General features: G+C 37.8%; 3 protein-coding genes across 5 annotated transcripts; 1 reads left to right on the forward strand and 2 right to left on the reverse strand.

The window, feature by feature from the left end:
- Positions 1 to 1,434: 1,434 nt before the first annotated feature.
- LOC136702626 (uncharacterized) lies at positions 1,435 to 52,052 on the reverse strand. 2 transcript variants are annotated; one of them, XM_066677769.1, is made up of 33 exons: positions 51,902 to 52,052; positions 51,529 to 51,576; positions 50,956 to 51,099; positions 50,186 to 50,359; positions 49,769 to 49,801; positions 44,220 to 44,366; positions 37,416 to 37,562; positions 36,065 to 36,211; positions 35,126 to 35,272; positions 33,487 to 33,633; positions 32,549 to 32,695; positions 30,909 to 31,055; positions 29,558 to 29,704; positions 28,620 to 28,766; positions 26,980 to 27,126; positions 25,629 to 25,775; positions 24,692 to 24,838; positions 19,342 to 19,488; positions 16,645 to 16,791; positions 16,041 to 16,085; positions 13,361 to 13,467; positions 11,322 to 11,386; positions 11,100 to 11,236; positions 8,114 to 8,314; positions 6,910 to 7,116; positions 6,641 to 6,793; positions 6,070 to 6,248; positions 5,800 to 5,970; positions 4,181 to 5,545; positions 3,251 to 3,292; positions 2,390 to 2,449; positions 2,184 to 2,247; positions 1,435 to 1,789 (listed from the first exon to the last, which is right to left on the reverse strand). In XM_066677769.1, the coding sequence occupies exons 1-33, from the start codon at positions 52,041 to 52,043 to the stop codon at positions 1,707 to 1,709; spliced, it is 5,478 nt and encodes a 1,825-aa protein (XP_066533866.1). In that variant the 5' UTR covers positions 52,044 to 52,052; the 3' UTR covers positions 1,435 to 1,706. The 2 variants fall into 2 exon arrangements, with proteins under 2 accessions (XP_066533866.1, XP_066533867.1); XM_066677770.1 differs by lacking the exons at positions 19,342 to 19,488; positions 24,692 to 24,838.
- A 14,411-nt stretch (positions 52,053 to 66,463) lies between these two features.
- LOC136702711 (uncharacterized) lies at positions 66,464 to 69,799 on the forward strand. The gene is made up of 4 exons (XM_066677860.1): positions 66,464 to 66,808; positions 67,223 to 67,378; positions 67,825 to 67,917; positions 68,349 to 69,799. Exons 1-4 carry the CDS (start codon positions 66,464 to 66,466, stop codon positions 68,667 to 68,669), a joined length of 915 nt encoding a protein of 304 aa, XP_066533957.1. The 3' UTR covers positions 68,670 to 69,799.
- Positions 69,800 to 74,578: 4,779 nt separating this feature from the next.
- On the reverse strand, positions 74,579 to 102,339 carry LOC136702627 (adhesion G protein-coupled receptor F4-like). Of its 2 annotated transcripts, XM_066677771.1 has the most exons (14): positions 102,249 to 102,339; positions 101,947 to 102,056; positions 101,755 to 101,819; positions 99,627 to 99,757; positions 98,588 to 98,773; positions 94,684 to 94,884; positions 82,483 to 82,635; positions 81,512 to 81,687; positions 81,240 to 81,410; positions 79,629 to 81,008; positions 76,887 to 76,928; positions 75,360 to 75,419; positions 75,178 to 75,241; positions 74,579 to 74,971 (listed from the first exon to the last, which is right to left on the reverse strand). In XM_066677771.1, the coding sequence occupies exons 1-14, from the start codon at positions 102,325 to 102,327 to the stop codon at positions 74,898 to 74,900; spliced, it is 2,892 nt and encodes a 963-aa protein (XP_066533868.1). In that variant the 5' UTR covers positions 102,328 to 102,339; the 3' UTR covers positions 74,579 to 74,897. The 2 variants fall into 2 exon arrangements, with proteins under 2 accessions (XP_066533868.1, XP_066533872.1); XM_066677775.1 differs by lacking the exons at positions 99,627 to 99,757; positions 102,249 to 102,339 and having other exon boundaries at positions 101,947 to 101,993.
- Between the last annotated feature and the right edge of the window lie 41,840 nt (positions 102,340 to 144,179).

Consider the following 144,179-nt stretch of genomic DNA (forward strand, 5'->3'; position numbering starts at 1 on the left):
TTACCACTATACTATTTCCTTACAAATTAGTATTATTTTGTATAATTACCCATTAGTATATTTTAACTTGAATTATTTGAGCCAAGTAAATATGGAGAGAGATTAGTCTCAAAATAATTTGCAAATGCATAAATGTTAATCCACAATTTAAACACAAGTCCCAAATGTTTCACTATTCACAAATGAATACTTCCAATCTGTTTCTTACGGTCTGCAATTTGTACAAATACAGTTAAATTTATAAATACATGTTTTTGGTTTTCATAGCTATATCATAATTTTATGCAAAAATAAATACATTTGTTTAAGTATGCATTACATATATTTGTAATGTATTTTTAAGACTAATCTCTCTCTATAAGGCCCCTCAATTTCACAACTAGTATAAATTAAAAATACTTTAAAACCCTACCCTCCTTTCAACCTCTAATCTTATTTGATGCAGTAATCAGAATAAACCTGTGAGAAGAATTTGCTGTGTCCCGAGTTGGCTATATGCAGCATTCCTAATAGAATGTCTGTATGGCAATGTTCATCTTAACTGGGAGTGCTTCATCCTGCTCCGGATCTACTGCAGTGTTTAGGCCCAGATTTAATCTAACACATGGACCACATAATTAAGTAAGTGAGAAGCAGATTAATCAGAATTTGTGTTTGGAATTGACACTCTAGATGTGGATGTCTAGGTACAGGTACACACATTGTAGGTTATTTCTTATTTAAGCTCTTTTAACACATATAATGTATATTTATGTTGCATAAGACTATTGCTAATGTCATTTAACTCAACCTCAAGTTCTAGCTGGTTTGCTTCACTGTAAAAATGGAAAATGTGATTGCATATCAAGTTTAGTGTTGCGATGGGTGCAGAGCCCACCCGGATTCACTGGGCACAAGGCAAAGACACACAACTGAGGGGACACCAGTCGATCACAGGGCATGCATTTACACCTATAGACATTTTAGAGTAGCTAACCCACCTACCAGTGTGCGTTTGGAACTAGTACATGTTTCCTGAAACAGGTGAAGCCAGTCACTGATTCCACCACATGGAACAATGCAAAAGTCTTAGAGGAGAACACTACTCTAAGACTTTTAGCTTTTTGCTGAGAGAATGAGATCAGTTGTGCCTAGTTGGATTCCTGGGATCGGTTAGCTGAAGCAACACCAGGGATTGAATGTTAGACAGCTTTGCCACTCAGGAACCTTAGGTTGTTACTATTTCTTACAGTGCGTGTTTGCTGAAGCACATTCATTGCTGAGTGTACATTAAGATCTGCAGAAATATTTAGGAACCAGATGTCATCATATTGCAATGAAAGGGGATCTTATTGGTACAGAAAAAGATGTCCATACAGTTTTTTCCACCTTCAAAGAGATGACCCTCAGAAGTGACAATGATTATTATACTCTGAGGAAATCGAATCAGCCTTTATTTATTTCAGTTTTCTCTTTCATTATGTGTCTTGTATGTACATATTGCACATAAAATAAATGTGTTGTAACTACATCATTATAAAGAAAAATTACAAAAAATAAAATGCCCATATAAACTATATTTGTCATGGAAACCAAAAGAAATCAACAGGTATAACACCAATGGGATTTACCAGCACTCAAATGTGTCATGGTATGTAACCACTTAGATTTAATTCATTGCAAATCATTTGAAATCATACTTGTGTTTGGTCAGGCTTTAAGATGCCTTATGTGTCAATGAACTTAAATGTATCAGAGTTGCTTGGAGGTCCAGATGAAACTTTAGCTGCTTCTGATACATGGTAGACATCTGTAGGTAGAGAGATGTAACAGTTTAGTGACTTTAGTCTGGATATAATTTGATGAAAGGAGCTACTACTGGAAAGCTGGTTGGCAAATAATGGGTTAAGAAAATTTAGCAGAGATGAACAATGATAAACACATCATTGCACCATTACCAATTGGATCGTTTGTAAAAGCTCCTCTAAACTTTTCAACTCTTCAAATTCTTCTTTGAGCAGTTTTCAATTAAATCTCTGTGAAAGGTAATTAACACATCACTGCTTTTTAAATTTATTTGCTTGTCTGCTCTCCCAATTTTTATTTTTTTGCAATTTTGTTAGTAATTGTATGATTTTCAAGATTCTAGTCGCAATTAACACCTTTCATTTATGCACTGCTTATAAAGCAATAGAATGACTTACATCTCCTGGGAAACCTATGACTTAAGCCCTTTTTTTTAGAGGATGAGGATCCTGCACTAGTGCTCTGTAATAAGAGATAAAGTGTTAGTCACAAATTTTACAAAATGAAAAAAATCCATAATAATACAGTTGAAATATAAGGGAGAAATATTTTCATTGCAGCTTAGTAAGTGTTAAAAAAGGGACATGCACAGAAGTGTAATTACCCCAGTGAAGTTCGAGCTAATGTTCTTCAGCTGTATCTTTCCTAAAAGAGCTTCATGGATCTGAGGAGCAAACAACAAATCGTTTCACATTTACTAGGAATATCTAATATAAGGCCATCCCAGGACAGTAGAATATGTTACTGCAGCAAAGTGACACAACCTCCCTATTAATACCCTTCATTTCAGAACTGGATGAACATGGTTTCACATTTGTTTGCTGTGTAGTGTGAGAACAGGTGTTGGACAGCTAACAGCATTTGTCTTTGACTGATTTAGTTGTTGTGTCACTGCAGCTTAAATTAGTACAATTGAGCTCCTCATGTCATGTGGTGAAAGTATACACCAGTTGACGGATACCTAAACTGCAGGAAAAGAGCAGCAATATGCACTATAATATATATATATATATATTGTAGTGCAATATAAACATTAAATTACAGTTTACATCAAATTTCTATAGTATCAGATTTTTAGAATATTATTTTTTAAATCATTGGACACAAGGCAGGAACACACCCAGGAGGGGGCGCCAGTCTTTCATAGTGTGACACACATACACACACACACACACACACACATATGGACATTTTTCCAATGTGGTAGGCCAATCCACCTACCAATGTGTGTTTTTGGACAATGGGAAGAAACCGGAGGAAACCCACACGGGCACGGGGAGAACTCCTCAGTCACGCAGAGAGGGATTTGAACCCACAACCTCCAGCTCCCTCAAGCTGTGTGACTGCGACAATACCTGCTGCGCCACTGTGCCACCCTGAATTTTTCCAACTACTAACAATTTTATTTTTGATTGAAGATGATAGTTTTTCACCTACAGTCTTGAATTCAAACCAGAATACATACCTTCTTGTCCAGAAGGTTTCCAAACACTAAAATGAAGAAGCCCTTTAACGAGACAAAGGAGCAGGATTATAAATAGTTACATTATATGTATTATATTTTTAATATAAATTATATAAACGTAAATAAATAGGAAAGTTAATATGTGCTATATTTCCTTCTAGATACATTCAAACATATTTTAACAGGATTTCACCAATTTCCAAATCATATTTTTTGATTGTTTGATCATGCAGGATGTGTTTTAAGGACCTTCATATCGGTGAAGCATAGACCACATACATGATTCTGTAGGTTATGTCATGACCATATTAAAAGCTAGGGTTTAAAATAGGTTTCTCTATAATAGAAATACAGAGCTTATAGAGAAATATACAGAAATATAGAGTCTTCTATCATACTCCGTAGTAAACTAAACCTCATTCAAAACCTAATAAATACTACAGCAATTCTTCAAGCATAATGCAGCCAACGAACACAATTAACATACTTTTATAGTGATAGTACAATGACATAAACAAATACATTTTTCCTATGTAATTAACCCATTATATCTCTGAACCTGCCTCTCTCATACCCAATTGTATTTCTTTGCTATTTTTTATCACAAATGAAAGGAAGTTAATAATATCAGTTTAGTTTAAAATAAAAAAATAAAACAACAGCTAATAAATAAATATATATATAATATAAAACAACAGCTAATAAATAAATAAATAAATAAATAAATACAATTCTCTAAGGAGTTCCAGCAGTTGTTTTACTTGCTACTGTTATGAGATTTTTGGTAGACTTTATGGATAACACAATACCAAAATATATTAGAAAATCTCAACCACTGTTTAGCAATTTTGGTTTTGTTACAAAAGCCACAATATGCATTTGAAAAAGTAAGCATACATAGACAAATTATATATGAGTATTATTTGTTACCTGCAGTGAATTGAGGACAGCAAACACAATGTGTATCCCTAAAGCTGAAGACACCAAGGTCCCGATGCCAAATCCCCATGTCAGACCAAAGAGTGGTGTTAGAATGGTGACACATCTGGCGATGACAGACATGCTGCGCCTTTCTTCTGAGTGGTGTGTGGTGACACCAGCTCCTCTCTTCAACATCTTACATAGCACCACAATCAGCACCAGGAAGTTTATAGCCACAATAGTCAGAACAGGAACCACAAAAGCCAGGAGGGCCTTCGTTTGTTTCCAGTTTAGCCAACAGACATTTTTTCCTTCAATGTATCCATTGCTTCCAGCGGTAACAGCCACTGTAATAACAGCTATGATTAGTGGAGCCCCATAGCCCAGAGTGAAGGCTATGGCCACCATAACTGACCTGGACACTTTGGAAAAGATCATAAGTGTGCGGTAGAGAAGCAGGAGTGCTGAGAATAACATCCAGAAGAACAGAGCTAGATAAAAGAAGTGAATGAAGAATGTTGCTGCACTGCAGGGACCCACTGGTGTTGTTTCTCCTTCTTTAACACTAGCTGCTCCTATAATAAAACATATATCTGCAATCAAAAGGGAAGCAGCCACATTTACTGTGGTGAAATGACGCATGTAAGATGTGTCATTCCTTGTCATTGGTTTCCAAATAATGCATTCAATAATTAAGCACAAAACCAAGCAGCCCATTGAAATGCCAACACCAATATATGTTATGAATGCTAAAGCAGGATTATTCACATTAAAAGGTGACATCAGGATTGAAAAAGAGGTTGTGTGGTTGCACTGACATTTAACCTTGTTAGTGCCTTTCCCTGAATCATATAATTCACATCCATTTGAGTCCCATCCTCCAAAGCCACTTAAGAGACTAAAGTTCCAAAAGACGCACTGAGCATTTCCCAGAGTTGTGTTGTTTATAAGAAATGAAAGGGAGATGAGTGGTTTAGTTTGCCGGTCCAGTTTAATCATAACTACATCTCCATTAATTCTAACATCTGTTAGGCTGCTTTCAGAGTTAGTAGCATTTCGAACAGGTAGGATATTGTCAAGTGCTGAGAAAACTATTGTGGTGATGGAGATTGTTCCATTAGTGTTTGAAATATCAATTTCTGTGGTTATATTTTGTCCATATATTCCATGGAAGGAGTTATTGAAACTAGTCTTGTTGAGCTGGATGTTCAATGTTGTTATTAAAAAACTCCCATTTGTGAGAGAGGCTCCAATTTTTTCAATTGAATCCAAAAGTACAGAGCTAGCATTCCTGCTGGCATTGTTGTTATTCAAATCCTTCCATGTTTTCTGGGATTCATATGATGTTATGACATCCACTGTTTTAAGAAAATCCTTGAAATAAAATTAAGACAGGCAATGAAAATCAATGAGGTGAAAACAATGGATTAACTTTGGTTATTTTCTCTTAGAGAGAGATAAATGTTACAATATACATGTTACAACAATAAACATATCATGAATGTATACATGCATTTCTAAAAATACTACGTGGGTAAAGTAATAGTCCTTTACATTTGCACAATAAACAAACTTGACTAGTTATAAAGTGAGGAATTAGAAAATTATTTTGAAAAATTCTCACATACCATCATCATATCTTTGCTGACCATCAGTGACTGTGAAAGTGTGGCAATTGTGTTGAGCAAATCAACAACTTTAATGAGGGTAACAGAAGCATTGATGATGTTTGCAGAATTATTTTCTGCAGCTCCACTGAGACTGGCAGCAAACTGAGGGATGTCAATCACTTGTAAAGTCTAGTCATAAGAAAAACACTTTGATCATGTTAGCAACATCAATAGCAATATCATCTAGTAACTGATACTTTTGCAGAAATTCAAAATGATATGCATTACCTGAGATTTGTCCACCAGGTCCTGGATGACACCTAGGGTGCAGTTGTCAAATATTATGTTCCACACTCCTGCTGAATTACACACAGCACTTTGAATGCCAATCTTGCCTTCATCACAGTTGCTGGTTGCAGTCATGTTTACATTTCCAATGCCAAATAAGGGGCTTGAGCAGGTAAATTCTAAAAGCAAAAAATGAGCATTTGAAATGATTGAGTGTTCCCATGATATTAATAGTCCACTCTATAATAACAATCATCTTGAGGTGTAAATCTCTTAATGGTTTGTCCTTTCAGTTCTGTAACTTTTTAATCCCTAAAAACACATAATTCACATGATGCTGGCATACTGTCAGTTCCTCACATTAGGAAAAACCAATGCAGATTTTTCATATTATGCTCCACAACAATGGAATAAACTTCCCGTTATTGTTCAAGCCTCAGACTCATGCATCACTTAATGCAAGCATTTGCTTAACAATTCATTACAATGTACAGTTTTTACTGGTGTGTCCGACGATATACGAAAAAAAGAAAGAACAGACGAAAAAAAAAGAAAAAAAGTGAAGACTCACTTTTGTTGGTTGCAGTTATTATGACAGATTTTGAGCTATAACCCAAACCACCAATGCTGACATTTGAAAGCTGACATGTGAAAGTAACAGTGGAGTCACTCAGTTCACAACTCTGTCTCTGGATTTTGTAGTTATATACAATGCAGCCTGAACCTGAACCAATAAAACAGAAAAAAAGGTATAGACATTTAAATCACATGGCACATTTAATTTCTAAATTCTAATTTAAATTTGATTAAACACCTAGACAAATGTGAAAAGTTTCTGACCTGGTGGTGTCAGTGTACCAGTAAAGGGGTCCTTGACCCACTCAATCATATAGCTGGGGTTGGCACAGCACTGCAGTGGAATGGTGGAATTCTCACATTTAAATGTTAAATTAGAGCCTACTTGGATATTTGGGAATGGCTGAACCTGAATCAATTGCCACTGAATATTGGGCAGTGAATTTTTTTGTGTTATACATTCATATAAACCTGTGAAATGAAAGGAGAAATGTGAGAGACCATGTTGCAGTCATAACATTTTTGGAAACATACACACATAATTCTTCTGTTTTCCACTGTATGAATGTCATTTATATGATATATAAATAATTATATAGGCAGGACTGGAATGAAAGTTTGAAATGTTAGTATGATAACCCAGTTATGGAATGAAACCTGATACCTTCGCTCTCTCGCTCTCTCTCTCTCTCTCTCTCTCTCTCTCTCTCTCTCTCTCTCTCTCTCCCTCAGAGTACCCATGGATTGTGAAAATGACACAACACAGTACTGATATCTAAACTGATTTGCTGCTTTTATTAATATAAACATTAATGGGTTTGAGACAGTCTGATATTAAAAACACACAAGACTCTGAATTGCTATCATGGACACTGAGAGGCCCTGCTAAATACAGACATCACATTGACTGAAAGGGCTGTGGCTGAATAGAAGTTGATTTAACAAACAATTTAGTAAGAGATATATCAACTATATGATTTCCAAATGAAAATATTAATACTAGAATTTCAAGATCTAAGCTGCAGTACCTTTCCACCCCATGTATTAGATTACAGCGCATCAGAGAAGAGAAGCTAAAAAAAAAACTGAGCAGGGCCTAAGTGTGCAGGTTTGCCTTTCTGGGCCAATTTAAAAACTGGGCCAAAATAGATGTTTCATTTATGTTTATCATTACCATGTTCTTCTGTGAATTTCAGATCTGTAATATATGATACATTTACGAACATGCTGGCCAGCAGATTTAGCAAAATACAGTTTTGTGAGCAGGTTTCCCTAGTCTGATGTAATTGTCAGATGAGAGGGGATTGTGAACTCCAGCCTACATTTTGGTCAGTCACAAGAAACAAATGTGAGGACAACCCCTGTGTAAGGAAAAATCAAACAAACAAACAAACAAAAAAAAAACAAACAAACAAACAGTTAAACTACAGAAAATCCTAAATAAGGTATTGAACAAAAAAAGACTCACCACTGTCATCAGTGCTTATGCTGTTCACTTTAAGAGTGTGGTTGTTATTAAGGATGTTATATTTAGTAGAGTTTTGAAAAAGTTCAGCCCCATTCACATTCCATGTTATATCTCCTACTGCACCAGCTGGAGGATCACAGTTCAGCAGTATTTCTTGCAGGGGATATATCTTGCCTTGCATTTGGCTTAAATTACACTCATCTGAAAAATGACAATGAAAGCATACCATTAATTGTAATACACCTTCAGAATGTTCAGAAAATTAAAAAAATAATAATTCATTTTCATTCCACCACAAATTAATGTGTCTCCATGTCAATTTCTGTTTGACAAAAACAGAAACACGGTTCTTTATGGAAACAACTGTGGTTTTTCTATGGCATCACTCAAAGAACCATTTGTAGCACCATTATTTTAATTAATGTATATATTTTACATATAATGTAAAATATTTTATGCCAATGCATTAGAGCTTCACACAGGGCCCATCCTACTCCCTTCCTGCAGCCACAAAATTTCTATTATCACCTTTTGTTTGAATCCTACTCCTGACACTAAGATTGCTGTGGACGTTTATGATCCGATCAGCAACCAACTACTTTTAAAAACATTTAAATAGTATCCTACCCCTACCCAATAAGTTTGCTATGGATGTTTATAATTTGATCAGCAACCAGCTACCCATAACAACTAAGGTCACTCATGGACCCCAGGCCATCAGTACCCAAACAACCCACTGTTTCATTAGCTCTTCACAGGGGTAATCAGGTAGGCAGCCCCTCTCATCTGAGTTTCACTGAACTAAGCCCAAGACACCCCTGATAGGCTCAACAGTGAAGTCTGGCATCCCAGACGCACCCAACTCCAAGCTATGTTTACAGCCTTACCATTCCTTTAACCGTAAACAACCGTATATCCACACTGCCTAAATGACTAAGGCTGAACCTAGCCCCACTGCCACAGTTAATGCATGCTCAGTGCCACCAGTTCCATGTGATCTTTACTTGTTACATTGCCAACAACCACAATAACACCTCTACAGTTTATTTCTCCAACTAGTCTGTTCTCTCTTTGGCCACAACCACTGACTAGCTTCAACCACTTCACAGCTGCTGTTAGTAACCGGCCCCTGATGCCAAACTGCCCAGGCAGGGATGTGGCAGACTTGGCTACAAATTCCCTAACACCTATTTCCACTGGTCTTACATGTGCCTGCCACCCGCTTTCCCTCACCTCAGTTGCCAAGTCCGTGTACTTCAGCTTCTTCCTTCTGAATCCTTCATCTAATGCATCCTAAAATGGAACTGTTAACTCTATGAAGTAAACTATCCATTTACTTTCGAAGTACAGCACCATGTCTGGCCTCAGTATAGTTAACATACAGTAGATAATGTACAGGGTTTGGCACACTGAAACATATTCTATCAGCTTCTAATGTTAGCTTGTCGCAGGGTTGGTAATACATGGAGACACAACCAGGTAACCAGGTACTACATATATATATATATATATATATATATATATATATATATATATATATATATATATATATATATACATACACATATATATATATATACACACATACACATATATATACACACAACATGTTTAATATTAATGGCAAGTTAGTGTAAGCAAATGTAGACGTATTGAGATACTGGGCCTTAAACAAACAAAGATTTTAAAGATTTTAACACAAAGTCACATTGTCTGATTGAAGATCTGATGACTTTATACATAAATCATAAATCATAGCTCTAATTAACTAATTGCTTTGTTTTAATTTTATTATCTGTAACCACTTCATCCAGATAATGCAGGGGAGCATACCCGAAATCATAGAGTAAAAGGCAAAAAAACACACCAAACTCACAAAGCCAATCCTCCTACCCACATGATTTTTTGGATTGCATTAGGAAACCAGAGCAACTGGAAGTAAACCCACACAGACACGGGGTGGACACACCAACCTCCTCACAGACAGTGACCCAGGATGGGGATTAAACCAAGAACCTGAGATCCTGGAGTTGTGTGGCAATCACACTACTTGCAATGCCAAAGTTCTGCTAATATTTTCCATACATATTTTAAGTATAGATATAAATGTTCACGTGCAAAATTCCTTTAGTGATAGACGTGCACAGATTTGTTGAATATTTAAACAACGTATTCACTGAGTTAAAGTAGAAAATATTATGGTCATTTTTTTAAATTATGATGATGAAAATCATCTGCAGCCACAAACATATGAATAGAGTTGTAGTTTTTTACTTGGTTTTAGCTTGGTGTCTGTCAGTTAACTTCCATTACCTGGGAAAGATGCCACAAATATCTTATATTTAAAATAGGCATAATTTATTTCATAACACATTAATAAATTAATTAAATAATTAATTAATTATCTGTAACTGCTTATCCAGTTCAGTGTTGTGGTGGGTCTACCCAGAATCATTGGGAACAAAGCAGGAAAGCATCCTGGAGGGGGCACCAGTCCTTCACACTGCGACACACATTCACTCATACCTATGGACAATTCTGAGTCGCGAATCCAACTACTAACATGTGTTTTGGGACTGTGGGAGGAAAACAGAGCACCCAGAGTAAACCCACTCCAAACTCCTCACAGACTGTCACCTGGAGCGGGACTTGAACCCACAACCTCCAGGTCCCTGGAGCTGTGTGACTGCGACACCTACCTGCGGCGCCACCGTGCAAGCCTTCATAATATATCTTGGGATATAGTTATGAAACTTATAACTTATGAAAACTTTTTAACATGAAAATGTTTCTGCATGTGCTAAGCAGTGCCTATATCAGCAGTCTTCAAAGCAAATTATGCCTTTTTAATGACTTATGAAGTATTTCAAAAGTGCACAGAGACTCTGGACATGAAAACTACAACAACACAGACGGTAAAACTTAAAGGTTTTCAATGTTACAGAATGTTTCAATATAGAATAATCAGTCAGAAGATGAGACTTACTGCTTTCAGCAAAACTATTTTTATTCACATTAAAGCCGTTGTTTTCAAGTGTGACAAAGAGCTGAGAGTTTGCAGAGGTAAAATTCAGAGCTGTTGCCTTTGTTATAATGTTGAAGTCGGCAATTACACTTCCTGGCCTGATAAACAAACACAAAACACTCTGGTATTACACCATAAAACTGTATTTAAAAGATTTAAATGTTTAGAAAACAGTCAGCTTACCTGAACCGGAACACTGTGGCAGAACCAGATATGTAGCCAGTTACATTTTTGTATGCATCATCAATCTGGGAAAAAAAAAAATCGCACTGACTTTTAAATAAAGTCCAATAATGACACTTACTAAAACTGTCTGAGAAACTAATTTATATGTTACAAAATAACCTCTGTCTTTTTTTGTTTGTCTTTTGTCTGCACCTATACACACAAAAAAATATTTTGGACAGTTTCCCATAAAAGGTTTCTTTTTTACTTACGTAACATTGCCCGTGTTCGGCCTATGCTTACCAATCAAGACCCAGAAATCCTGATGCATGCTTTCATTTCTTCTCGGCTTGATTATTGTAACTCCCTCCTTATTGGTATTCCCAGTAAAACGATTTGTCAACTTCAATATGTTCAAAATTCTGCTGCCTGAATTCTGTCCTACGCTAAGAAATCCTCCCACATTACACTAATACTATACCAGCTGCACTAGTTACCTACCTTTCTTCGTGTACTATTTAAACTTCTATTGCTCACCTACAAATCTCTGCACGGTCTTGCACCCTCTTACTTAACTGAACTCCTTCACCCATACTCTCCTACCTGCTCTCTTAGGTCTTCTAATGTTGGCCTTTTGTCCATTCCTAAATTTAAATTGGTCTCAGTCGGTAGCAGATCTTTTAGAAAATTGGCCCCAAAATTGTCTAATAACTTGCCACAGTCTCTCCATCTTTGTGCTTCACTTTCCTCTTTCAAATCCGAATCTTTTCTCTTAACATTTGAATTCTTTGTTACCTTGATTAATCTGCTGTCTTTCATTTGTCATTACTGATATATTGTGTTTCTAATGTGTGTGTGTGTGTGTGTGTGTGTTTTTTTTTTGTTTGTTTTTTTCCCCTTTCTCTCCCTCCTATATGGAAAATGTATGGAATGGAAAATATGGAGTTTGAGAAAGGCGCTATATAAATTAAACATATTATTATTATTATTATTATTATTATTATTATTATTATTATTATTATTTATTATTATTATTATTTCACTTTCTGCTGTTAGTTCAGCAATATTTCACAAGGTGGTGCTACTACAAAGTCTGTTGTTAGTTCAGCCATATTTCACATATTTCGCACTTTTCCACCAACAAGGAACCGGAATGGTTCCAATTCGTGAACTACATTTGGAACCGTTCAGCACGTTTACACTGACATAAACTGTTCACAAACCATAAAAATTAATTTTTAAATTTGGAACCAAAAAAGAGTAAGTTCTTCAGTGTGAACTGTGGCTTCGTCCGTGGTTGTGTAGAGGTTCAGTAACTCAAGAAGGTGCTCAGAACATCAAACACATTGCTATTGCCCAGTGGACTTGGACAGGGTTATTTACAAAGTTTCATATAAATAAATGACAGGAAATAAATCAGGAACACATGCCGTGTTTCTGGGGCTGTGTTTGGCTCTGCATTAATTATGTTTCTCTGCTGTTCTGCGCACATCCACCAGTAAAGCACTTCACATGCTTTACTGTAACCAATTACATTCATTAAATAAGTCATTGTAATTCTTAAAATCAACAAAATGCTCTTGCTCATCTTTCTTCTTTGGTGATAGATCATCTAGTATTTATTTTTACATAAAATTAACAAGAAAAACACTGATGCCGGTGTTATACATTATGAACTAATAACTTTGTACTCCCTTTTTCCTTTCTGCATTTATTAATCCTGCCCTCCATATTTTCTGTACAATACAATCACATAAAAACCACATGTAAACAAAGACACTGATAAGAAGCACCAAAGCTTCTCCAGACCTTCCAAAGACAAAAGTATGTACTTTGGAATTTCCTGTTTTTGAAATACCAGAAAAACCTCTGTGACAATGGCTATATGGCTAATGGTGGTCCGGCTAAATTAGGGTTGCCTAGTCTTGTTTATATCATTAATATCAGGTAAAATAAAGATAATCATGTTGTAAGTTTGAGAATACTCATATTCCAACTAATAGTACTAAGACCTTAGACTGTGTTGTATTTGCACATATAAAGATTTTCATACTCACCGATTTCTCAATGGCAGTTTTGTAACTTTTGAACTTGTCACTGTTGGGGTTGGTGAGGTTGATGTCGAAATTTTCATTTATTTTCAGTGACATACTTATTGGAATATCTGAAAAATTATTGTGAGATTACATTAAAACACTCAGACATATGGTTTTATAATTAAGGGTACAATCCTTAAAGTTGCAGTAAATTTTTTAATGATTACAGTTAGTGTTAGGGGAAATTGAACAATGCCTATAAATCAACTTTATGTATTTGTTTGGTATGTACAAAATGAAGACCAAGGAGGAATAAACTATGACAGAAGACCATTAAAAAGGAGCATCTAGCCATGAAGGGTTTCTTCCTACTTACACCCTAACAGTGCTCCTCCCATATTCACTTCATACATACTATACTTTTTTTTTTTAAAGAATATACAATTTTGATAAAAGCAAAAAGCAGCGTTTAGGTACATAGGTTCTGTATTTTGAAAATTTTTGTTCAATAACACAATATTTCATATTTTACATTATGAAATTCATAATTTTTTATAAATATACACATGTATCAATAAACATGAATATGTTTAGCCCTGTGTTATTAATTTTAATATTTAAAGCTTGAAACACTTTCTGATCCAATTTTTTATTTTAATAGAATACACATTTAATAAAAAATTTGAATGCATCTGCTTAAATATGCATTTTACACAGAAACATATTTTGAAAATTAATATATGGAACCAAATTAGGGTCATATACATTTTAAGCTTATGAAATTATATTAAAAAATATTTTCACAATCTGTAGGTTTATATCAACGTTTGAGTAAATTTGAAAAAAATGCACACATCTGAATGTGAATAAATTCAAGTTTGAGAAAGATATACTTTGCAGCTATTGGAAAATATTTTGTAGCTGTAGAAATGTTTTGCATTTGAGTGATTACAATTTTTTCAGGAATATTTTCATCAATGAGGTTTCACATCTCTGAGATATGAAAAAACACACTTCATTCCTTTGTGTGCAACACTGAAGTTACAAGCTTGAATTAGGGCTGGGAAATATGACCAAAAAACTCATATCTCAATATGCCTAAAAGAAATGGTGATATATGATATGATACAATATGATATTATGAAAACCATAACAAAATATAATGTCAAAGTATTAATGTTTATTTTTAACACCAAAAAGAACATGCTGCATTATCTAACTGTAATTATCAACTGTATGTTTAAGAAATAGTGACGTCCTGATCAAGTTTTTTATTTTGCCCCAATCCTGATTCAATCTTTTAATATTGAGTATCTGATACCTGATCTGATTCTTAGATTTTCCTACATAGTACTGTTACACAGTGCACACTCAGCCCAGTGTATCGGCTTGACACTGAATATCTCACATTAAGAAACACACTGCTTGCATCCAAGCTGCTGTTTATTTTTTTTATAACAAAGTAAACAAATGGTGTCTTCACACAGTTCATATGTATAATTTAACATTATTTTTAATTTTATTATATCTAACGTGATTTTTATGTATAAAGAATTACTTTGATTATAAAAGTCAGTCAGATTTGTCATCAAAGATGTTTTGAGGGGAAAATTAAATGTAGCTTCAAAAATAAAATGTACGTGCAAATTTTTTGTTTCTATTTAAGCACTAAACTGTTTCTCAGCACCGCCAAACCAACAAACCCTTGTAGGTGGGATTGTGACTCCATTGGCTACAGCACTAAATGATGGACAGCTAAGTGTGATTGTGATTTTCTGGAATACAATTTTTGCCACTGGTTTCATTTTTATCCATTGTTGTCTTACTTAGTTATCAGAGGGGTAGACCTGAGTGCGCGTGATAAATATGTTGAGAATGGCTCCAGCGGCATACACGAACAATGGCAGCACAGCATGTTGTGCGTGTCTGTGTGTGCGAGCATACATAGGTGGGAGTGAGCGAGAGAGAAAACCATGAGAGCTGAACAGGACATTTGTGCACTGTTTTAAATGTACTCAGATGGAAAACTGTGTATCATTGGCAAACTATATATAACGAATATGGTCATTTTCAAAATCCCAGCTCTAGCTTGAGCACAAGAAACGTTCACGCACCTGCGCTTCTGTCACAATATCACAATATGGTCTTATCGAATTAAAAAACATACTGGTATTATCGTGAGCGATATTATATCACCCACCCCTAGCTTGAATCTTAAAACACAAGTATGAATTTTGACTTTGGTTACATGGACAAGTTGGCCAGCCAGTCAGCACACTGCCCACTCACTAACCATGCAGAACGCAGCCACTTAGTAGCCAATCAGGGAAACATAGTAGCCAAGAGCAAAACATTCCACCGCCTTCTTTTGATCTATGTCAATACAAGTTGTGGTTTTAGCTTTGGCTTCATGTAAAGGAGACCTTCCTGTTTAGTCCCTGCAGCTTTACAATTGGAAGCACCTCTAAAAATATGCCTCATGTTCCTTAACATTACGAAGGACTTTTTGTTTGAATTTTCTTGTTCCACCTTAAATGGTATGCCATATGTATCTTGTATGCCATATTTGACATGGTTATATAATAAGAAATTACTCTTTGCTCAGAATAAAAAAAAGAGAATATTTGGAAAAATGCATTTTTCCAGATAAGATCTCTTTTTTTTTACATTATAAATAAGAATAAACGATGTGTCAACCCACCTGGTGGTCTTGCGGGTGCTGCAGTGCTGGGAAGTGAGATGATTTCTTTAAGAAAAAATTTGAAAATTAACTTATACATGTGTCATTTTTTAATATTTTGATTAATTAACAATTCCAGCTGGCCTTTGTATTATGTTCCAATTCATGGGGAATGGACCAATAAAAATGGTTCATATTACTTGAAATATATATATATATATATATATATATATATATATATATATATATATATATATATATAAAATTAATATATAATTATAATTATATATAAATATATAATTTTTTTACATTAATTATTTTACTTTTACGTGAGATGCAGTGAATCCACTCAAACACGACCAAATGTATCCCCCTATATTAATTTGAAACAGGTGCAGAAGCTGGATCATGGCAGCCATTCATATGATGATCAATTGTCCAAATTCTTTATGAGCACAGACTGCTTTTTTTTTTACCACACAGTTCTTTCAAACATTTCTGTAATTTTCCAGTTCAACCCATTAGTGAACATTTTTAAAGAGCTGCTGACTGTTTTAACCAAGAGAGTACTAGAGTCAAAAAGATGCAAACCACTTTAAGAATCAACCCCCTTTTAACCATATACCTTGGCATGGGTTATTCACACTGATGTTTCGGTTCAAGCTTGTTTGAGCAAATCCTTTCAGGCAGGAGCAACTGTATCCTCCAAGTGTGTCATTGCAGACAGAGTTTGGCCCACACACAGGTGGCACAACAAGACACTCATTGATATCTGCAAAGAAGATTTACATACAAAAATTGAGGTTACATCCATATATGACTATTTAAACTAAATTTATTTATTCCATTTATAATTACAAAATATTCCCAAACTTTTTCTGCAGTGCCCCCCTTTTGCAGATATATTTTATAGAATATATTCACTCGACTGTAATTTCTTTAAAATATTGGAATGGATACAAACCTGCTAATTATTAAGCAAAAATAAACAAATAAAATTTAAGTCACAAATCATATTTATATTGGAAATATTACAAGTGAATTGCATTACACATCTCATTCATTTGCCTTGCTGCAGAAGTATAGCTACTGTAAAGGGCCTCAGCTATGGACACATTAGTATAATATCAACTGTAAAGCATAAAATGAAATGTGATGCTGGATCAGTTGCATTTGAGCCTCAGGATATCAAGCATAACTTGTCAAGACCTTTATGGTTGAGAAATTTCACAGCATTGATTGGCCAGAGAGACCTGCCAATCACAACGAAATACAGACCTTGAGCACAAAGTAGCCGCTTTTAAAATCTCCAAGTTACAGCAGAGGTAATGTTTGTTTTGATCAGACTCAAAGGCAACTCATAAAATTACACTGTGGTGTTTTGTAGAGGTTCAAACACTGCTTGCATTAGTGGCTGATAAAGACTCCAGAGAAAGCTGGACATGTAACAAGGAAAATTCTGCTGATTTATGAGGACAGGGGCTCAGCGGTGTTCAGTCCAAAAAAATAAAACAACAATGCACAACAAGTAAACAGTGCCTAATGTTACACTATTGTTGTGACTTTCAAAGTCCACGGTTCGATTCGACTCTATTTCATAGGGGAGATGTAATAGTGGAAAAGTCACTAGGTAAAAGTGTGTTCAGCCATGCTCAGAGGACTCGAGTCGAATCAAGCTTATCCGAAGCAGTTGAAATGCACCATAAGACATTGAGTTCTGGAACCAATTAATTTTGTAGAAATGTGCTGAAGTGATCAAAATTAGCTGCACAAATGGGAACTGAACAGGTTCCACCTTGGTGGAAAAGGTTTTCAGTTTGTCACACCTACTAATGCCTGAGCAGAGTTAAATGCTTCTACTTTGTACAGCTTGACTTTGAAAGTCGCTAACGTCTTAACAATAACAAAAATATTAGGGAATTAAAAACATTGAAAATATTACCTAAAAATTTTGGATTGTTTAAACCTAACATTTCTGACCATGCTAATCACTTTAACAAGCAAAAACACTATTTAATCATTTACCTTGGCATGAGCTATTCATACTGACGTTCTGACTCATGTTTGTTTGATTAAATCCACTCAAGCACGAGCAACTGTATCCTCCAAGTGTGTTATTGCAGAGCAAAAATGACATTTACATACAAAGATGTATACAAGAATTAAGGCTGAATCCACCTATTATTATGTGAACCAAGCTTGTTGATGTAATGGAAAAATTTATATGTCTCTGTTGAAAGACCCTGTCTGCTTGTTTTGCTCTGTATATTCAATTCTAACCATCAACAGAACTCAGAAAAAGTGTATGTCAGGGCAGTTTCCAGGTCAGTGCTTTATCAGAACAAAACATTTCGTCCTTCGTCTTGTGTATCAAACTGAGATGTCTCTAAAGAAACTAAGCTTGCTGAAACTTAGAGTGATTATCTTATGCTTATGACGTATAAACTACCTATAAAAACTCTCTGTGAAAACATCTTCTTTGTCCTCATTCAGATAGTACTCTGTGCTATTGTGTGTTGACCACCTTAAGGTTAATAAACTACTTTCTGATTGCAAATGCTCTGTTAGATTTCAATTCTTAATACTTGTACTTGTTTTCTCCACCACAGGTGACTTCAATTATAATTAGAAAAGCCAGTTATTGTAACTGGCTTCTGTTGTGAACAGATGGATATAACCTCCATAGTAAAGCATAAAATGACATGGGATGCTGGAACATTTGCATATGAGCCTAATGTCACTAAGAATAACCAGAACAGCAATAAAGCTATAAATAAACAGACAGAGTTAATCCACTGGTTTACAATGGAGTCAGATCATAAAGACATATAATACATGTAAAAATGATGCCAAATTCTCTCTGATGCTGAACATGTTGGAGTATGGTTCCATATTTATTGCTGAACTTGTAAACAGAGAACAGGAGAGAAAGGTAACCTAAATGTGAAAGGTGACAGTGCATTGAATCATACTGACCATAGTTCTTAAGAAACAAAAAAGAGAGAAGGAGCAGTTGTCTGTTTTTATTCCTTGCAATTTTATTTTAAAATCAAAAAATCACATAATGGGCCATTTCCCTTTTTCCATTTTCCCATTTCAAATTGAAAAGTTGCACTGGTTTGTTGATCTTTAACCCAGCATGACTTCAAAAAGAATGTAACACACAGCTAATGACCCTGTTCAACTGCACTGCCCAATAAAATTTATTTGAGGCTCTTTGATCTTTCTTGAGCAATTTAGCTTGACATTTTGATTCCCAAAGCCTAACATTTCTGATCCTACAAACAATTTTAACAAATAAAATCACTTTCTAACCATTTACCTTGGCATGGGTTATTCGTACTGACGTTCTGACTCAAGTTTGATGGAGCAAATCCACTCAAGCAGGAGCAACTGTATCCTCCAAGTGTGTTATTGCAGACAGAGTTTGGCCCACACACAGATGACGGAAAAACACACTCATTGATATCTGCAAAGCAAAAAAGACATTTACATACAAAAATGTAAGAGAACACACTGATATGTGTAGTTTAAGTAGATCAGCAAGTAGACAGGGGACCCTAACCATGCAACACTCTATGAGTAAGCATAAGAATTTTAAACTGAATTATTTGCTCAATTCAGAGATATTAATAATGGAGTTATAAAAGATTGTCTATTTGACCTAGTAAGCAATCTAGCTGCAGCATTCTCTATTGCCTGCAAGCAGTTATGAGCAGACATGCTAAGCGAGGAGATAAGTGCATTACCATGATCAAGATGAAATAAAAGCATGAATAAGCCTCTCTAATCCATCTGTAACCACCTCTAATCATCTGTTATCCACTATTAAGCTGCAAATTCTACAACCATTACTACACTAACACTCAGACATGGTATCTATAATCTCCTGTTCTACTGGTATAGGTATATATTATTAATTCCTTAAAACCTCACAAATATTATGGGGGCCATCTCTTACTGCTCTGGGTAGTGGTTTCAAACTTTATTTAGTCTAATGGAGCTTTTCCACAGCATGGAACCTACTCGATTCGGCTCAGCTCTTTTGCTTTTCCACTAGCCAAATCTGGTCCTTGGAACTGTCTAGTTTTTTGTCCCTGCTCGCAGTTGATATGAAGCAAGCCAAACAGGTATTATATTTGATGTCTAAACCTTTCAGAGCATTGATTGGCCAGAGAGACCTGCCAATCACCACAAAATGCAGACCTCCAGCATAAACTAGCCGCTTTTAAAATCTCCAGGTTATAGCAGCCGTCATGTTTGTTTTGATCAGACTCAATGGCAGCTCATAAAATTACACTGTGGTGTTTTGTAGAGGGTCAAACACTGCTTGCATTAGTGGCTGATAAAGACTCCAGAGGAAGCTGGACATGTAACAAGGACAACTTCACCCAGGTTCAACTGTATTGAGACTGTGTCTTTCCCCCGAACTAAATGTAAAAGTAGAAAAACAAAATCAGCCTGTTTCAGCAACCTAATCAATATTAAATCATACACAACACCTAGCAGCAACACCTCAGAACTAAAATTTGGGTTACTCAACATAAGATCACTAAACTCAAAAGCACTCATCGTAAATGATATTATAAGTGATCATAAATTCAATGTTTTCTGTCTCACGGAAACGTGGGTTAAACCAAATGAATATTTAGCACTAAATAAAGCCACCCCCCTAGGCTATAATTATGCACATAGCCCAAGAATATCAGGCAAAGGAGGTGGAGTATGTGTAATTTACCAAAATACCCTAGAAATTAGTCTTAAACAATGTGACACCTTCTCTTCTTTTGAGGTTCTCTCCACTATTATTACAAATCCGGTCACAAAAAAGGACGCATTTTTATTATGCAACATTTACAGACCACCAGGGCCTTACTTAGAATTTCTGAAAGAATTCAGCGATTTTGCTACAAACCTAGCGGTGTGCAATCATAAAGTTATAATTGTAGGAGATTTCAATATCCATTTTGAGAAGGAAAGTGACCCACTAAAAAAGGCATTTACCTCAATCTTAGACTCTATTGGTATTACTCAAAATGTAACAGGGCCTACACACTACTGCAGCCACACTTTAGACTTAGTTCTGACACTAGGTCTTAACATTGACAAAATTAATATCTTACCGCAATCCTCAGCAATCTCCGATCATTACTTAATTTCATATGAGCTACGTTTTATCCATAATATATGTAAGAACCCTCGCTATTCTACAAGGCGTATAATAAAACCATCTACCGCCCTACAATTTATAGAAAACCTACCAGAACTATCGACCCCAGTTCCAACTCCATCAGACCCAATAGACCTAGATGTACTAACTGATTACCTAGAAAATACCTGTCGATCTACTTTAGAAAATGTAGCACCACTTAAACATAAAAGTATAAGACAGAAAAAGCTCGCACCATGGTATAATGATAAGACCCGTACTTTAAAACAAACATTACGAAAACTAGAGCGGAAATGGCGATCAACCAAGCTTGAAGTGTTCCATTCTGCCTGGAAGGACAGCCTTATAGAGTATAGAAATGCCCTCACTAAAGCTCGCTCAGCATATCTGGCCTCGCTGATCTCCCATAATAAAAATAATCCGAGAGCACTGTTTAGTGTGTTTTCTAGAATTACAAAAAATCAAGCAGGTTCTGAACAACTAATTCCAGCAACTCTCACCAGTAAAGATTTTATGGACTTTTTTAATAATAAAATTGAGAATATTAGACAACAAACTCTAGCCACAGGATCAAATCCATCCTGGCTGCCACCTGATGTGAATGAAATAAAACATAATATAACTGTAAAAGAAAGACTTGAAACCTTTTACCCACTCCCACAATTAGAACTAGAGAAGATTATCACCTCCGCAAACTGTACAACTTGCACACTTGATGCAATTCCCACAAAGTTGCTCAAAGAAGTACTACCAGCTATTATTGATCCTCTTTTAACTATAGTAAACTCATCGCTTAGTCTGGGCCATGTACCCAAAGCTTTTAAACTAGCAGTTATTAAACCTATGATCAAGAAACCAAATCTTGATGCTAGTACACTGTCTAATTACAGGCCTATTTCTAATTTGCCATTTCTGTCTAAGATCTTAGAAAAAGCTGTGGCCCAACAACTTAGTTCATATCTACATAAGAATCATATATATGAAAAATTCCAATCTGGATTCAGGCAACATCATAGTACAGAGACAGCTCTAGTCAAGATAACAAATGATCTTCTTCTTGCCTCTGATCAAGGCCACGTATCCCTGTTGGTGCTTCTTGACCTAAGCGCAGCCTTCGATACAATAGACCACAATATTCTCATAGAAAGGTTAGAAAACATCGTTGGAATCACAGGGACAGCCCTATTATGGTTCAAATCTTACTTAATGGAACGTTATCAATTCGTAAAAGTAAACAATCTAAATTCAAATTATTCTAAAGTAAGATTTGGAATTCCACAAGGCTCTATTTTAGGACCATTATTATTTACATTATACATGTTACCGCTAGGCACAGTTATAAGAAACCATGACATTAACTTTCACTGTTACGCAGACGACACACAATTGTATATTTCAGCCAAGCCCGATGACAAACACCGATTAAAGAAAATAGAGGACTGTGTAAAAGACGTGAAAGGCTGGATGTTGCGTAACTTCCTCCTTCTAAACAGCAACAAAACAGAGGTCCTGCTTTTGGGTCCAAAAGTGACAAGAAATAAATGATCAGACTTAATTTTAAATCTAGCTAACTTTCCAGTTAAACCTGGTTCAGCAGCAAAAAATCTTGGTGTCATAATTGACCCGGATTTATCATTTGATCAACACATAGGTAGTATCACTAGGACAGCTTTTTTACATCTTCGCAATATTGCTAAGATTAGAAATGCCTTATCCCTCCAGGACGCAGAAACATTAGTACATGCCTTTATTACTTCAAGGCTTGACTACTGTAACGCACTACTGTCAGGATGCACCAGCAGCAATTTAAGAAAACTTCAACTAGTTCAAAATGCTGCAGCTAGGGTCCTCACTAAAACTAGAAAATTTGAACATATCAGCCCAGTTTTATCATCACTTCATTGGCTGCCTGTTAAATTCCGCATTGACTACAAAATTTTGTTATTAACATATAAAGCTCTACATGGGCTTGCTCCTGAATATCTTCAAGATACAATTTCCTATTATGAGCCTCCACGTTTACTCAGATCACAGAATACTGGATTTTTAAATGTTCCCAGAATTCAGAAGGCCTCAGCTGGGGGAAGAGCCTTTTCTTATAAAGCCCCCCAACTCTGGAATGATCTTCCAGAAAATGTTCGGGACTCAGACACAGTCACAATCTTCAAATGTAGGCTAAAAACTCATTTGTTTAGTTTATCATTTGGTAGCTAATGCTCCCCCATAGATAAAGGCGGCAGATCCGGGGGGTCCATGGACACAGGGAATTATAGTAAACTGAGACGCTGGTGCTGTCGTCCCGCCGCTTCTCGCGATCACTCAGGTTTGTTGACGGTGGAGCGGAGGGATGCCAGTGTTTCAGGATGCTCCCGTGTCTATGTGTCCTCCTGGTTCTCTCCTTTTAGTTAATGCTGTCATAGTCAGATCTGCCGGAGTCATTAGCCACACTCTGGAAATTTTCATATTTTCTACTTTACAAACACAAAACAGTTCAAAACTAATTCCATCCCTTTACATCTTTCCGAGTAAACGACTGCCCACCTGTCTGTCTGGACACTGATGGATGACTGTCGAGATCCTCCTCCACGCTTCAGACCAGCTGCCCACGCTCCAGCAACCACCAAGTGCCGTGAAGCTGTCCCTACACTGAAGTTCTCATGGACTACTAACTATCATCACCAGTAGATTGACCAGAGGAGGATGGGTCACCCCATGTGAGCCTTGGTTCCTCCCAAGGTTTCTTCCTCAGCTGGGGGAGTTTTTCCTTGCCACTGTCGCCCCTGGCTTGCTCACTTGAGGGTTTACATTTGTTTTTACATTTCATGTCAAATCTTTGTCTTACTGGAATTCTGTGAAGCTGCTTTGTGACAACATCAGTTGTGAAAAGCGCTATATAAATAAATTTGATTTGATTTGATTTGACAACTCTGCTGATTTATGAGGACGGGGGCTCAGCCGTGTTTAGTCCAAAAAAATAAAACAACATGTGAATGCACAACAAGAAAACAGTGCCTAATGTTACCACTGTTGTTGTGACTTTCAAAGCACACGGTTCGGTTCGGCTCTATTTCATAGGGGAGATGTAATAGCGGAAAAGACACTAGGTAAAAGCGTGTTGAGCCATGCTGAGAGGAGTCGAGTCAAATCAAGCTGATCCGAAGCAGTTGAAATGCACCATAAGACATTATTGCGTTCTGGAACCAATTAATTTTGTAGAAATTTGCTGAAGTGATCAAAATTAGCTGCACAAATGGGAATTGAACAGGTTCCACCTTGGTGGAAAAGGTTTTCACTCTGTCACACCTACTAATGCCTGAGCAGAGTTAAATGCTTCCACTTTGTACAGCTTGACTTTGAAAGTTGCAAATGTCTTAACAATAACAAAAATATTAGGGAATTGAAAACACTGAAAATATTACCTAAGGATTTTGAATTGTTGAAGCCTAACATTTCTGAGCATGCTAATCACTTTAACAAGTAAAAACACTACTTAATCATTTACCTTGGCATGAGCTATTCATACTGACATTCTGACTCAAGTTTGTTTGAGCAAATCCACTCAAGCAGGAGCAACTGTATCCTCCAAGTGTGTTATTGCAGACAGAGTTTTGCCCACACACAGATGATAGACCAACACACTCATTGATATCTGCAAAGCAAAAACGACATTTACATACAAAAATGTATACAAGAATTAAGGCTGAATCCACCTATTATTATGTGAACTAAGCTTGTTGACGTCAATTATAATTAGCAAAAGCAGTTACTGTAACTGGCTTCTGTTGTGAACAGATGGATATAACCTCCATAGTAAAGCATAAAATGACATGGGATGCTGGAACATTTGCATACGAGCCTAATGTCACTAAGAATAACCAGAACAGCACCAAAGATATAGATAAACAGACAGAGTTAATCCACTGGTTTACAGTGGAGTCAGATCATATAGACATATGATACACGTATAAATGATGCCAAACATCTCTGATGCTGAACATATTGGAGTACGGTTCCATATTTCTTGCTGAACTTTTAAACAGAGAACAGGAGAGAAAGGTAACCTAAATGTGAAAGGTAAAAGTGCATTGAATCATGCTGACCATAGCTCTTAAAAAAATGAGAGAAGGAGCAGTTGTCTGTTTTTATTCCTTGCAATTTTATTTTAAAATCAAAAATCACATAATGGGCCATTTCCCTTTTCCATTTTCCCATTTCAAATTGAAATGTTGCACTGGTTTGTTGATCTTTAACCCAGCATGATTTCAAGGAGAATGTAACACACAGCTAATGACCCTGTTCAGCTGCACTGCCCAATAAAGTTTATTTGAGGCTCTTTGATCTTTCTTGAGCAATTTAGCTTGACATTTTGATTTCCAAAGCCTAACATTTCTGATCCTATAAAAGACTTTGACAAGTAAAATCACTTTCTAACCATTTACCTTGGCATGGGTTATTCGTACTGACGTTCTGACTCAAGTTTGTTTGAGCAAATCCACTCAAGCAGGAGCAACTGTATCCTCCAAGTGTGTTATTGCAGACAGAGTTTTGCCCACACACAGATGATAGACCAACACACTCATTGATATCTGCAAAGCAAAAACGACATTTATATACAAAAATGCATACAAGAATTAAAGCTGAATCCACCTATTATTATGTGAACTAAGCTTGTTGATGTAATGGAAATTTTTATATGTCTCTGTTGAAAGACCCTGTCTGCTTGTTTTGTCTGTATATTCAATTCTAACCATCAACAGAACTCAGAAAAAGTGTATGTCAGGGCAGTTTCCAGGTCAGTGCTTTATCAGAACAAAACATTTCGTCCTTCGTCTTGTGTATCAAACTGAGATGTCTCTAAAGAAACTAAGCTTGCTGAAACTTAGAGTGATTATCTTATGCTTATGACGTATAAACTACCTATAAAAACTCTCTGTGAAAACATCTTCTTTGTCCTCATTCAGATAGTACTCTGTGCTATTGTGTGTTGACCACCTTAAGGTTAATAAACTACTTTCTGATTGCAAATGCTCTGTTAGATTTCAATTCTTAATACTTGTACTTGTTTTCTCCACCACAGGTGACTTCAATTATAATTAGAAAAGCCAGTTATTGTAACTGGCTTCTGTTGTGAACAGATGGATATAACCTCCATAGTAAAGCATAAAATGACATGGGATGCTGGAACATTTGCATATGAGCCTAATGTCACTAAGAATAACCAGAACAGCAATAAAGCTATAAATAAACAGACAGAGTTAATCCACTGGTTTACAATGGAGTCAGATCATAAAGACATATAATACATGTAAAAATGATGCCAAATTCTCTCTGATGCTGAACATGTTGGAGTATGGTTCCATATTTATTGCTGAACTTGTAAACAGAGAACAGGAGAGAAAGGTAACCTAAATGTGAAAGGTGACAGTGCATTGAATCATACTGACCATAGTTCTTAAGAAACAAAAAAGAGAGAAGGAGCAGTTGTCTGTTTTTATTCCTTGCAATTTTATTTTAAAATCAAAAAATCACATAATGGGCCATTTCCCTTTTTCCATTTTCCCATTTCAAATTGAAAAGTTGCACTGGTTTGTTGATCTTTAACCCAGCATGACTTCAAAAAGAATGTAACACACAGCTAATGACCCTGTTCAACTGCACTGCCCAATAAAATTTATTTGAGGCTCTTTGATCTTTCTTGAGCAATTTAGCTTGACATTTTGATTCCCAAACCCTAACATTTCTGATCCTACAAACAATTTTAACAAATAAAATCACTTTCTAACCATTTACCTTGGCATGGGTTATTCGTACTGACGTTCTGACTCAAGTTTGATGGAGCAAATCCACTCAAGCAGGAGCAACTGTATCCTCCAAGTGTGTTATTGCAGACAGAGTTTGGCCCACACACAGATGACGGAAAAACACACTCATTGATATCTGCAAAGCAAAAAAGACATTTACATACAAAAATGTAAGAGAACACACTGATATGTGTAGTTTAAGTAGATCAGCAAGTAGACAGGGGACCCTAACCATGCAACACTCTATGAGTAAGCATAAGAATTTTAAACTGAATTATTTGCTCAATTCAGAGATATTAATAATGGAGTTATAAAAGATTGTCTATTTGACCTAGTAAGCAATCTAGCTGCAGCATTCTCTATTGCCTGCAAGCAGTTATGAGCAGACATGCTAAGCGAGGAGATAAGTGCATTACCATGATCAAGATGAAATAAAAGCATGAATAAGCCTCTCTAATCCATCTGTAACCACCTCTAATCATCTGTTATCCACCATTAAGCTGCAAATTCTACAACCATTACTACACTAACACTCAGACATGGTATCTATAATCTCCTGTTTTACTGGTATAGGTATATATTATTAATTCCTTAAAACCTCACAAATATTATGGGGGCCATCTCTTACTGCTCTGGGTAGTGGTTTCAAACTTTATTTAGTCTAATGGAGCTTTTCCACAGCATGGAACCTACTCGATTCGGCTCAGCTCTTTTGCTTTTCCACTAGCCAAATCTGGTCCTTGGAACTGTCTAGTTTTTTGTCCCTGCTCGCAGTTGATATGAAGCAAGCCAAACAGGTATTATATTTGATGTCTAAACCTTTCAGAGCATTGATTGGCCAGAGAGACCTGCCAATCACCACAAAATGCAGACCTCCAGCATAAACTAGCCGCTTTTAAAATCTCCAGGTTACAGCAGCCGTCATGTTTGTTTTGATCAGACTCAATGGCAGCTCATAAAATTACACTGTGGTGTTTTGTAGAGGGTCAAACACTGCTTGCATTAGTGGCTGATAAAGACTCCAGAGGAAGCTGGACATGTAACAAGGACAACTCTGCTGATTTATGAGGACGGGGGCTCAGCCGTGTTTAGTCCAAAAAAATAAAACAACATGTGAATGCACAACAAGAAAACAGTGCCTAATGTTACCACTGTTGTTGTGACTTTCAAAGCACACGGTTCGGTTCGGCTCTATTTCATAGGGGAGATGTAATAGCGGAAAAGACACTAGGTAAAAGCGTGTTGAGCCATGCTGAGAGGAGTCGAGTCAAATCAAGCTGATCCGAAGCAGTTGAAATGCACCATAAGACATTATTGCGTTCTGGAACCAATTAATTTTGTAGAAATTTGCTGAAGTGATCAAAATTAGCTGCACAAATGGGAATTGAACAGGTTCCACCTTGGTGGAAAAGGTTTTCACTCTGTCACACCTACTAATGCCTGAGCAGAGTTAAATGCTTCCACTTTGTACAGCTTGACTTTGAAAGTTGCAAATGTCTTAACAATAACAAAAATATTAGGGAATTGAAAACACTGAAAATATTACCTAAGGATTTTGAATTGTTGAAGCCTAACATTTCTGAGCATGCTAATCACTTTAACAAGTAAAAACACTACTTAATCATTTACCTTGGCATGAGCTATTCATACTGACATTCTGACTCAAGTTTGTTTGAGCAAATCCACTCAAGCAGGAGCAACTGTATCCTCCAAGTGTGTTATTGCAGACAGAGTTTTGCCCACACACAGATGATAGACCAACACACTCATTGATATCTGCAAAGCAAAAACGACATTTACATACAAAAATGTATACAAGAATTAAGGCTGAATCCACCTATTATTATGTGAACTAAGCTTGTTGACGTCAATTATAATTAGCAAAAGCAGTTACTGTAACTGGCTTCTGTTGTGAACAGATGGATATAACCTCCATAGTAAAGCATAAAATGACATGGGATGCTGGAACATTTGCATACGAGCCTAATGTCACTAAGAATAACCAGAACAGCACCAAAGATATAGATAAACAGACAGAGTTAATCCACTGGTTTACAGTGGAGTCAGATCATATAGACATATGATACACATATAAATGATGCCAAACATCTCTGATGCTGAACATATTGGAGTACGGTTCCATATTTCTTGCTGAACTTTTAAACAGAGAACAGGAGAGAAAGGTAACCTAAATGTGAAAGGTAAAAGTGCATTGAATCATGCTGACCATAGCTCTTAAAAAAAATGAGAGAAGGAGCAGTTGTCTGTTTTTATTCCTTGCAATTTTATTTTAAAATCAAAAATCACATAATGGGCCATTTCCCTTTTCCATTTTCCCATTTCAAATTGAAATGTTGCACTGGTTTGTTGATCTTTAACCCAGCATGATTTCAAGGAGAATGTAACACACAGCTAATGACCCTGTTCAGCTGCACTGCCCAATAAAGTTTATTTGAGGCTCTTTGATCTTTCTTGAGCAATTTAGCTTGACATTTTGATTTCCAAAGCCTAACATTTCTGATCCTATAAAAGACTTTGACAAGTAAAATCACTTTCTAACCATTTACCTTGGCATGGGTTATTCGTACTGACGTTCTGACTCAAGTTTGTTTGAGCAAATCCACTCAAGCAGGAGCAACTGTATCCTCCAAGTGTGTTATTGCAGACAGAGTTTTGCCCACACACAGATGATAGACCAACACACTCATTGATATCTGCAAAGCAAAAACGACATTTATATACAAAAATGCATACAAGAATTAAAGCTGAATCCACCTATTATTATGTGAACTAAGCTTGTTGATGTAATGGAAATTTTTATATGTCTCTGTTGAAAGACCCTGTCTGCTTGTTTTGTCTGTATATTCAATTCTAACCATCAACAGAACTCAGAAAAAGTGTATGTCAGGGCAGTTTCCAGGTCAGTGCTTTATCAGAACAAAACATTTCGTCCTTCGTCTTGTGTATCAAACTGAGATGTCTCTAAAGAAACTAAGCTTGCTGAAACTTAGAGTGATTATCTTATGCTTATGACGTATAAACTACCTATAAAAACTCTCTGTGAAAACATCTTCTTTGTCCTCATTCAGATAGTACTCTGTGCTATTGTGTGTTGACCACCTTAAGGTTAATAAACTACTTTCTGATTGCAAATGCTCTGTTAGATTTCAATTCTTAATACTTGTACTTGTTTTCTCCACCACAGGTGACTTCAATTATAATTAGAAAAGCCAGTTATTGTAACTGGCTTCTGTTGTGAACAGATGGATATAACCTCCATAGTAAAGCATAAAATGACATGGGATGCTGGAACATTTGCATATGAGCCTAATGTCACTAAGAATAACCAGAACAGCAATAAAGCTATAAATAAACAGACAGAGTTAATCCACTGGTTTACAATGGAGTCAGATCATAAAGACATATAATACATGTAAAAATGATGCCAAATTCTCTCTGATGCTGAACATGTTGGAGTATGGTTCCATATTTATTGCTGAACTTGTAAACAGAGAACAGGAGAGAAAGGTAACCTAAATGTGAAAGGTGACAGTGCATTGAATCATACTGACCATAGTTCTTAAGAAACAAAAAAGAGAGAAGGAGCAGTTGTCTGTTTTTATTCCTTGCAATTTTATTTTAAAATCAAAAAATCACATAATGGGCCATTTCCCTTTTTCCATTTTCCCATTTCAAATTGAAAAGTTGCACTGGTTTGTTGATCTTTAACCCAGCATGACTTCAAAAAGAATGTAACACACAGCTAATGACCCTGTTCAACTGCACTGCCCAATAAAATTTATTTGAGGCTCTTTGATCTTTCTTGAGCAATTTAGCTTGACATTTTGATTCCCAAACCCTAACATTTCTGATCCTACAAACAATTTTAACAAATAAAATCACTTTCTAACCATTTACCTTGGCATGGGTTATTCGTACTGACGTTCTGACTCAAGTTTGATGGAGCAAATCCACTCAAGCAGGAGCAACTGTATCCTCCAAGTGTGTTATTGCAGACAGAGTTTGGCCCACACACAGATGACGGAAAAACACACTCATTGATATCTGCAAAGCAAAAAAGACATTTACATACAAAAATGTAAGAGAACACACTGATATGTGTAGTTTAAGTAGATCAGCAAGTAGACAGGGGACCCTAACCATGCAACACTCTATGAGTAAGCATAAGAATTTTAAACTGAATTATTTGCTCAATTCAGAGATATTAATAATGGAGTTATAAAAGATTGTCTATTTGACCTAGTAAGCAATCTAGCTGCAGCATTCTCTATTGCCTGCAAGCAGTTATGAGCAGACATGCTAAGCGAGGAGATAAGTGCATTACCATGATCAAGATGAAATAAAAGCATGAATAAGCCTCTCTAATCCATCTGTAACCACCTCTAATCATCTGTTATCCACCATTAAGCTGCAAATTCTACAACCATTACTACACTAACACTCAGACATGGTATCTATAATCTCCTGTTCTACTGGTATAGGTATATATTATTAATTCCTTAAAACCTCACAAATATTATGGGGGCCATCTCTTACTGCTCTGGGTAGTGGTTTCAAACTTTATTTAGTCTAATGGAGCTTTTCCACAGCATGGAACCTACTCGATTCGGCTCAGCTCTTTTGCTTTTCCACTAGCCAAATCTGGTCCTTGGAACTGTCTAGTTTTTTGTCCCTGCTCGCAGTTGATATGAAGCAAGCCAAACAGGTATTATATTTGATGTCTAAACCTTTCAGAGCATTGATTGGCCAGAGAGACCTGCCAATCACCACAAAATGCAGACCTCCAGCATAAACTAGCCGCTTTTAAAATCTCCAGGTTACAGCAGCCGTCATGTTTGTTTTGATCAGACTCAATGGCAGCTCATAAAATTACACTGTGGTGTTTTGTAGAGGGTCAAACACTGCTTGCATTAGTGGCTGATAAAGACTCCAGAGGAAGCTGGACATGTAACAAGGACAACTCTGCTGATTTATGAGGACGGGGGCTCAGCCGTGTTTAGTCCAAAAAAATAAAACAACATGTGAATGCACAACAAGAAAACAGTGCCTAATGTTACCACTGTTGTTGTGACTTTCAAAGCACACGGTTCGGTTCGGCTCTATTTCATAGGGGAGATGTAATAGCGGAAAAGACACTAGGTAAAAGCGTGTTGAGCCATGCTGAGAGGAGTCGAGTCAAATCAAGCTGATCCGAAGCAGTTGAAATGCACCATAAGACATTATTGCGTTCTGGAACCAATTAATTTTGTAGAAATTTGCTGAAGTGATCAAAATTAGCTGCACAAATGGGAATTGAACAGGTTCCACCTTGGTGGAAAAGGTTTTCACTCTGTCACACCTACTAATGCCTGAGCAGAGTTAAATGCTTCCACTTTGTACAGCTTGACTTTGAAAGTTGCAAATGTCTTAACAATAACAAAAATATTAGGGAATTGAAAACACTGAAAATATTACCTAAGGATTTTGAATTGTTGAAGCCTAACATTTCTGAGCATGCTAATCACTTTAACAAGTAAAAACACTACTTAATCATTTACCTTGGCATGAGCTATTCATACTGACATTCTGACTCAAGTTTGTTTGAGCAAATCCACTCAAGCAGGAGCAACTGTATCCTCCAAGTGTGTTATTGCAGACAGAGTTTTGCCCACACACAGATGATAGACCAACACACTCATTGATATCTGCAAAGCAAAAACGACATTTACATACAAAAATGTATACAAGAATTAAGGCTGAATCCACCTATTATTATGTGAACTAAGCTTGTTGACGTCAATTATAATTAGCAAAAGCAGTTACTGTAACTGGCTTCTGTTGTGAACAGATGGATATAACCTCCATAGTAAAGCATAAAATGACATGGGATGCTGGAACATTTGCATACGAGCCTAATGTCACTAAGAATAACCAGAACAGCACCAAAGATATAGATAAACAGACAGAGTTAATCCACTGGTTTACAGTGGAGTCAGATCATATAGACATATGATACACATATAAATGATGCCAAACATCTCTGATGCTGAACATATTGGAGTACGGTTCCATATTTCTTGCTGAACTTTTAAACAGAGAACAGGAGAGAAAGGTAACCTAAATGTGAAAGGTAAAAGTGCATTGAATCATGCTGACCATAGCTCTTAAAAAAAATGAGAGAAGGAGCAGTTGTCTGTTTTTATTCCTTGCAATTTTATTTTAAAATCAAAAATCACATAATGGGCCATTTCCCTTTTCCATTTTCCCATTTCAAATTGAAATGTTGCACTGGTTTGTTGATCTTTAACCCAGCATGATTTCAAGGAGAATGTAACACACAGCTAATGACCCTGTTCAGCTGCACTGCCCAATAAAGTTTATTTGAGGCTCTTTGATCTTTCTTGAGCAATTTAGCTTGACATTTTGATTTCCAAAGCCTAACATTTCTGATCCTATAAAAGACTTTGACAAGTAAAATCACTTTCTAACCATTTACCTTGGCATGGGTTATTCGTACTGACGTTCTGACTCAAGTTTGTTTGAGCAAATCCACTCAAGCAGGAGCAACTGTATCCTCCAAGTGTGTTATTGCAGACAGAGTTTTGCCCACACACAGATGATAGACCAACACACTCATTGATATCTGCAAAGCAAAAACGACATTTACATACAAAAATGTAAGAGAACACACTGATATGTGTAGTTTAAGTAGATCAGCTATATACAGGGGACCCTAACCATGCAACACTCTATGAGTAAGCATAAGAATTTTAAACTGAATTATTTGCTCAATTCAGAGATATTAATAATGGAGTTATAAAAGATTGTCTATTTGACCTAGTAAGCAATCTAGCTGCAGCATTCTCTATTGCCTGCAAGCAGTTATGAGCAGACATGCTAAGCGAGGAGATAAGTGCATTACCATGATCAAGATGAAATAAAAGCATGAATAAGCCTCTCTAATCCATCTGTAACCACCTCTAATCATCTGTTATCCACCATTAAGCTGCAAATTCTACAACCATTACTACACTAACACTCAGACATGGTATCTATAATCTCCTGTTCTACTGGTATAGGTATATATTATTAATTCCTTAAAACCTCACAAATATTATGGGGGCCATCTCTTACTGCTCTGGGTAGTGGTTTCAAACTTTATTTAGTCTAATGGAGCTTTTCCACAGCATGGAACCTACTCGATTCGGCTCAGCTCTTTTGCTTTTCCACTAGCCAAATCTGGTCCTTGGAACTGTCTAGTTTTTTGTCCCTGCTCGCAGTTGATATGAAGCAAGCCAAACAGGTATTATATTTGATGTCTAAACCTTTCAGAGCATTGATTGGCCAGAGAGACCTGCCAATCACCACAAAATGCAGACCTCCAGCATAAACTAGCCGCTTTTAAAATCTCCAGGTTACAGCAGCCGTCATGTTTGTTTTGATCAGACTCAATGGCAGCTCATAAAATTACACTGTGGTGTTTTGTAGAGGGTCAAACACTGCTTGCATTAGTGGCTGATAAAGACTCCAGAGGAAGCTGGACATGTAACAAGGACAACTCTGCTGATTTATGAGGACGGGGGCTCAGCCGTGTTTAGTCCAAAAAAATAAAACAACATGTGAATGCACAACAAGAAAACAGTGCCTAATGTTACCACTGTTGTTGTGACTTTCAAAGCACACGGTTCGGTTCGGCTATATTTCATAGGGGAGATGTAATAGCGGAAAAGACACTAGGTAAAAGCGTGTTGAGCCATGCTGATAGGAGTCGAGTCAAATCAAGCTGATCCGAAGCAGTTGAAATGCACCATAAGACATTATTGCGTTCTGGAACCAATTAATTTTGTAGAAATTTGCTGAAGTGATCAAAATTAGCTGCACAAATGGGAATTGAACAGGTTCCACCTTGGTGGAAAAGGTTTTCACTCTGTCACACCTACTAATGCCTGAGCAGAGTTAAATGCTTCCACTTTGTACAGCTTGACTTTGAAAGTTGCAAATGTCTTAACAATAACAAAAATATTAGGGAATTGAAAACACTGAAAATATTACCTAAGGATTTTGAATTGTTGAAGCCTAACATTTCTGAGCATGCTAATCACTTTAACAAGTAAAAACACTACTTAATCATTTACCTTGGCATGAGCTATTCATACTGACATTCTGACTTAAGTTTGTTTGAGCAAATCCACTCAAGCAGGAGCAACTGTATCCTCCAAGTGTGTTATTGCAGACAGAGTTTTGCCCACACACAGATGATAGACCAACACACTCATTGATATCTGCAAAGCAAAAACTACATTTACATACAAAAATGTATACAAGAATTAAGGCTGAATCCACCTATTATTATGTGAACTAAGCTTGTTGACGTCAATTATAATTAGCAAAAGTAGTTACTGTAACTGGCTTCTGTTGTGAACAGATTGATATAACCTCCATAGTAAAGCATAAAATGACATGGGATGCTGGAACATTTGCATACGAGCCTAATGTCACTAAGAATAACCAGAACAGCACCAAAGATATAGATAAACAGACAGAGTTAATCCACTGGTTTACAGTGGAGTCAGATCATATAGACATATGATACACGTATAAATGATGCCAAATCATCTCTGATGCTGAACATATTGGAGTAAGGTTCCATATTTCTTGCTGAACTTTTAAACAGAGAACAGGAGAGAAAGGTAACCTAAATGTGAAAGGTGAAAGTGCATTGAATCATGCTGACCATAGCTCTTTAAAAAAATGAGAGAAGGAGCAGTTGTCTGTTTGTATTCCTTGCAATTTTATTTTAAAATCAAAATTCACATAATGGGCCATTTCCCTTTTCCATTTTCCCATTTCAAATTGAAATGTTGCACTGGTTTGTTGATCTTTAACCCAGCATGATTTCAAGGAGAATGTAACACACAGCTAATGACCCTGTTCAGCTGCACTGCCCAATAAAGTTTATTTGAGGCTCTTTGATCTTTCTTGAGCAATTTAGCTTGACATTTTGATTTCCAAAGCCTAACATTTCTGATCCTATAAAAGACTTTGACAAGTAAAATCACTTTCTAACCATTTACCTTGGCATGGGTTATTCGTACTGACGTTCTGACTCAAGTTTGTTTGAGCAAATCCACTCAAGCAGGAGCAACTGTATCCTCCAAGTGTGTTATTGCAGACAGAGTTTTGCCCACACACAGATGATAGACCAACACACTCATTGATATCTGCAAAGCAAAAACGACATTTACATACAAAAATGCATACAAGAATTAAAGCTGAATCCACCTATTATTATGTGAACTAAGCTTGTTGATGTAATGGAAATTTTTATATGTCTCTGTTGAAAGACCCTGTCTGCTTGTTTTGTCTGTATATTCAATTCTAACCATCAACAGAACTCAGAAAAAGTGTATGTCAGGGCAGTTTCCAGGTCAGTGCTTTATCAGAACAAAACATTTCGTCCTTCGTCTTGTGTATCAAACTGAGATGTCTCTAAAGAAACTAAGCTTGCTGAAACTTAGAGTGATTATCTTATGCTTATGACGTATAAACTACCTATAAAAACTCTCTGTGAAAACATCTTCTTTGTCCTCATTCAGATAGTACTCTGTGCTATTGTGTGTTGACCACCTTAAGGTTAATAAACTACTTTCTGATTGCAAATGCTCTGTTAGATTTCAATTCTTAATACTTGTACTTGTTTTCTCCACCACAGGTGACTTCAATTATAATTAGAAAAGCCAGTTATTGTAACTGGCTTCTGTTGTGAACAGATGGATATAACCTCCATAGTAAAGCATAAAATGACATGGGATGCTGGAACATTTGCATATGAGCCTAATGTCACTAAGAATAACCAGAACAGCAATAAAGCTATAAATAAACAGACAGAGTTAATCCACTGGTTTACAATGGAGTCAGATCATAAAGACATATAATACATGTAAAAATGATGCCAAATTCTCTCTGATGCTGAACATGTTGGAGTATGGTTCCATATTTATTGCTGAACTTGTAAACAGAGAACAGGAGAGAAAGGTAACCTAAATGTGAAAGGTGAAAGGCATTGAATCATACTGACCATAGTTCTTAAGAAACAAAAAAAGAGAGAAGGAGCAGTTGTCTGTTTTTATTCCTTGCAATTTTATTTTAAAATCAAAAAATCACATAATGGGCCATTTCCCTTTTTCCATTTTCCCATTTCAAATTGAAAAGTTGCACTGATTTGTTGATCTTTAACCCAGCATGACTTCAAAAAGAATGTAACACACAGCTAATGACCCTGTTCAACTGCACTGCCCAATAAAATTTATTTGAGGCTCTTTGATCTTTCTTGAGCAATTTAGCTTGACATTTTGATTTCCAAAGCCTAACATTTCTGATCCTATAAAAGACTTTGACAAGTAAAATCACTTTCTAACCATTTACCTTGGCATGGGTTATTCGTACTGACGTTCTGACTCAAGTTTGATGGCACAAATCCAGTCAAGCAGGAGCATCTGTATCCTCCAAGTGTGTTATTGCAGACAGAGTTTGGCCCACATACAGATGCCAGAACTATACACTCATTGATATCTGCAAAGCAAAAGATAACAGTTACATAGAAAATATATATACAAAAATTGAGGCTGCATCCACGTATTATGTGAACTAAACTTGTTGACTCCAATTATAACTAAAATTATCTATTGCAAGTATTGTAATATTGTAAGTATTGTAAGCTATTTTAAGTGGACAGATTATTATAATATCTGCAGTAAAGCATAAAAGGAGATGGGTTGCTGGACATGGGTTAATCATCTTAAGAAACTGGAGTTACACGATCTAAGAGAACTGCTATGTGTGGTTTAAGTAGATCAGCTATATACATGGCAGTCTGACCATGCAACCCTCTATGAGTAAGGGTAAGAATTTTAAACTGAATTATTTGCTCAATTCAGAGATATTAATAATGAAGTTATAAAAGATTGTCTATTCGACCTAGTAAGCATTCTAGCTGCAGCATTCTCTATTGCCTGCAAGCAGTTATGAGCAGACATGCTAAGCGAGGAGAAGAGTGCATTACCATGATCAAGATGAAATAAAAGCATGAATAAGAATCTCTAATCCATCTGTACAGTAAATTCACCAGTGTTAAATAAACATTATTAGGGTTAAATTAACACTGTTAGTGTATTAATTTAACCCCATACTGTGTCCTACCCTGTATGGGTGTGTGTCACAAAAAAAGAAAGTTAGGTATAGTGACACCCAATGTTCAAAATAGGGTAGAAGAACTATCCAAGCGGCAGAACCATTTTGCGCTACCTTTTAGGGACGTTTCTAGTTACATTTAATGCCTGTATGAGTAATTTAACATCAGGCTTGGACTCCCTGACATATGTAGTGTTGGACTTAAATGCAGTCATCATCATCATCATCATCATCTTTTCCCACAACTTCCACCAGCTAGCTCCACCTGGGGGATCACCCTGAGGACCATACGGCTTGCCGAAGTGACCCTGGCACCCTATACTCACAAAGCACCTCCCACAGAATCTCTCAGGAAACACGGTCATAGGCCACAATCCACAAGATCCCCATATTCAGAAAGCCTCCTCCTTCCGCTTGACAGCTTCCCTCACCCCTGGCGTTCAGATCAGGCAGGCTGTTCAGCGCATCACTCCTCTCCAGGTTTCCCAGTCACTGCCAACTTAAGCATTGAATCCTCTCTAGAATTCCACTCACTAACTTTAAGAAGGCCGAATATTCTGAGCTGCTGTTCAGTGCATATGCACACACAAAAATCAAAGTTTTCCTCTATGCAAGCCCGAGCCACATTGAGGCGACACACTCGTTTACTGGGACAAACTCCAGCTGTACAGCTGCCGGCCAGGGATTTGTGAGTATCCCCACACCCACTATATAATGTCCATACCAGGAATACGGCGTGTGAGCTATGTGCCGTTAAGCGTTATCCATTTCTCACGAGAGTCCTCTGCCTCGTGATTCAGAAGTTGCTTAGCACAGTAAACCACAAGAGGATCCAGCATAGCTGCAACAGGGGCTCTATTCTCCCTATTACAGCTCCATGTAACATTACAATTATTTAGAAGCTGCAATTTTAAGGTATAAATACTGCATAGTGTTCCTTTAACACAGCAGATAAAATAATATTTATGTATATAGCACATTTTATACAGGAAGATAAATGACACAGGAATTAGGGTAATTAAAATACAAGAGGCTACAGAGTAAATAAACTAAATGAGATAACAGTAAACAATGAAACTAAAAATAATTACAGTGGTTTAAAAGGCTTAACACGGCTGCCAGTTAAAGCTTGTCGCTTTTCCACTGGCAGGGCACCCTGTGAAATGGAGCTGGTGACATCACAAAATGATTCTCTATGAATCATTGGCTTTGACAACCACAACAACAGTGACGGTAAATTTAGGCGCTGCTTACTCTCTGCGTATTCGCATGTTGTTTTTGTTTTTTGGACTGAACACTGCTCCATTATTATTATTATTATTATTATTATTATTATTATTATTATTATCGTTACACTTATATAGCGCCTTTCTAGACACCCAAGGACGCTTTACAATCTACACTGCTTAGAACGCTCAATTCACACACACACACTGGCGAGAAGCGGCAGCCAAACGCGCACAGCGTACTCTCAACCAGAAACGACCGTCCACCTGGAGGACTGCATCGGGCACTAGGATTTCACCCAGGACAGAGCGCCAATCCATATCTGGGCACACACACATTCACACTCATTAACTCACAAACCAGGACAGTTATTACAGAAGCCAATTCACCTACCCTCCATTTTTTTTAGACTGTGGGAGGAAACCCGAGCCCCCGGAGGAAACCCACGCAGGCACCGGGAGAACATGGAAACTCCACCCAGATGGGACTTGAACCAAAGATCCCAGCCCAGTAGCTGTATTAACATGGAAAGGCATCGGCATCTTACGTTCGCGTGACACTGGCACATGCCAGTAACATCGGCACCTTACGTACGAGTGACAGTGGCATCTATTTTTTTTTTTGGTGACAGTGGCATGTGCCAATGGCATCGATTTTTTTTTTGGTGACAGTGGCATGTGCCAATGGCATCTATTTTTTTTTTTTTTTGACAGTGGCATATGCCTTTGTTTTGCGCAAATGCCGATGACACTGACATATACTCCACTTCATTGTTGAACATCTGCCAGTAGACTAAGTTTAGCTAGCATTTGGATGTTTAAACTAGCTATATATTTAACTAGCGCACGTATGCTACTAGCATGTAAACGGACCAAACATGTGACATGCTACAAACATAGCATCCCTTATTCGCACACAGTCCACTGTCACTGTGTTCATGGACAATTGAACTAAAAGTTCTTCACAGTTAGGGGTATACGACGCTCCTCAAAACCACCACTTTTAAGACGACGACATACCACAATGCTGCCGTGCGATAACATGAGAGGCAGTAATATATAAATATATATAAATGTGTGTGTGTGTGTGTATAGAGTGAAAATCTAATATGACAGTGTATTAAATGAAACATTACTTTTTAAAATTTTCTAATTTAAATTGAGGTAGCAACCCTGCTAGGCCTAATCAGAAAATTGAACACTGGCATCATCTAGGGGCCAAAGGTCTTTCTCAAGAAGAACGAGAAAACAATATGGGGACATTGCACGGTAGGTGTGTTGTACTATTACGTATTAAATGAGTACAAATAGTGGTGTAGCTACCATTATTATTTATATTATTTTATACAGGTAATGTTAAATGCCGTGTAGTATCATGTTCACTGGTTATCAGTAATATATGGGAAATACATTTTATACTGCTAATATACAATAGAATGCTGTATAGGAATGCTATTAAAAGTGGCAGAGGGCTATACTATAAGGTTTAGTGTGCCTGCGTTCTGGTGCTGCAAGTCTCTGACATGTTAACATTGATACCTTAATTCTATCCTGTATTTATTTTGCTTTTTAGGACACACATTTGAAACACTTGATGGTCTGTTTCATGACATCCAGGCTCACAGTACTTGTCCATTCTGTAGAAAGTGTGATGAGTGCACCCAGGACCAGATCTCTAAAAAACATCTCAAGTATTCTGTTTTTTTAAAGATGCTAGCAATAGTAAGCAGTCTGTTTCTAATCTGAATTTCTATGTTAATAATGGTATATTTATTTTGATAAATGCTGAGGAAATACTAATGGCCAAAATGTTCCTTTGTGATCAGTATGATTGTCTTATTATTGAGATTAAAAACTTAAAAAATGATGTGCTGTTTATGATCTGTTGTTTTTGTAGACTTTTGATGACTTGTACAGTTAAACTAAATGTTCAGTAGTAATTACATAATGTTGAATTCTTTTTTCTGTCAGATCTTTTCACAGTGCCATGTTTTTGTGCACAAGTTAAAGACTTAAAAAGAAGTCATTAAATAAACACATGGGCTTTATTTTAAAGGAGAAATTTAGGGGAAATCTGGATTATGTCAGTAGAATTGGATGTCAGCACATATTATGAGCCTTCATCAGAAACTCATACATTGTCTTGGTTGAAACGTCAGCTTTCAAGAATCTGACATGCAGTGTTGTACAAGGCTATTAGAGCTTCACGTGGCATAAAGACATTTTAATTAATCTAGTAGTCCAGTAGTAATGTTGCTTGGCAGCATTGTGGTATGTGGACATCTTGAAAGTGGTGAGTTTGAGGAGTGTCGTATACCCCTTACTGGGAAGAACTTGTAGTTCACTTGTCCATGAACACAGTGACATGACTATGTTTGTAGCATGTCACTTGTTTGGTCCGTTTACATGCTAGTAGCATACGTGTGCTACCCAGTAAACAATTAGCCGTTGATTCGACGTTGAAATAACGTAATGACTGCCATCAACGTTCTCTTAAGGTTGAAAGTGAACGTTGAAAAGACGACCAAGCACAGACATTGAAAAAACTAGTATTAGACGTATTTTGGACGTCCGTTGACGTTATTAATTGGTCCCGAAATAAATTACTTGTATAAAACGCGTTTTGGACGTCCACTGACGTTATCGATTGGTCACCACTTAACTAACTTATTAAGATGGATTTTGGACGTCCATTGACGTTTAAAATATGTGTTTGACGGACAGACTACTTTTAAACCTATTTTGAACGTCCAGGGACGTTCCTTGTTTACTGAGTAGTTAAATATATAGCTAGTTTAAACATCCAAATGCTAGCTAAACTTACTGGCAGATGTTCAACAATGAAGTGGAGTATATGTCAGTGTCATAAAACGGATGTCAATGTCATCGGCATTTGCGCAAAACAGAGGCACATGCCACTGTCAAAAAAAAAATCGATGCCACTGGCATATGTCACTGTCACAAAAAAAAAAAAAAATAGATGCCACTGTCACCCGTACGTAAGGTGCCGATGTCACTGGCATGTGCCAGCGTCACGCGAACGTAAGATGCCGACGCCTTTCCATGTTAATACTGCCTCTCCAGCGCTGGGAGGCGAACGTGCTAACCACCAAGCCACCAAGCCATATCAGTAGTTTAATCATGACTCAGAACTGTTTCTTCAATTCACTATGGCAACTTATTTTACTACTTGTGAATATTTTACTACTTATACAACTTAGCAATTATACAATCTGTTGCAGTGTTTTATAACTATTTATTACTATTTTCCGTTGCTGCCCCCAAACTATGGAATAGTCTGCCTGTTTTCATTATGATGTCAACTACAATTGATATTTTTGATTACAGAAGAAAAAAAAAAACATATTTATACTCTCAGGCCCTTGGATAAAGTTCTAATTAACTTATCTGTATGTCCAGGGTAAATCTGAATCTTGTTTTACAAATATACTTGTCTCATTTATTGTTAGATTTAATTTTATTAATTTTTTACTATTCTTATGTAGATTTTATATTTCATTTTCTGTACTTTTGTACTGTACAGCACTTTGGTTAGCCCTTGTAACCAACTGGACCATTCATATGATGAATCACCTCCTCCCTTGACATGGGTTAATCATCTTAAGAAAGTGGAGTTACACGATCTAAGAGAACACATTGATATGTGTGGCTCTGTGTGCCGGTGGGCAGTGTAATGTAGGAGGAACCTAACGTTATCTGTTAGGATTTTTTAAGATGGAGAGAAAACGCAAAGGAGGCACAGAGAAACTGTGATAAAAAAAAGAAGTTTGCTCTTCAAGCACCAAAATTACAGACATGTTTGCCACAGCAGGGCCTTCATCAGCTCCTGTGGCTGATAACAGTGGTGGTGGTGGTGGCGACAGCAGTTCAGGCAGTGGCCCTCACTGTGAACAGGAACATGTAAAAGAACCTGCGATAAGCTGGTCCAAAAACATACGCTGGTAAGTAGATTGGGGACCAATCAAAGTGTCCATAGGTGTGAGTGTGACCAGAGCACCCAGAGGAAACCCACGCGGACACGGGGAGAACACACCAACTTCTCACACACAGTCACCCAGAGCGTGACTCGCACCCACAACCTCCAGGCCCCTGGAGCTGTGTGACTGTGACACTACCTGCTGTGCCACCATGCCACCCCATCCTGAATGAAATTGTCTTGAATGTGAGAGTACTTTTTAAAACCGCCCTTAACCAAAAATAACAGTAAGTCAGCCAGGAACATTCTAATTTCATTATTATACTATAATTGTGTTAGGCAGTCTTTATGTAGGTGGTTAGGGACAATGTACAGAAATGAAAGAATATCACACTTTTTAAAATAATATCATTTTGTCTGTTGCCTGTTATGCCATTGCAGCTATGTGTCTCTCCAATAATTCTAGGCATATTTGTAAAGAAACCACTCACCAACATGGTTTTAAAGGGTTGCACAGTTGGTATACACATTCAAGAGACTGATAAAGGTGCGCGTTATCGAATGTGGTGGGCCGGTCTGGTCCAAATTCTTGGGTCAATTTTTTTTGTCCCAGTCCGCCCCGGATACATCCACATGTGCCATTTATACTGACATTAACACCCCATATGTTTTGCAGGGGTTAAAAAACAGGCACAGTGCTCCACACATCTGCAAACATACTCAGTGCTGTTCAGTGTGCACGTTGTAACAGAGAAGGATACTAACTAACTAAGGCTGATGAACAAAAATAAACCACTTAAAAACACTAAACACTGATAGCATAGTTCAGACCTACCTTGCAATTTCTTTACATGTATAAAAGAGTAGGCTTTTTACCAGTAGTGATGCTGATCTCTGTGATGTTCACACCATTGTCCATTGTAACAGGTACACTGAAATTCATGAGCAGCTTTTTGAATTCAGAAACCATCACATGCTTAGGCAACCACACTTCAATCTCAACAATGTATTTAGATGATGGCTCTGCAAAGAACACAGAGGGAGATTTTGCTTGAATATATTGCTTTGTATTTCAATATATATAATTGAATTAAACAAACACTTTTATCAAATAATAAGACATTTCTTAACCTTAGTAATTAAAATACTTACTTACTAACCATACATATCTAACTTACCAAAATTCTTAAGCCAGCCCAACTAGATATAAGATATTAATGACTATAAATGTATTATAAATCACTGAATAAGGACTGAATTCTCAATTCAAAAATCTTTGATCAATTCAAAGTGTTTTCACTCACAAATAGAGCAAGTTTATGGAAGAAAATACCTGGCTGTATTTAAGAAACCAGCTATATTAATGACAAAAAAATCTTTTACATCTTTTAAAACACTTTTAAAATATGTTTCTACATAATATTTGTCAGGAAAACAAAACTTTTAAGCCTAAGATTGTAGTAACCTTTATTGAGGCTTTTACTTTTTTAACACCTGGATGTCGTTATGTGTCAGATACTGTCCCAATAGCAACTGACTTACACCAGCTGAAAGTCACAGTTTCCATTTTACTTACTCTGGGTATACACATCACTTTTCATCAAAACATGTTTAAACATCCAATAACTGATATGGAGAAACTAATTCATATACTATTTTTTTTATACTAATAAACTAATTCATAAAACAATTTTTTTTTATATGATACATTTTCTGATTTTCATAAGGACTTATACTAAGACATTACTTATTCATATCATATTTCAATCATAATCCAATGTTTTAACCTGCTGAAACCTATTGGTATTTTTTAAGATATGCCGCAGTTTTTTTATTCTACAAACTGGGAACCACAGTATATGTATATAGGTTGTCTTGGTGTGCATACGGGTGGCACGGTAGCACAGCAGGTAGTGTTGCAGTCACACAGATCCAGGGACCTGGAAGTTGTGGGTTGAAGTCCCACTCCATGTGACTGTCAGTAAGGAGTTTGGTGTGTTCTTCCCGCGTCTGTGTGGGTTTCCCCTGTGTGCTCTCGTTTCCTCCCAGAGTCCAAAAATACACATTGGCAACTCAAGTGTCCATATATGTGAGTGAATGTGTGTCACCCTGTGAAGGACTGGCGCCCCCTCCAGGGTGTGTTGCCTTGCACCAAGTGATTTCAGGTAGGCTCTGAACCCACTGCGACCCTGAACTGGATAAGCGGTTACAGACAATATTAATGAATGAATGATTGGTGTGCAGACTGCACATTTTTAGTGTAACCATACTTCATATGTTATTTTTAGTAGTAATTACTGATCACTGATTAGCCATAATATTAAAACCACCTAATATTGTGTAGCCCCCATTTATACTTCCAAAACCAGTCAAGGCATGGACTCAACACAGACTGTGAAGGTATCCTCTGTTATCTTACATCAAGATGTTATGTTAAGTCCTGTTACTTGTGAGGAATTCCCTCTGTGGATTGGATTATTTTTCCAGCACATTACACAGGTTGGTCAGAGATGTAAGGGACACACCTAGTCTTCCACATGATATAAAAGAAAACATGATTCATCAGACAAGACTACCATTCTTTCTTTGCTCTTAGGTCCAGTTCTGATGCTCAGACGTCAAAGGCAAGTGCGTTCTGTGGTGTTTAGTACAGGCACATACACAGTCCTATGGTCTACTAGATAGTCCCATAAAGATCAAGCTGCAATGCAAGATGCAATGCAGATTGTGTTCAGATACATTTCTGTCATAAACAACATGACCAAAAGCAAGACCATGGATTCCCAAACTTATCTGTGAGCCTTGGGTGCACATGTTCCTCTTACTAGTTTACAGTTTGTCCTTCCTTGGACCACTTTTGGTAGGTACTAACCACTGCATAATGGTAACATCCCACAGTTCCTGCTGTTTTGGAGATGCAATGAACTAGTCATCACAATTTTACCCTTGCCAAAGTGGCACAGAACTTTATGCTGTTCCTTCTTCACACATACCAACTTAAAAAACGTTCATTTGCTACTGACATATGCCAATTAATGCAGCTAACTTCACCTGTAATTGTTTTTTAATATTGTGACTGATCAATGTATATGGAGCAATGATTTTTTTACGGTATTAATAAACTTGTTGGTCAGTGCCATCATTGTCTCAAAAAATTCATATTTCATTTGATATAAGTAAATAGATATACAAGGTGGGCCATTTATATGGATGGTGATATTAACTTCCTGTTGTGGCACATTAGTATATGGGAGGGGGAAAACTTTTCGAGATGGTCACTTTGGATACAACTTGTGTTTCTTCAATGGGAAGAGGGTAATATGATCACATCAAACTTATTAAGAATTTCATAAGAAAAACAGTGGTGTGCTTGGTTTTAACATAACATTTTTATTTCATGAGTTATTTACAAGTTTCTGACCACTTATAAAATGTGTTCAAACTGCTGCTCATTGTGTTGGATTGTCAATGCAACCCAATGCTATCACACACTGATAGCAACACCGCAGGAGAAATGCTAGCACAGGCTTCCAGTATCCGTAGTTTCAGGTGCTGCACATCTTGATGGTATGGTATGGTATAAATGGTACAAAGATAGTGAGGTCATTCTTCATCAAAGGAAACCTCAAGGCCACGGTATATGCGAAATTGCTACATGATGATGTGTTTCCCTCTTTATGCACTGAAGCTGGCATGTTCCCTGAGTGTCAGTTCCGAGCATTCCTAGATGAACAGTTTCCTGGAAAATGGAATGGTCGTCGTGGGCCAGTTGAATGGCCCCCAAGGTCTTCCGATCCTTAGACTTTTATCTTTGGGGTCATCTGAAGGCAATTTTCTATGCTGTGAAGTTACGAGATGTGCAGCACCTGAAACTACGGATACTGAAAGCCTGTGCTAGCATTTCTCCTGTGGTGTTGCTATCAGTGTGTGAAGAGTGGGAGGAGAGGGTTGCATTGACAATCCAACACAATTAGCAGCACTTTGAACACATTTTATAAGTGGTCAGAAACTTGTAAATAACTCATGAAAGAATAAAGTTACGCTAAAATCAATTAACCATTGTTTTTCTTGTGAAATTCCCAATAAGTTTCATGTGTCACATGACCCTCTTCCCTTTGAAAAAATAAAAGTTGGATCAAAAATCGCCGACTAAAAATGGCCACCATGGTCACCACCCATCTTGAAAAGTTTCCCCCCTCCCATATACAAACCAGATTCCAAAAAAAATGGGACACTAAACAAATTGTGAATAAAAACTGAATGCAATGATGTGGAGGTGCCAACATCTAATATTTTATTCAGAATAGAACACAGATCAAAAGTTTAAACTGAGAGAATGTATCATTTCAAGGGAAAAATATTTTGTTTCAAAATTTCATGGCATCAACAAATCCCAAAAAAGTTGGGACAAGGCCATTTTTTACCACTGTGTGGCATCCCCCCTTCTACTTACAACACTCATCAGACGTCTGGGGACAGAGGAGACCAGTTTCTCAAGTTTAGAATTAGGAATGCTCTCCCATTCATGTCTAATACAGGCCTCTAACTGTTCAATCGTCTTGGGCCTTCTTTGTCGCACCTTCCTCTTTATGATGCTCCAAATGTTCTCTATAGGTGAAAGATCTGGACTGCAGGCTGGCCATTTCAGTACCCAGAGCCTTCTCCTATGTAGCCATGATGTTGTGATTGCTGCAGAATGTGGTCTGGCATTATCTTGTTGAAAAATGCAGGGTCTTCCCTGAAAGAGATGATGTCTAGATGGGAGCATATGTTGTTCTAGAACCTGAACAGAGTTCTCTGCATTAATGGTGCCTTTCCAGACATGCAAGCTGCCCATGCCACAAGCACTCATGCAACCCCATACCATCAGTGATGCAGGCTTCTGAACGGAGCGTTGATAACAACTTGGGTTATCCTTGTCCTCTCTGGTCCAGATGACATGGCGTCCCAGTGTTCCATAAAGAACTTCAAATCGTGACTCATCTGACCACAGAACAGTCTTCCATTTTGCCACACTCCATTTTAAAAGACTCCTGGCCCAGTGCAAACGTCTGAGCTTGTGGAGCTTGCTTAGAAATGGCTTCCTCTTTCCACTGTAGAGTTTAAGCTGACAACGGCGGATGGCACAGTGGATTGTGTTCACTGACAATGCTTTCTGGAAGTATTCCTGAGCCCATTCTGTTATTTCCTTGACAGTGGCATTCCTGTTTGAGGTGCAGTGACATTTAAGAGCCCGGAGATCACAAGCATCTAGTAGAGTTTTACGGCCTTGACCCTTACGCACAGCAATTGTTCCAGATTCTCTGAATCTTTTGATGATGTTATGCATGGTTGATGATGATAACTTAAAAGTCTTTGCTATTTTACGCTGGGTAACACCATTCTGGTATTGCTGCACTTCTTTCTGCGCAACAATGGTTGAATTGGTGATCCTCTTACCATCTTGACTTCATTGAGACACTGACACTCTGAGAAGCTCTTTTTATACACAATCATGTTGTCAATTAGCCTAATTAGTGTTAATTTGTCTTACAGCTGTTCGTTATATGATCAATTTCCTTTTTCCAGACTTTTGATCTGTCATCTATGTTTTATTACGAATAAATTATTGACATTTGCCATCTCCACATCATTGCATTTAGTTTTTATTCACAATTTGTTTAGTGTCCCAACTTTTTTGGAATCTGGTTTGTACTAATGTGCCACAAACAGGAAGTTAATATCACCAACCATTCCCATTTTAATAAGGTGTATCCATATATATGGCCCACCCTGTATTTGCACTACACTCAATGTTCTTCAACAGCTCCACTGACTCTCTGTTAAATTTCGCATTGATTTTAATCTCATATTGCTTATATTTAAGGCCAACCTTGTCCCTCCATACCTCACAGAGCTCTTTCACTCCTAACAGACCCTGCCAGACTCTTAGATCCTTCTCATCCATCAGCCTCACTGTCCCTCCAGCCCGTCTGACCACCATGAGAGTCTAGAGCACTGCCCCCCATCTTTGGAACTCCCTCCCACCGGACATCCGTAATATTGACTCCCTGGACATTTTAAATCACGCCTCAAAACCCACCTGTTTATGACAGCATAGCCTGCTTCCTTGATTTCATGTATCTCTTTAATTAGCTTGCTTTAATTTGCTTTGTTTGTACATGTTGTCTTGATTTGACTTTTCTTTACGTATGGTGACCTCAGGAGTCTTGAAAGGCTGTTAACTCTTTTTACAAAAAGAGTTTACTCAAAACTTTTTACAAACTAAAAGTCTGCCCTAATAAAATCCATTCTGTAAAAAGAAACAGTAGGACAAATATCTACTATAGTGTCACACAAATGAAATTCACAGGAAGAAGAGAAGAACAGGCAATATAGTTTGTATGAGTTAATAAAATTAAATCATTCACTTTTTTGTCACAAACCTGGTGGGAGTGTTGGTGATGGACATGTACCATCTGTGGAACAAAAAAGAACAGAGAAATAGTAATGTATTTATTAAAATACATTTTAAATTAAAATAGATTTGAATTAAAGGAGACACTAGCCATTTTCTCCCATCATTCTTCGTTGTATTATGAAATATACATTATCGCAACACCTAGGGTGCTTGAAATAATAGTTATGTTTCTTCATCTCATGTTACAGTTTATAGAGAAGATGTAAAACAATCACCTCAATTAAAATTTCCCCTAGACGACAATAAAGTATATCTTATTTTAATTATCAATCATAAAAAATGCTCTTCTCCAATACATTTTTGTGAATAAAATATATAATTTGGCTGTTCAGGCTACTCCATGCTGTGAATGCAAAAAGGCACCTTTTATTACAGTACATACTCGTGAGCTCTGTAATTGGTTGGCAGAACTGTCCATCATCTGAATTGACCCTGATGCATCCACATGTGGCATTGATGAGGTCATCACAGGGTCCATATGTAGTACACTTGTCACACAGCCAGAAATACTTATCTTCACACGTGCACTGGTATCCAGTATTATTTAAATAGCACACTGTGGAATGATAAAGACACATTCAGATACAATAGATAAAGTTGGTATTTCTTATACTGTAAATAGTAAGTAAACATTATAAATGCCCCATTATTGGAAACTTAATTTTTATGCAGTTTTATTTTTATTTCTGTGTACATATTTTGACTTAACTGAATCTTGTTTTTAAATATAATCATAAAAATATATCTCATCATAAACACACATTACATTCTTGGTCATTTAAATGCGCTCATTTTATTGCTGAATTGACAGTTAATATGTCTTGGGCAAGTGGCAATAAAATGATGCATGTGTTAAACATGGAATCTCCTCTTTTTGTTCATCAAACATCTTAGAAATTATTATTATTATTATTATTATTTTTTAATTCTGCTAATAAACAAGGTCAAACAAGACAGAGAAGGCATGTGTTTGTGACCCATTTAAAGAGGTCCATTAACATCTAAAGAATGACACTGCTATACACTATATATGTTTATTGTCAGACAAAATCCATAAATACATTTAAAGAACAAGAAATATTATGCCATAGTTGTTTGCTTGTGTTTCTATTGCTTTTTTGTTTATGTATAAATGAAAAGGGCTGAGCTCACCTGTTGATATTTCCAGAGCAGAGATTGTGGTGGTGTTGTCTATTTGAAAGCTGAATATGTTCAATGCTGATTTAAGCTGCTGTATCAGAATCATTTCAGAAACATTCACTTCTACCACCACAATGTATTCCAATGTAGATGTGGCTGGTAAACAATGAGGCTGTGATTATTACTGATTTCTCATACATATGCCAGGAAATTAGCATTATTCATTGATGTGTACTTAGTACAGAACATGTTAACTAAGTTATATGTAATTTTTTCATAAGAAGATAATGTATAAAGCTTTCAAGAAAGTAATATTTATCCAATGTCTTGTTTGTCAGTTGTGTCCTTGTAGTCTCCAAAAATACTAGTATTTAATGAAATTGTGGTATAATTTTAAGACACTTTATGTTAACTGCAAATAACTCATCTTACTAATCAAAACTGGGATATTTATAAAATGAAATCTATTTTTTTTTTCAAAAGAAACAGTAGGAAAAATATCTACTGTAGTGTCAAACAAAAGAAATTCACCGGAAGAAGTGAATGAAAAACGTTAAATACATCATTCACTCCTTTGTCACATACCTGGTGGTGGGAGTTGGTTGGTGGGAGGTGTCAGACAAGTAGTACCATCTGTGGGAAAATATTGCAGAAATATTAATGTACGTTTATTAAAATAGCTTTAAATTAAAGGAGTAATCAGACATTTTCTCCAATTATTCTTTATTGTGTTATGAAACAGCCATTAAAGTAATACCAAGGGGGCTGGGAATATTGAAGATATGTTTATTCATCTCATGTTGCAGTTCATAGAAAAAGTAACAATCACCTAACTGAAACAGCAATAATTGATAATGTCCTTCTCTAATAAATGTTTATGTATAAAAAACATATTTGGCAGCTTAGGCTACAAACTGTCCATGCTATGTATACCAAAAAGGCACCTTTCATTACATACTCGTGAGCTCTGTAATTGGTTGGCAGAACTGTCCATCATCTGGAACGCCACTGATGCATCCACATGTAGCGTTGATGAGGTCATCACAGGGTCCATATGTAGTACACTTGTCACACAGCCAGAAATACTGATCTTCACACATGCACTGGTATCCAGTATTATTCAAATTGCACACTGGTATGATAAGGACACATTCAGATAGTTAACAAAGGTGGTATTTTCTAGTTACTTTCAAAATGTAACATTTAAAATTAGAAATGCTCCTTTATTGGAAACTTTTTAAAATTGTATTTATTTATATATTTTGCTGTGTATAAATTTTTTGTATGCATCTTGTAATTTAACTAAATTTGTTTTTAAATGATACTAATATATTATAAATACACTCATTACATTCTTGATCATTTGAAGTTTCATTTAGTAATAAACTGACTAATGAAGTGACTAGTGTAAGTGCCAGCCATGAGGTTTGCTCTTTTTTTCACTGAAGCCATGTGATTATGACTTTACCCATTTTAATAGGTTAATTAACTTCTAAAGAATGACACTGCTATACTGTGATTTGCAGTTAGGCAAAATCAATTAATAAATAAATTAAGATTATGCCACTTTCGGTTAATTTTGTTTCCATTGCGTTTTTCTCCATTTTATTTGTAAATTAAAAGGGCTGAGCTCACCTGTTGATATTTCCAGAGCAGAGATGGTGGTGGTGTTGTCTAACTGAAGACTGAATGTATTCAAGGCTGATTTAAGTTGTTGTATCAGAATCAATTCAGAAACATTCACCTCTACCACAACAATGTATTCCAGTGTAGATGTGGCTGGTAAACAATAAGGCTGTGATTATTACTGGTTTCTCAAATATATACCAGGTAATTAGCATTATTATTTAATGAGCATTTAGTACCGAAACTGAATATATGTTCTGTGCAATTTAAAAAAAAAAGGAATTGTAAAAAGAACTCAATTAAGAAATGCATATTAAACGTTTACAAGAAAGAATTCCTACCTTCTTGTATTTGTCTTAAGTGGTTCAGTTGTCCATCTTCATACATCATCTGGGAATTACATATGTGGATAATTTATTATCTGAGAAAAGTTGAGAGTTATCCCCAATTTCATTATAAACATACTTATATAAATTTAAATAATAAAACTATGTGCACTAGGCAGCATGGTGGCGCAGCAGGTAGTGTCGCAGTCACACAGCTCCAAGGGCCAGGAGGTTGTGGGTTCGATTCCCGCTCCGGGTGACTGTCTGTGAGGAGTTGGTGTGTTCTCCCCGTGTCCGTGTGGGTTTCCTCCGGGTGCTCCGGTTTCCTCCCACAGTCCAAACACACAGGTAGGTGGATTGGCGACTCAAAAAGTGTCCGTAGGTGTGTGTGTGTCTGTGTTGCCCTGTGAAGGACTGATGCCCCCTCCAGGGTGTATTCCCACCTTCCCACCAACTTTTGTTTTTTCAATGGGAAGAGGGTCATGTGACACATGAAACTTATTGGGAATAAGTTTTGTCACTGGAGAGTGGCATCAGTCGGTCATCCCTTCGGGGGATATTAGCTACTCACAAATGGCACCCTTACAAACTCCAGCTGCTGCAGCATCTCAACAAGGATGACCCAGATCGGCGCACTGAATTTGCAGAATGGGCAAAACAAAAATTGGAACAGGGCCCTCAGTTTACACAGAAGATTTTGTTCAGTGATGAAGCAAACTTTTATGTGAATGGTGAAGTTAACAAACAAAACCACCGCTATTGGTCTGACACTATCCCTGACTGTTGGAACAAAAAAATTGATGGTATGGTGTGGTATATGGGGTACAAAGGAAGTAGGGCCATTCTTCATCAATGTAAACCTCAAGGCCACTGGATATGTAAAATTGCTACAGGATGATGTGTTTCCCTTTTTATGCACTGAAGCTGGCACGTTCCCTGAGTTTTTCCAGCAAGATGGTGAACCACCACAACATGGGTGTCAGGTCTGAGCATTCCTAGATGAACAGTTTACTGGAAAGTGGATTGGTCGTTGTGAGCCAGTTGAATGGCCCTTAGACTTTTATCTTTGGGGTCATCTAAAGGCAATTGTCTATGCTGTAAATATACGAGATGTGCAGCACCTGAAACTACAGATACTGGAAGCCTGTGCTAGCTTTTCTCCTGCTGTGTTGCTATCAGTGTGTGAAGAGTGGGAGAAGAGGGTTGCACTGACAATCAAACACAATGGGCAGCACTTTGAACACATTTTATAAGTGGTCAGGAACTTGTATATAACTCATGAAAGAATAACGTTACACGTGTCACATGACCCTCTTCCCATTGAAAAAACAAAAAGTTGGATCCAAAATGGCCGACTTGAAATGGCCACCATGGTCACCACCCATCTTGAAAAGTTTTCCCCCCTCCCATATACTAATGTACCACAAACAGGAAGTTAATGTCACCAACTATTTTATTAAGGTGTATCCATATAAATGGCCCACTCTGTAGATGCTAGTTTGATGGGGTTTTTTTTAGCATCTTTGCTAATAGTGCAAGGAACTAAGTGGGCAAAATAAATAATACAACAAATATTGGGAGACAGGTATTGGACTAAAAGACTGGATTTGACTGTTGTCTGTCAAGTCAGAGTACATATATTATTTATGTTTGAAGTACATGCAGATATTCTTAAACATGGCAGTAATGATAAACATAAAATAATCACAAAATTGTTCTTGTCAGTGAAACTTATAAAACTGAATTGATGGTCAAGACAAATAAGTGTCATACATCCATTAGTTTTGCTGACCAATCTTAATATACATGTGTCAAACAAATCAAAAGGCATCAGACCAAATGCACTGCATTAATCAATAATGCAGTTGCTAAGTTCATGTTCAAAGACCGCCAGGGTGGTGTTTCACAAAAGCATAGATATCATAATGTGTTCCTGTATGTGAATATAAAAGTAGCATCCACCAAAGACCCAGGCTTTTCAAGCAAAAATGGGTGATGGCTCACCTCACTGTGCCAAACTTTGTGTACAGGTCAAAAAATATTTTTTTCTAATCAAAAACTGCAAAGAATTTAGGTCTTTCACTATCTAATGTAAATGATATTAAAATATATAAGAAATCCAGAGAAATCTCAGTTCATGCCCTCAAACAGCATTCCATGAAAAACTGTTATGTTGCTCTGGGCTCAGGAGTACTTCTTGAAACTGTTGTCATTTGATTCAGCACCTTGTGCTGCATTTAGAAATGCAAACTGAGACACTTTCGTACATAGAGAAAGCCATACATCAGCTCTGCAGAGACTGTGACAAGTTTTTAGGGCTCAAAGTAATCTCAGACTTTTTTTAAACACAACGGAAATGTGTGCAGATGACAATGTTTCAGCTTGTGTCAAACATGAATGGGACCATCCAGATTCTTATCAGTGAAAGCTGCAAAAGCCCACATCTGTCATCATGGGGATACATCAGTGCCCACTACACAGGTGACATGTATTTTTGTGATTGTAAATGTGGAGACATATATTGGGATTTTAGAGGCATATGAAGAAGTTAAGGTAAAGTTTTCCTGAAAAGCCCATGGTTATTTCAGCTAGATAGATTTGAGACATTTTTCACATTCTACATCAGCATGGCTGTTAGAATGACAGTGTGTGTGCTTGACAATCTGTGTCCTGTGGCATATCACAATAGAATTAGTCAATGGAATCCATGGAATGCTGAACAGCTGGAGTCTTGTATTAAGAATGAATGGGCAAAAATTCCACTAGCATGAAAAATTAGTATCCAAAGTTCCATCCATCCATCCATTATCTGTAACCGCTTATCCAATTTAGGGTCGCGGGGGGTCCAGAGCCTACCTGGAATCATCGGGCGCAAGGCGGGAATACACCCTGGAGGGGACGCCAGTCCTTCACAGGGCTAGTATCCAAAGTTCCCAAATATTATTAACAAACAAACAAAAAACCCTGTAATCCAAAGTAAGGTTTGGAGTGTGCTGCAGACATCAAATCCATGTTTTAAAATATATTTTCAAAATGTAATTTTGACAGTAAAATAAAGCTTCAAGTGAATTTAAAATCTGTATGTGTTTTACTGTAAATACTAATGACTACTAAAACATGAAATCATTCATTGATATATAATGAATGTTAAAGAAATGTTATAAAAGCAGTTGATAACCCACATAGGCTTAGACACGTCATATCTTCCCAACTTAAAATGACTAAGAGCATGTGTACTGTAAACATTTTATATACCTTTTCAGTGTAGGGTGACATTTCAACGAAACCTTGTGTTTCCACAACACATATCTTCATTAGTACAATAGCTGTTAATGTCAGAGCATAATGTGATGCCATCCCTGTATGGGACTGAAGAAAAAACAGAAGCAATTTAGTCTTTATTCTTGTTGGTGAAACACTTCTGTGAATATTTAATTGCACTTAGCAATGATAACATTAGTGGGGTCAGGTACTAATGTTGGATGAATGCTGGAGGGTTTTATATCCCTCCTTTTATATTCCTACTAAGAGCATGCTTACTTTAGTTTCATGTGCAGATAGTCAATAAAATTCCATTTCATGATTTTCTATGGAGATAATACAAGCTGTGCATGCACATCTGAAATGGGTATGTTATGAATTAGGTGCCTGAATTAAGAAATTATAATACATTTAAGTAAACATTTGGACATAGGGAGGACATTTAGAATAATTATAAAACTGTTCACTTCATGGCCAGCATGATCCTGAAATTGTGGGTTCAAGTCCCGCTCTGGGTGACTGCCTGTGAGGAGATTGGTATGTTCTCCCCGTGTCCATGTGTGTCCATGTTTTTTTACCCACTTATTAATTTAGCTGGAAATTGTCTGCACAAAGGACATGCAGTTTGAATCTTGCCCAGTACAGTATGCATCTGTAAACACAGGGCCCATTATTTCTACATAAACAAGACGCCTACATCAAGGTTTCCACCCAGGCATGCCTGTCACATTTGTTTTTGTTTGAAACCCCTCATGTAGAACAGGTTCTGAGCAACTTTACAGTTTCACTACACCTTTCTTGCTTCAAAAAGAGGCTTAACAAAGGCTGTACAATGGAAAATACAAATAAAAAAGTAAACTAAATTTAAGATTTCCGGTACCTGCATCAGGTATTGTGTTTATTAATATTTTCAGCTGCTTGTTCCCCTCAAAAAACATCACAACTGTTGGAACAAACCCTTGTGTGTTCAAAAAAGGAGCCTTACAAGGAAAGTTAAAAATATTAATAATTAAGTTGATGTTTGTTTAAAGATCAATTTAATTCAATGTTCATGAAAAGTGTTTTACTCTAAGTGTCCACACAGATTTTCTGTCACAAAATGAAACAATGCAGTAAATGAAGTAATATCTATGCATAACATGGCCTCTAGTGGATCACTGTATTTAAAAAAATAAACAAATATTTTTTAAAAAAAGATTAATTACTGTACTGATACTCTCCAATATGTCTGCCATAACATTATGAGCACCTTCTTGTTTCTACACTCACTGCCCAATCGCTCAGCTCCACTGATCATACTATCACTATGTGATTCTACAATAAAACACTGTAGTCCACCTGTTGCTCTGTGTACTTGTTTAGCCCTTTTCTTCAATATTCAGTACCACCACAGAGCAGGTATGATTTGTTTGGTGGATCACTCTTAGTCCTGCAGTGAAACTAACATGGTGCTGGCATTAGCATGTGAGGTACTTATACAAGTCGATCAGACAAAGCAGTGCTGCTGGAGATTTTAAAAACTGTGTCCAGGACATACCTACCTCATAGGTTCACATTGTAGATGCAGTCAGAGACAGTAGCTCATCTGTTGCTGCAGTTTGTTTTAGTTGTCCTCTAGTTCTTCATCAGTGGACAGAGGACTTTGTCCACTGGTGGTTGCTTGATATCTTTGGTTGGTGGACAAATCTCAGTCCAGCAGTGACACTGAGGGGTTTAAAGACTACAGCAAGCCCTGATGTTTCTCACCCACTTGTGCCAGCACTACACACACTGACACTAAAGCACTATAATAGTGTCACTGCAGCACTGGGAATTATCCACCTTGCAAATCATAACTGTGTTTGTCATGTTGTTGTCCAGACCATGGTAGAGCAGGCTGAAAGGGTTAAACAAAGTATGCAGAGCAACAACTGGACTACAATCTATAATTGTAGAAAAACAAATTGTTCCTGCATATACAGTGGAGCTGAGAGCATGGACAGTAAGTTGTTGCAACAAGGATATGATCATAAAGTTGTGGCTGATTGGTGTTAGTTCTGACTTCAAGTGTCGATAACCACATTAATGTGCTTTCAAGTCATGATAAACATATTAATGTGTCATTACAAAGTCAAAAATGTGCCTTTTCCACAGAAAGGAGCCATTTTTCAATCTTTATCACACACAATGCCCAGCACAGTTTTGAATTTTATGTTGCTTTGCTATTTTATTTGGTACAGTTCTAGGGCCAGAGTTGTGCATCAACTTCCTCAATAACAGGCACAAAAATGTAAAACTAGTGCATCTATTTTATAATGGCCATATTCTCCCAACTTTGCCCATTAATATTATCTGTTTTGAGACTCCTATAATCATAGATCTGATGTTAAGTTAGTATATAAAAGTAGTCTCTGGAATTCAATATCTTTTTTTTCCCATAATATCAGTCTTGTTACAGGTACTGTTAAAGTGAACACATTCTGATGCTGATTTAGGTTCTATAGGTTTCAAATTATTTTAAAAAGCTTTAGGCAACTCCCTAATAATGAAGAAAACTATAGAAGTGTTTAAATCTCAATATCAAGATTGGTGATTTTACAGTATAGTGTCTCACATTCAAAAAATGCATGCCAAAAGTACTTTCTATTAGGTGATTCAAAACAAAAACAATAGCAAATATAATTTTAAACTAGCCATAATGTCACATTACACTGGCATTAAAAAAAATAAATTCACCTCCAAAAGCACTCATCTTACCTTGACTCCAATATTCAAGCAACCAAAGTTTATGCTGGTCACCAGGAAACAGGTGTGGTACTAAAGCATTTTCTCCCTGGAAAGCTGACACGCCTACACACCTTCCTGGAAGAAAAAAAGAAATGAACCTTACTGTGTTACACAGTTGTGAGTCTAGATTGGGTTACTCTGTTTCCTTTGTTCTATTATTGAAGCAAAAAACATTCAGCCAATTATTACTAGTCCCTATGGAATTCCAACTTCACTACAAATCACAACTACAAATTTAAAGTGTAGGAATGCTACATGCTAAATCTTGCTGTTTGCTTTTTTTTGTAACTAATTTGGAGGGAAGATAAATAAAATTAGAAAGCAGTGATAGTTAAGCTGTCATTATATACTAATATATTGAAAACAGCACTTATATTTTATAATATAAATTTTACAAATTTGTTATGTGTGCCAAGCCAATATCTGAGATGGATGTTGTCAGATGTTGTCACAAGAATATTTTTCAAATGTATGTATGTATGCCAAGGTGTATTCGCTGGGCCAAGGAGAAAAGAGGGTAACACTTTACACTGCCGCTTGGTTAAACGACGCTGAAGTTGGTTATCTCTATATTTTAAAAGTGTCTAAAAAATCTGACAGTCTCACTGAAGACACAATAAAACAGACTATTAATATCATGAATATGAAGACATTTTACTGTGGAATAATAATAATATAATAATAATAATAATAATACAGTGGCGGATGCTGGTCTTTCAAGGAGGGGAAGCTCAATTTCGGCCTACATCATAAAATGTGTTGGTTTATTTATACGTAAATTCTACCCTCCGTTCCTTTTCAAGAAAATGATCTGTGACCCTGTCATACCAACAAGGCGTCTTTTCCAGGGACTTGACTAGTGTCCTCTCAATGGCCAGCAGAGCTAGGCTGCTTAAACGGCCTTGGCCCATGTGAAGTGTGTCCGCCTGTGAGTGCTTTGTGACGGTGGAGGGGCTCAGCAGCACCCGCTAGAAACTGCGATATAAGCCAGAAAGAGTGATAGAAGTCAGTCTCCAAACACAAACAGCTACAAAAAATCTACCAGAAATAAAAGCTCGATTTGTCGCTAGTCGTTTTTAACAAAGAAAATGCCGCTAAAAGGATTAAGAAAGTCTGGTTCAACGCAGAACAGAATGAAAATGTAATGCTCCCTCGGATCTTTACACCAAAGGATCGCTGATTCGCTCATTTCGCTGTCAATCAAAAAGGGATTCAGCCTCAGACAGATCATCCAATCATCATGCAGAAGCTGAGTGTCCGGGCCAGCCGAGGCCAGCCCACTGCCCCATAGACCCCCAGAGACGCTGAGCGTCCGATGGGCGGGACAAAGCCCAGCATTTATCCAATCACTCGTCTCGTTTCCCTGCACTTCGCTGCTTCTCCATTGAACTCTGTGGACGCTCAGCGTCCGCAATGTTTAAATCACTGTGAATCTGCGCCAACGATTGAGTGGAAAGCCGCGTCTTTACCAGTGATAAGAAGCTGATTCTGAACAAAAGTTGAGCGCGTTGTAGTGCATATTTATTCAATGACATGTACACACAACAGTATATATTTGATCACTTATTTTTTGACATTTTAGGGGAAGCTGAGCTTCCCTTGCAGTCTTAGAGCAATCGCCGCTGTAATAATAATAATCATCATCATCATCATCATTTTCTTTTCCGCTTCTCCATTTCAGGGTCACGGTGATAATAATAATAATAATAATAATAATAATAATAATAATAATAATAATGATAAGTAAAATCACTTCATATTTCATAGATACATCGCGTAGTAAACACTGAACTGGTATCTGTTGGTTGTGTGGACTACATATTAGAAATGACCATATTGAACTTGAACAGTGAACTTGACTCATGTTCAGAAACAATGGACAATTATGGGGACTTTGAATGTCATTTACTTAAAAACTATACAGTAAAATCATTTTATATTTCATAGGTACATAGTAAGGCAAACACTGAATTGATATATGTTGGTTGTATGGACTGCTTATTCAAAACCATTATATAAAGCAGTAAACCTGAGTCCTCATTAAAAACAATGGACAATTATGGGGAGTTTGAATGCTATTGACCCAAAAACTATACAGTAAAATCACTTCAGATTTCATAGATAAATAGTATTGTAAACCCTGAACTGATATTTCCCAGTAAACATTTAGCCGTTGATTCAACGTTGAAATAACGTAATGACTGCCATCTAATCAACGTTCTCTTAAGGCTGAAAATGAAAGTTGAAAAGACGTCCAAACACAGACATTGAAAAGACGACTATTAGACGTATTTTGGACGTCCACTGACGTTATCGATTGGTCACCTCTTAACTAACTTATTAAGATGGATTTTGGACGTCCATTGACGTTTAAATGTCCTTGACGGACAGACTACTTTTAGACCTATTTTGAACGTCCAGGGACGTTCCTTGTTTACTGGGTTGTTGGTTGTACACTGAAAAAAATGAACTTGACCCTTAGTAAATTGTATATTATAAAATTAAGCATGTTTACTCAATTTAAATACGTTTTTGCTTCAACGTAATAAAAATAAATAATTCTGAAAGGTATTGAATGAAGCCAATAAAACATGCTTAAGATGAACTAGAAATAATTAGGTATGAGCCTTAGGTCCTAACTGCGCATGCGCAACCTTTACCGCGCTGACGGCAGACATTTTCTACACTTGGCCTCTAAGCAGACTGTGTCTATCTGGGAAGACTTCAACAGACTTTTATACGGTAAGTTATTTTATATTTTTGTCATTACCGACGCGTATGCAACATAAACATGCCATATATGTGGATAAAGGAAGTTTAATGCCAAAGAGTTAAGGTTAAGTGGGGACTTAGCATAGCTTATGTTCGCTAACGTTAATTCAAGTCAAGGCATAACGGTCAGAATCAAATGATTACTAGACGTTCTAAAACCGAACTCAGTGTTGGAATGATAAATCCAAGTTGCTTAAGTGTATATCCTTGTTTATAAAAATTGTGGTCAATTCTAGTCCTGAATAAAGGTTTTAAAACATTATTAAACTAAATTCGACGCGAAAAAAGTGAGGAGTTTTTTGCGTCATAACAATGAAATTACGGGGTTTTGCCGAGGTGTACACTCCGCCTAAAGAACAGGCAAAGTATGGCCAGTATTTGTTAAGGTGGACTGAATCCGCTGTGAGCGGAAAGTAGAGCTTTTAACACGCGTGTGGAGCCACGTCTCTAAATCAGACAGCTGTGTGAAGAAGCATTGTTTTAATGTGCTTCATTTTCAGTTATGGCATTCCCTTGTACAGTTGAAGTTATTAATTCTGTAGAGAACGACCCTTCGGCCTCATGTTCAATCAGACTTTATTCCCTGCATTGTAGACTAGTTTAAAAAAAAATTCTTGTCTTTGATTTTTATTTTAATGCCCTTTTTATTTTATAGGTTAAAACATAACAAGGTCGTTGCCATTTCTAGGAATCACAGTAGTTCCTCTAAGCAGTCTTGAGAAGTTGTTTCATTTCGGCGTCACTTATGTGCATTCAATGAACTTGGGACAGAACATGATTACTTTGTGCATATAGGGCATCATTTAAGAAACAATTAGACTGTCTCTTGTATGTTCAAGGAATCACAAGGAAACACAACCCCCATTCTTTGCTGGACTTCAAGGCCGGTGTAGTTCAAAGTAGTGGAGTTAATTCTGAGCCTGAAAGTGCAGCAGAATTTGAGACTGCATGTTCACATAATTACAGTGACACTGATGCAAGTGGAGATATTCTAGATAATCCTGCAGAAATAATAGAACAAAAATTGGCAGCGGTGTTACTAAAGCAAGAAAATTATTTTCATGTGTCAAGTACTGCAGTTGATGAGTTGCTGAAAGAACTCAGGTACTTGCTAAGCACACCTACTGTACAAAGTACAGTAAAGACAATACAGGATGCTCTTAATAAGTATAACTTAAAAATTGATGAGTCAGTTGCAAAGGAACTTGCATCTAATTTGTGTTCTTCTAATCCAGTTTTTAAGGCAATTGGCAAAGGCTGTCCTCTTTCAACATCATTTAAGCGTAAAACATACTACAAACAAAATTTCAAAATTGTGGAACCAGTGGAGTATATATTGGATGACAAAAATAAGAGAACACTGCAGTATGTTCCACTGTTAAGAGTTTTACAGCTGCTTTTAGGCAATAATTACATTCTTAATAAAACCTTAGATACCCACCTGCCATCCGAGGTAGGACAGCAACCCATGTATAAGTCTTTTCGTGATGGATTGTATTTCAAGAGCAACAAATTTGTGGCAGAAGGTGAGCTACGAATATTGATAAATTTGTATGTGGACGACTTTGAGATTTGTAACCCGCTAGGCAGCTAGCCAGAAAAAAACATAAAGTATGTGCAGTATATTGGAATCTCAGCAATTTACCAACAGGTTGTAATTTCTCTCTTGCATCTATTTATTTGGCTTTGCTGTGCAGAGCAGATGATGTCAAGACCTTTGGATATGAAAAGATTCTAGAGCCCTTGTTGCAAGATCTTGAAGTGTTGGAAAGTCAGGGTATTTTTATTGCACAACTTGGTAGCTTTGTTAAAGGCACAGTGCAGAATGTCATAGCAGACAATTTGGGGGCACATGGAATAGCTGGATTTGTTGAAAATTTTTCAGGTGAATATATATGCCGTTTTTGCATGGCACAAAAATCAGGAATTCAGGAATATGAAGTGAGCTCTGGTTTGTTTTCCCTCCGAACCAAAGAAAATCATGAAATACATGTCAGAACAGTAAAGGACAATGAAAAGGCATGTTGTGGAGTAAAAAAACCCATGTGTTTTGTCTGCACGTCTTTCTCATTTTCATGTCAATGTTGGCTATCCACCTGATATTGCACATGACATATTTGAAGGTATACTACCATTTGAGTTGGCACATTGCCTGAATTTGTTGATTTCCAAGAGATATTTTACTCTCAACAGGTTAAATGAATTAATCCAGAAATTTCCATATAAATGGACAGACAAAAGAAATCATCCTCACATCATTCCACACTCATTTGCCTGCAACAAAAGTGTCGGTGGCAATGCTCACGAAAACTGGAGCCTTCTGCGATTACTCCCATTCTTGATTGGACAGTTGGTGCCTGAAGATGAAGCAGCTTGGCAAGTCATTTTGGACCTTAAAGACATTGTGGAATTAGTTGTTGCACCAGCACACACAGAAGAATCCATTGCTTTTCTTGAAAGCAAAATCAGTAATCATAGGACTAGGTTGCAAGAGGTTTTTCCAGGTTTTAAACTTTTGCCCAAACATCATTATGTGGAACATTATCCACATATGATCAGGTGCTTTGGACCATTAGTAGGGATGTGGACACTAAGATTTGAGGCAAAACATAGTTTTTTTTTAAAGCAAGTTGTTCGTCACACGCGTTGCTTTAAAAACATTCTATTGTCTCTGGCAGTGAAACATCAGTTCATGATGGGCTATCATATGGAGTCAACCTCGGTAGACTATTCTGATTTGGTTGTCTCAGCTGTTTCATCAGTCCCTGTTGAAATTTTAAATCAGACTGTAGTGGAGGCTCTTAGTAAGACATATCACAATCTCAGTGTTGTTAATCTCACTAAGAATGCTACTGTTAAAGGAGTAAATTACAGATGCGGCATGATAGTGGTTTTTGGCTCGGCAGATGGCTTGCCAGAATTTGCAGAAATTGTCCAGATGATTGTCATGGAGAACACGTTGTGTTTGATTGTGAGAAAGTTAATTGCTTGGTATAGGGAGCATTTTAGGGCTTTTGAGTTGGTGCCATCACTGCAAGTTTCCCTTACTCAGGTTGGTGCTCTGGGTGACCTGTACCCTTTGGCAGACTACAACATTGGAGGCCTGAGAATGGTGACTCTGAAAAGATTTATACTCACATAAGGTTAGAGATTTCCTAATAGTAAAAATTAGGGATGGGTATTGAAAGCTGGTACTAAATTGATACTCATTCATGATTGGCCTGTATCAAAACATTGATAAGCTAATCGACAAATAGTGCTGCTATCAGTCTTTATGTAATTTTAGTTAATAGCTGTCATTTTCAAATGGTTGTTACTAGTCTTGATTGGATCAGCAGGAGGGGCACTCTGCTCTGTGTGATGATAACCTTCACATATCTCTGACCAAATTTCATAGTTTTGTATGGCTTTATTCTGTGCTCTCTGGACATGGCTGAAAGTGACATTCAAAGATGTGGCTTTACTAAATTTAATGATATGCAGCTAAATATATGTAAATGTGGAAGCTATAATTAGCTACCTTGAGTGACTTGCAAGGTTAATGGTATTTCAGGTAAGTATTTGGAGTCTTACCTAAGGACTCTTATTGGTGTAGTGCAGGATAGTTTGAAATGAAGGATAGTTTGAAAGTATGAATGTTCTTCTAGAAAATCTTTCATCTGTAGGGTGTTGACCACAGCATTTTCTTGTTTTCATTTTTAACATTTTCACATGTTTGCATGTCATTTTTTGCACCTGATTATGGAGAGTATACAGAAAAGTATTCATACATATTGGTATCCAAAAATTTCTATTAATACCCATCCCTATTTCTTCTTCCGACTGTCTTTTTGTAAGTGTAAAATAGAGTAGTTGCTTGTAAATAGGACAATTTTTCATTCATTTATGCTTGGTATTCAGAGGTGAATAGAAATCACAATTTTTAGATGTACTAAAGAAATTTCAGTATTTTTGTGTGTCATTGAAATATCAAATGTATTTATTTTCATTTAGCCACTAATTAGTCAGTCATCAACTGAAATACCTTGCAAATAATTACCAATAGTATGTATGTTTTGTCTTAGATTGAGAATGACATCTGTGAAGCTCAGAGTTGTTGTTGAAGAGAATGACTTTAGAAGACTTGATCTGTTGTTGGGGATTCCAGACACCGTGGAGGAGCTGTGCGAGAACATTCGGCAAACATTTGGAATCAACAGAGACTTTAGACTTTTGTACATGGATGTTGAATTCAATAATGAATTCATGACGTTATTGTCAACACAGGATATACAAGACAGAAGCACTGTCAAGTTGGTGTACTTGTCAAATGAAACTGCAAGTTTTGTCTCTACATTGCAGAATTCTCCAAGTAGTATAGAGTTAGGGGCATCAGTTGACAGCCTAAACTCCCCCTCCACTGCATCTTTGGCATCCTCTTCTACGTCAGGTTCAGAGGACACAGTAATTATACCAAGATCAGAGGCAGAGTTAAGAGCAAAGCCATGGCCACAAGAATTTCACATTCCTCGTTTTCCATATGATATAGAAGTACAGCTTCAGCGTGGAAATGAACTGTATAACAAGACTGGCACCTTTCTGAAGTTAAGCCCTGGATTGAAGTCTGATATAATGGATGAACTGGCCGAAGACATTTTCCAATACACAGCATATCCACAAAACCACCAGATAGAAGATGTGGCAGAGGTGCTCATTAAAAGTTTCCATGCTTAAAAGAATCTGGATCGGTGACAGGATACTATGGGTGGATGATCAGCCTTAAATATAAAATGGCAAACTACAGGACCAAGATGAGGAGCATTGGTTGTCCAGAAGTTACTCTTAATTCAGTAAAGAACAAGTCCAGTGATGAATGTTTCCCAGCTAAAAATGTCAAGAAACCTAAAAAAGCTGAAGTTAATTTTTGTCCAGATCATCCTTCTGGAGAAAATGCTGAAAGCCTAGAAAAGCTGAGACTTGAGCTATTGAAAGATGTCAGACAGAGAAACAGTACAGCTGTTGTTAGAGAGAAGATGTCAAAGACTTTCTCCTACAGAAGAAGAGAGGTGGTACAGGAAAGTCCAGTCGTTGGGGATTTTAAAATGAAGTGGCCTGCACTGTTCCAAATAGACGAGGTAATGCACTTTTTTCAAGTCACCTAGTGGTCTGAACTTTTATGTAAATAAGCTAAAATCAAAGTGTTAAATAAACCACACATATAAGAAGTGACATTTCAGGCTTAAACAAATGGACATAGTAAAATTTGCATACTTTTAGTTAACGATTAATATATTATTTAATTGTTAATTAAATATATACTATAATATATATGAATATAAAATTGAGGTATCTCAAAATAATCACTTACCATTTGTCACATTGATATCAGAGGGTTTGCACAAATAATGTATTAAATGAACACAGGGAATGTATGGTATCCATCTTGCATACGTGTGCAAATTTGTGAAAATTAAATCCCAATAGATTTGTGGCAATGATGTGAACAACTTTGTTACTGACCATGTTGCGCTTTTTTTTTTTCTAAATAGATAGGTGCTGAATTCCAGCGCATAACAACAGTTCCATTTGAAACCACATTCATGGCACAGTTGGATAGTCTTGTACCCCAGTTGGCTTTTGTTTTCAAGAAGAAAGGAGGTGTTTCTGGCCAAAAGATTGCCAAACTTTTGAAGATTTTGCATGAGGTATGTTAGGCGACTTTATTCAGAAATCAATTTCGGTTTTTTATCAGGCACAGGAGCTGTTTGCAGACACAACTGAAGTTTAATATCCACAATGAACCTCTTCACCGCTAACTAGTTACTCCTGTTCTGTCTCAAATCATATCCTACTCCTTATGTAGTGCACTACTTAAAAAGCACAAAAATCTTAAAACAGTGATGTTAAATAGAGAATACACTTCTCTGCTGAATTTAAATGAACTTAGTACTGCTATTTCATGACCTACACAGCACTACATAGTGATGAGGTAATTTGATATGGGGCATAGAGAATAAACACTGATCACCTTTTACAAAAATGAATAATGTAGCATTATTTCAAGATTAAAATGTGTTTTTCTTTCTTTTTTTTTTTTCTTTTTTTTTAACAGTTAACGGTATATGATAACAAATGCAATACATGTGTGCAGGCAAAGAATGTTCACCTCAAGAGAGAAGCCATCATCAAAGCTCTTTGTCTCTACCTTGGGGAGGATGATGAATTTCTTATCAGGGAGTACATGGTAGGTCAGTGTGTGATCGAAGTACATCATATTTTTAGCTGCTACAAGTACCGAACCACTTTTGCTTTTGAGAAGGAGGGCTGATTTTATGACGCACAATTATTCAATAAGTACTCAGAGGAGCTTGAATGTGAACCTACTTGTTACTGAACAATTAGAACAATTGATTTTATTTTTTAATTATGCAAAAAGTATTTAGAGGAACAAGGGTGGCACAGTGGTGCAACAGGTAGTGTCGCAGTCACACAGCTCCAGGGACCAGTGTGTGTTCTCTAAGGTGTGTTCCCAGTGAATCCGCATAGGCTCTGGACCCACCGCGGCCCTAAACTGGATAAGTGGTTACAATGAATGAATGTGAACACACTTGTTATTGAACAAGTAGAACAATTGATTTTTATTATTATTTTTTTAAATAATTGTTTTATTCGTAGGACATCCAAGGTGACATCTTGCAAGACCAGCGCAACACCAGAATGGGCATTTATGTCCTCAAGAGAGAGGGTGGAGCTCTTGGAGAATATAAAGACATTGGTATTGTTGTTGATGGAGACATTGTTCTGGACAGCATCAAATCTGTTGCCCAAGCTTGCGCAGTAATGCTTGGAGTAATCTATGCACTGAATTTGGCATACCCAAGAGAGCTGAAGTACTACTATGAGTTTGTACAGAAAGTCCTCATGCAGATGGATGGTGCAAAGCTCTCCCCTAAAGTGCTTGGTTTAAAGAACAAAATCCTTGGGGAGTCAAAGTAATCTTTGGTACAACAAAAAAAAAAAAAAAAGCATACAGTTTAAAAAGCACGTGTAGTCACATTTTAACATAGTTTTTGCAATTTAAGCTCAGTATAGATTTTCCCCACTTTTTTTTCATATTCAGTCAAATAACAGTTGTGCTGATTTGATCTCAAAAGTTGTACATGTATAACTAAAACTATACTAGAAATGTAACATATTTCATATGATTTGGAGAAGAAAGGCACAAATTGTACAACTCCCATTCACTGGTGGCACTGTTTTCCCAAATACACAACAGTAGTCATGAAGACAGAATTAATGCAGATTTTCTTGGGTTTGGTGCTCATAAAAAAAACTTAAGTTAATACAAAAAATTCATGACTCTAAACAGGTTAGATCACTTGAACAGTTTTAATAACAATAGTTTTGTTTTAACGCTAAAACAGTAAAAATGAGGAATGAATAAAATAATCATTGAAAGTAAAGATGTTGCATATAACTAATTGGTCAAGTAATTATAGCAAAGAAGGTAAACATAAATAAATTCACCTTTTAATCATCCCACTACTCTAGGTTAAATTTTTTTAATCACTTCTCTTTATTACACGGTAATATTTGAGAGCAACAGGATCATTGAGCAAGTACAAATACAACCAGAACAATAAGCATAATGTCAAGTTATAGTAAGCAGACCTGGCAACCCTACTTAAGGCTCTTGTGGCATAATGTTTGCAAACTGCAACTGATGTATCCCCATGCTCTGTTCATGTGAAACACAGCTGCTCTGCCTGTTTGCTTTGCAGCTCTGTTCGGAGATAGAGGAAATTAGTTCTGTAACTGCCTGTTCATTACCTGTATACTAAATGTGTTCACACTTGTATCTGGTGCCTCTGATAGACTGTTTTAAGCACAAATGGTAAAAATCTGTTCTGTTGTTTTGTTTTCACTTTCCTACTATTGCATTCAAGGTCAGTGTTGGCTGAATTATAACAAATTATTTGACAATGGTATTTTTTCTGAAGTATGCAGTACTTACTCAAAAGTACTTACACATTTTATATTATATTTTATTTATTTATTTTGTGTACAGTCTATCTAATCAGTGTTTTTCTACATTAGGCAAGGCAAGTATGTATTTAAGTTAATGTATGTGCATTTACTGTGACTTAATAAAGTCACTTTGTTAATTTTTTTGTCTTTTCATTGTATTATGCATGCATTGTACATACATTTGTTAATATAATCTTCATAATTTAAGTGACTTTAACATAATTGATATACTTACTTGAAGTTAATTCTACAAAATACAAATAACAGCTACAAGCCACGAGTAAATGGAACCTGAAGTGTATCAAAATTTAGTGGTTTTACTGAAAGTTGCTTGAGATTTTACATAATTAAATTAAGTAAAATGAACATGAGTTAACATTACACTCAAAGTAAATTCTAAAAAAATATTAAGCTGACAAGGCTTATAAGCAAAGAATAAATGCAACTTGAAATGCATCAAAATTAAGTTGTTTACTCATAACTGTTATGTTTATTATATAATCTACTCAACTTTATTAAGTAGAATGAGCATGATTAAATTCAGTTAAAATTATACTGTTGAAGTAAATTCTACAAACTGTAGTTAAGTTGACATAGCTTATAAGTAATGAGTAAATGTTACTCAAATTATATATCTAAATTTGGATAATTTAATTTCATGCAACCCTTTGACGTAAAATACGTAAAAAATTTTTCTCAAACCCTTGTGAAATTAAATTTAACCTTGATGACTACACACCTCTTTTAGTTGTCAGTTATATTCAGTCTGCTAATAGTCGCAGTTAACACACTCTGTACATTAATTTCCTTCCAGCACACATTATTGAAGGTCGTAAAATGGATTGGTTCACCAATTAGCCCCATCTATGAAAATTTAACAATTAGTCCCATGTTATGAAAGCTACTTTCATAAAAAATAGCTTTTCTTTACTGTACAAGTGTTCTGTGTTTGTGTTGAATTTGCTCATAAAGGTCAAGTGTAAATCCAGGTCCAAGAACTCACCTTTTAACTAATCTCAGGAAATTGAATATTCATACTTCCATGAAGTTTCCTTTCCTGACCCGTGGATTTAATACAAATTAATTAATAATTAATTAATTAGCTCACTCCACAATACCCACCTTCTTTAGTCAGACTGAAATTGTAATGGGAATATTTCAATCGGGCTATCTAAACATAGCACAAAATGTAAGGACATGAATGTATACTATTATGATTGCATTATTATTTGGATTATTAGACTGCATGAAAACGTGGCTTGTTAAGGGAGATTGTATAATTGGAAAGAAGCCAATTTGTTCCAGCCTACAGATAATTTACTGCTTATTCAAGTGTAAGTGGTCTAACACTTACATTACCATTTTTTTCTTGTAACTAATGATCTGATCATTTTATACTTGTGTTATTTATCCAAGGCTTTACTTTTGGTGCAATTTGATAGTGATTGGTTATGCACACAATATAACAGCTTCATAACTTGTGTGAGCTCCTGCTTCCTGCCTCAATCATCTCAGAGTCAAATAGTACAAAACGTACAAAAATGTAGCGGAAGACTGATAGCCGGATCAGTGCAGTGTCAGCAAAGCTCTCGATTTACTGTTCAATCTACCTCCCAACCCTCACCTATGATCATGAGCTTTTGGTAGTGACCAAAAGAATTAGGTAAAAGTGGCTAAAATGAGTAAAAAAAGATCACGGGTAAAAGTGGCTAAAATGAGTTTTCTCCACAGGGTGTCCAGACTCTCCCTTAGAGATAGGGTTAGGAGTTCGGATATCCAGGAGAGACTCGGAGTGGGGCCGCTGCTCCTCCTCATCGTGGTTCAGGCATCTGTTACAGATGCCTTCCTGGTGGTCCAATGGGGAGGAGACCCCGGGGAAGACCCAGAACATGTTGGCTCAACTGGCCTGGGAATGCCTTGGTATCCCCCTGGAAGAGCTGGAAGAAGTGGCTAGGGAGAGGGAGGTCTGGGTTTCTTTACTCTGACTGCTTCCCCCACAACCCGGACCCAGGTAAGCGGTGGATAATGGATGGATGAATGGACAGTAATTGATAGGTGAAAGGTAAGGTAAAATTTTACTGTGTTTACTGTGTTCAAAAACGTAGGACGCTTGATTTGTGCCACCTCGTCCCATTATTTTGAATGGCCCGATGCTACCCATGTTCACTTCATAGCGAAATGCAATATATTGCTCCTGGTTCTAATAACCTGACTCACAAGGCAATGACTTAATAGAACTCGCATTAGTTAGATTCCTAAACAATCATAAATTTGTCCCTTAACCTGGGTCACATACCCAAAGCATTTAAACTAGCAGTTATTAAAACCCTGATCAAGAAACCAAATCTTGATCCTAGTGTATTTTCCAATTACAGCCCTATCTCTAACCTGCCATTTATTTCTAAGATCTTAGAAAAAAGTAATCTTTTTTATATAATATACCATACTATCATGCTAGAAAGACTTAAAGAACATAGTAGGGATCACAGGAACAGCTCTGTTGTGGTTTAAGTCTTACCTTACAGACCACTATCAGTTTGTAAATGTAAATAATTATAATTATTATTATTATTGCATTAGTCCCCAATACTTCTATCACACTTACATCAGTACCTTAATAAGTACATTATAGCATAATGAAAGACTTTACTGGTGATAATGTTCATTTCTATCAGTAGTTTAATCAGAGGAGGATTGATCCCCTTTGTGAGTCTTGGTTCCCCGAGGTTTCTTCCTCCAGTCTCGATTTAAATATTTGATATTATATGTAATAAACCAATTGTGTTGATAAAACCATTCCTTGGTTATTTATTTGTGTGTGCACCTTTGTTGTACAGTATTCTTACTTTCTGGTCAGATTAAAATTCAGAGCCAAGAACCCTTTAGCAGATCAATGAGCATAATATTTATTTAATGATAATTAATTCTAGCTAATTCTACTATATTATATGTAATTTCATCCAACATGATGGCCATTTTCCAAGCTGAAATTGGACATATAAAAATGACTCATATTTTAATGGGGTCACATTAATAATAAAATAATAATATAATATAATGAATTATTAATTAAATAATAATTCATTATAACTGACTCCCAGCTACATCAATATACACGGCCGGTCTGCTATAGCCAAACCTTTGGTCACTCATGCCAATGCCAAACATCAGTTTCAATGGTGCAAGGAGCGCATATCTTGGGCTGTGGACAATGTGAAACATGTATTGTTCTCTGATGAGTCCACCTTTACTGTTTTCCCCACATCCAAGAGAGTTACGGTGTGGAGAAGCCCCAAAGAAGCGTACCACCCAGACTGTTGCATGCCCAGAGTGAAGCATGGGGGTGGATCAGTGATGGTTTGGGCTGCCATATCATGGCATTCCCTTGGCCCAATACTTGTGTTAGATGGGCATGTCACTGCCAAGGACTTCCGAACCATTCTGGAGGACCATGTGCATCCAATGTTTCAAACATTGTATCCTGAAGGCGGTGCCGTGTATCAGGATGACAATGCACCAATACACACAGCAAGACTGGTGAAAGATTGGTTTGATTAATATGAAAGTGAAGTTGAACACCTCCCATGGCCTGGACCCGATGTAAATATTATTGAACCACTTTGGGGTGTTTTGGAGGAGCGAGTTAGGATACGGCCGCAAAAGGAGGCCCTCCACCATACTAATAAATTATTGTGGTCTAAAACCAGGTGTTTCAGTTTCATTGTCCAATCCCTGTATATCACCGTTCATTCTATATATATCAGCGTTCATTCTATATATATCGTCATTCATTCTATATATCAGCGTTCATTATATATATAACAGCTTTCATTCTATATATATATATATATATATATATATATATATATATATATATATATATATATATATATATATATATATCAGCGTTCATTCTATATATATATCAAAGTCCATTAAATATTTCCTGTTTGGCTTGCCATGAACGTTCAATATATATATATGGAATGAATGTTGATATATAAAAGTTTTCTCTTGCAAGGCACAGTTTATATTTATTCATTTTGATTTCATCACCTGGAATGTTTTTCAGTAAAAGGTTCTATTCAGTGAATAGCCCTATTCCACCAACGATTAATAAGAAGGTGTCCAAGATTTTGACTGGTACTGTACATTCACAATATGTGAAAAATGGCCCAAAACAAATGAAACCAAATGAAAATTTCCTGGTGGCTGCACTGACTTTCGTCTTGATATAATACAGTGGACCAACACCAGCAGATGACTTGGCTCCCAAACCATTACCAACTGTGGAAACCTCACACTAGACCTCAAGCAGTTTGAATTGTGTGCCTCTCCAGTGATCCTCCAGACTCTGCTGTATTCATTAACTAAATTATGACATTTTATTTGAATTAGAACTGCACAAGCAGAGTGTGAATTGAGCTCAGTTATTGCTGTTCTTCTATGACACTTCTTTGTGCTGTGCTCTTAGTTTTATTTTTCCTTAAGTCCTTAGTGTAAAGCCTGTCTATTCAGTTTTACACTGGGCAGATATTTCCACTCATACAACACCAGCCTTTTCTAAATCTGAGCAGTAACATGGTAAAACCATATTTTAATTTATGTGTATTTTTTGTGTTTGGGAGCTGACTATTCCATTTTTTTTGAAGGATGGGACTTCAAACAAAAACACTACATGTTCAGAGAAACAAACTTTTCAGTTATTTGTATGTAATTTGTCTGAATAAAACCTCAAATAATCTTTATAATAGAAGGTTGCAAGCTAATATATTTGGAAAGGGACCAATTTTGGTGCGCAGATTTTGCACACAATTATTTATTTTAAGAAAATCAATGTATTTCAAGTGAAAGTACATTTTTTGTTAATAGCTATTATTCCCCACACCCTCAAATCAGGCACAGTGCTTAAATGGGTTGATTTATGTCACAGACTTAACATGGAATCATATAAAACACCATCACCATAAATATAAAAATATTAAAAGCTGTCAATCAATAAGCAGTGTCTGTTAATTTCTCTACTGACCATTTGCTTAAATCCTGTCTTTTGTAATTCTGAATTAATCATACTAAATTAAATGTCCTGGTGTGCCTTTTCCAGTGTTTGCACAGATGGAACCATTTTTGTAACAGGCAGATGTTTTCATAATGTAATTGAGCAGGCTCCTTTGGGCATTTTTAGGTTGCATTAGTTTAAGCATTGGCAAATGTGTCTGAGTTGCTTGAAGCTGCAGTGAAGCCGCTGCCATCTGACATGTGGTATACATCTGTAAAAGATCAGCACATTATAGTATATGAAGTCTTTGACCTCAAATTTAGTGAAGTAACATTTAACAGGTCTATTTTAACCTAGCATTTGATGAAAATAATGGTAAATTACATGGCCATGTACAATATAGTAGACAGACAGAATTATGAAATAAAACACACTGAAAGTGCATATGAATATGAATCAAACAGTTTAATTACATACTTCTCCGTCGAAATCTCTGAATAAAAGTAAGTCCACTTGAGAAGGAAGGTCCTGTACTAGTACTCTGTAATTTACAATGAAGCATTGACATTGTTAAAGTGCAAGAAGTACTGAAATGAAAATTCTATACCAGTATAAATAATATTTGTCTGTGGGGTGAGCTGATGTAAAATGCTATTTACCGTTGTATGGTTAGAGCTAATGTTTACCAGTCTCAACCTTCCTGCCAGTGCTTCTCGAATCTACAAACACAAGTCAAAGTATTATATTATATAAATGTATCAACGAATATAACTGGATTTGGAAAAACTCCAGAATGCAAAACATATAGAATGTACACTGACCATCATTTGTGTGCTATGACTCTTTTTACTGGATAGAAGTAATTACCAATACAGTTTTCCTCTACAATTTTACATAACAACAGAATGCAAGCACCAGATAGCAGAAATATACAAGACAATTTTTATTTTTGCAACTTTACACGTGTTATAATTGACATGTATGGAGCTATATTAGGGTCAAAAGTTTTGTTAATTTGAAAAAAAAAATCTGAAACGGAGAGTTCAAATTTTGAGATTGAACTTTGAAAAATACAACAATATTCAAAATTAAAATAAGCGTAGGATGATTTTTTTTTCAGTTTAAATACACATTTGATTCAATTATTTTATTTTTTGAATAAATAATTTATTGTCACTTTCCTATATATTTTGATATTTGAAATATTATATTTTTCAAATGCAGATTTATAGATTCAGTTTCTGACTTCTAAAGCTTTTCTTGCTGGGATGCAGGACATCAGCGGAGAAGGAAGTGGTATAACTACTGACAGCACAGCAATGAAGGCAGAGGAGCTTCCTCAGTGTTGACAATGAGAACTATCACTGAACACTCACGTTATATGCAACATTCAGTGTACAACATTAACTTTAGTGACAAAGTCCTTTATAGTGAGCTCTTTTAAACAACATTTGGCAGTAAAATAGACTATTAATTCTGTCAGAGTGTGTAGTTCCACAGCCACATTTTAATTTTCCTGCACTTTGCTGGCGATGGCACCCACTCCATCAACATAAAGCTGCTGGGCACAGCAACAGAACCAGTTTAAATTAAAGCACAATTAAAGGTGGAACAGAAGAAGTCTGAAAAGGGAAAAAAAAGGATCCAAAACTGTAAAAGAAAGGATCTGAAACTGCAAATAAGGGTCTGAAAATGAAAATAAGGTCTATGACCAAAAAAGATACAAAAAAGAGAGATTTGAATCTGAAAACATAAAATCTGCAATTGAAAAATATAAGACTTGAAAATATCATATTATATAGGAAAGTGAACATTGAAAATAAATTATTTATTCAAAAAAATAATTGAATCTAAAATATTCTATTTTAACTGAAAAAAATCATCTTACACTTATTTCAATGTTGAATACATTGTTGTATTTTTCAAATTGTAATCTAAGGATTTGAACTTTGTTTCAGATATTTTTTTTCAAATGAACAAAACTTCTGACCCTAATATAGCTCCATACACATGCATTAACTTTGTTTTGTGATTAGGTTGCTTTATACATTATACTGTAACCACACACACACACACACACATATGAGGTTATTAAAAATGTAGAATCAAGTAAAACAGTATATTACATGAATATAATTACTATTATGTTATAGACATATTTATAAAATAACAGGAATATAATTTACCTTACTATCCAGTAAAGTCCCAAACACCAATATAAAGAAACCCTTTGGAGAGATTAACAAAACATTTTTTTTTGCTGAACATGAAGTCTGTCATTGTGTAAAATAGCTTACAATTAAATATATATAAGAAATTATAATGCCTTTAAATAAATAATGTTTAATATTAAATACAGCTTGCTTAGCCGTAGTATGTAATGTGGCCTCAACAATTAGAATCAATCAATAATCAATATCCAAATCAGAAAATTACAATTAAAATTATAAATTACACTCTCTGTTTAGCAGCAAAATTAAATTAACAAAAAGACAAAATTAATAATACTGATTATGTCATTATAATATCATATTATAATGTTCAGGAATAATATATTTGTAGAACCATCAGTTAGTTCATGACCTTGAAATGTTAGAAGCAAGAAAAATCGACAATGATATGAGCTATTTTGATAAAGCCTAAATTGTGATTCTGTTATGTTTTAGTTAGAGCATTTCCAAAATGTCAACTTCTCATTGTGTATTCAGAGTGTAAAAAGTGGTCCAAGGGAGGACAACTGGTGAATGAGTGACAGGCACCAAGGAGCCAAGGGGAGTGAACCTGTCTGCTCTGATCCTGCAAAAAAAAGTTACTGTAGCACAAATTGCTGAAAATATTATGCTACCTATAACAGAAATTTTTTAAAACATTAATGGAATCGCAGCTTGCTCTGTATCGATCTTCATGCCCTTAGCACAATCATGCATCAGTGAGTGTGTGCCCATAATTTTACTTGGACCACCACCAGATACTAACCATCACATGTATGAACTATAGGATGAGTCAAAAGATTCAGTAGACCCTTCTATTTCAGAAGTGAAAGGGAAAACTTTTTACCCATTACTTGCTGGGGTATTCAGATAAGTCATTTTTCCTTTCATTTCTGAAATAAAAAGCTGTTCTGAGCCTTTTGACTCACCCTGTAATATTGGACTTTCTCCCAGATTGACCACAGACAGTATGTGTCTGAGAAAATACCTCCAAAACCATCATCATGAACACTGGCGTTCCCCAAGGATGCGTGTTGAGCCCCCTTTTGTTCACCCTGTTGACTCATGACTGTTATGCCAAGTACATCTTAAAACATATTATTAGGCTTGCAGATGATACTACAGTCTTTGCATACAAAGAGGAAGTGAACCAACTTGTCTGGTGTGACAGTTAACAACACGTGACTGAAAGTCAAAAAGACAAAATAAATTACTGCTGTCTTCAGGAGGAAGCACATGGAACATACTCCACTTACAATCCATGGTAATGCTGAGGAGTCTGTGAAAAACAACAAGTTTTTGAGGGTGCACATTATGGATGATCTGACCATATTCTACAGTATAGAGAACATCCTGAGCAGCAGCCTACATGTCTGGTACAGCAACTGCACAACAGTTCTGTTCAACACACAGGGCTATCAGGACAATTGAACTCTTGAACACACACAGTGTCTCAGTACATAGAAATCATGTCATCATCCATAGAACCTCAACATACTAAAATCCAGTAATCATGCACAACAGGATGGCCTATCAGAATGGTTCAACTTCTAAACACACACACACACACACACACACACACACACAACTCTTTGAACCCATTATTACTATTAGAACTCATATTTTCTATGTTTAATGGTGTTACATCTCATGCAGCAATGTCAATGGTTCTCATTAATGAACTTTATCGCTTTTCTCCAAAAATTAGTGTAGACTTTGCACTACTTATACACTGTTCAATGATGCCAAAATTTGAACAATGTGCATTATTTTCGACACAAAGTGCATAGGTGTTAATATATATCTTTCCGTGTCTATGACTTGTCTGTGCAAAAAAGTGACTAGTACTGTATGTCTCATCTGCGTTATTTTGCCTTATGTTTATATTTACACATCAGTGTTAGGAGGGATGCAGTCTTGTTCATCTATGCACTCATGTTATATAATCTATATGACAAAGTTCATTTTGACTTTACTCTACAATTTTGGTGATGCTCTAACCAAAACACATAACCATCACAAATGTGGCTTCTGTCCAAATCACTAAGGTGTTATACTTGGCAAATGTTTGCTTCCCACGCATCAAACGGAAATACAATTGACTTTTTAGTTTGCTGCCAAATATATTCTAAATGCTGGCAGGTGCCAATGAAATTATAAAGTGTTCACTTCACCTCTCAGTTTTATTGTTGTGGCTGATGGGTGTATACATTATGTATACTCGTTTGGCACTGGTTAGCTTTGACGCTACACTACTTAAGTGAAGTTGATGATAAATTGTTAGTAAATGTGCAGAGACAGATAACTCAGCTAATAGAGGGTAAAACAGTTTGTAGTTCAATTTCTGTTCTCTCTGCTGTTTTCAAGCAGTTGTTTGAAGTTCATTTGTATGGCTTTGTTTTTCAAAATAGTCTTTGTCTTGCGCATATTCTGGTTTATCCCACCAGCTGAAGTGCCAAGTCCAGAGAGGTAAACATTGATATGATGCACCAAAGCTTCTCCAGATCTTCCAATGGCAAGGTTATGTATTTTTGTCATTGCTGTTCTTGAAGTGCCAGAAACACCTCTGTGACAATAGCTATATGGCTAATGGTGGTCCGGCAAACCTAGGCTTGCCTTTTTTTTCTTTGCTCTTATTTTTAAAAAGATGACAATAACACAGTATGTTGTGTAATATTGCATTTACATAACAAAAATAAATTAATTTAACATAAATACCTGAAGAGAATTGAAGAGTGCAAACACGATTTGTATCCCTAAAGCAGGAGATACCAAGGTCCCGATGCCGAATCCCCATGTCAGACCAAAGAGGGGGGTTAGAATGGCCACACATCTGGCAATGACCAGTATGGCATGTGTCTCATCTGGTTGAGTGGTGGCACCAACTCCCCTCCTCAACATCTTGTATAACACCACGATCATGATCAAGAAGTTTATAGCTACAATAGTCAGTGCAGGAATCACAAAAGCCAGGAGGGCCTTTGTTTGGTCCCAGTTTAGCCAACAGGCATTCTGTTTCGGGACATATCCTCCACCTCCAGCTGTTGATGCCACAGTGATGACGGCTATGAGTAACGGGGCCCCATAGCCTAGACTGAAGGCTATGGTCATCATTTTGCACTTCGATACTCCAGAAAACACCATTATAGTGCGGTAGAATAGCAGGAGTGCTGAGAACAACATCCAGAAGAAAAGAGCAAGATAAAAGAAGTGCATAAAGAATGTTGCTGCACTGCACGGACCCACTGGTGTCGGTTGTCCATCCTTAACAATATTTGCTGCAATGATGAAGCATATATCCGCTATCAGGAGGGAGAGAGCAATGTTGATTATGGAGACATGGCGCATGTAGGAAGTTTCATTCCTTGTCATTGGTTTCCAAATAATGCCTTCAATGATGAGGCACAAAACCAAGCTTACCATTGAAATGCCAACACCAATATACGTAATGAAAGTTAAAGCAAGACTTTCCACATTGTATGGTGACATCAAGATTGAGAATGAAGTTGTGTGATTGCATGTACATCCCACCTTGTCAGTTTGATTCAAAGGACTCACTTCACATCCAGTTGAGTCCCAGCCTCCAATCCCATCCAAAAGGTTAAAGTTCCAAAAAACACACTGAGGGTTACTGAGTGTCGTCTGATTTTCATCAAAAATAAGAGATATGTTTTGAATTCCACTGGATACAGTGCTGTTAACTGTATCATTTATGATTATGGCAGTCACAGCTCCATTGATGACAACATTAGTTGGAACACTGTCATTGATTGTTGCACTTCTAGTAGGCAAGACATTGTCAAAAGTTGTCAAAACTATGGTGGTGATAAATGTTAATCCACTAGTGTATGGAATATCTATATGTGTTGTTAAATTGATACCAAATGTTCCAATAAATGACTGAGTAAAATTTGATTTTTGTAGTTGGATGGTTGAAGAATTTATATCAAACATGTTATTGGAAAGTCTGCTTGCAAAAGACTCTATTGACTTCAGAAGGTCAGAGATTGCTTTCTTATTTGTGCTGTTGCTGTTCAGTGTTGTACAAGTGCTTTTTGCCCCTTGTGATGCAATGACATCCAGCGTGCTTAGGAAATTCTTGAAATTGAAAAAAATCATTAAATATGTCATATTACAGTCATTCAATATTTATATGTTTTAAGCTTTCCGCAAACAATATAAAAAAGACAAATGTTAGTTATTAAAGTAAATTTGATTGTACATATAATGTATTATGCTGGCTTATTTACTGTTTAAATTCAAATACAATTTGCATTAAATGCATTTAGATAACAAAACTGCTAAAACAATCACAGTGTATATACATACCGTCATAATTGTTTGATTGATTATAAGTGATTGTGAGACATTGGCTATAGTTGTCACCAAGTCAACAATCGTTAGAACAGTAGAGGGAGAATCTATTATAACTGGAGCATTACTTGTAGCAACACTGCTGAGATTAGCCACAAACTGTGGGATGTCTACTGGTGCTAAATTCTGTAAAAAGAAAAAAAAGTATAAAGCATATTACTACTCCAACAAAATTAAAAACTTCATACATTTTCTTACACATAACCCTTCTATAAAAATTTTAATACCTCAGCTATATTTTTCAGATTTTGAATCACACTCAGGACACAATGATGATCTTCAGACCATTTTCCACCTTGTTGACATGTACCAGTTATGTAGCCAGTCATATTCACAGGACAGGAAATATTATTCTTGTCTCCTACATTTCCAAGTCCAAATGGGTCTTCAGTACAAGTATATGCTAAATTGAAAAATATAACCAAATAAATGAGTTATAAAAATATTCCAGATGATTCTTCCAAAATCTGTTAATACATAGCAAAAATTTAAAAAGGCTGTGACGTCCATATTTAAGTCACAGAGTCACCAATTACATGTGCTCTTATGAATGTATTTATTTTTGCATACATATATTAATGTGAAAAAAAAAAATTCCCAATGGCAATTCATCTTTGTACATCAATTTCAGAGGAATGTACATTGATTCAGTTAAACTGCATTGTAGTCCTACAGAAAAGTGTTATGACAATATTTGACTCTGTTCATATCTATATTATTTTGTTTGCTTTTTATATTCTGCATCAAATGCCCTATGCATGACATATTCATGTCTTGTGTGTACCACAACGAAAGACAGTAAAGAGGCTGGTGCACTAATTCCTGATATAGTGATTTTATGAATAAAACTTAACTGAGCAACATACTGTATTTAGCACATTTAACATGTGCTTTGTTTCATGGCTAACTGGTTAAATATTTGTGCATAATAAAAAAACTGAAAGCCTGCATTATGGAAAACTGACTTGCATTTTTATGAATGACCATTGCTGAAAGCTTCAAAGTGGTCGTTTCACTTCACCAGAATAGCCAACCTCTACAAAATAAACTACAAATTAACTGCCATTTTGAAATGTTGAATTTCATGAGTTTGTAAAATTGCTGAATACTGAAAACCATGCTCAGCATATGTAACATGTTAAACGAGGCTGGGAATCTTAGTGTGAAAAAAAGCATCTAAAGAAAATGGATTACACACCTTTATTAGTTGTGGTTATCAGGATGGCCTGTGAGCTGTACTGAAAACTGGATAAATCCTTATTGCTGAGCTGACAGTGAAATTGATCTTTGTAGTCATTAGATATACAGTTCTGTTTGATGACTGCATAGTTGCACGTGATGCATCCCATGGCTGTAAAACAATGCTCAGTAGAGTTTAAAAGCAGAATATCATGCCATTTTATTTTGTGCCTATAAATGATTTGTACTGTGCTCATACATTTTCAAATAGTGGATTCATAGACTATCTGGACTTATTCATGTGGAAGATCATAAGAAACAAATTACTTAGGGAAAAGGAAAAAATACTGATGTGTTTTTTTCTCAGCTCTGAGCATTTTTGTCAACACAGCAGCCCCCCTTACAAAGCTCTTACAAGAGAACAAGATCATGCACATACTAAATACAATGTAAAGTTTGCCACAGTGCATCTGTAGGCCATGTTTCAATCCAAGACCATTTTATGCCAAAGCCGGGTCCACTTTTTCCATTGAGTAGCATTCAGCACTTACTATCCGTTTTTTTATTTTTATTTTTTTAATTACAGATATGTTCATATACATATGTACAGAACATAATATTTCACATTTATAAAATGAATATTGGGTCCCATTTTAAATTACGTGTCTCTAATAGCTGTAGTTACACATGAAAAACATATGCAACCACCAAGTAACTATTAATGGATTAATAACTGTTACAAATGGATTAAACTAGTAAAGCTTATGTAATTACATATGTGTATCAAATACAGTTTTGCCTTTTGTAATTACTCAAGTGGATTTTCATAAATGTAATGGCATACTCTCTTATGTAATTACACACATGTAATAGCATACATATTTATAAAGTATAATATAACATAATAAATTATATGTATAATTATAATAAACAAAACAGTTATGAAATTATGCAATTATGAACTTTTACATTAAAACTTTGCAATTCTGTTTACAAATTTATCAAATTTGTTTTATTAATACAGTCTTTTTTCTTTTAAAAGAGTACAAAGCAACACCTCTCATGTTGTGCCTCTGCCAGCAATCAATCAGTGATGTCATGAGATAAAGCATATAAATGAATCTGTTAAAAGTAAAATTAAGAGCAATACTAATATGTAATGCCATGCATCAGTTAGATGTCAGTGAGCTACACCAAAGCAAGGTTCTATAGTGGTGGTATCATTTTGTGGGTATTCAAATTGAAATACTAGCGTGGTAAACAACCTGGTTGTTTAAGACGTGGCAGTCTCATTTCAAACCAGTGCACTGGACTATTAGCTTACATGTAGCAATATTCATGCCCATTATCATGATGTCTATTTAGACAATAGATTTTTGTATAGACATGTCATATGGATACCGTGTTGTATTTTTTTATTCTTTTGAAATAAAAGTAGTGGTGGCTGTAAGAGATTTTTGTTGATTGTTCTATCTGTCAGTTCTCATTTTTGTTCTTGTGCAGTCAATGTCAGTAAAATGTTTTTGTATGTTAGTGTGCTGTTTTTTTTTCTTGGTAAAAAAGTGACACGTCTAAAAAACTGGGTCTATGCTTGAGCATAACCAAGGAAGTAATTGTTAACAGACTTGGAGACCAATGAACTGACAGAAATATAGATAAACACTCAAATGAAAACCCCATTTTACAAAAAAAAAAAAAAAGAAAAAGAAAAAGAAATAGTTATCTTTTCTTTGTTGCTAAGTTACCATGCCTAGAAATTGCTACTGGCACATGTTCACCTAATTTTTGTCCCTTTTTTAATTTTTGAGCTTCAATAACCTGAACATTTGTGCCCCAAGTCATCCATTTTTTCCAAGGATGAAATTTATGATGTAATTTCAACATCAATAAATATTCTACATTCAGAGATTCAGAATCTAAGTAAATGATGAATCAGAGACTAATCAGTTATATCAAATCATAGTAATTACTTCAATATATAAGCACTGTAATATTTCTAATATTATAGGCACATAATTAACAGCAGCAAACATCCACTTTCCTGAGTTGTCATTGATAATCTTAGTGTAAGTTCTGTTTCACATCAGTGTTGTGTGTTTGCATTTGTGTTCAGGCTGCTGTTATTGGTGAAGTGGAGAAAGACACTGAGTGAAGAGTCATGGGGACTTCAAAAGTAATGGTAATGAATATGATGCTGAGCCACAGGACTTTTTCATTCCTATAGAGGACATTTAGGTGCTCAACATTTTTGCATTCATAATTTTTTTTAACTAATTTATTCTCTTGATCTCTGTGTTCCTGACAATTTGAATATACATTTGGCTTGGTCATTGGAAATCCTGATTAATTTGAATGCATATAATGAACACAAATTTTGCACATGTTGTCAGAGTTCAGTCTTTATGCTCATGTTGTTTTTGGAAATAATTGCGTACATGGTGAAATTTGAAATAGTATTTTGACTTTGAAATAGTGTTTGAGTTTTTCCAGTTTTAAGTCTTGACTGGGGTCAGGGAAGGAGGAGATATTAGTATTAGGATAATAAAACCAATTACATGATGGAGGTATATAGTTATATTGCCTAATTTTCTTGTCATGTATGTCTGAGAACCTGTTATTTTGGATTTTAGTTAATTAGTCTACAGTTGTTTATATTTAAAATCATTTGTGCATAAACTGTTAACTCTCAACCAATGATGTTAGAGAATTAACAAAATGCATTTTCTTTCATTAGTACATAATACTTTATCTGCTTAATTTCGTGTTTATTTGAGTTGATTTATAATTTCTGATCAACACATTAGAAATCGGGCGGCACGGTGGCGCAGCAGGTACAGTCGCAGTCACACAGCTCCAGGCACCTGGAGGTTGTGGGTTCGATTCCCACTCTGGGTGACTGTCTGTGAGGAGTTGGTTTGTTGTCCATGTGGGTTTCCTCCGGGTGCTCTGGTTTCCTCCCACAGTCCAAAAACACACGGTAGGTGGATTGGCGACTCAAAAGTGTCCGTAGGTGTGAATGTGTGTCTGTGTTGCCCTGTGAAGGACTGGCGCCCCCTCCAGGGTGTATTCCCACCTTGCGCCTAATGATTCCAGGTAGACCCTGGCTTGGATAAGCGGTTACAGATAATGAATGAACATTAGAAATTGATTTCCATTTAATTGTGCTCATCTGTTGAGTTAGGATGAATGTGAAGGTAACAATAATTTCTGGGTGTACATTAACAGTATTTCTCTGCAGACCTTGCAGCATTATCATTTTATTGAAAGTGTTTAATCATAATAATTCAGGAAAAATCTATAAAATCATGGTATTTCTCTGTAAAACATTTAGTGTTGTCACTTAATTGAAAGTGCGTTATCATAATAATTCAGGAAAAATCTGTAAAATAAAGGTATTTCTTTGCAGAACTTTTAGTGCCATCTCTATATTGAGAGTGTTTTATCCTAATAATTCAGGAAAAATCGGTAAAATAATGGTATTTCTCTATATAAATTTTATTGCCATTTTCTGTAAATTTATTGTTTTTCCACTGAATTTAAATTAGGATATTTGACTTTAATTTTATGTTTTTTTGTTTGGCAGCCATTGCTGCCAGTCATTTGACCGTTTTTTATGATTTTCTTATTTTATGTTCCTTATGTTTAATAGTTTCCTTTTTTTACTTAATGTATATTTACCTGTCCTTTTCCCTACCTATATCACCAATCACGCCACAGATTTACAATAATATTCAGATCTGGGGACTGAGATGGCCTTTCCAGAACATTGTACTTGTTCTTCTGGATGAAGGCCTTAGTAGATTTTGAGCAGTGTTGAGGGTTGTTGTCTTGTTAGAATATCCAGCCCTAGCGCAACTTCAACTTTGTCACTGATTCTGCTGCTATTGACTGGAATCCATGCAACTGTAGTGGAGGATGGATCCAGATCAAGAAATGAAAAATTAAGACTCTGACTCTCCATTGACTCTGACTCTCTGGGCGCTGCATTCCACAAAGTGTGCGTGCTGAAAGACTACGCACCCCCACACACATACACACTCACACACACACCTATATCTGATAGCCAGAAGGCTAAGCAGAACACTTTTCAGTGACCCCCAGGATGACACTGAATGGTCCTCTTCAAACTTTATGATGACCAGATGACTAATAAACAAAAAGATCACTCACAAGAGCCTTGGGAAGGGAATAATATAAAATAATATAATAATAATATATAATATATAATAATAATATAAAACTCACCCAGGGGGAAGACCCCAGGACCCCCTGAGCATTTTTATCACCTTCAGCGTCGGACTGTTGAATCGTTTATCTTATCGCAAAATTGGCAGATGGCACAGGACTGACTAATGGTGACCTCTCTCAACCCGAGTTCAAACCAGACAAACAGCATGGACAAACAGTGCCCACCAAGTGGACGTTTGCAAAATCATATGCCACCCTAATCATTTTCTCTCTCTCCCTCAAAAGAGAACTATCTTATGTTTCTGCTGAATCTAAGCATGTATTATGCAATGTTTTATTAATGTTATCCTCTGTTATTCTCAGGTGACTGTCTACTAACTAATCGAGTGATGTGAATTAATGTTTTAATCACGAAGAAAGATTCCTGTCTCAATTTAGAAGAATGAATTAATCTCTAACATCTAGAATAGGTGGTAATACACTCGATATATGTATATATATATAGTTGATAAATATACTCCAGTATACTCATTATGTTATTTTCAAATATGTATGAAGTATTAATGGTAGGATGTTCTATTTTCGCCAAACCATAAATGATCTTTATTTCTCTGGAACTTGAGACGGTCACGTTTACTCCCCAAACCCAGGAACCATTTAGAGGACGGCGACCTCCCAAGTGGGCGTGACCGCAGCACCTATAAAAAAGGAGTCGCTGTCTTGTTTTTTTCCCTCTGATACTCTCATTTTTTTCTCTGATATGCTCTCGTTTTTTCTCTGAGACGCTCACTCTTGTTTTTTTCTGATTCCCTCTCTCTGCTTTTCCTTCTACGATGACGGAGCCGACTCTCCCAAAAGACTCTTAAACGACCGATCTTCATGCGAACTAACAGGGGATGCCTTGTGTCAGTTAGCATTGCAATACAGAAGTTAAAAGAGTAACAAGGTCGATTAACTGTCAGTAACTTTCAACTTTTAATTTGTGTTCGTTGTTTTTGTAGCCCAATCAAAGTTTAATTTTATGACTGATCAAAGCAGGTGAAACTTATTTTGGCAAGAATAAGAGCCACCGCTGAAATTAGTTGGACATTTGAAATTAGCATTAGTTATTTACTTAGGAGGACATCGCTTTTGAGGATTGGAGGAAACATCGCACTTCCTTGCGACGTTCTCCCTCACTCCAGAGACAATCCAGCCAGGCCAGCAGTACTCTGTGAAGGGAATCCCCCGACTGACGTCACACCGTCTAAAGACACCGAAAGTGGCTGACTCATCCAGGAGGGAATCTCCTCCCTAACCAGCCTACCTTCAGCTGGGACAAGTCAAGAACCTGTAGAACGGATTTTAAAAATCTGCTGGACCCATCGGCTTGGTTATAATAACAACAAGAGTAAACAAGTAAATTCCTCATTTTCAGAAGCTGATGCCGAATTAAGTCTCTTGATAAATTTATACATTAATTAAACCTCAATTAGCAACACCTATTCACCTTTATTCACAAGTCATATAGCCTAGCCAATTATTAAATTCGAACTGGTTTCACCTGCATTGATTCCATGAGATTTTGATAAGTATGCTATGTTTTTCAACTTATCATTCCTCTTAATAAAGCATTTCCATTATTTGATATAATACAGTGTGTGGAGTCTATTCCTAAGAGTCTGAAAATCCTGAGAACTCACCCCTAGCGTTGACAGTTTTTCAATCTCTGATAAATTATTAATATGGTTGTCATCTAAATTCAGTAATAATAATAATAATAATAATAATAATAATAATAATAATTATGAGTGATAATCACCGTTAAACATAACTAACTCAAATACTGTTACTACACTACACGACCCTCAACTTTAACAAGACTCCCAGTACCTGCAATGGCCATACACCCCAAACCGCCACCAAATTTTACTGTTGGTAGCAAGTGTTTGTCTTGTTATGTCCAAATAACTAAACGTTACTTTCATCAGTCCACAGTGCCTTATACCAAAATGAAGAAAGCTTGTCCAAATGTGCTTTAGCATACATCAAGCGACTCTGCTTGTGGTGTGTGTGGGCAAAAAAGGCTTCTTCTGCATTACTCTCCCATAGAGTCTCTCCTTGTGCAAAAGGTGCTGAATAATTGAATGATGCACAGTGACACCATCTATAGCAAAATGATGATGTAGTTCTTTGGAGCTGGTCTGTGGGTTGCCTATGACTTTTCTCACCATCCTTCACCTCTACTTATCTGAGATTTTTCTTGGCCTGCCACTTCGGGCCTTAACTAGAAATGTGTCTGTGTTCTTCCATTTCCTTGCTATGTTCTTCACAGTGGAAACAGATAGCTTTTTGTAACTTTTTTCTAAACGATGATGTTGAACAATCTTTGTTTTCAGGTAAGTTGAGAGTTGCTTTGAGGCTCCCATGTTGCCAATCTTTAGAGAAGATGCAAAGAGAAGAAAAGCTTGCAATTGGTCACTTTAACCCTTTCTCATAATTGGATTCACCTGTGCATGTAGGTCAAGGGTCAATGAGCTTACAAAACAAATTTTGTGTTCCAATAATTAGTGCTAAAGGTATTAAAATCAATATATCCACCAAAGGGGCACAAATTTATGCATTTGCCTAATTTTGTTAAATTTATTATTACACATTTCATGTAAATCCTATAAAATTAATTTCACTTCTCAAATATCATCTGCTATATGATATATTTAACTACAATTTCATGATTTATAAAGGAAAATCATGATAATTATCAGGGTTGCCCACACTTTTTCATACCACTATATATGCATTATCCCATAAGAAAGGTATTTTTCCCACAATGGCCATAGTTTGCAATACCGCTACATCTCCTTTTAATTGCTTTTGGATTGTAGTCCATACCTTTTTGTATTTGATCCCTATATTATTGGTTTTTGCTTTTCAGCAAAAAAGGACGAGTACATAATGGCATTCCTGGTATAGAGTTTTGCTCAATAGAGACCTTCCAATTTTATTTTTTCAATTTAGCCAGTGGCTCGATTCTAAGTGCAAATAGAGAGGGTGTCCCCTTATTTTGTACCATGTCCGAGATTGAGGAATTCTGAGCAATGCTCATTCACTCTTACTCTAAATTGAGGGTTTTTATAAAATATTTTTTATAATTATTTGAACATGGACACAGCCTCCCTTGCCTAACCGAGAATAACTAAGTGATGTAACTAAGTGTAAGTGACACCAGATATGCACCAAGCCCAGTTCCTCTATCATTGTAGATGATAGAGTTGTAGATTTTTTTAGATCAAGTTCCTACCTCTACTGGTCACCTATACACAGTTTGTCTCAAATAACAATTTTAGTCCCCACTTATCAAAGTAAACCCACCACAACTTTTGTCAGCTAATAAGGACACTACATTCTTAAAGAAACATGAATCATATTCATTTGGAGCATATACATTGAGCATTGTTATTTTAGAATCTCCAATAGTCCCTATTACCATCACATATCTACCCTCTTTGTCTTGAATTATTTTTTTTCGCAGATAAAACAAACTAATTTGTTAAAGAATATAACAACTCTTTATATATAACATATAACAACTATATGTTATACATACTATATACAACATATAACAAAGAATATAACAACTCTCCTCTTTTCCTCCCATTTCTAAAAGTAGCACTGTATAATCGATCCACCCATTTTCTTTTTAGTTTTAAATGTTCATTCTCTGATAGATGAATCTCCTGAATTGTGGCTACAGATCAATGATATTTCTTATGTTGGTTTAATATTTTTGTTTCCTCTTAACTGGACTGCTTATCCCTTTACATTATAGCTAATAGAGTTTAAGCTATCTATTTATGTATTGAAGATTTTCTGATACAGAAATAAAAGATAAATTATAGACCATTAGTGATCTCAAGGCAAAAGGAACAAAACAAACACATACAATATTCCAAATACAAATATGAACTTGCACATACCCAACTGTTTTTCAGTACCAACACACAAACCAGTTCCCACAGTAACCTGAGCAGGAAAGGGTGACTGCTCCTCTTTGGGATCACACACACTGTCTATGCTGCTGTCGCCCAGCTTGTGGGGTGGTTGCTGCTCATTGTGTGGGTAATTTAGCTGCTACATGCAAGATCTATCATTTGGCTGTGCTGAAGAAGGCCCTGTTATCCGTACCAGTAAGAACCGTATAGAGTGAATTTTGTGTGAAAGTTTTACAAAAGCAAAAATAAATCTGCAAGCAAACGTCCTAGAATCAAGAGCAGAAAGTATATATTGTGAATGCAAAAGAGAAAAAATATATCAAAAGTACATTTTTAAAATATGATTGCTTACCATTTCACTCTTTGCAGTTATTTGCTACTGATTCTTATTTTTACTTTTATGGTCAGGTATTTTGCTTCTGGAATCTCTCTTTGCTTCTGCTTCATTTTTTATTATTATTATTATTTTTTTGCTTCAGAGTTCTGAAAGAAATTTCATGTGAGGGAGGGTCTTAGAGGAAGTAGTTCACTTTGAATCTCTATTGGTCACTGATATGTGCTCTGAAAACGCCTCTGGGACCTAATTAACTTGTTTCAGTACACAACTACAGGTAAACTGAATTTTTGCATTAAAAAACTGATACAAATGTTATAAGTAATTTCTAATTTATTTAGAAAATATATATTTGTAGATATTGCAGATTTCTTCATTAGATCAGTGATTTCTCTCCATCCAGTTTATAAGAATGGTAATGTACAAAGGTAAAAATAAACTAAATTATTTAAATTAGTTTCCAAATGTATTCACATGAACTCACTTATGATTAGTCCTACTATTTGACTAGTTAAATAAAATAATATTCTGAACAAACTTGCTACTATATATTGTGTGTTAATGTATGTGCTGTTGTGCCCAGAAGCATTTTCAGAACAACAAATCATTGACCAATAGAGATTAAAGGTGAACACCTTCCTATAAGACCCTCCCACACATGAAATTGGTTTCAGAACTCAGAACTAAAAAAAAGCAAATAGGGATTCCAGAAGCAAAAGACCTGAACAGCATCATTATTAAATATCTGCATGTGTGATGTCTGCACAAGTTAATTTTACGTCATTTTGACATCTAATTTATGTAATTTTAATAACATTCATTCATTATCTGTAACTGCTTATCCAGTTCAGGGTCGCGGTGGGTCCAGAGCCTACCTGGAATCATTGGGCGCAAGTTGGGAATACACCCTATTTTAATAACATATTTCTTCAAAACCATAGTTTAGTCATAATTTCTGCTGTGTATTTAATATACACCAGATGTCTGAATTCACAAGATCAATAAAATCTTGAAAGGACAAAAATGCTTATTCAAAGTATACAAGTAAAATTATGCATTTAAAATATAGTTTAATAGATCTACAATTCTGATTCTTACTAATCAAAATAATGTTTTAGAGCTCTCTATCATGGAAGGTTCATTATATATTTGCATCTTATGTGTCAGGATCACGGGGCAGACTGACGGAGTGGACGCACATGCTAAAGCACCGATAAATTTTATTTTACAATAATAACAAAACAAAGAGACTTTAACAGAAAGAACAGAAACGGGGAGCCAAGCAGGCTAAACGGGACACGGGGAGCTAAACAGGGCAAACGGGACAGACAGACAGACTAAATAACGAAACGACAGAGGAAATACAACGACAACGTGGAAAACAATAACGGACGAACTAGCAGAGACAGACAGATTTGAGAACACGACAGATTTGACACCGTACAAAGAACGAATGACCAACAAACAGGAAGTGCAGGAAGGGGACTTAAATACCAAACACAGACGAGACGCACCTGAAACAGATAACAAGGGGGCAGGGTAACAAATGACACAGTCGAGGAGGCGGAACAAAGGCGGGACTAGAACATAAAGAAACATAGCCATGTGCTAAAAGAGCACATGGCCGGGGGAAAACAGACTTGACGAGACAAGGGCGTGACATTATGCATATTTATTCAGGGACATGGGTGGAAAAAAGCTTGTGGTATGCATGTGAGACAGGTGCTGGCTGAAAGATCATGCGACGGTCAGTTTAGAAGGATCTCAGTGGAGGAAAATTTTGCGTGTTATCATGCATATAACTGCTAATGCATCTATTGAACTAAATGTCTAAAAAAATAAGTTTACAAACTACACACTAGTTCACCAATTATTAGTGACACAGTGTTCACCCTGCTATACAACAGGCTGCTACACAGAGCAGTTCAGAAACAAAAACAGCAAAAAAAAAAATACACAACAGCCAAGAGAATTGTAAGAAATGAGATGTAGAGCTCTCAAACTGTATTTGTTACTAGTCACAACTCTATTTACTAGTAATAATTATTTTTAAATAAGTAACAATTTCATAATGAATCTGTTTAATGTTCGCTATTAAGCATGTCATTTTTGATATCTCTAATTACATTAGAGAGCTTTCTAATTCAATTCTTACTAGTAAAAATCTTTTTGACTAGTGAAAATACAATTTTTACTAATTAAAACTGGATTAGAGGTATCTATAAATCTCATTTTTACTGGTCAGAATTTAACTTTTACTAGTGACAATTATATTTTTACTAGTAAAAACTGGATGGCTTGCCATATTGAATTTGAATTTGAGATATCTAAGTCAGGATGTATGACTCATCAGATGATGGATTTGCTGACATCACTGAAAGATTCTGACTAGAGTATATATTGTATTACTGTTCTTACTGGTCAAATTGTAATTGTTACTAGTCAAAACTGTAGATATCCTGTATTTAATTAAAGATTGTCAGACAAAAGCTATTTTATATTAAAACAGCTTGCCATAAGGGGTGTCACTAACCAGATATTTGCCGCTGCCTGATTTGGACTGTGCCTGCCCAGAACACCATGTTTGAGTCTGATATTTTACTTGTTTCTTTTTCAAGCATTATTGTAATGACACATGGTCCTTTTTGTTTGAATGTAATGTGTGTCCCACATTGTTATTGGTCATGTATTGTTTAAACATAGGAATTCCTCAACACAATTGTCAGTTGTAAATAAACACACTTGGCAGGTACTCCAGTTCTTTACAGCTGTATATGACTGTGAGAAAAGAAGGCTAACTCATCTTTGTTTGTGTTTAAATTTACTCAGTCTTGAAGATAATTAATTAAATGCATGAAGGAATGCACATGCATCATCCAAATCGGGAAGGTTGTGCAAATCAGTTAGCAGCACTGACCTGCTGCTCTCAGTGGTGCACCACTAAATGATTGACTGCCAACTCTGGTTGCTGTTTATCTATTAACTTGGGGAAGGCTGGGCATTTGGCAGAATGCAACAGGCAAAAATACTGGATCTGTAATTTTTAATATCATTTTCTGCTCTATTCACTTACATGTGAATGGGCAGAGTGTACAGAGGACATTTTTGCTTCACTTTTAAACTGCTGTAATCCAATCCACTCATATGCTGTCAGCAATCAGAGATCTTGTCAATTGCAGTGCTTTATTTGATATGTTAATTTAAATGTGAGCTTAACTTTTGTCGTTTTTAATTAACCAAATAATGTACTCATTATAATGTCAGCATGAATTTGTGTAGGAATAAATCAACCTTCCACAAGGTTAAAATTAATTGATTACGTTGAGGGTAATGCTGTTCAGTGGACTTCATCAATATTGATGGATGCTACATTGTTTCCACTGGAGCATTCATAGTTTTTTTAATGTTTACTACCCATAGAACCATGCTGATTCAGTCTGTACATAGCAGCGACCTTTTAATTTTTTATAGTTTGTCTTAGCTAACACTGCTTGTTATGAGAATATGAAAACAGTTCACTGATGCGTATGTACCCATTTCTCTGTGTATGTTTACAGAAACTGCTAACAGTGTATATGTAAATTATAGTTATTGCTCTACTGCCCAGTTACTGTCCTTTCAATTTAAGCAAAAACCTTCTCAGCAAAATATATTCCAAGTGTATGTGTGTGTGTGGAAGTGATAGAGAGAGAGAGAAAGAAAGCAAGAGAGCACACATGTATTTTACCTTGTATTGAACCACCACAAAGTGATGGGTCACTCCACTGAATGCTGTAGCTGCTGTCTGCACAACAGTTAAAGTTGAAAGTTGTGTCCTCACATTTCAAAGTATAATTAGAAACTTGGATATCTGGATAAGGCTGAACTTTAATGTTTTGCCACATGACATATGGTACTGAATCCACATTGGAATTACATGCATATTGACCTGTGAATGTAACAAACAAAGTTGTTAGTCATAAATAGTATTTAGATTATAAAAACTCAGCAGCAGAAACAAACATTTTTCATTAGGTTAAAAATATTAGGTGACAGATTCTGATTCATTCCATTAAACTAAGGTGGCATTAATTGTTTACATTAGTGATCAAGTGATTGCATGTTTGTAATCAAATATTAGACAACGTTTTTAAACCACATTACAATCTGTTCTGAAAAAAACTATTTCTAAAAATGATTAATTAAATTATTATGTGTCACGGCTGGGCAGGAGAAGACAAGGAGGTGGAAGTACACACAAGGAAACACTTTATTCAACAGGACCGAAACGAAACTAATACAAAACAAAAACAAGTAGTGCAAAACATTAACTACATAAAACTAACTGGGGTAGACATATGAAAACCAAGAGACACAAGAAAGACACATCTACACACACAAAAAATGACAAGGGAGCACAGCAAACAAAGGGCTATAAATACAAAGCACTGACAGGACAACCTGGGACTGATAATGAGAGCAGGACTACAAAGGAGACACTAAAGAGAGGGCAGTGCTAAAGCAGGACTAGGGTGGAGACAAGAACAACAACAAACAGAGCCATGTGTTAAATGAGCACATGGTGGGGAAAACAGACACAGTACAGGACAGGACAGGGCGTGACAGATACCCCTCCAAAACGCGCAACTCCCGAGGCGTGTAGAGCTAGACCCCCCAGGAGCTGGCGAAGGAGAGGAGCCTGGAATACAAACCGGATTCCAAAACAGTTGGGACACTAAACAAATTGTGAATAAAAACTGAATGTAATGATGTGGAGATGGCAAATGTCAATATTTTATTTGTAATAGAACATAGATGACAGATCAAAAGTTTAGTCTGAGTAAATGTAACATTTTAAAGGAAGAATATGTTGATTCAAAATTTCACAGCATCAACAAATCCCAAAAAAGTTGGGACAAGTAGCAATAAGTGGCTGGAAAAAGGAAATTGAGTATATAACAAACAGCTGGAAGACCAATTAACACTAATTTGGTCAATTGACAAAATGATTGGGAATAAAAAGAGCTTCTCAGAGTGTCAGTGTCTCTCTGAAGCCAAGATGGTTATAGGATCACCAATTCCACCATTGTTGTGCAGAAAGATACTAAATGGTGTTACCCATCATAAAATAGCAAAGACTTTTAAGTTATCATCATCAACTGTGCATAACATCATCAAAATATTCAGAGAATCTGGAACAATTGCTGTGCGTAAGGGTCAAGTTCGTAAAACTCTACTGGATGCTTGTGATCTCCAGGCCCTTAAACATCACTGCACCTCAAACAGGAATGCCACTGTCAAGGACATGACAGAATGGGCTCAGGAATACTTCCAAAAAGCATTGTCAGTGAACACAATCCACCGTGCCATCCGCCGTTGCCAGCTGAAACTCTACAGTGCAAAGAGGAAGCCATTTCTAAGCAAGCTCCACAAGCTCAGATGTTTGCACTGGGCCAGGGGTCTTTTAAAATGGAGTGTGGCAAATTGGAAGATTGTACTGTGGTCAGACAAGTCACAATTTGAAGTTCTTTATGGAACACTGGGACGCCATGTCATCCAGACCAGAGAGGACAAGGATAACCCAAGTTGTTATCAACACTCCGTTCAGAAGCCTGCATCACTGATGGTATGGGGTTGCATGAGTGCTTGTGGCATGGGCAGCTTGAATGTCTGGAAAGGCACCATTAATGCAGAATACTTTACAGTTCAAGTTCTAGAACAACATATGCCCCCACTTCTAGACGTCATCTCTTTCAGGGAAGACCCTGCATTTTTCAACAAGACAATGCCAGACCACATTCTGCAGCAATCACAACATCATGGCTACATAGGAGAAGGATCCGGGTACTGAAATGGCCAGACTGCAGTCCAGATCTTTCACCTATAGTGAACATTTGGTGCATCATAAAGAGGAAGGTGCGACAAAGAAGGCCCAAGACGATTGAACAGTTAGATGCCTGTATTAGACATGAATGGGCAAGCATTCCTATTTCTAAACTTGAGAAACTGGTCTCCTCTATCCCCAGACGTCTGTTGAGTGTTGTAAGAAGAAGGGGGGATGCCATACAGTGGTAAAAAATGGCCTTGTCCCAACTTTTTTGGAATTTGTTGATGCCATGAAATTTTGAAACAACATACTTTTCCCTTAAAATGATACATTCTCTCAGTTTAAACTTTTGATCTGTGATTTGTGTTCTATTCTGAATAAAATATTAGATGTTGGCACCTCCACATCATTGCATTCAGTTTTTATTCACAATTTGTTTAGTGTCCCATCTTTTTTGGAATCTGGTTTGTACTTGACAAACAAGACAAAATACTGACAGATCAACAAACCAACAGGTGACAGGACTCAGGAAGGAGCAGAGGCAGGAAATAGAGCTGGGGACATGACTGGAAACAGGAGACGGGACTAAGGACAAGACAGGAGACTAAACACCAGACTGGAATGGAGAATGGAGAATGGACTGGCGACAAAGAACTGGACTGAAACAGAGAATGGGGTTTTGCCGCCATCACAGGATCAGAAGTGGCAGGGTTCGCAGACTTGAAGGAGCAGTCCTCCAGCGAGGGGGAGGCTCCAGCACACTGCTTCTGCCCGCTCCGTTGTTTGTGGGGTGTGGAGGACACTTTAGCCTCCTCAACATACCCCACTGGAGTGCCAGCACTCGAACGAAATGGAGTGTGCCGAATAACACACCCCACAAATGGATTCCTCGCTACATCCGTGATAAAGGGTCGGTTCTTCTGTCACGGCTGGGCAGGAGAAGACAAGGAGGTGGACGTACACGCAAGGAACCACTTTATTTAACAGGACCAAAACTAAACTAATACAAAACAACATGAGCAATAAGATTAAAACTATGACAAAGAGATTCAGCAATAATTTCTGAAGCCATTTTGAGGAACAAAGGCACCAAACTGTCAGGACCAGCTGGTTTTTGAGAATTAAGCCCTTTCAATGCTCTGCTAACCACCGCTGTGGTAGAAATCTCGAATTTAAAACCCTCAAGTTACTGTTTACTTTGTTGATAAATGGTGACACTCTCTGGGATTTCACAGGTTTGAACAAGACACCAAAAGAAGTAAAATGCTTATTGAAATAATCTAATCAGTAATCAAGTATGTATAACAATACTTGGTGGCAGACTGTCTTCCAAAATTGTTTAGGTTTATGAGGTTTTCAGTAGTTGCTGACAAATAAAACTCAGTTTTAGCTTTCTGGAGAAGAAGGGTAAATTTGTTCCTTAATTGTCTAAAATGAAGCCAGTCAGTCTCTGTACCTGACCTACGAGCCTTGGCCCATGCAATATTACATTCACAAAAGCAATTCTGATAACTCAGTTATCATGTCCTTTAACTCTAATTATATTAAGTGGAGCATGTCTATTCATGTCAATGAAACTTTTATAAAAGTAAATCCAAGCCAGATCCACATCATTAAACAAGGCAAACCTTTCCCAGTTAATATTGTATAAATCACGTAAAAAAAAAAAAAACCCACAAAAACATTTTTTGGTATCTTGCACAAGAGCAATCATACAATGATCACTCATGATTTTTAACCATAATTTCCACAATGGTGGAAATTGAATGGTGCCATTGAATGCATCTACATGGTATTTTAAAATATTTAAAATGAAGAAACTTACCAGAGTCTGACGGCTTCACATTATTTACTGTGAGACTGTTATAATCAATTATATACTTTTGGCTGTTTGTTAGAGTGGTCCCGTCCTTGGTCCATGTTATGCTTCCAACAATTTTATCATCATTGCACAGCAGATTCATGTTTTGCAAAGGGTATATGTTGCCTTGTACGTTTAGTTTTCCTTCTTCTGAAAGTAAGAATCAAAAATGTTTTAAGTTCTTTGCAGCTTTTTTCATTACGTTTTTGTTATCAATGGATTTATCTAGATTAATCTAGAACAAACTCCATCTACTTGCTATGACTTTCCTATCTCATGATGCCACTGAGCCAGGAGGTTGAAGCTACTTAGAATGAGTTGCTTTTTGAGTATGGAATTGATGAACAATATTGCCCCACAATCCAATGAAAACAGAAAGCAAGGAGCTTCTAATGTCTGGTAAAATTAGTCTCTCCTAAGTAGTGGCCTATTCCCAAAAAAGTGCACTTCACAGATTATGAAACTAATACTGTTACACTCAGACAGTGTATTAAATGTTAGACAGGGTATTTACATGGTTTTATTATCTGACATATGATGCACTTTATACAATGCATTTTAGTGTGGAAACCATTATTTTTAGTGACCTACACTATACTTTTTACAATTAAATCATTCTGTTGAAATCCATTTGGTACCAAAATCGGTATTACTGACTTGAGAAGCATTCTCAGGAGCATGTTTTTTACATGTTTTTTTTTTTTGGCCGAGAGCTGAGGTTAACCACATAGATGTATTTTTTAATTAAAAGTTTTTTCTAAATTGTGATGGATGATGACTGTAACTGTTGTATATACACCACTCCTTTTTATTATTCACATAATTATTATCTGTAAACAACATAAGCATTTATCCTGTGTTACACAATTACAAAAGATTGTAATTTACCAATTTGCCATGTTTAAAATGATTAAAATATTATCTTTTAGCATAGCTAGCAAAAGCACTGACACATGTATTGCTGTCTGGTTTAGGATAATATTATTAAGAAATATATCCTTACTGATTTCATTGATGCTACTTGCTGCATATCCCACTTTGTTGAGACTGGTTACCAAATTTTCATTAGCTGGTGCCAAATTAATTGTGCTTGTAGTTATTTTAATACTGTAATCTGCAATGACACTTCCAGGCCTGTTGAAAACACACAGAATAAAATTCATCAACAAATATCTCGTAATGGAAATGTTTGCATTTCCAAATAAATGTTTACATCATTTATTATAATATAAATTAAGAAAGACCTGACAGTGAAAGGCAGTTATGGCAGGCCACCTGGATGCCCAGTGAGAACAGAATTTGGCTGTGTACAGTCTGTTCCATGTTGTCTAGGCAGAGAGCTGTCGGCTATATCGTCTTGCAAACCATGACTGCAATTGTGTATAAGAAAGCCTATGGTACCTAAGTGCTGACAGGGTGAGGACACAATTTTTTTGGGGTGACATCTTCTTGGGACTCCCACATTTCGCTGCCTGTCTCTGACATCCCCCTTTATATGGTTTTCAATTTGGAGATGGTACTAGGACTCCAAATAATGCCACAATTTGGTTTTACGGTATACCAGCTTGAAGTTGCCTTATAGCACAAGCCCTATCCAGAGCAGTCAAACATGGCATGCAGATTCTTGGAGCAGACACCTGCTGTCCACTGTATCAGGGCCCATGCTCACAGGTGCTGCCAATCAAGCACCTGGGGGTACCAAATGCTCAAAAAAAGTGTCAGTAGCAACAGCAAAATGGCCACAACCCACATTCTCAGCTCTACTGCTCATCCCACAAATGCATGTTGCTTACAGATATGGCATCATTTAAAGGACAATTAACAGGCTTTCCAACAGTATAAATGTTTTTGCCAAGAAGCATTGTTACAAAAAAGAAATAATCTACCAAAAAGAAATTTCCTTACTTTATATGCTACGATTAATATAGCTCACAAAAAATTGTCATCTGTGACTGAAATGTACATAATAGCATGCAATACTTTATAGCATTAAAATTTAATGTCACCTTAACCAAAGAGTTTAATGTAATTAGAACACCCCCAGAACATTACAGAGCTTCCTCCAGCTTCAACCGATCATTGTACACAGTACTCTTTAAGAGAACACTATGTATTATTTCTACCATAAAATATAATAACCATAATTACAGCTTTTAAAAAATTGTGATGTTCCATGGAAATCTTATAAGGAGAATATGGCATCTGTTACACTGTTTACTTATCTCTCAATGCATTCAGTTTAAACTCCTCTTGCTTACATACAATGCTTACATCGCTGCATGGTCTAGCACCTCCTTATTTATCAGAAGTCATACTGTACCCTTACTGCTTTCCCCTACACTGATGCTGGTCTTCTTTTTATCCCCAAATTTTAGGTTTCTGCAGGGGGCTAATCTTTGTATCATGGCCTCGAATCTATGGAACATATTACCTCAGTCTCTCCATCTCTGTTCTTCCCTCCCTTCCTTTCAGTCTGAACTGAAAACAACCGTTTTATATATAAATTTTCATCAGTTCCCTCTTGTAAATATCTGAATGTTTTTTTTTCTTACTTTCCCTATATTGATTTAAATTATGTCAATATTTTTGTAAAGTGACCCTGAGTTTGAGAAAGGCAATATATAAATAAAATTATTATTGCATTGTAACACATGTTGCATGTTGCTGCATTATTTAGCAATAAGTTTTGTTTATGAACATGTTTTAATGAGGTATTTGGGAGTTACTGTGCAGTGAGCCAGTGTTTGCAGCTGCTAACTTTAACCAGATTAGAACATTCTATCACGTTAGATATTGATTCTGGTAAAAGAAAATTGCATTTCTTTGGTTGCTGTGCAAATGAAATGGCTAGAGTTGCACTTTGTGTCTGTGCAACCAAAGTTTTATGGACAACAAAGTGTTATAATCAGGTTTTTGAGAGTTACTGATGAATGAGGGTGATTGGCAGCGCCTGCTAACCTTAGCAGGATTAGTTCACTTTTTTCGTTTTGGTAATTCGATTGTGGTAATAAGTGATTTTCTGTTGGTTGCTGTAGTTATAATGGCTAGAGAACCTCCAAAGATACCCTTTATGTTTGTAAAAACATGTAATAGCACATAGTTGAATAGAATTCAACCTTATATAAGAATACCTGAACTGGGTCACAGTTGCAGAATTTTTCAAGTAGCCATCTATAGCTCTGTAACTCTCTTCAATCTAAAAAATAATATTTAGTTTCAGTTTACATGAGAAAAGAATTACATTAGAACATTAGAATATGGCAATACAACTTCAACATCAATTTCCACTAGAAAACATTGCATTTGGCATATTTAATACTTACTGTGTTAAGAATGTCTGTTGCATATTTTATATACGTGACACTGCTTGGATCATTGAGTGTTACATCAAATAGTTGATTTATTGTGAGTGATAACCTCCTGGTGGCCACAGCTGAAAATAAATAAATAAATAAATAATCTCAATGTTGCCAAATGCAAGAGAAGTTAACACATCTTTCAATTAAACTTCAATAAAACAAATACAGATAAATAAAAAACAAAATAAAATATTTTAATGTAATATTTGTTTTAAGATGGTAAGTTAATGTTATTTAAGATTGTTACAAAAGCTTCCTTTATTTACCTGGTTGTATTGCGGTTGTTGGAGCTAATGTTGAAGTGGATGAAAAAGTACAAAGAACTATTATTAAAATCAACAGCATTTCAACTTTGCTCAGTTTTAAATATGTGACTGTGCCCACTTTGTATTCATTTTTTTTATGTGTGAATGTGTTTTGCACATTAATCACCCCTATAACTTTAGCAAAAAAGCATACATTTATAAAAAGCATACAATTTTCCTACTTGTGTGTGCAGAATTTGTGATGGTCTAACTTTTCAGGTGTATTTGTGGGAGAGGAAAAAATCCACAGATTTGCAACACCTAAAGCAAAATTCTTTGTGACAGGGCAAAACAATAGTTTTGTGTTTTACAGATCATGTTCAGAGTTCTCTGGGCCCCAACACACACATTTTTTGCAGTGTGAAGCAAGGCTGGCACAAAAAAAAAAAAAAAAAATATATATATATATATATATATATATATATATACAGAAAATATGCACAAGATGGAAAAGCAGCAGGTGCACAAAAAGTGTGAATCTTGTCTACTACGTCAGTCATCTAATTTAAATATGTTAGTCTGCCAAAGCTGTGTGTTTGTAGTAGATAATATCTTATCAAAACGTATGGAAGATTATCAGAATATTTCATAACCATAAACATCCACTCAACCAAATTCAATAATATGCCAAAATAGAGGTCTCAGTACGTTATATTATTAAGATCTCCTTTATCTTAAAAGCACACTCCTAGTGTTAAGTCACTCGTCTGGTTTCTCTAAAGATCAAAGAAGATTCATGTGATAATTAAATTGACACTAAACTACAATTCAAAAGGAGATACTGAACAAAGCTTTCAGGATCAACTGTGTCCCTGTGTCCACACATGGAGCAAAATATATGACGCTATGTGAATTGTAGTGTCTGCCACAATTCCTGTACAGGTGCTGGTCATAAAATTTGAATATCGTGAAAAGGTTGATTTATTTCAGTAATTCCATTCAAAAAGTGAAACTTGTATATTATACTCATTCATTACTAGGGCTGCAACAACTAATCGATTAAAATAGTTTGCAACTAATTTAATAATCGATTAGTTGGGTCTAAGTTATTATACACATAGGTACAGTTGCTACACGTGACGAACTCTGGAAGAAGGGTTTGAAAAATGGCAGAGGTGGTCACAGCAGAGGATAATGTTAGCACAAGCAGAGAGAAAAATGTACGACCCAAGTCATCAAACGTATGGGAACACTTTACATTAACGCCTTCAAGGAACAGCATTAAGTGCAAAATGTGCACAGCTGATCTCGCATGGCACAGCAACACAACATCACTGCATGAGCACCTGAAAAGGAAGCCTGTTGGAGCTACGTGTGAAAGAGATTAAGTATAGTAAGTTAATTCTAATTTTTCTCTCACGCAATGTTACTAAAGCCTGCTAGAGTTGTTAAACAACATTTGTTTTTCTTAGTACATTGATATTACACTCGCGTTTAGCAAACAAGCCTTAGCATCCCCCCGAGCTTTCTCTTCCATCTTAAATGTGTCAGCTCGACCAGCAGTTCCAAAACAGGTCGTAGTTTTAGTCAAGCTAACGTTAGCGACGTTAGTTTTTCTCTCACTCAATGTCACTAGAGCCTGCTAGAGTAGTTAAACAAGATGTCTCATTTTCAGTAAATTTATATCACTCTTGTATTTAGCGAGTTTTCCGTTCCACCTTAAATGTGGCGGCAGTTACATTCAGAGTTTAAAAAAAAACATTTTTTAAATAATATATTTAAAGTCTTTTTCAAGGTCTTTTCTGACTGGCATTGCGTGTTAGTGTTTGAGTATCACAGCCAAGTGTATATTACATTATAAGTGTATATTACATTACATACACTGTTAAATATTGATAAAATAAAATTAATGTAACAGTTGGGTTAATTCTTCATGTAAACGCTAATTTTTAATAATGGTAGGTTGTGTGTTCCTTATACAATTACAACATTAGTTCTCTAAAATCTTAAATATCTTAACAATATCTGATCATATGTGTTAGTTGAATTTCCCTTTTATTCTCAGCACATGGCAGCATCACCCAATATCCATTTATGTAATTTCAAATTACCTGCATTGTTGTCTGCATTTTAGATCAGTAGTTAAAGTAGTAGTAATCAGTAGTTATTAACTTAAAAAAGATGTATGTTCATATCTACACTTTCTCTCTCACCTCAGATAAAAACAGCCCAGCATTGCGGACTATGTTTTGAAGAACATCTGCACACCACAGCAAGCAGCTTTTCTCACTGATGGTATCCTAAATATGCTAGTAACAGACAGGAAACCAAATTTGGCTTGTCTTCCATCCATCCATCCATCCATTATCCACCGCTTATCCGGGTCCGGGTCGCGGGGGAAGCAGTCGGAGCAAAGAACCCCAGACCTCCCTCTCCCCAGCCACCGACGCCAGCTCCTCCGGGGGTATACCGAGGCGTTCCCAGGCCAGTCGAGACATATAGTCTCTCCAGCGTGTTCTTGGTCTGCCCCGGGGCCTCCTCCCCGTTGGACATGCCCGGAACACCTCTCCAGGAAGGCGTCCAGGAGGCATCCGAACCAGATGCCCGAACCATCTCAACTGGCTCCTCTCGACGTGGAGGAGCAGCGGCTCCACTCCGAGTCTCTCCCGGATGTCCGAGCTCCTAACCCTGTCTCTAAGGGAGAGTCCAGACATCCTGCGGAGAAAACTCATTTCAGCCGCTTGTACCCGCGATCTCGTTCTTTCGGTCACTACCCAAAGCTCGTGACCATAGGTGAGGGTTGGGACATAGATTGACCGGTAAATCGAGAGCTTTGCTTTTCTGCTCAGCTCTTTCTTCACCACAACGGACCGGTACAGAGCCCGCATTACTGCTGACGCTGCACCGATCCGCCTGTCAATCTCACGCTCCATCTTTCCCTCACTCGTGAACAAGACCCCGAGGTATTTAAACTCCTCCACTTGAGGCAGGATCTCACTTCCAACCTGGGAATAAATCTTTAGTAAGTCATTGAGTCAGTCACAATTTAATAAAGCTTTAAATAAATTAAGTTAAGTTTGAGCATTCAGAATGAACTAAGAATTGACTTCTGGATCCCCCAATGAACAAAAGGACAAAGCAAAGCCTCCGACAAAGAACTGACTCCGTTTTAAATATTGAGCCTTCTGCAGAAAGATAGTACTTTTTATAATTAATACTTTTTTGTTTTATTTTACTTTGTTCATTCATGTTCAACAATTCTGGTGTCTGCAAGACTTGAGGAACCAACTCTTCAGCACCAGGATCCTGCTACGATTGAAGAGCCCAGCAGGTCAACCCTCGAAAAGCAGTCCTCCTCATCAGCGACTACTCAGGACCTCCACCACAGACCCGGATTATTCATTTGGACCCGACGGCCATGAGAAGTCACCACTGCATTCAGTAAGGCTCTCTCAAAAGTGCTTTCGGTGTATGCTAAGTTCAGTCCTTTAGATAAAATTTTACATACCTCTTAGCTACTTGTAAAATTGAACTCTTAAGTCTCAGTTAACACACTCCACATATATTAATCCTCTTTCATCGCACATTATTGAAGGTCATATAAGGTTTTATTTTTGCCAATTAGCCTATGAATCTTTGATAATTAACTTCCTGTTATGGATGATATTGTTGTCCAAATAAATAACTTTTCTATATTATATGAGTGTGTTGTGTTTACATGCGGAATTTGCTCATTTAAGTGTATATCCCAATCCAAGGACCCAATTTTTAATCTAGGGAAACTGCATATTTATACATAAATAAAACAGTGTGTTATCCACTCAGTGGATTAATTCATAATTAGTAATTAATTAATGACTTATTAACGGACTCCGCTACATATTATTATAGTGTAACCCAATAAAGGAACTTATATAAGCTCATTCTATACATCAATATCAAAAGTTAAAAAACAAACTCAGCTTGGGGTGTACTAAATACATATATTCTATTTCTAAATGTCTACCGATAAATGTTCTTATTCTTAAACATTCCGAAGTTAAAAACTTTAGTATGGGCAATTTTGTTCTGTGTTATTTTATTGTGTGTTTAAGTCCTGCTGCTGTTTAGTATACCATACTCTAATTGCACAAGCCTCGCGCCTGTGATTGCATGTATAGTTTAAGATAAGCTCATTAAATAGGCGTTAGCAATAGCCAAACTGTGCTAAAATTCCACACTGGTGATTTGCTCCGGCTCAACTACCTTACTGCGAATTCCAGGGACGGACAATTGACCCTGCCCCGATGGCTTGTCCCGGAGCCAAAAAATTGTACGCTGGTCGGACGTGAAAACTACGTGAAGCATGTGTTACAACGCAGCAAATCTTCGACTTGTTTAAAAAATACACGGTAAACCGTGTGTTGCATTGCCAAGCAACGGTTCCTCTGCTGGTTCTTGTTGGTGTTCTGTTCTGAACTGACTGCAGGTCTCTAGAGGCAGCTGACACCTTTCAAAGGGCGGAACAAAAAACCACAACTACATATCTGCAGGTCGGAGGCCCGCAAGTGGGAGGGGCGTATGCAGCAAATGGGTGGAAACCAGCAAGTGGGCGGGGCGTACGCAGCAAGTGGGTGATATGTTTTGTGGGAAGGCGAATGTAGGAAAAGCAGCCTTCTTTGTGATTTGAAAAAAGGGCATAGTTTATCTCCAACAGAACTAGATACCCTCTACTAGGCTACCAGGATTTTCATATGACCCCTTTTTCTACCAGAGGCTGCCAAATGGCAGTGCTGGGGTAATTTGCATCCTTTTAGGCCACCTTTTGTTATGTACATTAAAAAAGTATGTCCTTGTTGTAGATTATTATGTATTACTCTTTGTGTTCAGATGATCACATATGCATTGATTTGGCATCAGAAGCAGGTCCTGGAACACCCTACCCACAAAATTAGTTGAATCAAGTTTGTTTGAACAGGTAGAATAGGACCAGAATTGGATAACACTGGCTTAGACTGTCAGAAAGCCTCCCTTTCTTCTTACTTGGATTGTGCATGTGAATTTGTAGAAGGACTATCATTCATTCATTCATTCATTGTCTGAAACTGCTTATCCAATTCAGGGTCACGGTGGGTCCAGTCTGGAGCCTAACCGGAATCACTGGGTGCAAGGCAGGAACACACCAGTCCCTCACAAGGCGACACACACACACACACACACACACATTCACTCACACTGAGTCGCCAATCCTACCAACTCCTCACAGACAGTCACATGGAGTGTGGCCCAAACGCACAACCTCCAGGTCCCTGGAGCTGTGTGACTGCAACACTACCTGCTGCACCACTGTGCTGCGAGGAATATATAGCACCCCAGCACTGAGCTGTGCTGATGAACCCATATTTACTGTCATGACTCTTGTTAGGGAGTGAGTACTAGCCTATATGTAAGCAAACACCATTCTCAGTACATGTGGTCTCAGTTAAATGGTTATTCTCTTTTTATTGCAAGAATTACACATATTAAGCCAACCACAAATAAGTCTGTAAATCACATAATGCTGAAAATGTACTCCATATAATGTACTCAATGTTTACAAGGCACAATATTAATACTGAAAACAAAACAGTTATTACATGGTCACCAGGCATACAGCTGTACTACAAAATACACAATAATCTAACACAATATCCCAAAGAACTCACTGACATTCTCTTAAACTTCCAAACAATTCTCAAACAGAGCAATCTGAGTTATTGCATTAGTTATAGAAATTTGTTAGAAGAAAGAAAATAACTAGGATACCTATTTTGTGCAGGTCATTTTACACAAAGCAGGACATCAAATTTAACCACACAGCCTCGGTAGGTTTCTAAAAGTATCAAACTATACACACTGTCTGAACTGTCGTGTATAACGTGCCCTGCATTCTAGTATCTCTACCTTAAGAATTGAGGTGAGGGGCCAGTTAGAGTCCAGTTTTCATGCCTTAAAAATTCTGGGGTGAGGGGCATGTCATAACCACAAACATCGCATTGACCCTGAGACCCTGCTCATCAACACAAGCTTTCAGAAACAGCTCCAAATCACCCGTTTTCAAAAACAAACAAAAATGGTTCTTTAGCCTCTGGGTCATCTCCAGAGCCTTTATGCCAACTACATATCTTGAAGCCAGCGACGTGCTTGAGTCGTGCTTAAAATGTTCTTCCGCGCTCACTTGGAGCTGTACGGCTCACTTGGAGCTGCCTCCGGCCTGCAGAGATACTCTTCTCACAAAAAGGGGACACTACTCCCCTAACACCCCCTTGTGTTGAAGCATATAAGTGAATTTTCTTATGCTCTCTAGGCTTAAGTACTACTATAGGCAGTTTGTGTTAAAGCATGCTATTTATCATAAGTGATTTTTTTTACACTTTTTATTTAGCTTGAAGTGTTACTGCAAGTGGTATTTATCTTCTCTTAGCGGTTGAAGTGTTTTATTGCACTATTTGGTTCTCTCTTACGCAACTTAATGTTCTGAAGTGTCACTGCGGGTGGTATATATATATTTTTTACTTTATTTTTAGTGGTTGAAACTATTGCAGAGTTATTATAAGTAAAAGAGGTTTTAAGCACAATTTCTCCTTCTCCCCTTGGTGCTTAGTGTTATCACAGGTGAATCTCTGATGCCATCTGGTGTTTAATTTGTTTTTGTAATTAAAATTCCCATCAGCGCCATTTGATGTTTGTGGTTCGCTACTGCAATTTAAAACACGCCATAGCAATTGGAATCTCCATCAAACCACCTGGTGTTGAAGTCTGGTATTCCAATTTAAATTTAACTTCAGCATCCCCTAGTGCTTGATTCTTGCCACTGCCATTTAAAATTCGGTTTAGTGTTCTCTGGTGGTGGCCCCTCACCATTGCAGTTGAAATTGCACTGGTATTCCTCATACTTTCAAAAAAACTGCAAGCTGATTTATTCTTTTCAGCTTCTGAGTACATGAGTAACTGTGCTATTAACTAATTTTAAACTACATACAAATGAGTCCTACTTCACTCATTATTAGGCATCCATTTTTTGAGTCCCCAAGTGAACATAGGTAACTGGAAATTCATAATTTTAATCCCTAGGGTTTACTGGTCAAGCCTGACCTGTGTCTACTTTTATAGTTGATCTGCTTCCTTGTGCTTAGGCCCAGGTACTACATCTCTCTGCTTTGATACTATAGGTGTTACCAGTTTTTAACAGTTTACTGTACAAACTCAAACAGAGCCCAGTAGGCCTCAGTAACATGGGTCCTTATCCTCCCTCCCTCCCTCCCTCCCTCCCTTCTGGGTTGAAATACCTAGAGGTACCACTTTCCAGAGTTAGTGTGCCTGTGGCTGGTCACTTTGAGTCTGTTCTGAGGCTATCCCAGCAAGTGGGCACCTCTAAAAAGGGATGTCCAATCTGCTACAGCTCTAAAGGTATTTCTGTGTTCACACAGTTAAATAACTGCTAAACATGACAAATAAAACTCAAGCAATGTGTTTCCAGGAAGATAAATTATCAGATGAAGTCTTTAGCCGTTGATTCAACGTTGAAACAACGTAATGACTGCCGTCTAATCAACGTTCTCTTAAGGTTGAAAATGAAAGTTTAAAAGACGTCCAAACACCGACATTGAAAAGACGACTATTAGACATATTTTGGACGTCCATTGACGTTATTAATTGGTCCCGAAATAAATTATTTGTATAAAACACATTTTGGACATCCACTGACCTTATCGATTTGTCACCACTTAACTAACTTATTAAGATGGAATTTGGAAGTCCATTGACGTTTAAAATATGTCCTTGATGGACAGACTACTTTTAGACCTATTTTGAACGTCCAGGGACGTTCCTTGTTTACTGGGCATTGATGTCCTGCTCTGGCGGCTGCTACTCAAGAAGCCTTGTCAGCCAGTCGCAAACACATGATGGACAAGTGGGTAAATGACCAATTGACTGATGTACTTAAGGGCAAACCTTTAGTAGAAGCACTAAGCCAAATAGCCATCCTAGCAGTACTACAGCTTAGGGTCAATGAACAAAAGCCAGAGATGTCACAGGATCCGCAGCTGTAAGCTGTCCTTGCACCAACCTTGCTAAACCCAGAGCATTACAGCCTAGCTCTTGGCACCCACTGTCCCTACACTCCCAGGGCCCCTCCTACAGGGACCTTTATAAAATTGTGCGTAACATGATGCATTATGAGTCTATGCCGGTAGACCTGTCGGGATTATTACATAATCACATGATCATGAATGTCTGAGTTAACCACGATGATTTGCGCTGAGTGAGATCATATTATATTTTATTTCAATCCCAAAAAATAGAATATCAATTATGTGTATTTCTAAACAAGTGGTGCTATTAAACGGTGGCTGTAAAAGATGTCAATAAAACAAACCTGAGAAATCAACCACCACCGCAGTTCGCTGAACTTGGGAAGACAAATGGCATCAACAGGCAGTTGGCTATTCTGGAGGCCCTCGGGCGAGTAACTTAGGTTATGTTCACACAGCAGGTAAAAGTATACCAAATCTGATTTCATGACCAAATCTGATTTTTTTAAACTGACCCGAACAAACAACAATGCTTCAGGCGCTGACAAGAAATGTCCGTCTGTTTCATACAAAGAACTTTTTAAATGAAGGAATGGGACCGGACTGGTGTTTTACTGCAGCGCTTTGTCACAAAACCTCCCTTTTCTTTACTACAAACAAGTTCTATGTTAAAAAAAAAAGAGTATTTACCCAGACAGTGAGCATATATCGATCCACTGGCATAAAAGGCTGGCACACCACTGACTGTAGACCACTGCTGGTCCACCATCGGACCACTCAGATTACTGTCCTGTACAGGATATAACTAATTTTTAATCTCCTCAAACAGATATTAAATTCACAGAGATTTTTATTCTGGAAAAAAAACTAATAAAAATATTACCAACAACTATGAGAGATATAATAATGAGTATAAGCCTGATATAAAATGATTATGCTAAAAATGTTGACACTCTGCTGGATTAAAATTATGTATTAATCTTATTTATAAAGAATAACAAAAGAACCTAATTACGGAAAAAAAATATATAAATTGGACAGTGAATGGAAAAGTGCTAAAATGTGGCATTTTGTTTAAAATTCTGTTTAATCACCAGTGGTCCACCCAGAAAACACTGTGCAAAACACTGGACCTCCAACTTTGCCCTCAGTGGGCCAACAGTGGTCCGCCGTCTCCTTGCTATCAGGAGATATTCAACACTTTTGAATATTAAAACATAAACTGATTTTTCTTTCACTCTAAGAGCAAATTTCCCGGGTCTCTCACGAACACGAGTCTCAAAAGAGAAGACGACGAGCACAGACATAATGAGTATAATATTTCAGGGAGCCACATTTATACAGCTTTATACCAACACGAACAATATCAAACTGATACAGAACTACTAAAAAAGGTCTTTTCTTTTTTGTTTTATTAAAAAAAAAAACACCGTTATACAATTTCCACATGTTTTATTTCCTCATAAATGGGAGATACCAGGTTTCAGGAGTTTCACAGGTTTTTCATTTCCCAATATTCTTAATAAAATGGAAATCCATTGATCTGGCCATTTCCACCTCTTAAACACCTCAAAATAATAAAACAAAAAAATGCTTTGGACCGTAGTCCGGAGATGATTTTCAACAGCCGGAATGACATAAAAGTCACATGAATTCTGACCTGGCCTTTCAGACAGATGGACATGGATCGTATGAAAGTGGCCCGAATCTAATGTGAAAAAGTCAGATTCAATGCGATTTGTGCTGTTCACACAACCACATGAATGACATGTATAACTCTTTACCTGCTGTGTGAACTTAGCCTTAGTATTCTTTGCCCAGAAAATGCCAAGCCATTAAATAACAGATGTTTAAGCCACATTTGATTTTTTGCTTTTTGAGCATTTGCAAATATCGTTTTTAAACATGCAATTTTAATTAAAAACAGGACAAGGGGCAAATATCTTTACATATATTTATGAATAAATGACATTTTTTACCATAGTGTGTATACATTATTAAGTTTTCATTAAGCATAAAGGCCTATAAAATACTGGGTGTGTAAAAAAACACAATTACATCGTTAATCGAAATTACTTGTATGACAAATAATCATCATTTAAAATTTCATGATCATGACAGCCCTATACGCCAGATGGCTCCAAAGGGCTCAGGATTCCAAATACATACACAGGGCATACAGATTCCAAAATATCTCTAAAATCTGTTTAGTGGAGAATTTTTTTGTAGGAACTTTAGGTCAAAGACCTTGGCACACACATACAGTATGCTCACACTGTAAGGGGCGCGGGGATGAGACTGACGGAGGGCGGACGCAAACGCTAAGAACACAGACTTTATTGAACAAAACAAACACAAACGAACTAGAACAGGAAGCGAGCATGAAACGGGCGTGAGACGAGCCAGAGAAACGAACACGAGAGACGAGCAAGAGAGACGAACAACGCGAACGAAACAAGGTACAAGAACCTAGGAACAAGAAGTACAATTAACGTGAAACAAGGAACAATGAACGACAACAGGAAGTGAGAGAAGGGGACTTAACACAACAAACAAGAAACACCTGAAACGGATAACAAGGGAAAAGACGAGGAGGCGGAACAAAGGCGGGGCATGAACATAAACAAAACAAAGCCATGTGCTGAGAAAGGAAAACAGACTAAACGAGACGAGGGCGTGACAGATGCCCCCTCCTGAACGCGCAACTCCTGGGGCGCGTAACCTAGACCCCCCAGAAGCTGGCGCAGGAGGGAGCACGGAAAACAAGACAGACTAGGAAAACAAGGAACTATAGGAGACAGGACTCAGGACAGGACAGGAACAGACACGGGAAATGGAGCTGTGAACAAGGGACTAGACAGTAACGGACGCTGGACAGAACTAGAGTGGGGACAGAAGACAGAACTAACAGGGGATGGGACCTGGGACTGGAAAGGACTACACTGAACATGAGTGTTTACATGAGACTGGACGAGAGTGGACAAATGTGACTGGACGGGGTGCTTAACATTGGGCAAGACACTGGAAGGGAACAAGGACTGGATGGGAGACAGGACAGAGGGTTGAAACGGGGATTGAGGCAACACAGGAGCAGAGACAGGGGACTGAAACAGAGACTGGACAGGTGCTGAGACTGAGGACGGATACTGGAAGTGAACAGGGGACTGGACATGAGACCGGACAGAGGGTTTACGTGGTGACTGGACAGGGCTAACAGGGGACTGCACCGGACTAAGCAGGGGAACAGGGACCAAGACATTCACAGGAAGAGACACGAACACGGTAACAGGGACAGGAATCGAAACGAAAGCAGACACGGGTACAGGGACAAGGACAGAGACAGGAACTAGGACAGGGACAGACAGCGGAATCAAAACAACATGGGGGTGCCCAGGACTGGCAAATGTCTGCGGGGCAGTCCGAGGAACCAGCCTGGGCACAGTTCTGGGGATCGGCCCCGAAGTCCTTGGGGCCGTCTTACGGGTACGACCGGAAGCGGCCGTATCTACAGTCACCGGGGCAGACACGGCCGTATCTACAGTCACCGGGGCAGACACGGCCGTAGCAACAGTCTCGGGGGCAGGAACGGCCGTTGAAGCTGCCTTCTCGAGCAGAGGAGCGGCTGGCTGGGCCGCCTTCTCGAGCAGAGGAGCGGCTGGCTGGGCCGCCTTCACGAGCAGAGGAGCGGCTGGCTGGGCCGCCTTCACGAGCAGAGGAGCGGCTGGCTGGGCCGCCTTCACGAGCAGAGGAGCGGCTGGCTGGGCCGCCTTCACGAGCAGAGGAGCGGCTGGCTGGGCCGCCTTCACGAGCAGAGGAGCGGCTGAGGGAGCCGCACTCCTGGAGACTGGAGACCCTGCGACGACGTCCACGGAGACAGGGGAGCCTGCAGCGACGACGTCCACGGAGACAGGGGAGCCTGCAGCGACGACGTCCACGGAGGCAGGGGAGCCTGCAGCGACGACGTCCACGGAGACAGGGGAGCCTGCAGCGACGACGTCCACGGAGGCAGGGGAGCCTGCAGCGACGACGTCCACGGAGGCAGGGGAGCCTGCAGCAACGACGTCCACGGAAACAGAAGAAGCTGCGACGTCGTCCACGGAGGCAGAAGGATGTGCGATGACGTTCACGGAGGCAGAGGAATCTGCGACGTCGTCCACTGAGGCAGAAGAGGCGGGCGTCGCGCTCACGAAGACAGGAGCTGAGACCTCCACCGAGGCAGGGGCTCGTGCTGCTCGCCGAGCACGAGTTGTAGATTTAGCGGGTTTCGGGGTACTGATGGGCGCACTCTCGAGGGACTTCTTTGACCGTAGTTTCCCCGGAGATGCGCCCCTGTTAGCCTCATCTCCCATGTCCAGTGATTTGAGGCTAACAGCCCCAACCCTCAACCCCCCCCAAAAAATTTCCCCGGACCTGAGGGGGTAATCCTCGGGAACAGAACTGGAGAATCTCTTAGTAAACAGTTCAAAAAATTTCTCTACATTAATGTCCTGGGTTCTCTCCTTAATTACGGCTTCAGCCCACCGTAACGCCTCTCCTCTAAGGAGAGATTTCATGAACATTATCTTTATAAAGTCAGGAGGAGGAGGACAGGTTAAATATTCAAAATAGTTTTTACATTGGAATATAAAACCTTTGTAGCTGGCACCTCCTTCAAATTTTGCTGGGACGCCCAGATATGACTGCAAGATAGCAGGTTGATCACCCACCCTTGCGGCTAGTAAATCTTCTGCCACCTTCATGGCTTTATCCGGTGTTTTGTCCGTGTTAGCTGCGTCCTGATAAGGGTCGTTCATTCTGTAAGGGACGCGGGGATGAGACTGACGGAGGGCGGACGCAAACGCTAAGAACACAGACTTTATTGAACAAAACAAACGAACTAGAACAGGAAGCGAGCATGAAACGGGCGTGAGACGAGCCAGAGAAACGAACACGAGAGACGAGCAAGAGAGACGAACAACGCGAACGAAACAAGGTACAAGAACCTAGGAACAAGAAGCACAATTAACGTGAAACAAGGAACGATGAACGACAACAGGAAGTGAGAGAAGGGGACTTAACACAACAAACAAGAAACACCTGAAACGGATAACAAGGGAAAAGACGAGGAGGCGGAACAAAGGCGGGGCATGAACATAAACAAAACAAAGCCATGTGCTGAGAAAGGAAAACAGACTAAACGAGACGAGGGCGTGACACACACACACATTTGAAGGAACACTATGTAGTATTTCTACCTTACAATTACAGCTTAAATGATTGTGATTTTCCACTGAGGTTTAATATAGCAATATCCAAACTATTCTCCAAGATGACAAAGCTCGCCCCCACAGAGTGGAGATTATCAGAGACTACCTCCAGAATTTGTGAGTGGAGAGAATGAAATGGCCTGCCAGCAGTGCTGACCTCAACCCCAATGAACACTTATGGGACCAACATGGGCATGCTGTTTGTGCCAGAGTGACCAACACAACCATGTTGGCTGACTTGCGACAAATGCTGGTTGAAGAATAAAGAAAGACATTATGTCTTGTTTCTTCAAACTTTAATCATCCAGTCCACCAAAAATGGGGCAATAGCAGAATAAGCTGTTTAGCAGTGGAATTTTTCTTAGATGCAACCCACATACTTAGCTTTACTGCTCATCCCACAAATGCATGTTCCTTACAAGTGTGGCACTATTTAAAAAAGGAAAATAACAGGCTTTCCAACAGTATGAAATTTAATGCAAAGAAGCACTGTTACAAGAAAGAAATAATGTACCAAACACAAAAATGTATTCTTACTTTTTGTTCTATGTTTATATTATATATGTATATAATACTCTGCAGAAGTCTTAGGCACCTAAGATAATTATAAATAATAATCTAATGCCTTCTCAGTAAGTGGTGCTTGTATAAAGTTATATAATCACAGTAAATACAAATAATAATAATAATAATTATTAATTGATTCATTCATTATACCGCTTATCCAGTTCAGGGTCACGGTGGGTCCAGAGTCTACCTGGAATCATTGGGCGCAAGGCGGGAATACACCCTGGAGGGGGCAATAATAATAATAATAATAATAATAATAATATGAAACAAATATGAAACATAATAATTTATTTTTCTATAATATAAATGAACAGTATTAACAATATTATCTAGTAGTAATTGTGAGAGAGTTTAAAGAACAATGTTTTTTTTCAGATTCTCCTTGATTGCAGGAATTTGTTAAATAAACAGCAAATGATTATTTTAAATCATTATATATTAACCAGTAAATCTAGGTATTGGATGATAACCTCAAATAATATGGACTGAGACGAGGAGAGATTTGGAGAGGGTTAAACCAACACATTCACACACAGAAAATCACACTATCTCGAAATACTGCTATTTGGTATTATTCGAATGTATTAGTTGTTGTTTGTTTGTTTTTAGAAAATAAATACTTATTGTTCAGAAATTGTGTAAAACTGTGTGTAAAATATAATAAATAAAAACAGAATATAATGATTTGCAAATCCTTTTCAACCTATACCACTTATACCACCATGTTACATCACCATGTTACATCACCTTTATTTTTAACAACACTCAATAAGCATTTGGGAACTGAGGACACTAATTGTTGAAGCTTTGTAGGTGGAATACTTTCCCATTCTTGCTTGATGTACAGCTTCAGTTGCTCAACAGTCCGGGGTCTCCGTTGTCATATTTTGCATTTCATAATGTGCCATACATTTTCAATTGGAGACAGGTCTGGACTGCAGGCAGTCTAGTCTAGTACCTGCACTCTTTTACAACGAAGCCACACTGTTATAACACATGCCAAATGTGGCTTGGCATTGTTTTGCTGAAATAAGCAGGGATGTCCCAGAAAAAGACATTGTTTGGAGGACAGCATATGTTGCTCCAAAACCTGTATGTACCTTTCAGAATTAATGGTGCCTTCACAGATGTGCAAGTTACCCATGCCATGGGCACTAACACAGCCCCATACCATCAGAGATGCTGGCTTTTGAATTTTGTGCTGATAACGATAATTTCCTCTTTGGCCCAGAGGACACAACATCCATGATTTCTAAAGACAATTTTAAATGTGGACTCATCAGACCACAGGAAACTTTTCCACTTTGCATCAGTCCATCTCGGATGAGCTTGGTGTGGGGGTGGGGGGGCATGAGTAAGCCCACTCCTGCCTTATGCCTGTCACCCTGGGCAACTAGAGTGAAAGAGCACCCAACCCCTATCAAGGAGATTGGTTCCAGAGACCATACTGTGTCAAGGTGGGCTCAACTACAGTGGTGTGGAAAAGTGCTTGCCCCCTTCATGATTTCATATTTTTTTGCATGTTTGTCACTCTTAAATGTTTCAAATCATCAAACAAATTTAAATATTAGTCAAAGACAACACAACTAAACACGATGCAGTTTTAAATGAAGATTTTTATTATTAAGGGAAAACAAAAAAACTTACATGGCCCTGTGTAAAAAAGTGTTTGTCCCGTAAACTGTAGTATGATGTTCTTTTTTTTAAATGCTGATATGGTGTTACTTTTATGCCAGATTTAATGGGACACACTCCTTCCAAAAGTTCAACTTTTGTCTTGTCAGTGCACAGAGTATTTTCCCAAAAGTCTTGGGGATCATCAAGATGTTTTCCTGCAAAATTGAGACAAGCCTTTATGTTCTTTTTCTCAGTAGTGGTTTTCATCTTGGCACTCTTCCATGCAGGCCATTTTTGCCAAGTCTCTTTCTTATGGAGGAGTTATGAACACTAACCTTAACTGAGGCAAGTGAGGCCCATAGGATGTTGTTGTGGGGTCTTTTGTCATCTCTTGTTTGAGTTGTAGCTGCGCTCTTGGGGTAATTTTGTTCGGCTGGCCACTGTTCTGTGTTTTCACCATTTGTGGATAATGGTTTGCACTGTGGTTCACTGGAGTCCCAAAACTTTAGAAATGGCTTTATAACCTTTTCCAGACTGATAGATCTCAATTACTTTCTTTCTCATTTATTCCGGAATTTATTTGGATCTTGGTGTCTAGCTTTTGAGGATATTTTGGTCTACTTCACTTTGTCAGGCAGGTTCTATTTAAATGATTTCTTGATTGAGAACTGGTCTGGCTAGAGAAAATGAACTCAGCTGTGATAAACCACAGTCAAGTTATGTTTTAACTTGGGGGTCAAGCACTTTCACACAGGGTCATGTAAGGTTGGACATTTTTTCTCCTTTAATAATAAAAACCTTTATTTCAAAACATAATTTTGTGTTTACTTGTGTACAAATGATTTATAATTTCAGGATGCTTCAACCAAGCAGAATACACTATACAAAATAACATACTGTTGTTAGTGGTATTAAAGATAACAGCATTAACCATTACCTGTTGATGTTGCAATGGTAGGAGTGGTTGTAGATTCTGAAATATAGGGGGGGAAAAACATTTATTTATATGTCAAACTGGGCCTATGCCAAATTTGGGCCTAAGCCAGTGTTTCTGAAATCTAATCCTGGTGGGCTTCTGTTGTAAAATCTATTTACAACCTATTAGTGTTGGGCGATATGAGCGCAAATCAATATCATGATTAATTGTACATTTTACCACAATTACGATTAATGAATGATTATTTTGTATTTTTTGACCCTCACAGTCCAGTGACGAGGCTTGCACTGTAAATATGAATATAAATTTCACAACTAGAAACAAAAATTGTATATTTTCAGGTTGCTTCAACCACGCAGAATACACTTTACCAAATAACATACTCTAGTTAGTTGTGAAAAGATAACCATTACCTGTCGATGTTGCAATAATAGGAGTGATTGTTGTAGATTCTGAAATATAGGGGGGGAAATTGTAAAACATTTAGTAAGTTTACTGCCACAACCCGACTTGTCAAAGTGTATACAAACTAAATTGCATAATTAAAAAAACATAACTAATATATTACAAAAAAAAAATTGAATGCAAAAACTGAATCTCAGGATGCTTCCACCAAGTAAAATACGTTTTTACAAAGTAACATTCTCTAGAAACTTTTGGCAAAGATAACAGCAATAACCATACCTGCTGATGTACTGGTAGGAGTGGTTGTTGTAACTGAAATAGAAAGGTAAATAATTTTTTTTTCATATATGAAACTGAATTACATTATTTCATAAGCCACAGGCTGATAAAACCAACAATAATGGTATACAGGGTAGAAAATAAAATTCAAATATATAGTAAACTGGTTTTGGACGCACATTTGAGCCTAAGCCATTTGTTCTTACTCCTGATCCTGGTCAGCCTCTGCCTAGTAGGTTGTAGTTTTCTTTTCACTAAATCACACATATTTAAAGCTCAGAAGGTGCTCTTCTATAATTCATTAGGTGCAAAAGGTCTGCTGAGACCAGATAAAGATCCAGACACATCAGGGGTGGGTGCTTACAAACCGGATTCCAAAAAAGTTGGGACACTAAACAAATTGTGAATAAAAACTGAATGCAATGATGTGGAGGTGCCAACATCTAATATTTTATTCAGAATAGAACACAGATCAAAAGTTTAAACTGAGAGAATGTATCATTTTAAGGAAAAAATATGTTGTTTCAAAATTTCATGGCGTCAACAAATCCCAAAAAAGTTGGGACAAGGCCATTTTTTACCACTGTGTGGCCACATTCTCTCCCACCCCCCCCCCCCCTTCTTCTTACAACACTCAACAGATGTCTGGGGACAGAGGAGACCAGTTTCTCAAGTTTAGAAATAGGAATGCTCTCCCATTCATGTCTAATGCAGGCCTCTCACTGTTCAATCGTCTTGGGCCTTCTTTGTTGCACCTTCCTCTTTATGATGCTCCAAATGTTCTCTATAGGTGAAAGATCTAGACTGCAGGCTGGCCATTTCAGTACCCGGATCCTTTTCCTACATAGCCATGATGTTGTGATTAGTGCAGAATGTGGTCTGGCATTATCTTGTTGAAAAAGGCACAGTCTTCCCTGAAAGAGGTGATGTCTAGATGGGAGCATATGTTGTTCTAGAACCTGAACAGAGTTCTCTGCATTAATGGTACCTTTCCAGACATTCAAGCTGCCCATGCCACAAGCACTCATGCAACCCCATACCATCAGTGATGCAGGCTTCTGAACGGAGCGTTGATAACAACTTGGGTTATCCTTGTCCTCTCTGGTCCGGATGACATGGCATCCCAATGTTCCATAAAGAACTTCAAATCGTGACACATCTGACCACAGAACAGTCTTCCATTTTGCACACTGCATTTTAAAAGACCCCTGGCCCAGTGCAAACGTCTGAGCTTGTGGAGCTTGCTTAGAAATGGCTTCCTCTTTGCACTGTAGAGATTCAGCTGGCAACGGCGGATGTCACGGTGGATTGTGTTCACTGACAATGCTTTCTGGAAGTATTCCTGAGTCCATTCTGTTATTTCCTTGACAGTGGCATTCCTGTTTGAGGTGCAGTGATGTTTAAGGGCCCGGAGATCACGAGCATCCAGTAGAGTTTTATGGCCTTGACCCTTACGCACAGCAATTGTTCCAGATTCTCTGAATCTTTTGATGATGTTATGCACAGTTGATGATGATAACTTAAAAGTCTTTGCTACGCTGGGTAACACCATTCTGGTTTTGCTGCACTATCTTTCTGCGCAACAATGGTGGAATTGGTGATCCTCTTACCATCTTGGCTTCAGAGAGACACTGACACTCTGAGAAGCTCTTTTTATTCCCAATCATGTTTTCAATTGACCTAATTAGTGTTAATTGGTCTTCCAGCTGTTTGTTATATACTCAGTTTCCTTTTTCCAGCCACTTATTGCTACATGTTCCAACTTTTTTGGGATTTGTTGACACTGTGAAATTTTGAATCAACATATTTTTCCTTTAAAATGTTACATTTACACGGATTAAACTTTTGATCTGTCATCTATGTTCTATTACGAATAAAATATTGACATTTGCCATCTCCACATCATTGCATTCAGTTTTTATTCACAATTTGTTTAGTGTCCCAACCTTTTTGAAATCCGGTTTGTAAAACATTACAGCAAAAAAAAAAAAAAAAAAAAAAAAAAAAAAAAAAAAACCTACAAAGATTGTGAGGATTATGGATATCCATTAACAACTGATGATCACTCTGGCTTCATTTCATAACACATAACTGTAATTTAGATAGTTTAGAATCTCCCCCATTTACTACTTTTTCCTTCTACTTTTTATATTCTATTTTATAAAAGTTTTAATTCAATTTTATTCATTTTAACTACAACAGAAACTTGTATTTAAGAGTTTTGTTGCTGATTTGTTATGTGTTTACTTTCATGCAGTTATGTTATGACAAGTGTTACAAATGTTAATACATATCCTGAAATGCAAAGTGGATTAGAAGTAGAAGAAAAATAAATGAATAAAATAAATAACAATTAAACAACCAAACAAATAAATAAAAGAGAAAGCAAGACTTTTTCAGACTTTATTAAAATACCAATAGAAGAAATTTATTTTCTTTTAAATCTTAAATTTTTAATTGTGCTGTACTCACTGTATATTTTCTCTGGTTAACTGTCCACAGGAGCACATTATAGTTCTAAAATTATACACTGAATTCTGTCTCTAACTCTGCATATTTTTTTGCTCCCTTGTTTTTCAAATGATCAGGACTGCCAAAGGATCCCCATAAAGCTGTTATGGTTTGGATGGTGGATCATACTTAGCACTGCCATGACACTGATGTGGTAGTGGTGATTTAGTGTGTGTTGCAGTTGCAGTGAATTAGACACATCCGTGATGCTGGAGTTTTAGTAAACTAATTTGCTGCCTGAATTCAAGAACATTTTACATGTGTTTTTTTTAACACATTCTAATAAATGTATAAAATAACTTTTTTTTTAAATAACCTGCCTTAATTCACTTGTTTTACAGAGCCTAGTGATATATTAGGGTTTTATTAGAAGGCTCATAATAACTCTCTCTTTTAAAAACTCTCTCTCTCTCTTACACATTATTATTTTCTCAAGCCTCACTTATTCCATACATTTATCTTGAATAAAGTTGTTGAAGACGGAATATGGAGGTGTTTTATTGTATGTGCTGTGAGCTGTCTGCTGCAATTTTCTCAATTAAAGTTTGTGTCCAAACTTTGTTTGATATTAACTCTCTCCCTAAAATATTTACTCAAGGAATTAAGACAGTCTAAGTCAAACATCATAATCTCCCTTTTGACCTAATAATAATCATAATCTGTCCATTTGACATTAAACACATGGAGTGAGCAGATGTAGCAAAATTGGACCATAAGAATATGGAGGATCTGAAGGATTTCTCTATGGGGTATTGGTCTCAGATACCTTATCACATGTTCTCCAAAATGTATTGTCCTAAGGTTCACACAAGATTTGGTGTTATCATTGCAAAAAAGAGACTGCACACAATTGTGGCACTCATGGATTTTCAGAAAGTCTGGTCTCCCAGACCACAAACCTCCAAGTTAGCTTTATAGCTCAACCACCCATCAAATATCTGCACTAATGCAAACGGTAACTCCACACTAGGGCTGCAACAACTAATCGATTAAATCGATAAAAATCGAGTGTTATAATAGATGGCAATTAATTTAATAATCGATACACCCTAATATGTGGCAGTAAGCCAACCAAAGTCATGTCAGTAAAGCACCATTAAACTGGATGCTGACCGCCGTAAAAGAAGGGAACCAATGCCATGCCTTGCACAGCTCAAGTGACGAATTCTGGAAGGAGCGTTTGAAAAATGGCGGAGGCGGTCATAGCAGAGGATAATGTTAGCACAAGCAGAGAGAAAAATGTACGACCAAATCATCAAAAGTATGGGAGCACTTTACATTAACACCTTCAAAGAACAGCGTTAGGTGCAAAATGTGCACAGCTGATCTCGCATGGCACAGCAGCAGCACATCACTGCATGAGCATCTGAAAAGGAAGCCTGTTGCAGCTATGTGTGAAAGAGATTCACAGTAAGTTCATAGTTAATTCTACTTTTTTTCTCAGTCAATGTTATCAGAACCTGCTAGAGTAGTTAAACAACATTTGTTTTTCTTAGCACATTTATATTACACTTGCGTTTAGCGAAATAGCCTTAGCATGCCCCCCCCGCCCGAGTTTTCTCTTCCACCATAAATGTGTCAGCTCGACCAGCAGTTCCAAAAAAAGGCGTAGTTTTAGTCAAGCTAACGTTAGCGACAAGTTCTATTTTGTCTCTCACTCAATGTCACTAGAGCCTGCTAGAGTAGTTAAACAAGATGTCTCATTTTTAGTAAATTCATATCACTCTTGTATTTAGGGAGTTTTCCGTTCCACCTTAGCGTAAATATGGCGGCAGTTACATTCAGAGTTAAAAAAAATCTATCCAAACATTTTTAAATATTATATTTAAAGCCTTTTTCAAGGTCTTTTCTGACTTTTCAAGGTCTTTTCTGGCATTGCGTGTTAGTGTTTGAGTATCACAACCAAGTGTATATTTACATTACATACACAGTTGTGTTATTAAATATTGTGGCAGCCAATGGGAAGTGGCACTGGTGCAGAGACTCATGGGACTGTTTTTGTTTATTCTTAATGTTCTAGTTATTAATGGTCAGTTAATCAGTGATGTTGTGCTGCTCTTACTGTTGTTTATGGGTTGTGTTGTCAGTTATGCATTGTTATTTTGGGTGGCCACCATGACCGAGATGAGTATGGCAATTAATGACCTTGGGCTATTTTCCTGTGTTGTTAAGCTTTGGGTTGTGTCAATAAAGGTGCAGTTTCTGTGGTACATCACCAGGTGGGCACAGGAAGCCAGCAGAAAAGCTAAAGACGTCTCTTTCTTCTTCTGGTGCTTGCCACATTGGTGTCAGAAGTGGGATGACAGCGCCTCCCAGAATGGAGAGAGAGATTGAGGAACTGCAACGTGCCATACAGCAGGATCTGCGCCTTCTGGAAGATGTGATGCAGCGACAAAGAAGCCAAGCCAACGATCAACGTTCGCAAGGCTTCCCAGATGGGGCCAGCGCACCGCGACGGCACCACCCCCCACAGGCACGGAGGAGGGGTGAAAGCCTGCAACCCACAGAAGATAGTGAGCTAGTAGCTAATTATACAGCTTCTCCTGCTAGCGAAACAGCTACGCTAGCGCCTATGTTTAGCTCACAGCAGGCAGGAGCTATGCCCAAGATGCTAGCCAAGCTACTCAAATACAATGGGATGACACCGCTGGAGCCCTATCTTTCACAAGTCCAACTAGCGGCACGGCACAGTGGTTGGAGCGATGAAGAGGCTGCCACACACCTGGCCCTGGCATTGGAAGGGGGTGCACTGCAGGTGCTCCTTGATCTGGCCCCAGTGGAGCAGCAAAACCTGCGTGCCCTCACAATGGCACTGGAGAGGCGGTTTGGGAAGCAGCATTCCATCAACCAGAGCAGAGAACAACTAGCCAAACGTTGTCGCCAAGAAGGAGAGAACCTAGGCACCTTTGCCGCAGACGTGCAGCTGTATGCCAGGCATGGCTATCCGGAGTTCCCCCCGGCTGGCATGGAGGAGCTGAGCCTATGTGCCTTTCTGCAAGGTCTGTCCCCGGAGCGGCTGCGCCAACATGTTCGCCTTGCCATGCCCCGGTCTCTTAGCGAAGCCCTCCACGAAGCCGAACGGGCTGAGTTAGTGCTCTCTTCATGACCAAACCAGCAGAGAGCTCTCGCCCACCACCCCTATGCAAGAGCAGCTGACAGTGAGGGGTCGGAGGAAATAGCAGAGGTCTGCCAGCTTCAACCCAGGACAGCCCGAAGACGTCCATGGCAAATAACAGACCGTTGCTATTGATGTGATGAGCCTGGACATGTGGCACGCGACTTCCCTGCACCAACTCCGAACGCCAGGGCTACCCAGCCACAGGGAAACGACAGCGGAGTGGCCTAGTGAGGGGACCACCACTCCGTCTAACCACCCCCCTCCAAGGACGATGCACGCTGGTAGGCCGGCTAGGTCATGAGAAAGGGCTATACTTGCATTGTACTGTTGATGGCCAACCTTGCAGAGCCCTCGTTGATACAGGATCTACTATTTCCCTCATTCGACATGGTGTCCTCCCTAGCACACTCGACTCACGTGCAGGTGGTTGGCTACCAACCGACACCCAGTTGATGACAGTGACTGGAGAGAGGACTGGCATGAAGGGGAGGAAATTACTGCAATTTCTGGCAGGGGGCATGGAGCTGGCACACGAATTCTGGCTCGCCAACATCCAGGACCAGTGTATCATCGGTTTGGACCTGCTGAGCCGCTGGGAGGCCTGTGTTGATGTGTCGAGGCCGGCCATCACCCTTGGCACAAAGACTTTTGCCCTCCAGCGTGGCCAAATAAGTAAAAAGAAGATCAAAAGCCGGCAATCAAGTTGTCATGTAGCCACGCCCCAGCGAGTTCCGGATCCTGGTGCTACATCGACTACTGCCTGTGACCCAGCATCGCCGCCCCTCGTCCAAGCCCCAAAAACTGGGTCTGCTATCCTCCCATCTGCTGAGACAATCATGGCTGTCCATGACTTATGGCAACGCAGTGGGGCCGGCCTGACCCATGACCAGCTTCACAAGTTAAAGTGCCTCCTGGATGACAACATAGACATCTTTGCTGCCAGCGACAGAGACTGCAGGCGGACTGGGCTAGTCCAACACACCATTGACACTGGTTCTGATCTGCCTATTCGCCTTCGCCCACACCGGCTACCCCTTGCAAAACGACAGGTGGCAGAGGATATGATCCGCGAGATGGCGGCTGCTGGTGTGATCGAACCTTCTGACAGTCAGTGGGCATTCCCAGTTGACTTGGTGAGGAGGAAGGATGGCCGCTGGCGTTTCTGTGTAGACTACCGCCCTCTCAACGCTGTCACCAGGAAGGACTCCTATCCACTTCCACGGATAGATGATGCGCTTGACCACATTGCAGGTTCCAGCTGGTTTAGCTCCCTTGACCTGCGCAGTGGCTACTGGATAGTGGCTAGTGGCTGTGTTGCGCATGGTGGTACTGCACCAGTGGCTATAGAGCTTGCCCTTGAAGCTAGACCAAAAACTGCCTTCACCCTGGGACAAGGGCTGTGGCAGTTCAACTTGATGCCATTTGGACTCTGCAATGCTCCGGCAACATTTGAAAGACTGATGGAAAGAGTACTGGCACACATTCCCCGAACCCGCTGTGTTGTGTACCTGGATGACCTGCTGGTGCATGCCAACCACTTCGACACAGCACTGTCCAACCTGAGTGAGGTCTTCACAAGCTGGGTTGCAGCTGAACCCGATAAAGTGTCAGCTGTTGGCGAGGGAGACCACCTTCTTGGGGCATGTGGTGAGTGCTCATGGGGTAGCCACTGACCCCGCCAAAGTGGCTGCGGTTCAGAACTGGCCGTACCCCAGGAATGTCAGGGAGCTTCGGAGTTTCCTAGGAAAGGCATCTTACTACCGCCGGTTCATAAGAGGGTTCGCCACCATAGCCAGTCCTCTCCACTGCATGACCAACAAGGGCCAGCCCTTCAGTTGGGACGACATGTGCGCCACGGCCTTTGACCAACTCAAAGAGGCTCTCACAAAGGCCCCTGTTTTGGCTTATCCGGATCCCCAACGACTCTTCATTTTGGACACTGATGCCAGCAACGTAGGGGTTGGAGCTGTCCTGTCCCAACAGTCCGGAGGTAGGGAACGTGCTGTGGCTTATTTCAGTCGCACCTTGGACAGAGCTGAGAGAAACTACTGTGTCACTCGACGTGAGCTGTTGGCGGTAGTATTGGCTGTACGGCACGTCCGTCCCTACTTGCTGGGTAGCCATTTCCTCCTTCGCACCGATCATGCCTCTCTGACTTGGCTCTTAAACTTCAAGCATCCAGAGGGCCAAGTGGCTCACTGGTTAGAAGTACTCCAGGCGTATGATTTTGAGATCCAGCATCGAGAAGGTTGTCAGCATGGCAATGCTGATGCCCTCTCCAGACGTCCCTGCATAGCGGAAAAGTGTCGTCACTGCCAATGGCAAGAAGAGCGGGGCCAATTAGCAATGATTGTAGCAGCTGCTCAGGTTACCCCCAGTGGGGAAGGGTGGCTCCGTCTGACTCCACAACAACTGGGATAGCACCAGGAGGCAGACACAGTATTGGCTCAGGTGAGGGGCTGGCTGGAGAGTGCACAGCGCCCCGAGTGGAAGGGGGTGTCAGCACAAGGACCCGAGGTGAAAGCCTATTAATCCCAGTGGGGCAACCTGGAGATCCATGATGGCCTCCTGTACCGGAGATGGCATGCCCCAGGGTGGGGTAAAGACATACTACAGCTGCTAATGCCCCAATCGCTACGACCTCAGGTACTCGAGCTGGTCCATGGTTCAGTGGGGACGGGACACTATGGGAACGCTAAGACCCTTCACCGCCTGAGGGGAAGGTTCTATTGGCCTGGCTGCAGACAAGATGTAGAGTTACATGTGCACTGCTGTGACACTTGTGCAGCCCAGAAGGGACCAACTCAGCGGTCCCGTGCCCCACTGCAACGGTACATGGTGGGGGCCCCAATGGAGCAGGTAGGAGTGGATGTACTGGGGCCCTTCCCCATCACTGATTCAGGCAATCGGTACATACTTGTGGCCATGGACTATTTCACAAAGTGGCCTGAGGCATATGCGGTACCGGACCAGAGTGCAACTACGACTGCGGGAAAGCTGGTGGAGGAGATGTTCGCTTTGGGGTCCCCGCCGAACTCCACAGTGACCAAGGGAGGAACTTTGAGTCACAGGTGTTTAAGGAGGTCTGCAGGCTGCTTGGGGTGGACAAGACTAGGACAACACCACTACACCCCCAAAGTGATGGTCTGGTTTAGCGATTCCGCACACTAGCTACTCAACTCGCCATCCTCACCAGTCAACACCAACGCGACTGGGACGAACATCTGCCCCTGGTCCTTTGGTCTTATCGAACTGCTGTCCAAGAGTCCAGCCAGTGCACACCTGCTGCCCTCATGTTCGGGCGGGAGCTCCGCACACCAGTGGACTTGGTGTTTGGGGCCCCACCTGAGCCGGAGATTGTTGGAGGGACTAAAATGGACTACCTTAGGAGGCTGAGGGAAAGTCTACAGGTGGTCCATGACTATACTCACCAAGCCCAGGAAGAAGCTGGAGTGCGGCAGAAGAGGGCCTATGATTCCAGGTGCAGGGGGAGGGCTTTTGTGCCAGGGGACAAGGTCTGGGTGTATTGCCCGGTCCGCAAGAAGGGTGTGTCCCCCAAGCTTTGTTGTCACTGGCAAGGGCCTGCTGACATTGTGACACGGCTGTCAGATGTGGTGTATCGCGTGCGCATGCCCGGCCGGGGGCGCATGGTGGTATTGCACCAGGACAGACTCTCACTATATCGGCCACTTGCCTCGCCGACCGTTGGAGATGGGGGTACTGGAGGTACCCCATGTACCAACAAGGACGATTCCCCCTCTGCTGGTATCAGGCAGCCTACTCGTCTAAGACGGGTTCCGGGACACTTGAGAGACTTTGTGTTGGGCGATGGGGTTGTCGGGGGCGACTAACCCCTTCTGGTGGGGGCTATGTGGCAGCCAATGGGAGGTGCCACTGGTGCAGAGACTCATGGGACTGTTTTTGTTTATTCTTAATGTTCTAGTTATTAATGGTCAGTTAATCAGTGATGTTGTGCTGCTCTTACTGTTGTTTATGGGTTGTTTTGTCAGTTATGCATTGTTATTTTGGGTGGCCACCATGACTGAGATGAGTATGGCAATTAATGACCTTGGGCTATTTTCCTGTGTTGTTAAGCTTTGGGTTGTGTCAATAAAGGTGCAGTTTCTGTGGTACACCACCAGGTGGGCACAGGAAACCAGCAGAAAAGCTAAAGAAGTCTCTTTCTTCTTCTGGTGCTTGCCACAATATTAATAAATATAAATTTAATGTAACTGTTGGGTTGATTCTTCATGTAAACACTAATTTTTAATAATGGTAGGTTGTGTGTTCCTTATACAATTACAACATTAGTTCTCTAAAATCTTAAATATCTTAACAATATCTAATCATATGTGTTAGTTGAATTTCCCTTTTATTCTCAGCACATGGCAGCATCACCCAATATCCATTTATGTAATTTCAATTTGCCTGCATTGTTGTCTGCATTTTAGATCAGTAATTATTAACATTAAAAAGACATTTAAACTGTTCACCATCTGTAAATTCAATTCTTGAATAGGATTTTGATTAACAAAACAATATAAAAAAATGCTGGTTGCACATTATAAAAAAGATTTTATGTGTTTCTTTACATTGATTCTGCTGCTATAAAATTATTTATTTTTTTGTACTCAATGTAGCATACCTTTAATTTTTTATGTAAGTTGTTGGAAACAAGTTTTGTACAAAGACAGTTTGGTTTATTAAATAAAATGCTGGAAATCAAATTTGGCTTGTTTTCCTTTTTATCCAATTAATTGAAAAAATAATCAACAGATTAATTGATTATCAAAATAATTGTTAGTTGCAGCCCTACTCCACACTGGCCTCTCTAACGACTAAGCCTGTTCCAAGCCCCAATGGCACATTATATTTCCCTAACTACTAATCATTTCTAATGGACTAGACATTTTTTAAAATAATTTCTTCACAGCTGCTTTTGGCACAGCTGCCTCTGGCATTACTTTGCCTGTGACAGTGCTGTTGCTCATGTGTCTCCTCTTCCTGCTTGAAAATAAAATGTATCATTGTTCATCTTTTTGTGACTTTTAGCTGCAGCAACCGTTCCCCATACCATGCCTTACTGTTTTAAAAAAATGCATCACACCTAGCCACTTCTTTATAGTCTATTATATTATAGTCTTATTGTTTATGACTCTTTTCAACCTCTCTACTTCTGTTACTGGAAAATCATAAACTGTCAGTGGCCATCTAATGCTTGGCAATAGTCCAAACTTCAGACAACACATTTTCAGCTTCCTTGGCAAACATGATCTATCAATGCTATTAATAGCCCTCACCAGTATGGCCTTCAGCCCACAACTTACTCTGTATCATTTAGTGCTACACTGTACAATCTGCCAAAACTTTTTAGTCAGTGAGATGTGGAGAGTCAAAAAAGAAAGAAAAAGAAAGGTCAGAAGGCAAAAGAGCAAGAACAAGATCTAGAACTAAGCTCTGGCGCTGGCGCTGAATCCAATTCACTCTAAAAAAGAAAAAGAGCACTGACTCCCACTCGCTCTGAGGAAAGATGCTAAAAGACATACTGAAAAACAAGGACCATTTGAAAACTGGATAGAGGATGCTCTGATCAGGTCTCAGATCAAGCTTACATTTAGATATACTCCACATATTTGAGCCTTCTAAGAAATGTGTCAGTAGTAACTTATTGTTTGTTTGTTTTTTCTTTTATTGCCATGTAAAGCATTTTACCAACGGCTGATCAAAGCAAGTAAAACTTATTTTTGGCCAGAATAAGGAATCACTTCAGACACTTCAGTCAGACACTTCAGACTTCAGACACTGAAGCTCATCAATGAAGCACATCCAGACCTACTGGCTCCAGTGAAAAAGCCCAACCAGAACAGCAACGTCATCCGCCCACCTGGGCAAGGACCCATGACTACATCAATCCGGCTCCGGAGAGGGAATCCACACTTTAACAACACCATCCTCAGCTGTATCCATGGCGGTGTCAGACAGGGCAAAGGCCTACATACTCTGCTTCAACCAAGACAGAGTTGCTGTATCCGTCGGTTGGTGAAACAAAGTCACAGTAAGCCTCAGATCTCATTGTCATAGTTGGTGCCTAATTTGTCCCTTGATAAAATGCCACTTACTAGTTAACCTTACAGTAGAGTTAGATCATATTTAGTCACACAATCTATATTACCTTCAGATTAGTAGTTAATGAGACTCATAAGAGTGGTTTCATCTGCATTGATCCCAGTTTGTGAGGTTATAATAATTGTGCTATGTCGGCATTGTGTGTGTATAAGACTGTTTATTAAAAGGATGTCTGAAAATCCATCCATCCATTATCTGTAACCGCTTATCCAATTTAGGGTCGCAGGGGGTCCAGAGCCTACCTGGAATCATCGGGCGCAAGGCGGGAATACACCCTGGAGGGGACGCCAGTCCTTCACAGGGCAATGTCTGAAAATCCTGGAGATTAAACCCACATTCTAGCAGGGAATGGCAACCAAATGTATAATAAATTATTAGTATTATTCTCGAAAAAGGAATAATAATAATAATAATAATAATAATAATAATGATCCAAAATTAATTATCACAATTAAGCATAAATGATCTAAATACAGTTCCCATGCTACAGAAGTCCCTGCTTATTCTCTTTCCCTCAGCAACAGACACTAATAATGTACTGGTCACTCGTGTGACTCGTTTGTTTTCTTACTACATTCCTTTTTCAGTGGAAATTTTTTCATTTTTCTTTTTTAAGGCCCAGTTAATTACTGAATAATTGTATAGACCACTGAGAGGTCTGTTATACTGGAGGTTTGGGAAAAATTGTTTCCTTTATTTTTCATTTATTTGGAGATAGTAATATTGTAAAAAACTTTGTGTATGGGTGTATATATCCACATGTTTCTGTTTTTCTATTGCCTGGCCTGGTTTTGGAGCCCCTAGTAGTGGTTGTAGTAGTTAGTTGTTAGCTGTTACCTACTCTACTCGGCTTTCAGCCCTAAACATATGGGGCAAGCTTCCAGGGATGGAAGCGAGTTTGTTGGTGGGGTTATTTGTGTGTTTGTTATATTTTTTTCCATTGTCCCTTTATAAACTTTAATAAGTTTGTGACCCACTTTCTTCTTCTCCTTTTCAATATGGCTTTAGGAAGATTGGCAGTGGGAATAAGGAGGCATCCGGATATTCATGGTATTAAAGTGGGAGATTTTGAAAGCCTTGTCCTTTTGTTTGCAGACTTAATTAAAAACTACATTATGTGTTTATTTGTGTTGTCTTTGACTAATATTTAAATTTGTTTGATGATCTGAAACATAGGGGCGGCACGGTGGCGCAGCAGGTAGTGTCGCAGTCACACAGCTCCAGGAACCTGGAGGTTGTGGGTTCGATTCCCGCTTCGGGTGACTGTCTGTGAGGAGTTGGTGTGTTCTCCCCGTGTCCGCGTGGGTTTCCTCCGGGTGCTCCGGTTTCCTCCCACAGTCCAAAAACACACGTTGCAGGTGGATTGGCGACTCGAATGTGTGAGTGAATGTGTGTGTGTCTGTGTTGCCCTGTGAAGGACTGGCGCCCCCTCCAGGGTTTATACCCGCCTTGCGCCCGATGATTCCAGGTAGGCTCTGGACCCCCCGCGACCCTAACTTGGATAAGCAGTTACAGATAATGGATGGATCTGAAACATTTAAGAATGACAAACATGTAAGAAAATTAGAAATCATGAAGGGGCAAACACTTTTTTAGACCAATAGAGGTAATCCTTGTGTAGGATTCATATTGGAAAACTGCTATGGCATATGGCTATGGCTTTCCAGAGGTTATTAAAAAGAGTCTATTTTGAGATCACCCCACACAGGTCAGCAGCTAAGACCCTGTAAACCTAAGAGAGCTTAGGGATCTCCTACAGGAGGTGGAGTCTGCTAGATATGAAGGTTACTTACCTTGGCTTACTAATTTCAACACAGCACATAGTGTAGCTCCCATTGTGGAAAAGCTGCCCTACAGCCATCACAGGCTAAACCGACCGTCTGCGAACTGTCTTGAGACGTCACCCAGGTTCAACTGTATTGAGACTGTGTCTTTCCCCCGAACTAAATGTAAAAGTAGAAAAACAAAATCAGCCTGTTTCAGCAACCTAATCAATATTAAATCATACACAACACCTAGCAGCAACACCTCAGAACTAAAATTTGGGTTACTCAACATAAGATCACTAAACTCAAAAGCACTCATCGTAAATGATATTATAAGTGATCATAAATTCAATGTTTTCTGTCTCACGGAAACGTGGGTTAAACCAAATGAATATTTAGCACTAAATGAAGCCACCCCCCTAGGCTATAATTATGCACATAGCCCAAGAATATCAGGCAAAGGAGGTGGAGTATGTGTAATTTACCAAAATACCCTAGAAATTAGTCTTAAACAATGTGACACCTTCTCTTCTTTTGAGGTTCTCTCCACTATTATTACAAATCCGGTCACAAAAAAGGACGCATTTTTATTATGCAACATTTACAGACCACCAGGGCCTTACTTAGAATTTCTGAAAGAATTCAGCGATTTTGCTACAAACCTAGCGGTGTGCAATCATAAAGTTATAATTGTAGGAGATTTCAATATCCATTTTGAGAAGGAAAGTGACCCACTAAAAAAGGCATTTACCTCAATCTTAGACTCTATTGGTATTACTCAAAATGTAACAGGGCCTACACACTACTGCAGCCACACTTTAGACTTAGTTCTGACACTAGGTCTTAACATTGACAAAATTAATATCTTACCGCAATCCTCAGCAATCTCCGATCATTACTTAATTTCATATGAGCTACGTTTTATCCATAATATATGTAAGAACCCTCGCTATTCTACAAGGCGTATAATAAAACCATCTACCGCCCTACAATTTATAGAAAACCTACCAGAACTATCGACCCCAGTTCCAACTCCATCAGACCAAATGGACCTAGATGTACTAACTGATTACCTAGAAAATACCTGTCGATCTACTTTAGAAAAGGTAGCACCACTTAAACATAAAAGTATAAGACAGAAAAAGCTCGCACCATGGTATAACGATAAGACCCGTACTTTAAAACAAACATTACGAAAACTAGAGCGGAAATGGCGATCAACCAAGCTTGAAGTGTTCCATTCTGCCTGGAAGGACAGCCTTATAGAGTATAGAAATGCCCTCACTAAAGCTCGCTCAGCATATCTGGCCTCGCTGATCTCCCATAATAAAAATAATCCGAGAGCACTGTTTAGTGTGTTTTCTAGAATTACAAAAAATCAAGCAGGTTCTGAACAACTAATTCCAGCAACTCTCACCAGTAAAGATTTTATGGACTTTTTTAATAATAAAATTGAGAATATTAGACAACAAACTCTAGCCACAGGATCAAATCCATCCTGGCTGCCACCTGATGTGAATGAAATAAAACATAATATAACTGTAAAAGAAAGACTTGAAACCTTTTGCCCACTCCCACAATTAGAACTAGAGAAGATTATCACCTCCGCAAACTGTACAACTTGCACACTTGATGCAATTCCCACAAAGTTGCTCAAAGAAGTACTACCAGCTATTATTGATCCTCTTTTAACTATAGTAAACTCATCGCTTAGTCTGGGCCATGTACCCAAAGCTTTTAAACTAGCAGTTATTAAACCTATGATCAAGAAACCAAATCTTGATGCTAGTACACTGTCTAATTACAGGCCTATTTCTAATTTGCCATTTCTGTCTAAGATCTTAGAAAAAGCTGTGGCCCAACAACTTAGTTCATATCTACATAAGAATCATATATATGAAAAATTCCAATCTGGATTCAGGCAACATCATAGTACAGAGACAGCTCTAGTCAAGATAACAAATGATCTTCTTCTTGCCTCTGATCAAGGCCACGTATCCCTGTTGGTGCTTCTTGACCTAAGCGCAGCCTTCGATACAATAGACCACAATATTCTCATAGAAAGGTTAGAAAACATGGTTGGAATCACAGGGACAGCCCTATTATGGTTTAAATCTTACTTAACGGAACGTTATCAATTCGTAAAAGTAAACAATCTAAATTCAAATTATTCTAAAGTAAGATTTGGAATTCCACAAGGCTCTATTTTAGGACCATTATTATTTACATTATACATGTTACCGCTAGGCACAGTTATAAGAAACCATGACATTAACTTTCACTGTTACGCAGACGACACACAATTGTATATTTCAGCCAAGCCCGATGACAAACACAGATTAAAGAAAATAGAGGACTGTGTAAAAGACGTGAAAGGCTGGATGTTGCGTAATTTCCTCCTCCTAAACAGCAACAAAACAGAGGTCCTGCTTTTGGGTCCAAAAGTGACAAGAAATAAATTATCAGACTTAATTTTAAATCTAGCTAACTTTCCAGTTAAACCTGGTTCAGCAGCAAAAAATCTTGGTGTCATAATTGACCCGGATTTATCATTTGATCAACACATAGGTAGTATCACTAGGACAGCTTTTTTACATCTTCGCAATATTGCTAAGATTAGAAATGCCTTATCCCTCCAGGACGCAGAAACATTAGTACATGCCTTTATTACTTCAAGGCTTGACTACTGTAACGCACTACTGTCAGGATGCACCAGCAGCAATTTAAGAAAACTTCAACTAGTTCAAAATGCTGCAGCTAGGGTCCTCACTAAAACTAGAAAATTTGAACATATCAGCCCAGTTTTATCATCACTTCATTGGCTGCCTGTTAAATTCCGCATTGACTACAAAATTTTGTTATTAACATATAAAGCCCTACATGGGCTTGCTCCTGAATATCTTCAAGATACAATTTCCTATTATGAGCCCCCACGTTCACTCAGATCACAGAATACTGGATTTTTAAATGTTCCCAGAATTCAGAAGGCCTCAGCTGGGGGAAGAGCCTTTTCTTATAAAGCCCCCCAACTCTGGAATGATCTTCCAGAAAATGTTCGGGACTCAGACACAGTCGCAATCTTCAAATGTAGGCTAAAAACTCATTTGTTTAGTTTATCATTTGGTAGCTAATGCTCCCCCATAGATAAAGGCGGCAGATCCGGGGGGTCCATGGACACAGGGAATTATAGTAAACTGAGATGCTGGTGCTGTCGTCCCGCCGTTTCTCGCGATCACTCAGGTTTGTTGACGGTGGAGCGGAGGGATGCCAGTGTTTCAGGATGCTCCCGTGTCTGTGTGTCCTCCTGGTTCTCTCCTTTTAGTTAATGCTGTCATAGTCAGATCTGCCGGAGTCATTAGCCACACTCTGGAAATTTTCATATTTTCTACTTTACAAACACAAAACAGTTCAAAACTAATTCCATCCCTTTACATCTTTCCGAGTAAACGACTGCCCACCTGTCTGTCTGGACACTGATGGATGACTGTCGAGATCCTCCTCCACGCTTCAGACCAGCTGCCCACGCTCCAGCAACCACCAAGTGCCTTGAAGCTGTCCCTACACTGAAGTTCTCATGGACTACTAACTATCATCACCAGTAGATTGACCAGAGGAGGATGGGTCACCCCTTGTGAGCCTTGGTTCCTCCCAAGGTTTCTTCCTCAGCTGGGGGAGTTTTTCCTTGCCACTGTCGCCCCTGGCTTGCTCACTTGAGGGTTTTACATTTGTCTTTACATTTCATGTCAAATCTTGTCTTACTGGAATTCTGTGAAGCTGCTTTGTGACAACATCAGTTGTGAAAAGCGCTATATAAATAAATTTGATTTGATTTGATTTGATCACAAAACATGGGTGATTTAAGGGTCAGAGTATAAAGCAAAAATTCAGGTTGCCTTTCCTCCGTTCACATTCTTCTGTGAATTCATCTGCCAACAGGCACCAATACACAATGACAGAAGTTTTGTCCCTTCAGCCGAAACAAAAACCTCATTGAAACTGAAGCAGCCAGCCAAGATGGAAGTCTCCCTAGATGACACAAGTCAAGTAAGTGGTTCAAGCTGTGACAAGAAATGTCCCCTTCAAAAAGAACCTCATCTTCTGACATGATATAGAGGTTACAGGAGCAAGCCTTTAGGAGAGCGCAAAGCATTCTTAATGTGGCATTTCCTTTAAGTGTTGTGCTACACTCACCCATTTATCCACAAACTGTAAGGCAGCCACAACTGTAAGTGTAGGGAATGTGACAGCTCACATCTCAGCTCTGCATCTGGGGCCACTTGACTTCAACCAGAGGTGTGGAGGGAGAAACAGAATTACCTCAGTCTACAGTCACCTCAAAACCTACTGGAGTTTGCGCAGATGGAAGATATACAATATCTTGCTTGAAGATCTGCCTAGCCAAGCTTTATCCAGAGGATTAACCAAATAAGATGATTAAGCTCTAAGTGATCTTGGATGATCAGAGCAATCATTCACTTGCAATAACCTTATAAATCAACCTTATGAATGTTAAAGGTGTGAACTCAGCATACACCCTATACACTTCTGCTGGCATCGGATGCAACGTGACCCTGATCTCGATAATAATAATAATAATAATACATTTTTATTTGAAAGCGCCTTTCAAGAGACCCAAGGACACTGTACAATAGATAATAAAAGAAAAATAAAAGGTAAATATAAAGTTAAATACACATACAAGGTGTAAGGTGTAAGGCAAGGTCATGCAAGGATTTTTATAACCAACACAAGCAATTTGTACTGTATACGGTACTTCACTGGAAGCCAATGAAGACGACTTAGGACTGGAGTAATATGCTCCCATGATCTTGTATGGGTCAGCACCCTAGCAGCAGAATTCTGCACATACTGCAGCCTGCTCAAAGCCCGAGCAGGGAGGCCACACAACAGAGCATTGTAGTACTCGAGTCTGGAAGTTATAAACACATGGTCTATGGTCTCAGCAGCAGTGAAAGAGAGAAAATTATTTCTCAATTAACAATTAACAATTTCGGGATTAAAATTGTTTTAACTTTGAGGCCAGATCTGTACACCACTGCAAGTCCTCCACCTCAACCGGTTAAACAAGGTCTATCCACGTATTGATAATGTGGAGGCAGAGTCTGATTGAGTGCGAAATACTCAGTGGGCTGCTGCCAGGTTTCCGTGAGACAGAACAGGGCAATGTCATGTTCTTGGATAATATCTGCGACAAACGTTGCCTTTTTGTTTAAGGAACCAACATTGAACAGAGCACATTTAAGATTATGATCAGTGCTCAGGGTGTGTAGAGATGTTGTAGACACGTAACATACGTTCCGGTTATTTGTGTGATCAGTTGAGCCTGCCGTCGCCTGGGAAGATTTACGGTGATATGATGCCCACAGCGAGGGAATATTTTTGAGGTGCTGATAATAGTTAAAAGTCCGACCAAGAACCCGATGACAATATTTAGGTTGTCGCAAAATACCAAGGTGACAATGCATCAATAGAGGAGCAGGAGCTTTACACTGTGCATTTCGGAATGTAAAAAGTTCACCAAAAAAGCACCTTATCCTCCTTGTCGTCATTATAAGGCCACAATGAAAGTTGCAGCCATAAAAGCCCAGTAAAAGCCAGAGAAATAATCCACATAGCACGGGCAACACAGATACTCTCGCAGCAGATGTTAAGCACAGTCACAGACGCTCCACTCTAAAAAGAGAGCTCAGAGCCACAAGGAGAAATCCACAAGGCTCATATTACAGTAAATCCAGTAGAAAGTTCAATACAATGTGTTGGGTTCCGCAGCACTTTTGCACACAGCAGTTAGAAAAACCGAATACATAAAACTTTATAACCGGGGGAGAAGCAGCAGCGGCAGCTTCATCAGAATGAATGATAAACTTACAGTATCTTAGTTTAATGTAGTTTCAATGTATTATGAGCCTTTTACACAGCTTTTAGAGGTAAAATATATAAAACTACTTTAAACCACAATTGAATCAGATCAAATTTCAAAGCTCTGGAACAAAAAAAGCACGGTGTTCTTTTACATAGCTCGACTAAACTCCTTGGTTAAGTCCAGTTCCAAAGGTGAACTCTTTGAACCAAGCGCAAATGTTCTATGACATTTATGGCAAACATTTGTCTTTTATGTAAAAGACACATTCACTCATTCATTCATTATCTGTAACCACTTAACCAGTTCAGGGTCGCGGGGGGTCCAGAACCCACCTGGAATCATTGGGCGCAAGGCGGGAATAAACCCTGGAGTGGGTGCCAGTCCTCCACAGGGCAACACACACATTCACTCACACACTCACACCTACGGACCATTTTGAGTCGCCAATCCACCTACCATTGTGTGTTTATGTACTGTGGGAGGAAACCACAGCACCCGGAGGAAACCCAAACGGACACGGCGAGAACACACCAACTCCTCACAGACAGTCACCCAGAGCGGGAATCGAACCCACAACCTGCATGTCCCTGAAGCTCTGTGACTGCAACACTACCTGCAACACCGCGCTGCCTTGTAGTAAAATAAGGAAGGCATTTTATTTTACTGAGCAATATAACAAGGTTTAAAATGTTTCAAATGAAAATAGCTGTAATACCCAGTACAATCATGTCCTACCAGAATTCATGAGCATTATGTAGCAGATATCTGTATGTATCATGAATTCACAAAACTATTTTGAAATTCCTTATTCAAGACACACTATTTAAACTATTATAAATTATACTTTGAAATTTTTAAAATGAAATGGGTTTAAAAGGAAATGAGCAACATTTTTTTTTTCATGTAAGTGATATTTGTTGGATAGAAAGTAGCATTACTCAATGACAATCCCAGTTGTGTCAATTTCTTACGAATACTTTCATATACCTTTGGATTAATACAAGGGTAACTATTTATTTTATTGAGCAATACAAGAAGATTAAAAGTTTTTAAAATGAAATTGGCTTTAATACAGACTATTGTGATGTCCTACCAGCTTTCATGGACATGGGATATTTTATGGATTTTGTAGGAGATATGTGTCCGTATCATTCAATCACAAAACTACTTTAAAAAATCCTTATTCAAGACACACTTTTTAAAGTATTATGAATGATACTTTGAAAATTTAAAATGAAATGGGTTGCATGACGGCGGCACGGTGGCGCAGCAGGTAGTGTCGCAGTCACACAGCTCCAGGGACCTGGAGGTTGTGGGTTCAATTCCCGCTCCGGGTGACTGTCTGTGAGGAGTTGGTGTGTTCTCCCCGTGTCCGCGTGGGTTTCCTCCGGGTGCTCCGGTTTCCTCCCACAGTCCAAAAAACACACGTTGCAGGTGGATTGGCGACTCGAAAGTGTCCGTGAATGTGTGTGTGTCTGTGTTGCCCTGTGAAGGACTGGCGTCCCCTCCAGGGTGTATTCCCGCCTTGCGCCCGATGATTCCAGGTAGGCTCTGGACCCCCGCGACCCTAAATTGGATAAGCGGTTACAGATAATGGATGGGTTGCATGACATGATATCTAACTTTGATAGAATGACAAGTAAAATGGAAATAAAATCATAATTCAAAGCTCTGGAACAAAAAATGCTGTTCTTTTACACAGCTCTACTAAATTCCTTTGTTTAGTCCAGTTTCAAATATCAACCCTTTGAACCAAGTGCCACTGTTTTATGACATGTTTATAGCAAAGCTTTGTTTTATATATCAAGCCATTCTGTGAGACACTTAAAAAATCTGGTGAGAAGTACATTTTTTTTCATGAAAGTTATGTTTGGTGGATAGAAGGTAGCATTACTCAATGACAATCCCAGTTGTGTCAATCTATTAATAATACCTGAATTTCCTTTAAGAGTAAACTAAGGATAACCACTTATTTTATTGAGCAATACAAGAAGATTTAAAGTTTTAAAATGAAAATTGCTTTAATACAGACTACTGTGATGTCCTACCACCTTTCATTATATAGGAGATATGTGTCCATAACATTCAATCACAAAACTACTTTAATAAACACCATATTCAAAGCACATTTTTTTTAGTGATAGTGATATTTGGTGGATAGAAAGTAACATTACTCAATGACAATCTCAGTTGTGTCAATCTATTACGAATACTTTAATTTCCCTCAAGAGAAAAATGAAGATAACCATTTATTATATTGAGCAATACAAGAAGATTTAAAGTTTTTAAAATGAAAATTGCTTTAATACAGACTACTGTGATGTCCTACCAGCTTTCATGGACATGGGACGTTTTATGCACTATGTAGGAGATATGTGTCCCTATCATTCAATCACAAAACTACTTTTAAAATATCCTTATTCAAGACACACTTTTTAAAGTATTATAAATGATACTTTGAAAATTTAAAATGAAGTGGGTTGCATGACATGATATCTAACTTTGATAGAATGACAAGTAAAATGGTTTTAGATCTACAGCACCTGTTGTGGAATTTGTTGTGGGTATTGATGTATTAAATGGAATGGTCATTTCTGAAAAGGAAACTAAATCATAATTCAAATCTCTGGAACAAATAAATGCAGTTCTTTTACAAAACTCTACTAAACTCCTTGGTTGAGTCCAGTTTAAAAAAAAAATCCTTATTCAAGACACTGTTGAAACTATTCTAAATGATGCTTTGAAAATTGTTAAGCAATAATCTCACTCTTCTTTTTGCCATGAACCAGACTCCAGTAAAACAATGACCTCATTGGCATTTGTATGTTTGATATGCTCTTAATCTTAAGGCCCAAAACACTTGAAAATTGACAAGAAACACGGAGGTAAATAACTGAAAAGAAAATGAAATGGGTTGCATGACATGATATACAACTTTGATAGAATGACAAGTAAAATGGTTTTAGACCTACTGTACCTGTTGTGGTATCCGTTGTAGTATCAGTTGTGGGTATCACTGTAGTAAATGGAGCGGTAATTTCTGAAATGGAAATAAAATCATATTTCAAAGCTCTGGCACAAAAACATGCTGGTCTTTTACACAGCTCTACTAAATTCCTTGATTGAGTCCAGTTTCAAATATCAACTCTTTGAACAAAGTGCCACTGTTTTATGACATGTTTATGGCAAACCTCTGTTTTATATATAAAGCCATTCTCTGAGACACTCTAAATCTGGTGAGAAGCACATTTTTTCATGAAAGTGATATTTGGTGGATAGAAAGTAACATTACTCAATAACAATCTCAGTTGTGTCAATCTATTACGAATACTTTAATTTCCCTCAAGAGAAAAATGAAGATAACCATTTATTATATTGAGCAATACAAGAAGATTTAAAGTTTTTAAAATGAAAATTGCTTTAATATAGACTACTGTGATGTCCTACCAGCTTTCATGGACATGGGACGTTTTATGCATTATGTAGGAGATATGTGTCCCTATCATTCAATCACAAAACTACTTTTAAAATATCCTTATTCAAGACACACTTTTTAAAGTATTATAAATGATACTTTGAAAATTTAAAATGAAGTGGGTTGCATGACATGATATCTAACTTTGATAGAATGACAAGTAAAATGGTTTTAGATCTACAGCACCTGTTGTGGAATTTGTTGTGGGTATTGATGTAGTAAATGGAGTGGTCATTTCTGAAAAGGAAACTAAATCATAATTCAAATCTCTGGAACAAATAAATTTAGTTCTTTTACAAAACTCTACTAAACTCCTTGGTTGAGTCCAGTTTAAAAAAAAATCCTTATTCAAGACACTGTTGAAACTATTCTAAATGATGCTTTGAAAATTGTTAAGCAATAATCTCACTCTTCTTTTTGCCATGAACCAGACTCCAGTAAAACAATGACCTCATTGGCATTTGTATGTTTGATATGCTCTTAATTTTAAGGCCCAAAACACTTGAAAATTGACAAGAAACACGGAGGTAAATAACTGAAAAGAAAATGAAATGGGTTGCATGACATGATATACAACTTTGATAGAATGACAAGTAAAATGGTTTTAGACCTACTGTACCTGTTGTGGTATCCGTTGTAGTATCAGTTGTGGGTATCACTGTAGTAAATGGAGCGGTAATTTCTGAAATGGAAATAAAATCATATTTCAAAGCTCTGGCACAAAAACATGCTGGTCTTTTACACAGCTCTACTAAATTCCTTGATTGAGTCCAGTTTCAAATATCAACTCTTTGAACAAAGTGCCACTGTTTTATGACATGTTTATGGCAAACCTCTGTTTTATATATAAAGCCATTCTCTGAGACACTCTAAATCTGGTGAGAAGCACATTTTTTCATGAAAGTGATATTTGGTGGATAGAAAGTAACATTACTCAATGACAATCTCAGTTGTGTCAATCTATTACGAATACTTTAATTTCCCTCAAGAGAAAAATGAAGATAACCATTTATTATATTGAGCAATACAAGAAGATTTAAAGTTTTTAAAACGAAAATTGCTTTAATATAGACTACTGTGATGTCCTACCAGCTTTCATGGACATGGGACGTTTTATGCATTATGTAGGAGATATGTGTCCCTATCATTCAATCACAAAACTACTTTTAAAATATCCTTATTCAAGACACACTTTTTAAAGTATTATAAATGATACTTTGAAAATTTAAAATGAAGTGGGTTGCATGACATGATATCTAACTTTGATAGAATGACAAGTAAAATGGTTTTAGATCTACAGCACCTGTTGTGGAATTTGTTGTGGGTATTGATGTAGTAAATGGAGTGGTCATTTCTGAAAAGGAAACTAAATCATAATTCAAATCTCTGGAACAAATAAATTTAGTTCTTTTACAAAACTCTACTAAACTCCTTGGTTGAGTCCAGTTTAAAAAAAAATCCTTATTCAAGACACTGTTGAAACTATTCTAAATGATGCTTTGAAAATTGTTAAGCAATAATCTCACTCTTCTTTTTGCCATGAACCGGACTCCAGTAAAACAATGACCTCATTGGCATTTGTATGTTTGATATGCTCTTAATTTTAAGGCCCAAAACACTTGAAAATTGACAAGAAACACGGAGGTAAATAACTGAAAAGAAAATGAAATGGGTTGCATGACATGATATACAACTTTGATAGAATGACAAGTAAAATGGTTTTAGACATACTGTACCTGTTGTGGTATCCGTTGTAGTATCAGTTGTGGGTATCACTGTAGTAAATGGAGCGGTAATTTCTGAAATGGAAATAAAATCATATTTCAAAGCTCTGGCACAAAAACATGCTGGTCTTTTACACAGCTCTACTAAATTCCTTGATTGAGTCCAGTTTCAAATATCAACTCTTTGAACAAAGTGCCACTGTTTTATGACATGTTTATGGCAAACCTCTGTTTTATATA

This window comes from Hoplias malabaricus, chromosome 7 (genome assembly GCF_029633855.1).
Source record: "Hoplias malabaricus isolate fHopMal1 chromosome 7, fHopMal1.hap1, whole genome shotgun sequence".
Lineage (NCBI taxonomy): Eukaryota > Metazoa > Chordata > Actinopteri > Characiformes > Erythrinidae > Hoplias > Hoplias malabaricus.

Coding starts and splice junctions, on each gene's coding strand:
- LOC136702711 (XM_066677860.1), top strand. CDS start 66,464: ATGGCAAACTACAGGACCAAGATGAGGAGCATTGGTTGTCCAGAAGTT. Junction 67,379..67,824: donor TTTTGAAGATTTTGCATGAG/GTATGTTAGGCG, acceptor ACATGTGTGCAG/GCAAAGAATGTTCACCTCAA. Junction 67,918..68,348: donor TTCTTATCAGGGAGTACATG/GTAGGTCAGTGT, acceptor TTTTATTCGTAG/GACATCCAAGGTGACATCTT.
- LOC136702627 (XM_066677771.1), bottom strand. CDS start 102,327: ATGCTGTTGATTTTAATAATAGTTCTTTGTACTTTTTCATCCACTTCA. Junction 102,057..102,248: donor AACAACCGCAATACAACCAG/GTAAATAAAGGA, acceptor ATTTATTTTCAG/CTGTGGCCACCAGGAGGTTA. Junction 81,688..82,482: donor GATAACCACAACTAATAAAG/GTGTGTAATCCA, acceptor TTTTCAATTTAG/CATATACTTGTACTGAAGAC.
- LOC136702626 (XM_066677769.1), bottom strand. CDS start 52,043: ATGTGTGAAGATCAGTATTTCTGGCTGTGTGACAAGTGTACTACATAT. Junction 44,367..49,768: donor ATCACCAACACTCCCACCAG/GTTTGTGACAAA, acceptor TGTTCTTTGCAG/AGCCATCATCTAAATACATT. Junction 33,634..35,125: donor TATGAATAGCTCATGCCAAG/GTAAATGATTAA, acceptor TTTGCTTTGCAG/ATATCAATGAGTGTGTTGGT.